The 124,563-nt window shown below is 37.8% G+C and overlaps 5 protein-coding genes and 1 pseudogene across 10 annotated transcripts in view; 2 read left to right on the top strand and 4 right to left on the bottom strand.

The window, feature by feature from the left end:
• Nucleotides 1-16,694: 16,694 nt before the first annotated feature.
• dipk1c (divergent protein kinase domain 1C) lies at nt 16,695-35,024 on the bottom strand. The gene is made up of 4 exons (XM_016282715.1): nt 34,315-35,024; nt 22,825-23,550; nt 19,526-19,690; nt 16,695-16,997 (listed from the first exon to the last, which is right to left on the bottom strand). The coding sequence occupies exons 1-4, from the start codon at nt 34,498-34,500 to the stop codon at nt 16,695-16,697; spliced, it is 1,380 nt and encodes a 459-aa protein (XP_016138201.1). The 5' UTR covers nt 34,501-35,024.
• Nucleotides 35,025-42,626: 7,602 nt separating this feature from the next.
• tubb6 (tubulin, beta 6 class V) lies at nt 42,627-47,929 on the bottom strand. Its single transcript, XM_016282714.1, has 4 exons — nt 47,611-47,929; nt 45,505-45,613; nt 45,046-45,156; nt 42,627-43,290 (listed from the first exon to the last, which is right to left on the bottom strand). The coding sequence occupies exons 1-4, from the start codon at nt 47,665-47,667 to the stop codon at nt 42,635-42,637; spliced, it is 933 nt and encodes a 310-aa protein (XP_016138200.1). The 5' UTR covers nt 47,668-47,929; the 3' UTR covers nt 42,627-42,634.
• Nucleotides 47,930-48,028: 99 nt separating this feature from the next.
• cidea (cell death inducing DFFA like effector a) lies at nt 48,029-52,244 on the bottom strand. Its single transcript, XM_016282704.1, has 4 exons — nt 52,153-52,244; nt 50,997-51,171; nt 49,937-50,092; nt 48,029-48,213 (listed from the first exon to the last, which is right to left on the bottom strand). Exons 1-4 carry the CDS (start codon nt 52,191-52,193, stop codon nt 48,037-48,039), a joined length of 549 nt encoding a protein of 182 aa, XP_016138190.1. The 5' UTR covers nt 52,194-52,244; the 3' UTR covers nt 48,029-48,036.
• A 4,259-nt stretch (nt 52,245-56,503) lies between these two features.
• On the bottom strand, nt 56,504-70,050 carry LOC107593116 (coagulation factor XIII A chain-like; annotated as a pseudogene).
• Nucleotides 70,051-73,814: 3,764 nt separating this feature from the next.
• On the top strand, nt 73,815-76,343 carry ly86 (lymphocyte antigen 86). Its single transcript, XM_016282713.1, has 6 exons — nt 73,815-73,984; nt 74,606-74,692; nt 75,220-75,351; nt 75,456-75,508; nt 75,594-75,675; nt 76,321-76,343. The coding sequence occupies exons 1-6, from the start codon at nt 73,840-73,842 to the stop codon at nt 76,341-76,343; spliced, it is 522 nt and encodes a 173-aa protein (XP_016138199.1). The 5' UTR covers nt 73,815-73,839.
• Nucleotides 76,344-83,014: 6,671 nt separating this feature from the next.
• rreb1a (ras responsive element binding protein 1a) overlaps nt 83,015-124,563 on the top strand; it is a 50,265-nt gene continuing 8,716 nt past the window's right edge. The window contains exons 1-8 of one of the 6 annotated variants that reach the window (XM_016282693.1): nt 83,015-83,126; nt 83,229-83,286; nt 114,546-114,671; nt 115,452-115,681; nt 118,588-118,677; nt 118,871-119,034; nt 123,532-123,679; nt 123,770-123,909. In XM_016282693.1, the coding sequence (XP_016138179.1) occupies nt 83,247-83,286; nt 114,546-114,671; nt 115,452-115,681; nt 118,588-118,677; nt 118,871-119,034; nt 123,532-123,679; nt 123,770-123,909 (938 nt within the window). In that variant the 5' untranslated portion in view covers nt 83,015-83,126; nt 83,229-83,246. Of the gene's footprint in view, nt 83,287-99,241; nt 99,246-101,510; nt 101,700-103,725; nt 103,818-109,541; nt 109,545-114,545; nt 114,672-115,451; nt 115,682-118,587; nt 118,678-118,870; nt 119,035-123,531; nt 123,680-123,769; nt 123,910-124,563 lie in introns of those variants that run through there. The other 5 variants (XM_016282694.1, XM_016282696.1, XM_016282695.1 and 2 more) reach the window with 5 other exon arrangements.

Genomic DNA, 124,563 nt, shown 5'->3' with positions numbered 1-124,563 from the left:
TATATATATACACACACACACACACACACACATGTATGTATGTATACATATATACATTTTATATATTTATAACAATTGTAATAAATAGTTGATGTCCCTTTTTGTTCATAGTTATTTGTTCAAATCAAGTCAAGCCTCCAGTCCATCAATGTTCAGATTTAAAGTTGTAAGTCTTCATTCAGGGTCAATAGATTCACTGCAGATGTCCTTCCAGAATCAAAATGAACCGAATAGATCCTCACTGCTCTTTTTACTTTTTTTTTTTTTTTGGCCAGAAAGAGCATTTCTCATAGGATATCTGCCATCTCTTTACAAGCCAAGAAAACATTGCCCTCCATCATTGTTTATTTATGTCTTTTCTATGCATGTGTTGTTTTTTTCTCGACTTGCTGGACGTGCCTGTCATATTTTTGTTTCCGTGCTACATCTCACCCGCTTGTACGGTTTTGGAAGAGAAAGATTAAATTTATGCGAGAGATCAAGGACGATCTTTGTGTAGAGCAAAATGAATCAGTTTCCTCTGAGAAAATGAATTACACCTACTTCATCTGACCTGAACGCTCCCTGTGTAGAGCTCTTACAAAATGAGGAGAATTCGAAATCACAGCTGCTGGACTGTGGTCATAAAGACAGAGATAATTTCTATACTTGTCCTTTAGACCTTCAATACAAAGAGAAGGAAGTATTCATCCATATTTAACACCTAGACCAGCAGAAACTGGCAGCTCTTTTATATTCCTTAAAGGGATAGTTCACCCCAAGTAAATTCATCAATGTTTCACATTATAAAGAACGCAAAAGGTTTGGAACAACATGAGGGTTCAGACCTTCTCACTCACTAGTTTTGTTGTATTCTGGTAAATATGTCCTCATATGAGTTTGAAACAACATGAGGAAGAGTAAATGCTGACATCATTTTCAGGTTCATGGGAAATATTCTTTTAAAATCCTGTTGCTTCGCTGCAACAACCGCCACCACAAGCATTTGAGAAACTCCCTTTGACATTGATGGAAACCCTGCAGTGAACTGAGGTGCCAAACACTGTTATAACATTGATAAAAGCACAAAGTGTGCATTGTTCTGGTTTGATCTGGAATACAGAAACATTTAATTACATAACAATCCTTGTAATCCATTGGCTGAATCTGAAAGAAATGTCTGACCCTATTGCAATTCCAAAGGATTAGGTGCAATATGTTCAAAGGAAAACGCTCAAGTCATGGATATGGAGATAGAGAGCAGGTGGAGGCAGGCATGACAGGTGAATTAATACTTCCTCGGAGCATTTTAAGGCAAGGCTCGACCTGCACCTGATTTAACTTGAGCATGGATTCAAAGGTTTGGATTCAAGCCTCCAATTAAGAGCAGTGTTCATTCCAAACTATCCACCTCATTTTTAACGCAAGACCAGGCAATGCTATTCGTAACTTAAATGTGGTTTCCGGTTACTTTGAACTTATAGATGGATTGATGGATAGATAGAGTCCCTTAAATCTATTTGTAAATAAATAAATCAGCAAGCCAATTTTTTTTTTTTTAAGTGTTGAATTATTAGTTATAGAACAGCAGACCATTATATTTAAAGGGGTCATACGGCGTTGCTAAAAAAGAACATTATTTTGTGTATTTGGTGTAATGAAATGTGTTTATGCTGTTTAAGTCTCAAAAAACATATTATTTTACACATACTGTACATTATTGTTTCTCCTCTATGCCCCGCCTTTCTGAAATGCGTCAATTTTTACAAAGCTCATCGGTCTGAATAGTGAGGTGTGCTCTGATTGGCCAGCTATCCAGTGCATTGTGATTGGCCAAATACCTCAAGCGTGTGACGGAAATGTTACACCCCTTACCATATGATGCCGTGTCCCAACGCGATGAGACAAAACCAATAAAACCCATTATAAACGAGGCATTTGTTGCATCCAGTGGGGACATAATTACTGAATATAATGACTTATACTGTCTTTTTACGCGTTGCATCGCACCTCGTAAACATAAAACCATGTCTGCATTTGTGATCGTAGAAACGACAAACAACAATCGCTACTCTACACTGCTCAAAACTCGCGTTTGAATCATCAGTGGCAAATCCATTAAATATGAAAGCATACTTACAGGCTGCGAGTCAGCATTATTTGTCAGAACACCGGCATTGTAGGCTACTCTCCCAGGAAACAGTCCTCATCCTCTGCAAAATGCGCTGCTCACATCTGAATATTTGGGTTGAACTGTTCTGGAAGAGTGTTGTAAATACAACTTAACCACTGATTTCTAGTTGTGTCCTCTTTTGGAAGACCAAACAAAGTAGTTTCGCTTTCACAACGAAACACACAGCGTCTCCACGACATGGCGGCGGCAACTATACTACAGCGAGAATCAAAGTTACGCCTTCTTTCTCTGCGTGAACATTTGGGCGGTGTTATGCAAATCTTCACACACAGTGACATAGACATGTGGGGGCGTGTTTAAACGAGGCATTTTAGGAGGGTGTGGACGAGTCTTAACTTTTATAAAGAATATCTCTTTGGGTTTGAGACTTTAGTCTTTGCAACTTTAGGGATCTTATCTATTCATGAACAGCTTGTAACACTTCAAAGAGAAAGAAAAACTTGAAATCACATTATATGACCCCTTTAAGTGTAATTCAGATGTATGAATAATGTTTTCATGATTTCACACAAGTTTTAAGTATAAAAGGCCGTTCACACCAAGTATGATACCTGTAACAATAACGTTTTAGAGAATGGGGAAATCCACACAACAGCTATAATAATAACGACACTTGCAAAACGACTTTTTCCTGCAAATGAATGATTAAAAACACTGACAGCCAATCAGAATCCACTTTTAAAGAGGTCATCATTTAAAGTAGCAAATTACAGGTGCAGAGCATGCTTATAATAAACAGTACGAATGTAATAATGTTAATTTTTTTCAGCTAAAGAATGATAAAAACATTGACATCCAATCAGAAACCATTTGACTTTAAAGAGCGCAAGCACTTAACGATGATATATCATGAAAATCAGATTTTTCTGTGTTTAAGTGCTATAATCATGTCCCCGGTGCATCTACAAACCCAGAAAACGTGAAAAAAAGGGAAAAAAACGGTAATGTTTATTTTTTTTTTGGTAAGCCTTTCTCTGCAAGCTTGTTAAAGTATGAGCCACTCAGATTTCATTCCCCCTGTGACATAGAAAAGGGATCTTATTATAATAGTATCACCCCTTAATCTGCAAGTTTCCACCCGCAGTCCCCCCATTGAGTTTTCTCAAGCGACAACGGTGTACCAGTTCTAACGCCATGGCAAAAGTTCAAGTAAAGCATGTGTGTTTTTAACATAAACTTGTGTGTATTTAACAGTTTAAGTGCAATAAGACATGAAAGAAAACTTAGTTTAGTACTCATATGCCGCGTGACAGCCGCTTTCTGTGCGTGTGCTTCGGATGTGTGCGCTCAGAAAACCGTATATCAGAAGTTTAAACTAATGTGGTTTAAATGCATGATTTCAGCATGATAGGTATTATAATTAAAACCAAACAGCTGTTTTTAGCGGAGTGTCTGTGTCAGACTCATGGACTTGTGTTTTCTTCAGTTGTCTTCTGTTCTAGTTTAGTTCCTGTGTGCTCTTATTTGGTTATGTTCCTGTTCTCGTCTAGTCATTATTAGTTAACCTCCATTCACCTGTGTCTAGTTTATCACCCTCATTATCCTGTGTATATTAGTTGCTCTTTTGTAGTTCTCCTTGGTCCGGTATTGTGAATGTCTCCTACGTGTGTCACCTGCCTGCCTATTGTGAAATTACCCTCTTTATTATTTATAAAATTTATTAAAGACTATTTGCATTAATCTTCATCATCTTCATGCATTTATCTCACCGTAGCTGTGACAATCTATGATGAGCTGTAAAGGCACAGCTCTATTCTGAAAAAGGGGGCGGGGAGCAGCATCTCATTTGCATTTAAAGAGACATGCACAAAAACAGCCTGTTTCTGCTTCCACTCAAAATAGGCATTTTCAAAATGATATAATAAATGATCTGTGGGGTGTTTTGAGCTGAAACTTCACAGACACATTCTGGAGACACCTGGGACTTATATTCCATATTGTAAAAAGGGGCATAATAGGTCTCCTTTAAAGTGGCAGACAACAAACCTGCAGCGTGCAGTTACTGTGCCTAATATAGCTAATTAATGGACTTGATGTGTTTTAGGGAGCATAACTCATCCTTGTTAGATTTGACAAAAGCACAGTTGAACGTCAGTGAAAGGCTGGCCTAGAAAGTCAGTGGACAAAAGAAACTGGCAACAGCACAGCGCTTTCACTCTTTCTCTGCCCTTGAGCCAGGCTCTTCGTTTTGTTACTTCACTAGGTTGTCCTGGACATTTTCTTTGCTTCGTGTTTGTGAGCTGAAGCGTCTTTACCAATGAACGCATCCATTCTTGTTTTTCAGAGCTGTCTTTTGTGATTTCTAATAGCATTGACATTTTGAAAACATCTGCAGTGGTACAAGACTGCAGTTCTTTGCAAGACCATCTTTGTTGATTCTTCCCACACTGGACTTGGATTTTTAATTGCCTGAGCATAGGGCTGGACGATAAATTCAGAACCCTAATTTTCCTTATTTCCCTCATTTTAAACCTAATTTCCCCATGTCGATTATTTCATATTTTTTTTTATCCTAGTAATACTTTCCCCTTAAAAACATATTACCGTGCGCTGTACGAACGTGTATTGCACTCGCGTCTTTTGCAGCATCTCACATGTGAGTGGCGCTAAAAGAATTTAAACTTTTACACTCAGCGCCGCTCATTAGTGTTGGGTCGTTCTTGAACGATTCGTTTAATTCGGGGAGTGATTCGTTCAGTCGCACATGCGCAACATCCTACAGGTTCTGTACTGGAACTAGTCAAGTAGTTCACCTGTTTAGAGTCTTCGGGTTTTTCGAGTCGATCGTTCATCACGTGACAGACCCATAAGTTTACCCTATGCAGTCTGAGCCGGAAAGAGAATTGATTAGTTCATCTAGAGTCTTCGGGTTTTTCGAGTCGATCTTTCATCACGTGACAGCCCCATAAGCCCAAACCCGAAGACTTGTTAGATAAGAGGTGGTGAGCTAATCATAGACTGAAGACCCAGGTAAACAATTAATTAATCTTTTTTGTTTCTTATAGCAGTTTTGTATTGTTTGTAGTGTGATCAACGTTTGCGTAGGTAGTAGACATATTAGGGAAGTAACACGTAACATTTTAATTATATTTTGTTAAAATGAACGAAATGACTCGAAAAAAGATTCGTTCATTTTGCTGAACGAGACTCAAAGGTCCGAGTCGGTAAAATGATCTGAACTTCCCATCACTACCGCTCATCATTCAGTTCCAAAACAGTGGACCAATCAGAAGATCCCGGAGACAGGGCAAGCGTTGCCAGCTTTTAATACAGTAGCAGGTTGGTATGGCAACTTTTGTATTTGACGGCAACACATCAGAGTAGGCATTCTGCGCTGCGCTTTATTTTTTAAAACCATGAGCGCTGCGGTTTTAGACACAAAGATGTGTTCTGTGTGAATGGCCAGTTAGAACAGTTAGAGTAAATATGCATATAGAGTGACATAATCAGCAGTGTTCTGTTTACATTCATGCTGGTTATGCTGGTTATTTTCTTCTTTTGTCATGGCAATATTCATTTATTTTGTTTGGAAAAAATGAAAGTCATTTTCTATTTTTTTTTTTATTAAACTTGCTTTTTACAATACATTTGAAATGTGACTTTTTTACCCTAAGCACACAGCTAAAATAATGAAGGAGTGGCTTCACAACAACTCTGTGACTGTTCTTGAATGGCCCAGCCAGAGCCCTGACTTAAACCCAATTGAGCATCTCTGGAGAGACCTAAAAATGGGTGTCCACCAACGTTTACCATCTAACCTGACAGAACTGGAGAGGATCTGCAAGGAGGGATGGCAGAGGATCCCCAAATCCAGGTGTGAATAACTTGTTGCATCTTTCCCAAAAAGACTCATGGCTGTATTCGATCAAAAGGGTGCTTCTACTAAATACTGAGCAAAGGGTCTGAATATTTAGGACCATGTGATATTTCAGTTTTTTCTTTTTTAATAAATCTGCAAAAATGTCAACAATTCTGTGTTTTTCTGTCAATATGGGGTGCTGTGTGTACATTAATGAGGAAAAAAAATTAACTTAAATGATTTTAGCAAATGGCTGCAATATAACAAAGAGTGAAAAATTTAAGGGGGTCTGAATACTTTCCGTACCCACTGTATATGTTTAAGTCAATTGGTTGGCTCATCTGAGAGACCACTGGGTGTGTTAGAAGTCAATGAGTTCAGAAACATAACCCATGATAAATGGTCCCTCTTCCTGTTGTTAGTCAAGAGCCCAGCCGCATTATTCTGAACTAGCTGCAGCGAGACAATGAAGACTGAGTAATGTCCAAGTTCAGATGAAAGCATTTCTCCAGAACACCAAATGAGATGTTTCATTATTGCTTTGCAATAGTTCTCAGCTGGAAGAAATTGTTCTTTAGAAAACTGCTTGTCAAATTGAAATTCAGAATAATGAATAAATAATGAGGGACTTCATTTAGAATAGCATTCTACCATGCTACATTTTCTTTTTCTGCAGCAATGTCAGGTTGTTTTATTTATGCAATTTCTGGATTACCTAGATGAGTGGTCCTCAAACATTTTGACTCCAAGGCACCCCATTGTTCACAATGATATCCAAAGGCCCACTAGTCCTAGTTTTGTTTTCAATGGTTTTTATTCATTCTTCCATTTTCAGAAATCACACTTTATTATTTTAAAATCACAAAGATAAGATATGCACTCTTTCATTAGAAAAAAAAAATCCCACCTTAAATAGCTGAGTATATTTACGGTACAAACCTTTAATGAACTATGAGGGCAAAAATAAATAATCGTTTAATAATCATAATCGAGGTAAAGTGTTCAATTAATCGAGGTTTTGATTTTAGGCCGTATCGCCCAGCCTACCCGAGCACTTCATTTGGTCTGCAGTACAAATATATATGTTTAAGTCATTTGGTTGGCTCATCTGAGAGACCACTGGGTGTGTTAGAAGTCAATGAGTTCAGAAACATAACCCATGATAAATGGTCCCTCTTCCTGTTGTTAGTCAAGAGCCCAGCCGCATTATTCTGAACTAGCTGCAGCGAGACAATGAAGACTGAGTAATGTCCAAGTTCAGATGAAAGCATTTCTCCAGAACACCAAATGAGATGTTTCATTATTGCTTTGCAATAGTTCTCAGCTGGAAGAAATTGTTCTTTAGAAAACTGCTTGTCAAATTGAAATTCAGAATAATGAATAAATAATGAGGGACTTCATTTAGAATAGCATTCTACCATGCTACATTTTCTTTTTCTGCAGCAATGTCAGGTTGTTTTATTTATGCAATTTCTGGATTACCTAGATGAGTGGTCCTCAAACATTTTGACTCCAAGGCACCCCATTGTTCACAATGATATCCAAAGGCCCACTAGTCCTAGTTTTGTTTTCAATGGTTTTTATTCATTCTTCCATTTTCAGAAATCACACTTTGAAAATTAGGCTACCATGTTGTTGCTGTCTTAAGCTTATTTTAATGTTTGTTTTGTCTTATTTCAAATAATTTGAAGTCATCTTGAGGCTAAATTAAAGCGCAGTAATCTTTGACGTCACCTTCCATTTCAAAATACAAAATTGGATCAAAAAGGTAATAATCATATTTTCTTTACTAAAAGGTCATTCGACTGCACTTGCTGAAATAAACATGCGTGTAAATCCATGTGACACAATGTGTTGCATAATGAGTTCTGTTTCACCTTTTCTCTTAATTTACCCATACTCTACATCAGCTGATCTGCATCTCTGGAATAATTTGCCACTTTATATGAAGTCCGCGCCTACGTATAATGGCTTTAATTTTTTTCTTATTTCTTATTTAAATGTAGTTGCATACAGCCATAATCAGATGTAGTGGTATTACTTTTATAGTGCATTGTTTGTGTTTCATATTCATTTGTGTTTTTGTCCTTATTCAGACATTAGGGTTGTTTGTTGGAGGTGGTTCAGTTTGGCCGGAAGCAATATAAGCCATTATGTAGCAATATAAGCCAGGTTTCCGATCACCTCAGGCGTTCTCTTGAGATCAGCTCACATAAAAGCCTAACTAGACTCAGGGCTCTTTCTTTCTTCTGATAGTTTAGCCTGTATAAGTTATGCATCATCTTTCTTCAGCATATTTGTATATTTTCCTCTGTTGCTCAAGGCAACTGTCAGTTTGAGTCAGGTGATTTTCCCCTGGCCAGAGACTCGATACATGTTCCAGGTCAAATAGCAATAGTAAACGGAAACAGACACAGTTCTTTCTTTCCTTTATTCACTGACTTTCCATTATGGGCCCTTTTTCCATGACCTAATGATTCCTTTCACTTTCAGAGCAACTCACAAAAAGAGCTTTGATGCATGGAGTAAGAATCCATTTCCCTTAGTACATCTTCAACTTTACTTCATCTTTAAATTAGAAACAGATCTTTTCTCCTGTTTTGTGACAAACATCTGAGTGAAACAGATTATCGAAAAGGACATGAATAACTTGCATTTAGAAAATAGATGGAATTTAATAAAATAGAAAGTTAATTTTTATTTCATGCTTACCTTGATTAGAGCAAAACTATTGTAAAGTGTTTTTATTTGATTTAATTTTGCTCAAGGCAACTGTCGGTTTGAGTCAGGTGATTTTTATTTATTTTATTTTAATTCATTTTATTTGATTTTTTTCACAATTGCCAAGCTGCTCTTATCATTATAAAAAAAAAAACGTAGACACTGTTAGGCTCCAAAAATAAATAATTAACAATAATAATTATGTTCCTAAATTATTTTAAATAAAATAATGAAAGCAATAATACCCACAGATTGCAAAATGCTTCAAAATGTTGGTGGTGCAGGATAACATATGCTACAGTAATATTTCCCATATAGTGCTTCCTATAGTTCCTTGGCTTTATAATGACTTCAGGAGATGCTTAGTGAGGGTTTTTTTTAAATGTCAGTCCTAGTAAATTGCATTGACCTTTGCAGTAAATGCCCTACTAACAGTGGCATTTTCTTTGTACAAGAGAATCTCTGTAATTTGAGGAACATCCCACAAAAAACAGCTGCAGTGCATTTTTCTTGCCATTTTCCCAGGCAGTGCTTATAGAGCGAACACTAATTTATCAGCAGCCCCACCGGAGAAGACTGATACAAGCTGCATTCACTATCTGCTCCAGAGTTTTCCCCTTTGCATCCCATTATTCTGTCAAGGCCTAATGTTGCTAATAACAGGGCTGTTGACTGATCAGTTGTCCACGTTGAATTACCAGATTTTAAGATGAATGCTTTTTCTTTTTTCATTCTTCAAGAGTTCTTTTTTTTATGGTTTAATCCAAACAAGTAGCTCATATCACAGCAGGGCATATCCACCTTCTCCCAGCACTGTTTTATAGTGAAAATGTCATTTGCACTGTGGACTATGTGCATGGTTGTTGGCGTGAGCTTGTATTTTTTTGTTAACCCTCAATATACTTCTATCTAACTATCTAACTTTGTTTGGCTGTAATAGACATAATTCAGTCTTTAGAATTCACGGAAGACGTGAGTTGCAAAGAATGTCAGCATTTCTCAATTAAATTTGTCAGGTTTAAACATTTGCCAAAACGAACAGTTAAAAGAATTTATGAACATCATAAAACCTAAGAATTAACAACTTGGGAGTAGTCTGTAGATACAATTACAGGTTAGCTGTTAAAGGGCTCTAATTGGTTGATTTTGTCTTGCAGAGGCTTGCAGATCATTCCAGGTTTATGGCACTATGATATTTTTGCCAAAGCTTTATATTTGATACTCGGAGATCATTTTGCTAATTTGAAAATACTTGAATTACAAGTCCTTAATTAAGTGGAAGGCTTCCACATTTTAGTGTCCAATGACTGCACTCATACAAGTTTAAAGCAATAGTTCATCCAAAAATAAACATTTCTTCAGATTTGGAGAAATGTAACATTGCATCAGTGTCTCAGCAATGGATGCTCTGCAGTGAATGGGTGCCGTCAGAATGAGAGTCCAAACAGCTGATAAAAACATCACAATAATCCACACCACTCCAGTCCATCAACTGCTGGCTTGTGAGGCAAAAAGATGCATGTTTGTAATAAATCCATAATTTGCCACAATAACTTGAATTGTTTCTTGCCTAAATATGGGTCCGTAAGCATTATCCATAATAATGCTTCCTCCAGTGAAAAAGTCCATCTCCTGTTGTCATTTCACATCAAAATCCAGCCACAGATTTGTTTAGAGCTGTTTTGGGTTGTTTTGGCTTCTAAGCGGTGCTTGATTTGTGAGAAAAAATTTTTATTTTTATACTGCTTTTCACAATACATATTTCTGAGTAGCTTTAATTGGCTTATGATTTGCAACTTGGTCATTGAATTTAATTCAGTGTTTATTAGCAGTTAAAATGTTTAAACAAATAAGAAAACAAAATGATTTAGCAAACATTATGTACTGACATGTTTCAAAGTCGCACCTGGTTTAGTGGGAATTCCATTTGTGTTGCGTCACTGTTTCAGGATGCAGTAACACAATCTCTGCAATTATTCAAACTTTTGACCCTTTTAGTCCTGAATGCAGTACAGTAACAGCTCAGCACATCGTGGCCCCCCCCTGAGGCCTGCGCTGCCTTTTTGCACAATACCCCAGTACTGGATATTTCAGCTCAGAGATGCTTGTCTACAAAGCAGCTAATTCCTTCCAGACCTCCATGACTGAAATGATCCCAATATCTGCTTTTCATAAATGAAAGGATATCTGCACTCCATTGTAATTCAGGGAGTACTGTCACTCTTAACATGAAATATACGTGGCTTTGCGTTGCCTTTGACCTCTGCATCTGGGGTTTGATGACATGTAATGACTCTCGGTAGACCATAAACCAAGAAAATATGGGAACAATTTCACAGCATGAGACGCTATTCAGATGGCTTAGATTTGTCATGATGAATCTGTGGATAAATGCTAGGATATCAGATCTATAATTTTATCAGAAAGGAAGTTCAAAGCATGTTGTGTTGCAGGAAATTTAATTTTTTTTGAAAGCTACATTTTTTTCATTTGACATTTTAAGAGGAGCCCCAAATAAGCTAGACAGAACAAACAAAATATACTGCAAGTATTAAACCCTAAAAAAGAGACGACTGTTCTGCACGGCAAATATATTTTAAGACTGACAGTAATTATTTTGAAATGCAGTTGTGAATTTGTTATCGAAGCTCGACAGTGCTTTAATGAGGGCGAATTTACAAATGCGACTTTGGGAGAGTTTTAAAGAATAGTTCACTCAAAAACAAAAACTTGCTGAGCATTTACTCACCCTGGTCATGCAAGATGTAGTTGAGTTTGTTTCTTTATCAGCCACAAGTAATCCACACAACTGCTGTCCATCAATTAACATCTTGTGAAGTGAAAAGCTGCATGTTTTTAAAGAAACAAATCCATTCTGGCTAGAATACTGTTTTAGCTTGTAAACGGTGCTTGATTTGTGCATATTTTTCTTCTGATTCAGACAAGACAGTGATTTCACCGGAGAAAGCAATATTATGCATGGAAGTAACTGTTTTCAGGAAGTTTCATTTTTGGGTAAACTACTGCTTTAATGTGCATTCATAACTTCTGAAAACAGATGCTTCATCATAAAAAAAATCATATAATTAAAAAAATGTGAAAAATATAAAAAAGGGAATTGTAGATGATGCAAAAGTACCCAAGTTGTGACATTGGATGATGACATTTAAATAATCTTGAAAATAATAATGAATTATTTTTCTACTGTATTTTAATTTCCTGTGCTGTATTTCAGTAATATTAAGGCATTTTACTCAAAGCAACTTGTAGACAACAACCTTTAATTTGGCTTCATGTAAAATAAAGACCCAGACTCATTGGAAAATCTGCCTCTACCAACATTTTTGCAAATCTCAAAAACTTAGCTATACATACAATTATACAATTTGCTGCAGTTTTCAAAACAGAGGCACTAGAGGCAGTAAAATACCAAATACTTAAACACATTTTTTTAATTTTCTTTTGCAAATTATGATTACGGGACAAAATATACAAAAATATGTCATATTTATATATTTTGTATAAAAAAATATTTTATTTTATAAAATATATTATTATTATTATTTGACTTACATACATGACATGTTGTACACTGTAAAAAAAATGCTGTCGTTTTTACAAAATAATTTTGGCAGCTGTGGTTGCCAGAATAATTTAGTAAAAAAAATACAGAAAAACTGTAAACACATTTACGGCCAAAAACTGTAAATTCTAACTGTAAGAAAATTTGAATGTAAACCAGTAAATTCAACAACGCACACTGCTATTCAAATCTGTTTTGTACTTTTAACATACTGACAACCACCATAATAATGCAGGTGGTAAAAGAGAAAGCCACATGAAGAATCAAAGCTCATCACAAGTAGCTTCGCCACAATCAGAAGTATATACTAATATATAGAAGGTGCACAGAGTCATTCATGCAAACACTAAACACCATTATGGTAACACACATGATACTTAAATAATGCATTAAACTTTCATTAAACAACAGAAGATGTAACATAAAGCCCAAATATACATAACTAATAACAAAAACTATTTTAAAAACATGATTATTTAAACAAAATACTTTAAAATGTGGAGTGTCATGCAGGGAATTCTGGGAATATCAGTTTACATTTTTTACTGTAAATTATACATTGATTTGGTATTTATTACTTCTAAAAACTGTCAAATTAACAGCATTTTACTGTAAAATTACATGAAATGTCTGGTTAGATATTTTACAGTTTTTCCCTGTATTTAGTACGGGAACTTACTGTTAACCTATTAACAGTTTTTTTCCGTAGCGTTTTTACAAAATTTTACAGTTAAAATACACTTATTTTTTACAGTGTAGCTAATCATGAGTGTCTAACTCTGAAGTAGTGCATCTAGGGTGCACTTGATGGCAATTCCAGGAATGGAGAATGGAGTTTCCAAATGTTTTGCTTCAATTTTGAACAATTTATCAACTTTTCTATAATCTACATTATAAGAAACCTCTTTGAAGAAATATTTAGCTTGAAAGTTGCTTATGCTTTATTTTATTAACATAAATTGCAATTGATTTAATATTTATTTTGAACAATTTATCAACTTTTCTATAATCTACATTATAAGAAACCTCTTTGAAGAAATATTTTGCTTGAAAGTTGCTTATGCTTTATTTTATTAACATAAATTGCAATTGATTTAATATTGAGCTTTTTTATATGGAAGTATACAATTTAGATTTTTTAAAAGTCACAAGATATGAAGTCACAGTTATGAAAAATAAAGTAGACCAGTGAAACTATACATTTATTTACATGCTATGAATTGAAATGCAATAATTTTGTCATCCCAAAACTAAGTAGAATTCGTAATATGTTTTTACAAAATCAGAATTATTTTTTTCACTCATGTAGCTTTCTTAAAAAATGTTTTCTTTAAAGACTTTCAGTGCTCAGCTTATGATTCTGCTCTCACATGCTATTCTGCGTTTGCACTTTGGAAAACACATCAGTCACTGGACATGGTTGTAAAGTATTATATGTTGAGAAGCCTTCCAGAGCTTTGAGTAAGTCTCCAACATTTCTCAAAGCTTGAAGACAGAATTATTCAGCACAAAGCAGTTGTTAATGTGGCCAGTTGAATAATAAAACCTGCAGTTTGTTCCAGCCTTCTAAACACTGGAACGGCGGTGAAAACATTCGATAAACCATGGGCACTGTGCTTCATTATTTCACAGCTAGTGTGAAATAATGAAATCTCCAATGAAAAATGCAGGATTCATTGCCAATCCACATCAAGGTAAACAACTACATGAATCTCAACCAGATCCTCTTGATTTCTGCTCTGTTTTGGTTTAATCATTGTTTGACTACATTTGAGCACAACATTCTGCAAACAGTCGACATTGAATTGACGTCCTCATTGCCGTCAGTTAGTCATGTCTGAGCAGATCAAAACCAGACCCCGTCGTTGCCTAGGCGACGCATAATTTGATGACCGCCGTAAGCCAAGCTGGAAAACGTTTGGAGTCCAACCAAGGCAGAAGAACATAAATCAGTGGTGATCTATAGGCTCTGGCCACAGTCTCTACACCATTCAATAATGTCTCATCCAGTGTTGGACGTAATGCATTATTAAAAATAACATGTAATCAGGTTATTTTATTCAAGTAACTAATAATACAGTAACACATTACTTTCACATGTACAGTTACTTCTTCAAATAAGTAATGCCAGTCGCTTTGTTTTCTCACGTATTGACTGAAAGCTCTCCTGTCCGCATGTTGACAGAAATCATGAGTGAGTGCAGAGGTGTTGTGTGTGCTGTGTGAACATGATGCATGATGCTTTCGCACCGGAGGAACCTTTTCATGGTTCCTAGAACTGGAACTAGGAACAGTTTTAGTTCTGGGAACTCCATTTGAAGTAGTACTTCAGAGTAGGGTCTAAAACAGATCTGTAGGAACTACTGACGTAAGTGTACACTGATTGGCCAAACACGTACAAAACACCAGCTACCTGGCATTTTTAAAAAGCTATCTAAAAATATTTACTCCACGAACATGGGAAACAGCGATAACGGCATTTACCTGTTGTCTGCAGCGTTGTATTCTTTTCTCATCCTCGATAACACTGCAAGTTGTAATAGGAGAATTAGTCAGATTTTCATGCTCTTGCAATCACGTAACTTGTGCGTTTACATTACATCGCCATTATCACGAAACCCACAACACAACCAAAACAGCTCAGATTACGACATCCTCCAACGGTTGTTGATGTTTGTTAAAGCCGTGAATAAAGACGTCGCTGTCGGTGCGAATGCAACCAGGAAAACGGCCCATGGGGGAAACTGGTTCTCTAGGGACCACCCTGCTGGCTATTTCTTGAACTGAGTTCCTAGAACTACGCGATGCGAAAGCGCCTGATGTTACTGTAGTGCAGTATTGGGGAAAGTTACTTTTAAAAGTAATGCATTACAATATTGCGTTACTCCATAAAAAAGTAACTAATTATGTTACTTAGTTACTTTTTATGGAAAGTAATGCGTTACATTACTTTTGTGTTACTTTTTAAATCTGGACAGGGCTTGCTTGTTTGTTTTTAAAATCAAAAAGTTATATTTTTGGCAAATATAAAAGCCTTTTCACACCCAAAGTGAAATGAATACGCCTCGGGCTGAAGGGAAAGTACATTTACATCTGTACAGTAGAATGCAGAAGAAGACATTTCAACACACTTCAGCAAAAAAAAAAAGACAGACGAATGTTTGTCTAGAATAATATTTGCTTATCAGTACGGTTGAACTGGATCATCGAAGGTCAGAAGCAAAGACATTGGTTAATAGAATGGGATTAAATACGTAAAGAATATTTGTGTTGTTTAACATTTAATTTTTGCAGGTTTGCGTCATATTCTGAGTTGCATTATTTGTATTCATTTTGAGGAATACTGAATCTGTGTTTTTTTTTTGTGAGTGAGATTAATTAATGCATATTCATATTTATTTTAGTAACAGTAACATTTGATTTCCCTCAACATGGGGACAGGAGAGCTGTCAGTCAATAAATTGGGGAAAAAAGTAATTTACGTTACTCAGATATTCTCTTGTAAATTAAAAAGTAATGCGTTACTTTACTAGTTACTTGAAAAAAGTAATCTGATTACGTAACTCGCGTTACTTGTAATGCGTTTCCCCCACACTGCTGTATTGTCATCATGCATTTGCTCATCACACTTGCACAAAAACAGATTCAGTATTCATCAAACTAAATAAAAACTGTGAAATGCAAACTTTGAATATTACACAAACCTGCAATTATTAAATAAGTTAAATAACACTAACGTCCTTTATGTATATTATCACATTTTATTAATCATTGTCTTTGCTGCTGACCTTCGATGATCCAATCCTTCAATACAATCATACTAATAAGCAATAATGACTTTAGATTAGGGCTGTACAATTAATCGAAATTCTAATCGTGATTATGGATGCCACAATTACGTAATCGTTCAAAGCGGCTATTAATCGTTCAAAGTCCACTTATGTTATTCTGCGTTCTTAAGATGCATTTTGTTTTCTTTCTACATGTTATCTTAAGGGTTTTTCCCATTATTTTAATTTTAGTTTTAGTATAACATTATAATACATATAACTTTTTTATAATTTAAAGAAGAAACCAATCCGATGTATATTTGACATTTGAGGCTTAATACTATAGAAAAGCATGTTTATTTTCATATTTAAAAGCTTGTTTATTTTCATATAAAAATACTGCATGCAGTTGCATCAAACAATGGTATGAACATAATTTCAAACAATGGTATGAACATAATTTAATGTAAATTAAAGTGATAATCGTAATAATCGCAATTACCATTTTGAGGGAATAATCGACAACTATGATTTTTGTCATAATCGTGCAGCCCTACTTTAGAGAAACTTTTTTTTTGTTTTATTGTTGAAGACTGTTACACGCGGAGAGACAGAAAGAGAGAAGCATGACAGCTATCGACCCCAAAGTTAAAAGCATGGGTATGGATGAGGGAAGCGGCCATTAGCACCATCCTGGTCTCGTGCCGTATGGACGCGTCTCGTCTTGTGTTCCGGGCCTTCACCCTGGTTTCCCGTGTCCTCCTGAATGAGCTCCACGAGTAGATCCTGTAGCTGTTTTCTCACAGCCCACGAACGCTTGGCGTCCTCCCCGCCGTCTATCTCAGCGCACTCCTGCACGGCTCGCTGCAGCGCCACCTGCAGGGGTAGCCCCGCTTTAGCACCGAGCAGCGTGGGAGAAAACCAAGGCCTGAAGATCTTCTCACAGATCACCTGCGGAGAGACAGAAAGAGAGAAGCATGACAGCTATCGACCCCAAAGGGAAAAGCATGGGTATGGATGAGGGAAGCGGCCATTAGCGCCATCCTGGTCTCGTTTCATCATCTCCGGAGCAATCATCAGCCATATTCGCTATGTGTGCCGTTTGAAAGCAATGGTCTCTTCGACCCAAAGGCCTGAACGTTACAAAGCCCTCATTGTTCTGAATGGCAGGCCATACAATGGGAAAGTAGAGGTCACCAAGGGTTGTGTTAAGTGATCGAGAACGGAGAGATGGGCTCTGTCTCAGCCACCTGTGGCCCGGAGCTGGACTTGGTTTCATGCGACCAGCTCGTCTGTTAGCTTGCTCTCCTTAAGGGGAGTTGGCACTGACAGCAGGTGTTGACTTCGAACGAACCGCAACGAACAGATGAAAGACGTTGTGTGATTGTGGCAAAGCATCTAATGGAGAAATGAAACCTGCATATATTTGTAATGGTGACGGCATTAAAAAAAAATAGTATTTATTGTCTTCAACTTGTAGTAACTTCATCGCAAATAATATTTTTGTAACTTCGGTGACCGTTGTTGTAGAGTATGTTTGAATCTGTTTGTCTCGAAGGTGATACAGATCTGTGGTTTCTATGGAAGCTTATTTACACCACAGACAGAAACTCTTTTTTAATTTAATAATTACATGTTACTCTTATGGTCATCTGTCTCTAGTAATTTCATTGCAACTTATTTTCCTCTAACGTAGCACAGATCTGTTTTTATGGAAGCTTATTTCTGCCACAGAACCTTTTATTTTGCAGTTTTGAGTTTGTATCCCACTATTCCCTCTATTTTTTCTAAAAATCTGAATTGTGAGATATAAACTATAAACTTGCAATTTCTTCGACCCAAAGGCCTGAACGTTACAAAGCCCTCATTGTTCTGAATGGCAGGCCATACAATGGGAAAGTAGAGGTCACCAAGGGTTGTGTTAAGTGATCGAGAACGGAGAGATGGGCTCTGTCTCAGCCACCTGTGGCCCGGAGCTGGACTTGGTTTCATGCGACCAGCTCGTCTGTTAGCTTGCTCTCCTTAAGGGGAGTTGGCACTGACAGCAGGTGTTGACTACGAACGAACCGCAATGAACAGATGAAAGACGTTGTGTGATTGTGGCAAAGCATCTAATGGAGAAATGAAACCTGCATATACTTGTAATGGTGGCGGCATTAAAAAAAAATAGTATTTATTGTCTTCAACTTGTAGTAACTTCATCGCAAATAATATTTTTGTAACTTCGGTGACCGTTGTTGTAGAGTATGTTTGAATCTGTTTGTCTCGAAGGTGATACAGATCTGTGGTTTCTATGGAAGCTTATTTACACCACAGACAGAAACTCTTTTTTAATTTAATAATTACATGTTACTCTTATGGTCATCTCTAGTAATTTCATTGCAACTTATTTTCCTCTAACGTAGCACAGATCTGTTTTTATGGAAGCTTATTTCTGCCACAGAACCTTTTATTTTGCAGTTTTGAGTTTGTATCCCACTATTCCCACAATTTTTTCTAAAAATCTGAATTGTGAGATATAAACTATAAACTTGCAATTGCGAGTAAAAATATAATAATGTCATAACTGTGCGATAAAAAGTTGCAATTAATGCAGTTTAACTTCTGATGGCAATAAACTATAAGAATAGTTTTTGCTAAAATCATTGAATTTTACATGATCGGTTTCTGATCTGAGTCATTTGCATATCTGGTAATAAATCAGATATTTTGTTTTTTTTTATGACTGTTTATTTGTCGCTGAACTATCCCTTTTAACCCTCGCATGGCGGTGATAAATTTACTTTTTAATAATCCCTTTTTTTTTTTTTTGGCATTTTAACTCAGTGTGGCTTACGTGTTTTTTTATTATTATTTAATTTAAGTTTTTAAAAATTGTAACCTAAAGCTATAAAACTAAGATGAACATTCCAAGGTGGGGTGTTTCACACATACGGGTCAGTTTAGAAACATCTAATATGTGCTGTTTAAAAAAAAAAAAAAAAAGTCATAAGACGAATTTTAATTGTTGGCTTGCGGTTTGAATACAGCATTATTTATTACACAAATATCATGTGCAAAATGTAGCTTATCTCAAATGAGCTGCAGCCTGTTGCGGTTGACTGTAGCCACAACTGATGATGATCTGTTAAGTTTCTTCCTTTGTTTGGCCCTGTTAACCCCCATTGTGTTTAGGAGCAGTAATGAAAGCGCTATCTGATTCCCTTCAGCATTATCATGAACTATTAACATTCCCTGCATTTTTCTTGGCAATGTTTACCGCTGAAGAACGACTGTCTCCTCCGGCTATTTTACTGGTATTCCTTTGTGACAGTTTTCCAAAACAAAGTCGTTTTCTTTTCACTTTCAGCACCTTACATATATAATTGCTAACCACATACTCCATAGGATTATTGAATGCTGAAATATAGAAGAATTGATGCAAATTATTAAAGAATTAGAGTATACAATGGAGTCAGAATAATGAATGCCTCGCTCACCTGAAGGTTACTGTTCTTGCGCTTTGACCCACATCTGTTTTTAGTTTTGTCACACTTGGAAATGCAGTCGAAGAAGTTGCAGTCATTGTCACTGGTGCAGTTCTGCTCAAGTATGTCTCTCATTTTGGGCTCAAAAAAAGCCATATCCACATCTATAGCCACCACCTGTTCAGTGAAAAATAAAATAATAATCAGAAATGCAAAGTAAAGTATTTATATATATGTATATATATATACAGTCCAAAACCGCTTAAATATTCTAGTATTCAAAATCCAATTTAAACCTAGAAATAAAAAATATATCAAAATAAAATAAATTTAATATTCTACATTATTTCTAGGACGCTAATCAAATAAGTAATTTTTTTCTGTCATATTTACAAACCCCTTTGTATATATCAGATGTTTTTGCTTACATTGTAAAAATACTAAAACTAATAATCAAGATAAGAAAAATCTTATAACTGACATTATGCAATCATTTGCTTAGAGAAAAAGCAAAATAGACAATATTTTAATAGTTGTCTCAGACTATTAGACATAAATAAGACTGTATTAATTAAAAACAGATATTTAGAGATAACACATTCATTTCAGATGGATAGATCGACTGAATAAATGGCACAGGATTTACTCATTCAGAAAATTTTACAAATAAACAGCAAGTAGTACTGAATTAAACATGAAATTTTGATGTAGTATTTTCTTGTAAAACATTCTAGAAGCTAATTTTTGTTTTACTTTCAACTTTGAAAATCATTTTTACAAGATAGATAGATAGATAGATAGATAGATAGATAGATAGATAGATAGATAGATAGATAGATAGATAGATAGATAGATAGATAGATAGATAGATAGATAGATAGTCGAATACTGTATACAGTACATAACTTCTGCGGGCAGCTCTTAGACTAATACGATATGGTAAGAATTGACAAAGCTGTTTTTTTGTTGCCGCATGCTTAACTTTTTGTTTTTGAATAAACTTGTGAATTAAATTAACATATCCTCCTACATAAACAAGACAGGACAGTCAGTGATATTTCTAAAGGGTTTTCACAGCCAATACAGACTCTCAGAAATCTTCCAAAGAATCTTACATATATTATTTTATGCATTTTGCATTACACAGCATTTTGTTGATCTGGCACTGATTGATGGGAGGCATAGCAACACAAGCTGCATGATGTCAGGTGTTGTTTACAGTACGCTAAAAAAACCCATGATACCCTCCGAATGAGCAGCATGTATCTCAGTCTCATCGGCTTCACTGGAACATAAATGTGACCCTGCAGCACAAAAGCAGTGTTAAGTCGCTGGGGTATATTTGTAGCAATAGCCAAAAATAGATTGTATGGGTCAAAATTAGAAATTTTTCTTTTATGCCAAAAATCATTAGGATATTAAGTAAAGATCATGTTCCATGAAGCTATTTTGTACATTTCCTACCGTAAATATATTAAAACTTAATTTTTGATTAGTAATATGCATTGCTAAGAACTTCATTTGGACAACTTTAAAGGAGGTTTTCATCAATGGACAGCTTATTTATTCAGCTTTCAGATGATGTATAAATCTCAATTTCGAAAAATTGACCCTTATGACTGGTTTTGTGCTCCAGGGTCACATATATCATGTGTAATGCCAAGCATTTGCTGTATAGATCGGCAGACTCTAAATATTCATTTTCATCTCTTTTTGAATCATGATCATGAGATCTGAAAAAACATTTTAGTTTACATTATAATTCTCTTGCTTGTAAACTGACATTGCTAAAATAGTTGGCATGTGTTTGAAGAATTAAATGTTGATATAACATGTTAGCTATGATAACCTTACTATAATAATTATAGTAATTATTAAATATTATTAACTACAATCATAATTATCTTAATAACCTGGAGTATTTGGACCATAATAAGCCTCGGGCAGCAGCTCTATAAGGAAATCTTTAGGAAATGTAATTGAGCAATCAACACATTTTTCTTGTAGTGTATTTCATAATTTTGCCAACAGTGAGACAAGCATGGTTCCTCAGGAAAACGAATTATAACAATGCTTGACTATAATAAATATTGCAGAATAATCTAATAACAAAAAACGAATTATTACAATAATACTCCAATCTAATACTGGAAAGATATACAGTATATGCTCTTCATATAAATGTTTTCATTAGATTTGGATCCTTGGGTAATTCATTTAACCACAATCACATAGTAATGAACAGTAAACCGCATGCATCAGTTCATACTTTTCTGATTAAATGAAATGATTTGGCAGATCATTTGTATGGTTGACCACTCTAATAAGAGTCTATAATAACCAGCTGGTGAAGGCGTCCAAAAACGTCTATAACTATTGTCCCAAATCATGCCTTAAAACCACAATTTAAGGCCTTAAAAACTCATAAATTGCATTGCAAAAATGGATCTTCCACAGTATTTTTGTTTTGTTTTCAAATACAAATATCTAAACATACTTAAGTCTTGTTTTCTAAAGAAAATTCATCAAAATTAAGTGAGTTTATACTTAAAACAAGAAGAAATATCTAAGTGAAAACATTTGAATTAAGTAGATATTTTGAGCCCATTGACAGGTGTTTGTTTGTAAACTTGCTTAATTTAGATCAATTTATGTAAATGTATCTCAAGTAAATGTAAAAGAATCTTTAGACATTTGCACTGGAAAACAAGACAAAAATACTGATGAAGAACAGAAGAACATCACTTTTTTCCATTCAAAAGTAATGGATATTTTTTGGAAGTCATATTTTCAGACTTTTAAATGTGCTCCCTAGACATTTACATTTAGAGAATATATTGACGTATTGTGTTTCCTTTCTTTTTATTCCTTAAAATAAAAAGTCTTATTTTTTTCACCCACAATTTAAGGCCAGAAATTCTTACATTTATAGCCATGGCATTAAATGTTGCAAAATGTTTCTCAAGTAAATATATCTTGGTTTAAGAATCTTTATACATTTTCACTGGAAAACGTCACTTTTTTTTGCAGTGTGATCAGAAAGTGCGGTAAAAGTTATTTCTATTCTAATGACTTGGAGCAGAGCTATTCAAGCCATCAATTATTTATTTATGAAACAAATTAAAAAGTAATGGAGATCTTTTGGAAGTTATATTTTTTAATGTTATGCTCCCTAGACATTTACATTTAGAGAGTATATTGACATATTGTATTCTATTTATTCTTCTATCCATTCTACCTAGTCTTTAAATTTTCTTTACTTCTTGTCTTCAATTGACCTTCATAAACCCTGCTGTTAAGCGTTAACTCACCGTCAGGTCCTTCCTGATAGCAAAGTTCTCTGGTTTGATATCACAGAGGTGTAAGCTGTGGGAAAAGTCATTCTCAAAATGCTCCACCATCTCTAGAAAGCTCAGGGCCACTCGGGGCACCATGTCTCTCGCGGTTATCGTCTTCTCCTGTCCGCTCCAGGGGCTCGGCGAGGGGCTCAGCGTCAGCTCATCCAGCGAGAATATGTGCTGGTCCCACGCGTGTCCGGCCGCCAAGTACTCCACGGCGTAAAAGTGACCACAGGAGCCCAGGATCTTGGCCACGTGGTGGGTTAAATCCTGCAGGACCCTGAGGAAGGTGTACTCCTCCTGCTGAAGGAGAGCCCAGAGCGAGGCCAACTCCGCTCGCGAGTACGTCCGCTCGTTCTCTTTCAGCTTTTGGCCCCACAAGCGGGGCAACGTCAAGTTAGTTCCCGTCTCCAAGCCCAGAGAGTTCTTGATCTCCAGCGTGGCGTAGAAGACGACATCCAGCGGCGAGAGCTCCTCCTCGCCTCCCGCTGTATCCTGATACTCCAGCAGAGCTAAAGCCTCATAGGAGGAGAAGTTCTCCAGCTTTGACTTGAGAACAACAGGCACCCCACGCCAGCTGGCGGCCATGACCTTCTTGCCATTCTCGTAATAGAGGCAGCGTTTGTATTCCACACGACCGGCCACGCAGAGGTCCTCACAGAGGTCACCGGTCAGAACTCCCTGCTGATACTCGGCACACTGAAACAGAGACACATTAGAAGTGAAATGTGCGCTGTGATTGTGGTTTGGCTTCTATCGGCAGTGATTTAGACACCATATATATATATATATATATACACTGCCGTTCAAAAGTTTGGGATCAGTAAGACTTGTAATGTTTTATAAAGAAGTCTCTTCTGCTCATCAAAGCTGCATTTATTTGATCAAAAATACAGAAAAAACTGTAATCTTGCGAAATGTTATTAGAATATAAAATAATGGTTTCTATTTTAATATCCTTTAAAATATCATTTATTTCTGTGACGCAAAGCTGAATTTCCATCAGCCATTACTCCAGTCTTCAGAGTCACATGATCCTTCAGAAATCATTCTAGAATGCTGATTTATTATTAGAATTATCAATGTTGGCAACAGTTGTGCTGCCAAATGTATATCTGTACTGTATAGCTCGCAAGTCTGACTTTGTCTCTCGTAATTATGACATTATTTCTCACAATTAGGAGTTTGCATCTCACAGTTCTGACTATATTTCTTCCAATTGTGAGTTTATATTGCAATTCTTCCATAGCTTTCAACATGGATAATAATCAGAAATGTTTCTTGAGCAGCAGATCAGCATATTATACTGATATCTGAAGATCATGTGACACTGAAGACTGGAGGAATGATACTGAAAACACAGCTTTGATCATAGCAATAAATGGCATTTTGAAATATGTATTAAACATTTTAAATTTAAATTTCACAATATTACTGTACTTACTGTAATTTTGACCAAATAACTGCTGCTTTTGTAAGCATTAAAAGATACTTCTTTCAAAAATGATTTTAAAAATCTAATCAAAGTAGACAGTAGTCAAAGTAGATTATGTACATAAGTACATGTCAGAATAAGTATGTTGATTTGTTATTTAGTAAGTTATTTGAAAAATTAAACTAGACGCTTTCTTACTTGCTTACACTGAATATGTATATATAAAAACTTTAGATTTTACCATTATGTTTATTATTTATATTCCTAGGAAGTCAAGTACCAATTTTGATAGTCTCAGTATGATGTGTGTCATGTCAAACTAATTTTCATAGCGTTCAAGCTGTTTTTAATCAAGGCACGTATCTTAATTCCATCTCATATCACACTTATTGAATATGTGCCTATGTTGAGATACGGCACTACTGCCACCTGTCAGCATATTTTACTGGCATGCATGAAATTCACATATTTAATCTTGCAAAACAGTCTAATAATCATTTTTATGCGGGGTGTTAAAACCGATCTGCTTTTGCTCTTGCATTTTTCCTCTTTGACCATCTCATGAAAAATGAGGTAATTACTGGTTGTTGCTGCAGTCCGCACATATATATGTCAGTTCAGGGGCTCCGGGGCTTCGGATGATTTGTGTTCCACAGAGATTACACCGCAAATCGTCCTCTGTCACCTTCCAAAGTAAACAGCTGTTATCCGCACTCAGTCCGGCTCATACAGTATCTGCATTGGCTTGAGCATGTTAGCGATGATCACATTATGATTATCAATCATAATGGTTTGGTGGATGATCTCCCATCCCTTGCTTGTCCCTTTACATAAAATATGTCCTCTGTGTTAAAAAGGCCTGCTAAAGCTTTTTACTGTTGTGTCATAAAACTGAACCTCACACATTTGTATGATTAAAAATGGCTAAAAATGGCAGTGATAACACTAGATTTTTATTGATTCTCTGAAGACAGTGTGAGTGACTGTCACTATGCCAACATCATGTGGATGTGCAAATTGTCTCAGGTCATAAAGTCTGTGATATTTTGGCTTGGATTTATGGCATTTTTTAATTTGTGTTTCATCGGAAATCTTAAGTTTGAACACATAGAAAAGTAATAGCGTTGTGGGATTAAAATTGGAGCAGATGGTGAAGGCATCAAAAAGTTTATAAATGCTCTTTCTTACGCAAATAACAGTGGCAATGATGCCAATACATTTTTTTTACCAATTCTACCAAAAATGCTGGAGTTTCTTGGTAATTTCAGTGAAACTGTAGCTGTGTTAAAGCAGTTGTTCATCAAAAAAGGAACATTTGCTGACAATGTACTCGCCCTCAAGTCATCCAACATGTAGATGAGTTTGTTTCTTCATCAGATTTGGAGAAATGTAGCATTGCATCACTTGCTCAGCAATGGATGCTCTGCAGTGAATGCGTGCCGTCAGATTGAGAGTCCAAACAGCTGATAAAAACATCACAATAATCCACACCACATCACTCCAGTCCATCAGTTAATGTCTTGTAAAGCCAAAAGCTGTGTGTTTATGACAAACAATTCCATCATTAAGATGTTTTTAACTTAAAACCATCACTTTTGGCTAAAATATAAGAGTCTATAATCCATAATAACGCTTCCTCCAGTGAGAAAGTACATCCCCTGTTGTCCTCTCACATCAAAATCCACCCACAGATTTATTTAGAGCTGTTTTGGCTTGTAAATGGTGCATGATCTGTGCAGATTTCTCTCCTGATTCAGACAAGTATCCACTGGAGGAAGCGTTGATAGTACAGGACTTGTATTTTTACGTGGAAGCAAATGTAGGAAGTTAAAAACGTCTTAATGATGAATATGTTTCTTACAAACAGCTTTTGGCATCATAATATAATAACTGATGGACTGGAGTGCTGTGGATTACTTGTGGATTATTGTGGTGTTTTTATCAGCTGTTTGGACTCTCATTCTGACGGCACCCATTCACTGCAGAGCATCCATTGCTGAGACACTGATGCAATGCTACATTTCTCCAAATCTCCAATGAAGAAATATTGGTAAACTATTTCTTTAAGAGTGTATTAAATTCACATCATGTGTACTTTTTAAGTAAAGTTCGCATTTTCCTGATTCTGATTGTGACCGTGCTTTGAAAGCAATTACAGACAACTAAATTACTGTACAGTTTTCTCTCCAGCATGTGAGCGTGTTTCTTCTGCACCAGTAGATACGTACAAGTAATAATAATAGCCAGCACCAGTAGTTACCTGAGTTACTCCCAGTTGGTCGCTTTACCATGACAGCAATCTTGAATAAAGCACTTGAATCTCAGAGGTCTGTTATCAGCTCGACTGAGTCTAAACATAGAAAGAGCTTCCTCCCTACAGACCCTCTCATGGGCCTCTCACGGTGTTTATGTGGGCCAAACACGCATGTTGTGCTCTGTGGTCACTCTGCGGCTTCTGCTCTTTTTTCGACACTGTAAGTGCCAGCCAAATTCCCCACATGTGTTTTAATTCTTCAGATGAGACGACAGCTCCTGTATGCATGTAAACTTTCCCACTGTGAGGCCCAAATCCAATGTATGTTTGTGTTTCCGTATAGAAAGCATTTAGAGATTTGAAAAATGAATGTGTGTAGGCAGAGAAAACAGAGACTCGGCTCGGAGAAAGTGACTCGTATGTTGTAAATCATGGCTGTGTTTGTAATCTAGTGGTTAGGATGACAGAATTTTTGGTACAAGAAAGAAGATTAAGTACTGGATTTGGCAGTTCTCAGAACTTTGGCAATGTTCTCTCAAAGTTATGAACAAATGTTTTCCAGTAACGATTAGTTAGGAATGCTAGTTTAAACTTATCTGGTCTTAAATAATGTTCTCAAAACATTAGCACGAAAATTGTATTTCTACATCACTCATAGGATGTTTTTCTTCTAAAATGGTTTAGGTGGACGCTCATCTAACGTTTTTTTTTTAATGTTACGACTTGTTCAGGGAACATTCAAAAGTAACATTCCCATAATGTTTGCAAAATTCTCAAATAGAATGTTCCTGCATTTTTGTAACAAAGAATTATGAAAAAAATTAAACATTTAGAAATAATCTTTTCATAACTTAATGGGAAAATTTGAAAAAACGTTCTTATAACATACTTTTGGTTGGTTTGGCACATCATGTCTGATGCTTTTAATCTGAATATTTTAAATGAACTATAGTAATTTATTTATTTATGTATTTGTTTATTTATTCATTTATTTATATTTGTGGTTGCATTTACTAAATACACATCACATTCTTAACATAATTATAATTTATTTATTTATTTGTCATGGAAAAATCTATAAGCATTGAATATTTTTGGCTTAATGACATACTGTATACACATTGTGGAATTTTTAGTTCCAGACTAAAATTAGGCTCTGGAAATATGCATCCTCTATCCAGTCAGGCTGTTGATAGTTAGGCTATATATTTAGCACTGTTTGCATCAAGCATCACTAATACTAGCTTATGATTTGTACAGCATTAAACCCTGGTACTAACTCATCCTGCACAGTTTGTGCTATAGACACGAGTCATTGTCGAGGAGAGAGGTTTGCTGTTACTAAGCAATTGCAACTTATTTTTTCACCTGGTGGAAAAACTGAAAACACACTTTCACACTGGAGGAGGCACCATATTGAGACATATCTAAGGAGCAGAAACCTAAAAGGCTCCTGCGAGTCGCGCCAGTAAGCAAGCGCAACTCCAGTGCTGAGTGAGGACATGAAATAAGAGGGAAACAATATTTTTTTTATGCTTCTGAGCATGTAAGGTAATGATTAAACATTAGGCTCCAGAGAATAGCAGTCTATTTTCTGTATTGCCATCTGGCCTGAGCGCTGGCCAGTCCCGGCATGCCAAGAATGTCTGCATAGGCTGCTCTGGGTCACTCCATCATTTTCACTTTACAAGAAACTCAATAAAACTGGGATACTGTGTACTCTTATATCCCAATAAACACATACAGTGGCCCCTAAAAGCTCCATTTAAAAACATTACATTTTATTATACACAAAAGATATAAATCAGCTGGCATCTGCAAACAAATGAATGCTCAAATAATGTTTCTGGGCCATTTTTAATCAGTTGTTTTTTTAGTTTTTTAGTGAATGTATGAAGTCAGTGTTTTACATTATATATCCTACCATTCAAAAGTTTGGGGTCAGATATAATTTTAATATGTTTTAATACTTTTATTCGGCAAGGATGCATTACATCGATGTGACCGATTTATTTCTAACAAACGCTGCTCTTTTGAACTCATCAAAGAATCCTGAACATAATGCATCATGGTTTTTACCAAAATATGAAATGGCACAGCTGTTTTCAACATTGATAATAATCAGAAATGTTTCTTGATCAGCATATTATACTGATTTCTGAAGATCATGTGACACTGAAGACTGAAGTAATGATGCTGAAAATACAGCTGCGCATCACAGAAATAAATTACATTTTACAGTATATTCAAATAAAAACAGGTATTTTAAATTGTAATAGTATTTCACAATATTACAGTGTTTATTGTATTTCTGATCAAATAAATGCAGCCTTGGTGAGTTTATGCTTCTGAGCATGTAAGGTAATGATTAAACATTAGGCTCCAGAGAATAGCAGTCTATTTTCTGTATTGCCATCTGGCCTGAGCGCTGGCCAGTCCCGGCATGCCAAGAATGTCTGCATAGGCTGCTCTGGGTCACTCCATCATTTTCACTTTACAAGAAACTCAATAAAACTGGGATACTGTGTACTCTTATATCCCAATAAACACATACAGTGGCCCCTAAAAGCTCCATTTAAAAACATTACATTTTATTATACACAAAAGATATAAATCAGCTGGCATCTGCAAACAAATGAATGCTCAAATAATGTTTCTGGGCCATTTTTAATCAGTTGTTTTTTTAGTTTTTTAGTGAATGTATGAAGTCAGTGTTTTACATTATATATCCTACCATTCAAAAGTTTGGGGTCAGATATAATTTTAATATGTTTTAATACTTTTATTCGGCAAGGATGCATTACATCGATGTGACCGATTTATTTCTAACAAACGCTGCTCTTTTGAACTCATCAAAGAATCCTGAACATAATGCATCATGGTTTTTACCAAAATATGAAATGGCACAGCTGTTTTCAACATTGATAATAATCAGAAATGTTTCTTGATCAGCATATTATACTGATTTCTGAAGATCATGTGACACTGAAGACTGAAGTAATGATGCTGAAAATACAGCTGCGCATCACAGCAATAAATTACATTTTACAGTATATTCAAATAAAAACAGGTATTTTAAATTGTAATAGTATTTCACAATATTACAGTGTTTATTGTATTTCTGATCAAATAAATGCAGCCTTGGTGAGCAGAAGAGACTTATATGTGGCTATTTGACTATTTGGCCTCTCCAACATTATGATTTCTTATCTTGAAACTATCTAAATTACACATCCGAAGCATTAATCCTACTACCAAACAATGATCTGTGCAGGAAAGTCCATCAAGTCAGTGGGCCATGTCTGCCCACCGCATGGAAGACCATCTGCGCTTATCCTTCACATTAGAGTATAAACAAAGCATGAAACCGTATCGAGAGCCTGCAGCAGAGCACCACTAAAACAACAGTAAGGTTCGTTTCATGAACTCATGCCAGCAATTCTATTATACATAGGCCTGGTTGCACAGGTGACAGATGGTGCCGCTGATTAAAAAAGGTCTCGTGTAGTTCAAAGAGTATCTGCCCAAAGCTTCTCAGCCACATGCTGCCAGAAACTATAAACAGTTTATTGTCTGAAGGTGCACCACTCGCCGCTGTTTATTACAGTGCTGAAGCCCTTAGTAATGCTAACTGTTTGGCAGATTATCAGACTGTTTTTACAATTCATCAACTGAGAAATAGGCTTTTGTGTTTTGGAGATGAACTGTAATAAGGCATGAATGATGGGTAAGTTGCGTAATCATAACTAAAACCTCCAGGAATGGTTTTGGTCTATATTAAAGTGCTAAATTATTGAGTCACCTATCAATCGTCACACTCGTTGCAAATAAACATGACTATTTGCGTTTTATGTAAGCGTTTAAAACAAGGTGTGTGGTCATAAGAGGAAACGAGCTGACAACTTAGGGTTGGAATTGATTCTGCAGCATTTCCAAATAAACATCTAATGTGAATTATTATGAGAACCATCTCTGCGCTTTTGAACTGCGCTAATAAGATAATTCAGTGGAAAATTAGACACAGAGTACAGCATAAACAAATCAAAACTCAAAAGCTTGTATTATTCTCATTTGTAAGCCGCTCTGGATAAAAGCATCTGCTAAATTAATGAATGTAAACAACATTTTGGCACCCTACAGCTGACAGCTTTTCCCCCCTTGTAAAATAATGGACGATTGAGAATTAATGTGAGAGGACTTCCAAAAATTAAAGAAGAAAAAAATTTTTTTTATCATCTTATATTTATGAATATTATTGATTAATAAAAGTCCAAATCTACAAATACAGCAAAAAAAAAAACTTTGAAAAGTAGTACATTTCACAAATAATTAGAAAGAAATGACAAGCTTCACACTGAATTAAACATGGAAATTTAGAAAGGTAGAAAAAACGTAAAGATTATGTTCTTGTAAAAAGTACTAAGATGAAATAGAGTAGCGCCAAACATGCGTCCAGGGGAGAGAAAAAAACATAAACATGTCTTCAGGTGCGTAGATCTTGATGTATGCGGATCTTCATTTTTCATTGTTTGACTTGTAAAAATAGACCAATAAAATTTACATTTTATTGTTTTATTTACATTTTCAAAAAATTACATTCTACAGTTGTTTTACATTGTACCTTTTGACTGTGCGGATACTAAGAGGTTGGAAATGTTTTAGCAAAGAGCAGGTTCTTCAGCTATTTAAAGAAAAGAACACAAAGTGAAACAAAACAACAAAATAATTCTGTGGCATTAACTCATTGTCAGTAACTCCCTATAGAGCCTTGAACTGTGATTCCCGAGCCAAAATATTCCCGCTAAACATCCCTGAGAATTTAAAAATGACTACGACCCAACAATTACAGCAGCCAGTCTGTTATTTTCACTTCATCCTCATTGCCAAAATGACATACACCTCATAGTTACTATCTCCACCCAGTCATCATTTGCACAATATTGGCACACCGCAGCATTCCATCGGCTTGCAGCTGTTGAATTCAATATTATATTTATCTCAGCCTGCCCAAATATTAAGAATTAGATGACTTTTGTGTAATGATCTTAGATATTACAGGAGCAAAAAATTGTAATTCACTCAATTTCTCTTTCATGCCAGCTCAAATGATTGCATCAGTCAAAGTTACTTCAAAAGCATGATTTAAAATGAACTAGTCTGATACATTTATTAACTTTGATGTATAAAACTACATGTGACCCTGGAGCACAAAACCAGTCATAAGGGTCAATTTTTCAAAATTGAGATTTATACATCATCTGAATAAATAAGCGTCCCATTGATGTGTGGTTTGTTAGGATCGGACAATATTTGGCCGAGATACAACTATTTGAAAATCTGGAATCTGAGGGTGCAAAAAATTCACAATATTGAGAAAATCATCTTTAAAGTTGTCCAAATGAAGTTCTTAGTAATGCATATTACTAATCAAAAATTAAGTTTTAATATATTTACTGTAGGACATTTACTAAATATCTTCATGGAACATGATCTTTATTTAATATCCTAATGATTTTTGGCATAAAAGAAAAATCTATAATTTTGACTCGTATAATGTATTTTTGGCTATTGCTACAAATATCCCCCAGCGACTCAACACTGCTTTTGTGCTGCAGGGTCACATATATATCTGACCTATATATGTATAAATCTATATATATATATTTATACTAAACAGAAAGTTTGATGTAGGATTTACTTTGAAATGAAATTTTGTAGAAAGACTGGAATCTTTTCTTAAAGTAAAACATACTCCAGTAATCCATTTTATTTAACTTTGAAAAATTATTTTTTACAGTGTATATATGTTCTTTACTGTAAATAAATTTGACATTTTAGTGCTAATATTATTAATGATTATTATTATATATATAGTTTTTTGTCCAATTAACAGTATTTGTTCAGTATTTTAACTGCATTCTGATAATGAAATAATAAATCAATAAAATCGCTGAATCTGCTCATGCCAACACGTTTAGTTTGAGTAATGATAGTTTGCGTGCAAAAACTTTCCCATTAATTGACACCAGTAATCATCTTCCAATCCCCCGTTTAAAGGCCACCAGGATTTTGCAGTTCCCAATGTGGCGACAAACAAAATGTTCTTTCAGCGCTCACTTGACATCACATAATCCAGTGGCTCTAAAAGAGCTTTAGGTTTCCCCCGAGGAACAAAGCTTAAGCCTTTAATGGAGGCGCGTTACTGCTGGTACCCATGATTCAACGCTTGACGGAGTAATCCTACCAAATGCCTTGTGTGTCATTTGGTGGAAAATTGATCAAAATCCACTAAGGTATCGCTACAACTGCGACAGGACAGCTGATTGTATTGAATTATATTTGGAAAAGTTAGCCTATTGATCTGTTGTAAAAGTACTTAAGTATATCTGAAGTTTAAGGCAAAATACTACAGGCGAACCGGTGTTTTTTTCACGCACTGGTCAGTTTTGAGATTTATTTTGCTTCTAGTGTGAAGAATTGTCAATAGAATGCATCCAAAATACACATTCAGGTGTTTATTTGATGACATTGTATCTATTTGCATCTGAAGTTTTCAATTATAATACATATCTTTAAAGCCTTCGAAAGCTTTTGCATACGACAAACTAAACGGTTTCATTCTTATTAATATTCTGAAGGTTTTTACAAAGAATTTATATTTCATTCCCGTGTTTTTTTTTAGTACAGTTGAGATACAATCGTAGTTTGTATTAATATTTTGAATCAGCTTTTATTTTATATTTTCTGTTATATATTTTATACATTCTATTATTTTTATGTTATATTGAAGTTTTAGTTATTTTGTTGAGTGTTTGTCATCTCGAGTAGTTTTGCTTTTGTATGCATGTATATAGTTTTTATTATTTTTTTTATTTCAGTCTTAGTTTTAGTTATTTTAGTACATAAAGTTAAACTAAATAACTAATAAAAAGAATAGATTTTTTTTTCTCAGTTAATAATTATATCAAGTACTGAAAATTACTTGACAGACACCTGTAGTGTCTTCCCTTAAGTTTAGACAACATTTCACACTAAACAAATGCAAATATATATATGTCATCCTGGAGCATAAAACCAGTCATAAGGGTAAATTTTTCGAAATTGAGATTTATACGTCATCTGAAAGCTGAATAAATAAGCTTTCCATTGATGTATGATGTAAAATCGCCTTTAAAGTTGTCCAAATTAAGTTCTTAGCAATGCATATTACTAATCAAAAATTAAGTTTTGATATATTTACGGTAGTAAATTTACAAAATATCTTCATGGAACACAAATATATATATGTCATCCTGGAGCATAAAACCAGTCATAAGGGTAAATTTTTCGAAATTGAGATTTATACGTCATCTGAAAGCTGAATAAATAAGCTTTCCATTGATGTATGATGTAAAATCGCCTTTAAAGTTGTCCAAATTAAGTTCTTAGCAATGCATATTACTAATCAAAAATTAAGTTTTGATATATTTACGATAGTAAATTTACAAAATATCTTCATGGAACATGATGTTTACTTAATATCCTAATGATTTTTGGCATAAAAGAAAAATGTATAATTTTGACCCATACAATGTATTTTTGGCTATTGCTACAAATATCCCCCAGCGACTTAACACTGCTTTTGTGCTCCACGGTCACATACATTTTTTAAATTTGCTCTCTTTTCAAATTAGGCAAGCCTGACAAGTTGATATCCAGACGTTTTGGTCATATCCATAAAGTACAGACTTTTTGCTAAAATACTGATTTGAGCGATGACAAAAGTTAGCCTTACCACCCTCTGCAGGATCTCTTTGCTCTTGTCTTCAGTGCAGAAGTCAGAGAACATGTTCCTGTGCACAAACACCAGGCCGTTGAGGAAGAGCCAGGAGGCCAACCACAGCAGGACGACGAGCAGAGCGCTCCTCCGGCACACCTTCACCCCCAGACACCTGAGGGCCCCGCGCAGGGACCGCCACATCTGTCGGGACCCCCTTCGGCAGGAGCCCTCTGCTTTCCACTCAAGGATGAGGGAGTCTGTGGCATCGGTGGAGGATGTGCACCTCGCTGCTCTCGCTCGGGGTCGGCGTTTGCGGTTAACCTCCTCCTGACGTCTCCTCGGGGCGCTCCGCTGCTGCACTGCCTCCTGTTACACGGAGCAGATATCTCTCTCTCTCGGCTTCCTCTCCGCCTTCCTGCGTTTGTTTTGTGAATGAGTGAGGTGAGCGCCGGAGTGTGAAGAATGCCTCAGAGTCGAGGCCGGACTCGCTCTGCCTCATTCAGTTACTCTCACTCTAGGCTCCAATGTGTTTTCACTCTGCCTCTAGCTCTCTATTCCCTCTCTCTCTCTCTCTCTCTTTATACAACACTCCACCTTTTTTCCCTCTGCCTCCCGCCCCCTTCTTGAGTGCTTTCCTCCTTTGGGTCGCCTTCTTCTCTGTTTCTAAGGCAGCCGGGCCTTTCCTGACGGCGCACAGTTCCAGATCCGTCTCTTGTGCCAGACGCAGACCCTCGGATTACTTCACTTGAAATCTGTTTGCATTCTAAGCACTGCAAACAAAACAAGAGGCCGGCGTGTAGCACTATCACTGGTTATTTGATTAGGGACGGATTCTCCCACGGTGATAATGCCCACATATCTGATTTGCTCGAGGGCTGAGCTTGCAGTTCTGCCGGTAACGGCAGCGGTGGGAATCTCAGCGGTCGTTTTTCTCCTTCGATTGTGAGAGTCTGCAGGAGCAGCCGCAGGTGAACAGAATCCCTAATCGAGCGCCTCATAAAAGAAAGTGCTTTCTGGCCAAGAGCGAGAATCATTCATCTGTTTTATGTGTGTTTCTTTAAACCTCGACGCGTCGGAGACGAGTGTCTCGGGTTACTTTAATTGCCAATTAGATAGCCTTGTGCACTCTGTGAGCAATTCTGTCTTCAAACATATTAATGCTATCAGCAAATCACGTCCTCTTGAGATCTCCTGCGCTTTCTCATCGTCTCCATTGCTTGTTTTCACCCTGAGGGTCTTGCTTAAGGCCTCATGAGGTCATTTGGAAATGCAATAGTTAAGTTGTTAAATGACCGTTGAATGCCCATCAAGGCTGCATTTATTTCATCAGTAAAAAGAGTAATATTGTAAAGCATTATTCCAATTTAATGTAACTATTTTAAAATATTGTAATTTATTCCTCTGATGCCCTGGCGACCAAAACTACCATTTGAATGCGGCTCAACGGATCACCATTTCTCAGCCATAAAATAGACATAAGTAACAGCCCAGAACAATTTTAGCACAGTTTATGGTTTAGGTTTTTATCACAAAGGATATCTTAAACTGCTAAACATTTTTCAACCATTTCTTTAATTTGACATAGGTGTCCTCTTCCATTTTAGTATACAATAGTAGCCTATCTGTGGTGGACTATTTATGTGATTGTTAGGACTTTGTTAGGACTTAAGTATATGTTTATATGTAATATCATATTGTTGTGTTTTTAAATATAGTATTTGAAATTACATATTTTTTATTTTAAAAAGTTGCAATTTATTACATATGTGCTTGTGTGTTATAGTCGACACATCAAAATAAGTGTACTTTTTAAAATCATGACAAAATATTAGGGTATAAAACATAAAATGTACTTTAAAATGTCAAATTAAGTTTTACTTTAAAATACATGGCTAAGTGCACTTTAAATGTATTAAGAAAGATGCCATGAAAGCTTCTTTTCTCCGTTTTTTTCGACACTTTTTTTCAAAATTTTACACACAAATTCAAGAATTGCACACACAAAATATAAAATGCCTCGCATCTCTTGCGAAACGAAGCACTGCATTCACAATACCACAAACACATCTAAAAAGCAAACATTTGCAAACACCTTTGCCATAATATTAATTCCTGTTCGATTTTTGTGAGTTACATAGAGATTGTGTGTTGTGTTTTGCAAAAAGTGATTTATGAAACTGAAAGGCCGAGAATTAGTGTATGGTTTTGCAGATTTGGTGTGTGCTTCTGCTGTTTGAGTGTCAGCTTTCAGAACTGACGTGACAAGTTTTTCTGCACAATTGCAAATAAGCCATCCGTGATATTATAAAGAATGCATTCAAAACAACATTGGACTTTCACTGAGACAGTTTCTAAATAACTTCTTTTGTGTTTCACTGAAAACGGCGAGTTTTTAAAAACAATAAGTGATTCAGTTCTCCGTTATGTTTCATTTCAAGTAAAATAACAGAAATAGAGCAAATACAAATTGTCATTTAATGAAAGCGATATTAGCTTGGTTCTTACGTAATAACCTGGACGTACCTCCATTGTTCTATCTGGATATCTGTTTCCAGGCATGAAGGTCATAGATGCCCTGTAGAAACTTACGGCTGAAACAGTGAAGCTGATGAGCAGCAGTGCCATAGTGACTGATGAAATGATTGCAGTAAACACAGACAACTACATGGACATTTTCTTCTTCCTTCTATAGTCTGACTGGTTTTGCCAGCTGTTGTTCTGTGTCAGCCGCACCACACAGATACGTTGTTTTTGTTCAAATCAAAGCACAAACAACATAGAAAACGTATCCGCGTGACGCAGCTGACACAGAACAAAATACGCTGTTTGCATTCAGTGGATACTCTCCAAATGGTCTCCAAAAAATCCAGAATGGATTTTTTTACCGATTATTTTACCGATCTTTACCGATGTATTTTTTTTTCTGCAGTTTAAAGATTTGACAAATTGCATAAATTGTCAATGACTGAAATGAGTGTATTTAACATTCTACCAATTATAAACCGTTCTAGATTATGAGTTCTGTGAGGGAGGGGCCTTTGAGCTCCTTCATTAAAACAGACTGTGTGTGATTACTGCTAGTGATTTTTTAAGTTGAAATTGCGTATAATGCATAAGTGACGGTAAAACATTTATGTTAGCTATGGGCATGGCATATGTTGAGTTTTGATATTTGCATAGGGCCATTGGGCCTGTTTTGGCCTATTTTTGAATTAGTTGATTTAACATGCCACCAGTAGAAGGTAAATTACTGGCAGAGACACACGGGGACCATTACAGTTTCTATTACAATTCCTCTTATAACTGTAAAAGCATTACACTTTCTGTGAGGGTTTCTATTGATTTAAACAGCAGGGAAATAATCTATGGTTTGAAATACATTTGAACACTAGTGCTTTAAGTAGGAAAATATTATCCATGAAAATGTTTGAATCACACTACCGTACCGCTCAGTACCATGGTACATATGGTCATTTATGTCTTAAACATGATGTGGAAAGAACTGGTCAGTGGAGGAAAATTAACAGTTGCAAAATATTTACTAAAAAATATGCAATGCATTATAAAGTGTTATTAAGCATTATAATTATTCATAAATACATTTAAAATGCAAAGTGACAATTAATTGATAAGTGTTATAATGTATTAACCGTGGTTACAATTATTCATGAGATTGTACAATACATTATATTTAATGCATAAAAACTACTTTTATTATGCATTACACATAAAGGCTTTAAGTAAAGTGTTACAGACTATTTTTTAGACCAGCTAAATCATAGGCATAGTCAAGTCGTCCTTTGCATATTTCTGGTGCTGTCCAGATAATGTCAGTGTTGTGTGATGCATTTTTTAGATGAATCTTTACACAGATCAACCCTAGTTTTTCAGAGACTGATTAAGCAGCTCTCAAGTTGTGTCCTAATATTTTACATGGCGATCCATGTATTTTTTAGAAGGAGAGTTACAGTAATTCATAATTTCCCATATTCACAACCAATGTTTTTTTTATCGTAACATCCATTGCAACATATTTGTATTTAAAATAACCCACAATGTTATGAAATATGAATTGAGGATGGTGACAGAATGAAATGAAGCTGAAAAATCCAGACAAGACACATTCTCATAACTGGGTGCAAAAGTTTGATCTATGCTCACTAAAATATGGCTCTCTGAATAACAAACCACACTCTTATACGTGTAATTCTGATATGAATAGAAGAGTCTGGAGTGTATCTAGTTTGCTGCCCTGTTTGCCGTGCTGTTGCTATAAGGAATGATCTAACTGATACGGTTTGCTTTTGTATAAACAATTTGAAAAGAGCCATAAATATGACCCCAAGTGAAATAAGCCTGCAGACGGCAGTTCTTTTGGAAACATGAATCTGTGCCAGCCCAGCACCATGTTCAAGATGTTGTATAAATGTTTAGGCACAGGAGCTATATATATTTTCTAACCATGCATTTTAAGCAGACACTTTGCATAGTTATTGTTACTTTGCACCCATTTCTAAGCATTGACATCGAATATATCTGAGGATGACTAGTTGGTTTAAACAAATGAGACTCCAGTAGATTCCAGATTCATTTTCGAAGCCTTATTGGGCATGCTGTGACAGACTCCCACATGCTCTGACAGTGAGTTAGTGATACTGCAGCTAAAACCGTTTGGATATTCCAACATGCACAGGGAATACAGAGCAAATTAACTGCCAATCACACATAACTATCCTCCCAGTCCTAAGACAGGAGGTTTCAGCGTTTTGGTTCTTACGGAAATGTGAGCGAGACACTCTGACCCACTTTCTTCTCAGCTGAGTCGACAGCTGTTAAACATACCAAAGGAAGACCTCTAAACCCCTGCGTCCAGCCTTTCGGGATCCTGCGAATAACCATTTCATATTTCAAAATATCTCACACATGGACCTCTTGTGTTTTTTGTTAAAGGGGTCATATGATGCGATTTCAAGTTTTCCTTTCTCTTTGGAGTGTTACAAGCTCTTGGTGCATAAAGAAGATCTGTAAAGTTGCAAAGACTAAAGTCTCAAACCCAAAGAAATATTCTTTATAAAAGTTAAGACTCTGCCACGCCCTCCTAAAATAGCTCGTTCTAACATGCCCCCACATATGTTGTTTGTCATTTCCCTGATTACAAATGCAGACAGAGTTTTATGTTTACGCGGCGCGATGCAATGCAACGCAACGCGTAAAAAGACAGTATAAGTCATTATAATCCGTAATTATGTCCCCACTGGATGCAACAAATGCCTCGTTTATAATGGCTTTTCATGTTTTTGTCTCGTTGCTCCGGCCTGACAGGGCATCACAGTATGGTGAGGGGCGTAACATTTCCGTCACACACTTGAAGTATTCGGCCAATCACAACGCACTGGATAGCTGGCCAATCACAGCACACCTCGCTTTTCAGACCGATGAGCTTTGTAAAATGTATGTGGAAAATAATGTGTTTTTTTAACCTTAAACCGCATAAACACATTTCATTACACCAAATACACAAAATAATGTTCTTTTTAGCAGCATCATATGACCCCTTTAAGAGACTGTATCACTCCTTTAGCCTTGTGAGCAAGTTCTGAGGAACTAGGAGAGATATGCTGTAAAAATGTGAAGCAATTATTTGTTTAAAAACTGACATTAAAATACATATATACAATAAATTATTTATTTTCTGAAAATTGTTTTAATTTATTTTATAATTATATAACTCTTTTTAATGCTGTATACAATTATTTAGCAAAGAGAAATCACCAAAATTTGATATAGGTATTACAAGGAGAAGGTGACTTTTCAGGACATTACCCCATGTCCCCACTTTTCAAAACGCTTATAAATCACACAGAATGGAGTGTACTGAAAATCTGAAATAGCACAAAGTTTCCTGTGAGGGGTAGGTTTAGGGGTAGGGTTGGTGTAGGGCAATAGAATATACGGTCTGTACAGTATAAAAACCATTACGCCTATGGGATGTCCCCACTTTTCACAAATGTAAACCTGTGTGTGTGTGTGTGTGTGTGTGAGAGAGAGAGAGAGAGAGAGAGAGAGTGTGTGTGTGTGTGTGAGAGAGACCTTCCTGAATCTACCTTGTTGTGACTACATTAAAAGTCATTATTGGAATCTTTGTCATCCTGCCTGCCTCCACACACTGTGACAATATGTACATACAAAGAGAATTTATTTGATAAAAATATAAATAAATCGATTTGCAACCTGACAAAATATACAAACATTTTATTATTAAAATAGTATTTTATTGCATTATTTACAGAATTTATCTATTTACAAAATTTTTAGTTGTTAAATGTAATTAAGAATTATATACTTTATAAATTATTACGTTTTATTTAATCTTTTTCCATTTCCTTTATTTTATTTACATTTAATTCATTTCATTTTCTTTTCGTTTTATGGAGGACTAATTTATTTAACAATTCCTTTTTTCCCAAATGGCTTCTCAACTTCGAATTCTGTACACGTTCAGAGTCCAGAGATCAGGATTCAAATTCAGATTTGAAAAGAGTTTGTCTGATGGTACAATATCCAGCTGTAAGCCCTTTGTGTTTGCTAATACTGTGCTCTAAATAGTTGTGTCGAGACTGGACTTCCTCTATTGTTAGTTATATGCTGCTAAGTGTAGAACGGCTTGCTCAGCAGCTGTTAAGCATAATAGAAGGTTGAGTGAGCAGGATTTGCGTCCGAGGCTGGAACAAGAGTCTGTGTGTTACGAGACACAAGCGGATATGAACAAAGCATGTGTTATTCAGAAAGACCAGCTCTAACCTCACCTATCCTCCATAGGATTTTAGCTCAAGTCAAATGCTCTATGACTACACTCTCAGAAAAAAAAAGGTACAAAAGCTGTTGCTGGGATGGTATCCTTTCAAAAGGAACTAATATGCTGTGAATACTAATATGTACAGTTTAGGTAGTAATATGTACCAAAATTAAGTGATAATTACAGTATACCTTTTGAAAATGTACTGCCCAGTTACAGCTTATTTTTATGCGCAACATTACATAATATTAAACATTATTTGCTCCAAACCTTAAGAGATAGAAACATACTTTTGCATACTTTTAAAAAAAGTATTTGTTACGGAAATAATATCATTTGGAAGAATATACTGTACTTAAGTGCAACTGAATGTAATGTTTTCGGGCACTGAATCGCATGTTAATTGCAATGGAACGAAAATGCGTTATAGTTTAAATTGATATTAAACGCAATTTGCTGAACTTTAGAGCGCTTTTTGTGACCCACTTAAGTAGGACTTAAGTATATTTTTACTGTATATGTAATTTTGTAATTCTATTGCCTTTGAAATATGGTTTAAGTACTGCCAAATATACTGACAAGAATTCATGATAAACTAAAATATACTTTAATGTCATTTTTATTTAAACTTGTATGCCTTGTATTTAAATATATTCATAGTTGCACATTTGTAATGATAAAGCTGCAATTTAATACATTTAAAATATATTAACTTTGATTGTAATATCAAATAAGACACTATAGTAAAAATATTAAATATTTTTAGTATGTTAGTCAACAAATGAAAAACTTTTTAAAAGTGTACTTAAGTGTGTAAAGAAACAGTGTATTCTCTCCCACTTTCCCAGTTGAAATATACTCTCTTTTAATACACTTTGTTGGTCTTTTAGGTACTACTTTATTTTAAGGCTTCCTTGTTTCATGTTACATTACTGTTATATTAACAATAAATTATGCATAATTACTTGCAAGTAACCCTAACAACATAGTGAGTACATGTAGTTAATTAATATTACTCTGTACTTAAATGTATAATTACACTGTAACAAGGGCATCTTAAAATAAAGTGTGACTGTCTTTTATTTCAATTAGATTACATTTTATTTTTTGCAAGTACAGCTTTTTACTATATTAAAAAAAGCAGTTTTTACTGTATACTTTTTAGATTTGAAGTACACTAAGTGCACATACAATTAAGCACACTATAATATATTAATATATTTAAATTTTGGAAGACATTTTTAAGTGGTGTTTAATTAATAATTTGATTCAAACAGTTCAATACGTATTATTAGCACCATTAATAAATTAATCAAGTCAAAGTGTACTGTATATAATACCAAATATTTATAAATAATAATAACAATTAATAATAATTATAAAAACCAAAAATATTCACAGTACAAATGTATGTGGTCCTCAAAAAGCATTTATTGCAAGCATTATTTGTTTAGTAGGACTTCAGTCATCCACATACAAAACGTAAAAATCGCAGATTAAAAACCAACAGAAAAGAAACCGCAAAAATGCATCTGTCGTTCACTCGTTCACCTCTTCCTCTTCATCCTCAAATGCTTCCTCGCCATCGTTGGCCGTAGCCTCCTGGTACTGCTGATACTCCGACACCAGGTCATTCATATTGCTCTCGGCCTCGGTGAACTCCATCTCATCCATTCCCTCTCCAGTGAACCAATGCAGGAAGGCCTTGCGTTTGAACATGGCCGAGAACTGCTCGGAAATGCGCTTGAAGAGCTCCTGGATGGCGGTGCTGTTGCCGATAAAAGTGGAGGCCATCTTAAGTCCCCTGGGTGGGATATCGCACACCGCGACTTTAACATTGTTGGGGATCCACTCCACGAAATAGCTGCTGTTCTTGTTCTGGATGGCCAACATCTGCTCGTCGACTTCCTTCATAGACATGGGGCCGCGGAAAACAGTGGCCACCGTGAGGTATCGCCCATGCCTTGGGTCGCAAGCAGCCATCATGTTCTTGGCGTCAAACATCTGCTGCGTGAGTTCAGGAACTGTGAGCGCACGATACTGTTGACTTCCTCTTGCGGTCAACGGCGCGAATCCGGGTATGAAGAAGTGAAGGCGAGGGAAAGGCACCATGTTGACCGCTAGCTTGCGCAGATCTGCGTTCAGCTGTCCGGGGAACCGTAACGAAGTGGTGACGCCACTCATAGTCGCCGACACTAAGGAAAAATTGACCCTTATGACTGCTTTTGTGCTCCAGGGTCACATATTTATAGTTCCTCATGATTGAACATTTTCCAAAAAAAAAGAAGAAGAAAAAAACATTATGAGGCAGCAAAACTGTTTTCAACAATAGTAATAATGAATAATAATGTTTCTTGTGCAGCTTAACATAATCATAACAAATATACAATTTTTAAAGAAACTAAAAAACTACAACAAAAAATAAGATTTGATTTGATTATCATTTTTGATCACTATGCTACATAATTCCCATACTGCCAGTTGTGGTAACTTATAGTTCAAATTATTTACTATTATTGAAAATGTAGTAACAATATATAGTAACAGTAACATTAGTAACAAATGTGATGGTTCTTTCAAACAAAAATATTGCTGAATATTACTACATTCATACTACACTCTTAAAAATAAAGGTGCTTCACGATGCCATAGAAGAACCTTTTTGTCTAAATGGTTCCATAAAGAACCTTTAACATCTGAAGAACCTTTCTGTTTCACAAAAAGTTCTTTGTGGCGAAAGAAGGTTCTTCAGATTATAAAAAGGTAAGAAAGAGATGGTTCTTTAAAGAACCTTTGACTGAATGCTTCTTTGTGGAGCCAAAAATGGTTCTTCTACGGCATCGCTTGAAGAACCTTTTGAAGCACCTTTATTTTTAAGAGTGTATGTATAACTGATATAGATATTAAGGACTTGACTATTGTCTGTTTTTTCTATTCAGCAGCACTGTGGAAAATTATGTTGATGTCTATAGACACAAAGAAACAACATATGAACTACTGTAGTGCCATTAATATTATTTTTACAGAATCTGACTTCAAAATACACTTACAAAACTAGTGCTGGGAGAGAGAAAATGTAACAGAAAAAATCATTAGATTTGATTAATTTTATTTATGAATCTTATCTTATGTTCAAATTAATATTGAAGAATTGTAGAATAATTTTAATTAGTTTAATACAAATTTTTGTTTGGAGGAATAAAATCAAGTGTTCTAAGAAAACTACTTTCAAAAACAATTATATGTGTTCTTTATACATGGGTCAAAGCATAAAACCAATAAGTGTAATACTGCTTTAAATTGTTGTTGTTGTTCCCAAACAAGTAAAAAGTTTTCTGTTTAATTTAATTGCAATTCTGTTTTTGTTTTTCTGAGCAAAAAAATAAATATCATAAATTTTTCCCTGATTTACAGAAGAGAGCCACTAAAATGTCATTCAGTGTAACAACCTTGTCAGGCATATTTACAACAAAAATCAATTTATGACATTAAAAGACTAATTACTTTCACCCCAAACAATAATTTACATTTTTAAAATGTGCCACTATCCTAGGTTTTGCCCATTTGTCAGTAATAATTTTTACTCATTTAAAACACAATAAAATTTAATATGCTCCCTTTTTTATATATATATTTTAATATGTACAAGTCAGAATAAGCATGTTGTTTGAATTTTTACATAAATATTGTGTTACACTGAATGACGATGTAACATTATTTCAACCAAATTTTAACATTTTATCCTCCAAAAACTGATTTGAAACCTTAAAAGTAGACACTTTACTTACATTTAATGTGCTTTCTATGGACATAAAATCACTTTTGTAAATTTCTTTTGATGCGGACAGCTTAACGTCTTTGAGCCACATTCTTTGGCTTGAAGCTAACAGTCCTACGAATAATAAGTAGGCTAGTTGAAAAATTGAGAGTTTGACATGTTGACACAGTACCAAAGATGAAGTTGTCTGGTCGAAAGAGCTGTCCGAATGCCCCAGAGCGAACACTGTCCATCGTTCCAGGCTCCAGGTCCACCAGCACAGCTCTGGGAACATACTTGTGAGCTAAACACACACAAAAAAATATTTTTTATGCCAGTAAATCTTTTAGTGCTGTAAAAGTTATTCAGTGAAACTTTATCACTAAAACAGATGTTACATGAATTAACTAGCTTAAAAATGTATTATAGAAATGCCATATTTATTAATAAATTAAAAAAACAACCAGCCTATCATTTATAATTCAACTCCTGTTCATTTTCATTCATTTATGTAAATCATTTAATAAAACATTATGCTAGTGAAGTCAGAGCAGCACCAGGAAATTCCTGTGAGCTGACTACACCGTTCAAATGTTTAAGGTCATTGTGAGTTTGTGAGGAGGAGAGACAAGCACACTGATATCATACTTACAGGACGCCTCGTTGTAGTATACATTAATTCTGTCAAGCTGCAGGACTGAGTCACCCACATAGCTGCCGGCTGCATCGATGCCGTGCTCGTCGCTGATGACTTCCCAGAACTAGATGTGTCACAGTGGTTTTGCGTTAGTTTAGATGTCATTTCAGACAGTTTCCCCAAACTGAACTGTGCAATAAAGCACGATGGTTCAGATTCTCTGCATACTAGGCTATAGCGCTCAGCACAGCACACTGTAAAAAATGACTGTGAATTTAACGGTAAAAGACTGTAAAAATGCTACAGTAAAAACCTGTTAAATGGTTAACTGTAAATTCCCCTACTATATACGGTGAAAAACTGTATTGGACATTACATGTATTGGACATTAATTTTACGGTAGTATACTGTTTTTGGAAGTGAAAAGACTGTATAATTTACAGTGAATAACCGTAAATTGACATTCCCAGAATTCCCTGCGTTACATTTCAAATTTGATGGTTTTTTGTTGAAATAACTATGTTTCTTCTTAGTCTTTTCTTATCAGTTTTGTATATTAGGGTTGTGTGTTACACATAATGTTGTTAAATTAATGTTTATTGCATTATTTCAGTTTCATGTGTGTTACCGTGATGGTGTTTAGTGTTTGTGTGAATGACGCTGTGCACCTTCTATATATGTTATTATTTAAAAGCTGCTTGTGATGGGCTTTGGCTCAACATGTGACTTTCTCATCACCTCCTGCTTTTGGTGGTTATAAGTGTATTATTACAAAGGTACAAAACAGATTTCAGTACTTCAATAGGTTGGTATATTAACAATATATCAGTTAATGAAATTACGGTATTTAACTGTAAATTTAAGTTAAAACCGTAAAACCTAAAATGTTGCTACTGTATTTTTTACTGCCAACCACAGCTGCCGTTTTTTACCGTACATTTTACAGAATTGTTTTTACAGTGCAGGTATGGCAAGCCGTTTTGACTTTTATTCCTTCACAGGATATGAATTTTTGATATCAACAATTCAATTTTTACTAGTTAAAATGCTAATTCTTGAATTAAGTAATTACATTTCAACTAGTAAAATCTATAATTCTTGATATCTGTAATTGTATTTTCACTAGTTAAATGTCATGCCATTGAAAATCAATTGTTGATATCAAGAACTAATTTCTTATTAGTAGAAATTCCAATTTCACATATCAGAAATACAATTCTTACTAGTTAAAACCTTTATTTTTGATATCAGTAATCACATGGTTACTAGTACAGACGTCTATTCTTCTGATATCTGAAAATATATTTCTGATATCAACAATTGGGAGGGTAATTTCTGATATCTAAAATGACTTTTGTTACTAGTAACAATCACATTCATGATATCAGAAATTAACATTGTCACTGGTGGCAATGTAATTGCTGATATCAAAAATAGCAATTAGTAGAAATCTAATTCTAATAGAATTAACATTTTAACTAGTAAAAATTGAATTGTTGATGTCAAGAATTCATATCCTGAGAATGAATAAAAGTAAAAACGGCTTGCCATAGTATGCAGCTGATGCGCCCTTAAAATCTATTGTATTGTATTAAAATGGGTTGTTGCCTGTCGTGACTCAAGGGTTGATCACGTTTCTTACACTAAGTATGATCAAACTACATGTAAATATAACCAAATGTAGCGATGGGACTTGGATGGACTTTTTACAAAAATGTATTCTCAAAGAAGATCTGGATCTTAAGAGTCGGAAATGGGAGCATTTTTCAATCACTAAAAAGTAACGATTGGGAATCAAGCCACACTAGTCGCGCAGTAGCCTACGTTTTGATTCACTGAAAAGAACAGGATTGGATGAGTTATTTAGTTGAGAATCAAACTAAACTGGTCGCACTCTATATGTTTCTCATTCACTAAAAAGAATGTGTATCTTACTGTAGAATCAGCAAGCATGTTAGAGCAGTGGCATTACTGAAAATCACTATAATCATTAGCTTCAGGTATTTTCCCCCCAAATGTATCCATTCATCAAAGTTAAAGTAAATCGTTTTTGAAAATGCAAAATGTAAAGTTTTAAAATGACGCATAGTGTGATAGGAAAAGAAAATATGTTGAACAAACCTTTGTTCCGATCTGATTGCCGCATTGTCCGGCTTGAATGTGGACGATCTCCCTCATTGTTGTAGGTGTATGATGCTCCTCTGAATGAGCTCTGGTTCTGCTGTGAGTTCAGTCTGACACACGATCTTCAGCGTTCACTCTGCCTCGGCCTCGATTGGTGGGAATTTGAATGACATTTCAGCTGCACAATCACAAGTGTGCTGTCATTTCTCACTTCTAGTCACTGTCACAGATTCTGCATTAGGCCTACTTTGCAAGACAATATATATTCTGCTCTGTAAATACAGTACGTTCTGCTATTGCTCTCCAGAGTCCAGAGTAACATGTGTGACCTAAATCTGAGGTTTTAAAAGAAAGTCTAGACATTCATACTTATATTTTACCTTTCCAACACTCAGAGTAGTGTGTGTGTGTGTTTTGAATCTCTTACTTCAGAAAGTACTTGGCTCTGGTGCACTTGATGTCATATGAGAGTGTGTATATTTCATAGAGTGTGGCTTTAACGGTGAGGCATCCCAGAAAATCCTTTGGGTTCAGTTTGTACAGGTCAAAGCTCAATTTAGCAATTCCACTTCTTCTTGGCTGTCTGAAATTTGGCAGAACCTGTGAAATATGGATTGAGGGCAACGATTAGCACAGATTGAAACGAGCGATTATGTCATGAGCGTTTGGGGTAAATGCAAGCCTGCACCCTAGTGGAGCAAAAACACAAAGATCGTTTCAGCAAATATAACTCTTGCAATGATTAAATGAATAAGCTTTAAATAACAAATGCTGGTGAAAGTTTCAAATCAACAAAACTGATAAATGAACAGCTGCAAATGAAGCAACACATGGGATACAGTTAATCATCTCTGGGGAAAACAAACCTGATTAGACCCACATTCAAATCCCTTTTCACTGGTTGCTTAATGGGCGCAGCTTATAAAACATAAAAATACAGTCTTTTAAACCGTAACTACCAGGTCATAAATATGACAGCAGTAATGTGTAAATATCTTATGCAGTACACTCTTAAAAATAAAGGTGCTTCACGATGCCATAGAAGAACCTTTTTGTCTAAATGGCTCCATAAAGAACCTTTAACATCTGAAGAACCTTTCTGTTTCACAAAAGCTTCTTTGTGGCAAAAGAAGGTTCTTCAGATTACAAAAAGGTAAGAAAGAGATGGTTCTTTAAACTGAATGGTTCTTTGGGGAAACAAAAATGGTTCTTCTATGGCATCGCTTGAAGAACCTTTTGAAGCACCTTTATTTTTAAGAGTGTATTACACTGTAGATAAACAGCATTCTGTAAAAAAAAATCATTTTATATTTACTGTCAACTGTGGTTTGCAGAAATGCTCTGTAAAACCCATGATTTACTCACCATCAAACCATAGCTGTATAAGACTTTCTTCTATCTCAACCCCTCAAATACACCTAGGATAGCTTGATGGTGAGTAAATCATGGTGTAATTTTTACTTTGGGTGAACTATCCCTAATTAATATTTCAGTAATTTAGCAACACATTTGCATGTTCACAGTTCTCCCATATGTCAGTTAATAGCCACATGATGCGCAGGTAGATAAAATATTGAAACTTTTTTTTCTGCAAGTTATTTGTTTATTTATTTATACTGTTTATTTCAAAATAATATTTTGTCTTGTTGAATATAATGCAGATAATGAAGATAACTTAATTTTGTTAAATTACAAATTAAAAATGCATATAACTGCTGTACCAGTTTATTGGGGGTCCACGCTTCCCCTTTCTCCAGGACCATGAATGCTGTATTTGTAGGCAGAGATTGAAAAAAAGCCTCAGAGTCCACCACCGTCCCATCATCCTCCAGCACAAGTGTGAGGAACTGACACGTTATCAAGAAAGAACTGGCCACCTGTAGAGAGAGATATTAGGACTCCACATATGACTGTGTGTTTTAACTTTGTATGTCATGTACCAAGCCGTGCAATTGGTACAAACGATATAAGACTTTCTTCTATCTCAACCCCTCAAATACACCTAGGATAGCTTGATGGTGAGTAAATCATGGTGTAATTTTTACTTTGGGTGAACTATCCCTAATTAATATTTCAGTAATTTAGCAACACATTTGCATGTTCACAGTTCTCCCATATGTCAGTTAATAGCCACATGATGCGCAGGTAGATAAAATATTGAAACTTTTTTTTCTGCAAGTTATTTGTTTATTTATTTATACTGTTTATTTCAAAATAATATTTTGTCTTGTTGAATATAATGCAGATAATGAAGATAACTTAGTTAAAAATCTTTTTTAAATTTTGTTAGATTACAAATTAAAAATGCATATAACTGCTGTACCAGTTTATTGGGGGTCCACGCTTCCCCTTTCTCCAGGACCATGAATGCTGTATTTGTAGGCAGAGATTGAAAAAAAGCCTCAGAGTCCACCACCGTCCCATCATCCTCCAGCACAAGTGTGAGGAACTGACACGTTATCAAGAAAGAACTGGCCACCTGTAGAGAGAGATATTAGGACTCCACATATGACTGTGTGTTTTAACTTTGTATGTCATGTACCAAGCCGTGCAATTGGTACAAACGATTATATTTAGTATATTAATTCATTTAGAAATCTCCAGTAAGATCAAGCTAAATTAATAAACTGATGTTATCATGTGAGCTTGCATGCACAACTGCACAGAGAGCAGCTAAATATTTTAGGAATACATATATTCACATTACATATTTCCATGACTTTTAATATTTTGCTATTGCGCATTACTAAGACTCTTCCATATTTTTAAAATCATTTGATACTGCATGTTTTAGATGTCTGCAAAATAAATGAAAATCAGATCGGCCAGCATAAACAAAATGAATGAGTTGTAAATAAAACAACGATTTTTAGAGTACATTTTACGAGAAATTTCAGTCTTTCTACTTTCTACTGTGTTACTTGCCATTTTTGTAGTTATTCATGAAATTTACTAGCAATTTCTTAGTGAAAATTGTTTCAAAGCCTTTATAGCTTTTTTATTTTTTGAAACTCAAATAATAATAATACATTTAAATGCACTACCATTCCGTGGGGTCAATAAAATGTGTATGTATTTGTTTGTTAGAAATTAATAAATTCAGCAAGGTTGCTTTCAATTTTGTAAACATTTAGTTGGAAATAAATGCTGAAAATTCAGCTTTGCCATGACAGAAATAAATTAAATTTTAAAATATATTAAAATAGAAAACAGTTATATAAATGGTAATAATACATCACAGTAATGCACTTCTCAGTAATGCTGTTTTTATTGTATTCTTTCAATATTAGTGTATAACTAACTAACTAACTAAACATGAGTGTAACTTGTAAATAACACCTGCTACAGTATGCAGCATCATGCACGACATCCAGAGACCTGACCTGCTCCATGAGGTCTGCAAGAGAGCTGGCGGTGAAGCCTTTCCTCCTGCGGCGGTTCTGCGTGCAGACCTTGTATGGACGGGGCTGAGGAGGGGGCAGCATTCGCTGTGCAAGAGACGTCTGCACCGACGACACAGACATACAGCACCACATCAACACACCATCAGAGCTCACCCTTTAATATGGCACAGAGAAATAATTGTTGTCTGAGTGGTTAACATCAAAACTAGACCTGCAATCTCAGGATAGTCTATTACTGTCACTGGGGCGATTTCCTTGACAAGTTCTTTAAACTACTAATATGCACCTTTAATGTAGTATGCACCATTCAGGGGTAAATCTAAAGCTACAGCTTGTCTGAATTCCAGAAATAACAGCTTGTTTGTTAAGAGTGAGTTATGGTTATATAAACAGGAAAATAACTGTTTACTGCGTCTGCTACTGCTGCAATAATGCAATGCTCGATAAAACACTTTCCTAGCAGAGTACAGATCACTTTCACAGTAGTTTTATTGTATTTCACTTACAGGGGTTTAATTATTTGATTTGTACATGATGAATTTTAAATTAAAAAGGTATAAATAATAATTTAAAATAAGGGTCAATTTGTTGCATATCAAAAACTAACAATGAACAATATAGCTTAATGCTAATTTAGAAATATATTAATGTTCATTGTTAATTAATGTTTGCTCTTAATACATTGTTGATGTATACCATTTGAAATGTTAAAAAATGTATTAGCAGATGTAGACATGAACGTTTACCAAGATTAATGTATGCTGTATTGTTTATTGTTAGTTCATGTTACTGTAAAACATTTCCTTATAAGTCATTTCAACTTAAATAATATCAAAACTGACTTTAATAAAAAATCAAGTTGAACCTTGTGTAACTTAAAAAATCATGTTGAAATTATTTAAAATGGTTTGAGCTAAAAATAATGGAAAACATAGGCTGTCATGACTTGCATTAATGAATGTTACTATTGTGTTACTATTAATTAGTGCTACTATTAAGAGATTAAATACAATTTAAAATAATACAACAATTCTATAAAGAATTTCAAGCTTGTATTTACACAAATAACCAAGAGACTCCCCAAAAATCCCGTTGATCTCTAACACTGAAACCTAAAATATTAATAGTCTCTTACCTCATTAGAGATGTGGGAACCAAGGTTTTCGTGTACTCCATACTTCACAGAACTGCTGGAGACGTTCAGAACACATCCACTGAGCTGTAACTGAAAACACTAATGCTCTGAGCAGACGTGTGACCCGCAAGAGGAGTTTGTACTAATGCCCACAAGTGAATAAATTCAGGTCTTTTCTAACACAATGCTATATTGGTTGTTTTCTAGGTTGTGAAAGTATGATGAATTACAAAAGTCTGCTGCTGGAATGGACCATGCAGTGCTCCATGATTATGACATGGGTCCGTATAATACCATTATGAAATCGGATGTGTTTAAAAATACCTGCTGGCCATTTGTGCTCTGTAGAAGAGGAGTAAAGGCTTACTAATACTGTTCACATTTACAGACAAACAAAATAATCATAAAATAACTACATTTACATTTAGCTAATGCTGAGCTAATGTTTTATTATTATTATTGTATTAGGCCTACTATTGTTGTTGTTGTTGTTTTTGTTATGAATAACCTATTAAAAATTATTAGAGCATATAAATGAGACTGTGTTCTCATTCAAGTTCAACTAGGTAAAATGGATGGATTGAAATAAATTACTGTGTGAATTGTTGCTACATCTGAGACTTTAAACTAGTTTTCAGAAGTCAGGATGTGTGAGATGCTATCCTTAAAAAAGAACACAATAATATATAGGGTTAGGGTTAGGTTAGGTTAGGTTAGGTTAGGTTAGGTTAGGTTAGGGTTAGGGTTAGGGTTAGGTTAGGTTAGGTTATGTTAGGATTAGGTTAGGTTAGGTTAGGTTAGGTTAGGTTAGGCTAGGTTAGGTTAGGTTAGGTTAGGGTTAGGGTTAGGGTTAGCCTAACTCATTATTACAGTTGCATATTGGCTACTGGGAGTGTTATGTTGCCTTGTTCTATGTCTTTCTATTTCAATTTAAAGTCAGAAAGGATCCGTTTCCAAAGCACCCTTAAACGAAGCTGTGTTGATAAAGAAATAACATTGTTCAAAGGTCTGTATGCATGCTTAAACCGACAGCAAACACAACCACGTACCATTTGCTGCACTAGAATAAAAAAAAATAATAATAATAATAATAAACCACAAGATGGTGCAAAAAACCCGGGAATTCATGGAATATTACTCGTTCTGTTATAAACATTTGTCTACTTTTAGGCAATGCCCTGTCACTGAAGATTTGTACGGGTAGAATGTGAGGATCGTTCTTCTCTATAACGTCAGTATCATAAATTCAAACATGAAAGGAGACATATTATGCCCCTTTTTATCCCGTGTGGAAGAGAAAATGCACAGACTGTAGTGAAGGTACTTGCTAAGGAGATTATACCTCGTTTTGGTATACCAACGGTTATAGAAAGCGATAATGGTACACCGTTTACCTCCAAGGTTACCCAGTTGCTAGCTAAAGAGCTAGATATTAACTGGCATCTGAACATACCCTAATCTAAGTTCTCACTCACACACAAGTTTTGTTAAAAACACATGAGTTACAAAAACAGTCAGTTATGTTTGTGAAGGTAAACAGCTGGGAAATAAATCACATGTTTATTTTAGATCTGTGTGGCAGCAGCAATATACAGTAAATAAATCAATAAATGCACTGCTCTGTTGTCTCTGAGGCTGGGACTCTAAACAGTGTTCTGTGCTTGTGTGCAGCCAAACACAGAACAGTTAGCACGCTTCGCTCAAACTTTTGCCATGGCATTAGAGCTGGTACACCGTTGTCGCTTGCAAAATCAAAATGATGGCGCTGTGGGTGGAAACTTACAGATTAAGGGGCGGTGATATTATAATGAGATCTCTTTGCCACGTCACCAAGAGAGCGAAATCAGACGCTGGTTTTCTCAGACGCTTGCAGAAAAAGGCTTCCCAAAACAAAGTTACTGGGGTAATCTTGTTCACGTTTCCTTGGTTGGTAGATGCACCGGGCACCTGATTATAGCACTTAAAACCTGGAAAAGTCAGATTTTCTTGATATGTCACCTTTAAATCCACACGTTATATTGTAATTTGAGGGAAAACACATGTTCTCTCTCGTAGTTTAATTTGTAGTTTAAAATGTATACCATTTAATACATCTCAATCAGGTTAGACGCCATATGAATTCAACGCAGACGAACAAGGATATGAGTGACAGACTTAAAGGGTTAGTTCACCCCAAAATGAAAATGTTGTCATTAATTACTCACCCTCATGTCGTTCCAAACCTGTAAGACCTTCGTTCATCTTCGGAACACAAATTAAGATATTTGTGATGAAATGTGAGAGCTCTCAGACCCTGCATAGACAGCAACGCAACTGTAATGTTCCCAGGTCCAGAAACGTAGTAAGGACATCGGTAAAACAGTCCATGTGACATCAGTGGCTCAACTTCAGTTTTGCGAACCTACGAGAATACTTTTTGAGCGCAAAGAAAACAAAAATAACAATTTATTTAACAATTCTTCTCCCCCGAGTTACGTCTTCCGCCATTTTAGAGAGTACCCAAGAGCGTAATCAAAGTAATCAGCGTTGTTTACGCTTAGGGGAAAGCGTGCGTATGGGTTGTGATACTCTCTAAAATGGCGGAAGACGTAACTCGAGGGAGAAGAATTGTTAAATAAATTGTTATTTTGGTAACTTTATTTCGATAGTCCACTTTAGACATTCTACTAACAGTAAGTAACTTTTCAACTACATGTCAACTAGCAGTTAGTAGAGTATTAGTAGACTGTCTGCTTAATATCTTCTAACACTTTCTTTACCAACATTCTACTAACCCTAAACCTACCCTAAGTCTACTCTGAGAGTTAGTAGACATGTAGTTGCAAATTAATGAGAATTAGTTGACATGTAGTTGACATGTAGTTACAAAGTTACTTATAGTTAATAGAATGTCTAAAGTGGACTATCGAAATAGTGTAATCGTTATTTTTGTTTTCTTTGCGCTCAAAAAGTATTCTCGTAGCTTCAGAGTACATATTGTCCCAATCTACAGAGTGTTAAAGTAACACTGAAGCAGAGTTACCACTGTTGAGGATTATGTGATACGTTTTACGGTGTTGCAATTATTTTGCTTCTCAGTTACTGATAAGAATGAGGCAGGAGAGGTTTCTGTGAGAGTTTCTACCTATAGCACATATAAAATGAGCTTCACCGGAAGATTACGAGCTGGCTTATCTCTATCCGGAAGTTCTAAATAGTGCTCCTTGCATATGGTCAAATAAGCATTTATTTCGCAATATTTATGTTTTAAATTTCACATAATTGACTTTTGCCAATGTAGATGTCTTCATACAAAAGTAATGTGAACATACATTTACACACTGACCACCAAACCCTGCTAGAAAAGAAAAATAGAAACCATCACAGAAATTCTAATGGTTTCCATTACAAATTACAAAATTACACACCATCAACTATTAAACATTAAAACCATTTGGAAATAATGGTTTCCTGTAGTGTGTTTTGGAACACATTGCATTAGGATTTAGAGGTTTTAACAAGCCACCAATAAAAGACGACCAATTACTATCCTTGTGGGATATCAAAGATAGCAAAGACCGTTTTATCAGCTAAACAATTGGTGCGTTGTTAAGCAACAGTACAACACATTCAATGCACATTTAAAAAAACAGACCTTTTTTTTGTTCCTGTTTCACAGAAGAAAATAAAATCAAGCAGGTTTGGAATGACATTAGGTGAGTACTAGGCTAAATGATGACAGTTCTTATAAATAATTGTATATATCTTGTACGCAAATATGAGTGTTGGTGTCCAAATGAAAATGTAAATAAATAATTCAGTCCGTCAAAAAGCTTTCAGGCTAAGCATTTATTGTTAATTTGCATTAGTACAACATAGTCAATGGCATTACAGCACAGTAAAACAACAATACATTGTGATTAATACAGTAAGTTAGTTAAGATTCCTTCCAACCAGAGAAAACATTTACCCAAACAAAACACAAGTTAGCTATGTTGCAGATCACTAGGGATTTCAATGGATGTCATTATTTATTATAGTTCTCACACTTGCTGATTTAAAGAGATAGTTCTGCCAAAAATGAAAATTCTGTCATCATTTACTCACCCTCATGTTGTCCAAACCTGTATAAATTTCTGTGCTGTTTTTCAAAATGTCTGTTGTGTTCCACAGAACAAAGAAAGTCATAAGGATTTGGAACAAATTTGAGATGTAACATTTAATTATTTAATTCTTGGTAAAAACGTATTTGCTTAGTGAAGCAAACCAAAGCAATGGTACAGGGAATTCTGCAATTGTGTTTTCTCTTCGGTTCCTCTTTCCCTGTCTTTTCTCTATCTTGTTCCCAGTCTCACTCTAGTCTTGCACGACTTCAAATTCTGAACCTGAGCTGAACCTTTTGCAGGATGAAATTAAAGGGATTCTGGAAATCCACACTGACTATGACTTCCTTGCCAACCCGGGGAGATCCAGTCATCTGTAGATAAAGTATAATGTAGAGCAGCAACAAACATTTATTGCTTTTACAAAGCTCTTTGTGCAATTATAAAGGTAAGTTTGGAAAATGGTAACTAAGATAAGAAATAATAATAAATAGAACTCAACTTAAATATTATTTGTAGTGCAACTCCCATCCAGCAGATGTCACTAAGTTATTGCTAAAGAAACTGAATCCCTGTCTACACCAGATGCAAGCAATGTGACAAAAGTCAGCAGAAACCATCATAGCTCTGTTCTACTACTTTTTTTTAATGCCCTTCCCCATCTAACTTCCCTCCATCTTGTTGACTCGGATGCAAGTCATTGATTATGTTGCATGAAAATATGGTAAGATATAAAAATATCCCAACTTTTCACAATGCCACCGTTTTCCACACATGAATGACCCCTAAAATCTTAATCATACTCCTTAATCAAAAAACTTCCCCTTCCTCTTGCAATGACCTCTCGTCTCTGATGACATTTTTACTGGCCCGATGGCAGGATAAACTGTCATTCATGTGAGACCGCAGCAATAGCAAATGACATTGATCAAACAATCCAATCAATTCCCGATGGACAAAATCAAGTCCCATGCTACAGTTTTCTTGTTCTAGAATACATTTCATACACCACAATATGGAAAAAAGTCTGTCACAACTTCTGTTTAATGCCAACTTTTTGTATAAAAAATACATGCATATGACATTGTAATTACAACTTCCTAACTCGTAAATACGAACTTGGCATGAGAAATCGAATGCAACATAACTCCGCTTTACCAATTGTTATTAAAACTTAAAGAATGATTGTGAAAACTTCACCCCTGAAGTTGTCAACTTTAAAGGCAGGTGTATGGAATGTGTTGTGTTTTATAGTAATGAACAATAAATCTTTTTTCTTTTAAGGTCCAGTTTAATGAGTTACTTTCAACTGTTTTTGTGCTTTGAATGAAAGTAAGTCGATCGATGAATAAATACAGGTTTGGGACATCATGAGGGTGAGTAAATTATTACAGAATGTTCATTATATTCTGAAATATTTCCCAATTAAAGGGATAGTTCACCAATTACTCACCCTCATGTTGTTCCAAACCCATAAGACCTTCATTCGTCTTCGGAACACAAATTAAGATATTTTTGATGGAATCCGAGAGCTCGATGACCCTGCATAGACAGCAAGAGAACTACCACGATCAAGGCACAGAAATATAGTACAGACATCGTTAAAACAGTCCATGTGACATCAGCGGTTCAAACTTAAATTTACGAAGGTACTATAATACTTTTGAAAAACAAAAATAACGTCTCTAGGTTACGTATTTAACCCTGCTTCCCCGAGGGAATGAGACTCTGCGTCAAAAACGCTTTGGGAACGCGTCTGTGTGACCACGCTCTGAATCACATGTGAAATCAGTCCAATGGAATGGCGAAACGTCACTAGCGTCTACGTGACGTAGAGACCAGAGAGCTTAAAAGCGCATCCGAAACAAGCAGCAAGTCGCTCACAGGGATGCAGGAAGTATGGCAATGCGACGCTGCGTCTCGTTCCCTCTGAGAACCAGGGTTACATACGTAACCTAGAGATGTTACCCTTCAGGAACTCGAGCTGCGTTGAAAATGCTTTGGGAATGAGTATGCCCACGCCACGATACTGACAAATGCCTGTCTAGTGTGAAATCGTGGCGAGCACAACTAAGACAGATGCACCTGAAAGTTACCATACTTCTCCTGGCCTCAAGCACAACAAAGAAACATGTACCGACGGGTTTCGCCCCCAGTGACTGACCACCCAAAGGGACGTGGTAAGCAACTATGGCCACCATGAACACTCTAAAGGTGGAAGGGGGTCAAACCTGCGGATAATTGTTCCTGCAGGAACTCCAGAACTGAACCAACCGGGCAGTTAACTGGGAGCAGTTGACGATTTCCACACCATGATGTGAACACAACCCACTTCAAAGAGTACAGTTTCCTTGTGGAGGGAGCTCTGGAGTGGAGTATGGTCTCAACAACCTTAGTTAAGAGACCGGAAGCTACGAGTTGTGCCCCATCAGGAGCCACACCCACAGTTTCCACAACTCCAGACAGCGGTGAAAGATGGTGTCCCCCGCCTGAGAGAGGAGATCCTGCTTTGACGGGAATCTCCCATGGAGAGTCTTGAGGACCAGGTCCGCAAACCATGGCTGGCCAGGCCAGTACGGAGCTACTAACTTAGGAGACGCACCCCATCCTGGCGAACTCTCTCCAGAACTCCCGGGAGCAGAGCAATTGGGAGAAATGCGTACAGATGCAGCCTTGGCTATATCTGAACCATAGCATCCAGTCTGAGAGGAGCTGGATGTGGACAATTCGATGCCGAACCGCCATATGCTCCGAATGAGCTAGTATCAACCAATCGTCAATGAAATTGAGTATGCAGATGCCCTGGAGTCGCAGAAGAGCCAGAGCAGCATCCACACACTTGGTGAAAGTGTAGGGTGAGAGAGCACCTCTTAGGTCTGGGAGAAAGTGTTTCAGTGCACGAAACAGCCAGCATCTCCAGGCAAATTATGTGCCACATGAGATGGTGGCCTCCCCACTGACCCAGCCCATGAGGGAGGCATCCATCATTAGCGTTGCACGATGACAAGGTATCACATTGGACACAGCTGCCATCAGACCCAACAGTTTCTGGAACTGTTTGACAGTGAGTGACTGGTCTTCTCTTACTCTCTTGACTGCTGTGAGGATTGACTCGATCCAAGTGTTGAGAGCATGGGTACCTCCTTAGAGGTAGCGAGCCTCCCAGAATCGCTACATTTTCGGGCAGATTCTGAGACATGCACTTGCAGGAGACCGCTGTGCCCTGAAGCAGGGTTGACAGACTGGTCTCCTGAGGGCACTGAGGAGAGATGGGCACTGTATGATGAGGTGTACACCGCTCTTCCCCAGAGGGGCCTGCCCTCAGAAGTCCTGAGCCATGGGCATCGGGACTTTTTGGCTGAAGCCTCCTATTGAAAATGACGGTCCTCAGACCCGTCATCTACTTGGAAGACTTAGACGGACACAACCAGAGCCTGCTCGGGGCAGGACCCAATGAAATACATTTGGCAGGGGCTCCCACACCGCCCGGTGACCTACTAAGGAAACCAGTCTCTCGAAACTGGCCTCTGTTGTATTTAGAGCGGCTATATCGGTGCCCTGAATCGGAGGACCGGCAGGGGATGGTCGATCTATCTGCTCTGGAGACCTCCTAGGAGGTAGCGAGCCTCCCAGAACCGCTACGTTTCTGGGCGGATGCTGAGAGATGCGCTCGCTGGAGACTGCTGTGCCCTGAAACATTGGGGGTGGCAGGATTGACAGGCCGGTCTCCTGAGGGCACTGAGGAGAAACAGGCACCGTATGATGAGGTGTACACAGAAGTCCTGGGACATAGGCGTCAGGACCTTTTAGTCGAAGACTATCTAGCGAGACTGATGGTCCGCAGATCCACTTTCTGCTTAAAACTTTCGGCCCGGGAGCCCCGCTCTGACTCCAGATATACTGGGGGAGTATGAGAAGCGATGCTCCCCGAATGAGGAGCTGAAACACGGCTAGGGCTGCTCCCGCCCAGCAGCCCCTGAGACCTGTGTCCTGCGTTGGAAAATGTCAGGGCCTAAGGGTGATGCTGCAATGGGAACAGATAGCCTGCAGGTGTCTGTCCCACCTTAGACATCGCCCTATAAACCTACTCATTGAGCCTGTCAAATATAATTTTTTAAAAAGGGCAGATGAGCTGGAATTTTTAAAAAAAAATGGTTAAACCCATGCTCTCAACACCTCCGTGTGGAGACGGAAAACCGGTAGGTCCCGACATACCAACTCCTCATACTTTGCTGAGCACATCAACCTCCTCAGAGGAAGAGAGGTATAACACCATGCTCTAACTCAAGATTTTTTTTATATATCCCAAGAGAGCACTATATTTAGAGAAGGAGGGAGGAGAAAGGGTGAGGCCCGTCTCCGATCCCTCTGCTGAATAATATATATAATGTGGTGAGTATCCTGAGGGCAGATCAGCGTCACCCTGGAAACGCTGCTCCTTCACTAATCACAGGGGTTTTACAATATATATAAATATATGTATACAAAATATATATCTAACTTCTTAAAGCCAGATGAATATTCATCATTTAATTCCTCAGACTTAAATGCAGCCAAACAACCAGACAAGTGAACACGGTCTGATTATAATATATGATGTAATATAAAAGAATCATGATTAATATCCTGCAAACACATTTATACATTTGCACACGTTTGGGGGAAAGAGAGAGAACCTCCCGTCTGCTCACAGATACCCCCGACATTATTTGCTGCAGACCCGTAATGCACGCGTTGCCTCGACAACGCACAAGCCACTCCATTCTACATGGCATAAGACTTTCTTCCCTCGTGAAGAAGCGGGAGCAGAGCTAAACATCCAAGGTAATGCACACTTATACACTTAGGGACATTTTATGAATGAACACAGCCAGCCCCCTCAAGAGCTGACTGTGCGTGCTCCACTCCTAAAGAAACCACACATAAATCCCGTGCGTCCCCACCCCTAATTATAGCGAGGGCAGGGAGAAACGAGCGATCTAAAATGCAGTATGCTTTTCATATGCAAAAGATTGAGATGGCGAGTCCTCAATCTCATATACATCATTGCTAACAACATCAACCTCCTCGGACGAAGATAACTGCAGCAGAGAGCTCTCACTCAAAGAGGGAAGAGATCGCAATGCGGGCTTCCGAACCTCGAGAGGGAGCGCTAGATTCATATGTAACCCACCCTCAGCAACAGCGAGACAGGAACCGTAAAGAATGCAAACACGGACACACTCATCGAAGTGTTCCCGGCGGGAACGGAGCGTTCGCGGCAGGAGCACAATGCACAATCAGCCCCCTCGAGAGCTGACTGTGTGTGCTCCGCTCCCAAACAACAACACAACGATCATGTGCATTCACACCCGTAATGTTTAGCAGGGGCAGAGAAGAACACACAATCTAAAGTGCTGTCTGTTATATAGAGGTGAATGTGCACTGTTTCACAAACAACAGAAAATAAGACTGACACGTTTCACACAGAGCGCTTGCTGAAAACACAGAAGCTAATGCTGCTTGTTTCGGATGCGCGTTTAAGCTCTCTGGTCTCTACGTCACCCCGCCCGTGACGTTTCGCCATTCCATTGGACTGATTTCACATGTGATTTAGAGCGTGGTCACGCAGACGCATTCCCAAAGCTTTTTCGACGCAGCTCGAGTTCCTGAAGGGGAATGACTTTATTCAACAATTCTTCTCCTCCGTGTCACCCTAGCACCATTTTGGAGAGTACCGCGACACATGCACGTGCTTTCCTCTGAATGTAAACAAGGCACAGCGCATGAGGGAGAGTAATTAATGACAGAATTTTCTTTAATATAAATTGTGAACTACCTTTATTGCGAGTTCAGGAAGACTAAGAGTGACAACTCTCATCGTGGAAAGGGATGCGTCATTTTCCTCGACGTGCCCATACACCACGAAGAGCAGGTTGGACTGTTCCACAAGGTAGGGCATGTACTCCAAAGCTTTGACATCTATTGTCAGGGACTCAGCTGTAATGATAATATGATCACACTATGACCTAATCCGTAGAATTCCTTAGAGTTATAACTTGATCTCAAGATAATGAGCAGTTTTACTGAAACTTGTGTCTGACTCACTCTTTGAGGCTTCCACAGTTGCAAAGTTGTGCTAGTGACGCCTGTGTAGTACACCACACAGCCAGTTATGATGGCACTGAGGGTACAGGTTTGGCTGGTCTGGTTCTTAATGTTCAGCGTCAGCTTGAGGTTGTCACCCATTTTGATAGTGTCAGCCTGGAGCTCGAAGTCTACACCTGCTTCAGTGAGTGGCAAGTAGTCCTTGGTAGAAACTCCACGATGCTCTGCCATCTGCATGGCCTCTCTCTCCTTGAGACTTCCTAGAGTCAGGAAGGTTGAAGTCAAAATATTGGCATTTTCCACTCCTTCCCACATCAATCAAAACACTATTGTTTGGTGCACATGTCCATAGGATGTTTGGCGTCCAACATGTAAGTCTGTTGAATAATCAAATACCTGAAGGGCTTTGTTAAGTCTCGCAAGTGTCAATAGAGAGCTCTTGTGTTACTAAAACCAACTGTGTTTTTAAACTGTCGCTCCAAGAATCCAGAACACAACACAGTTCAGTTTTGACTGCCCTCTACCCTGTTGAAAAAAACAGCATATGCTCATTAGGTATGTATGTTTTGAAGCATGGCAGCTGATTTGAGCTGGTTTAAGCTGGTCCTTAGTTGGTCATGAGCTGGTTATAAGCTGGATTTGAGCTGGTCCTGAGCAGAAGCTAGTTGCTTATGATCAGCACATGACCAGCTTAAACCAGCTCGTGACCAGCTAAGGACCAGCTTAGACCAGCCCAAACCAGCTGCCATGCTTCAAAACATACCTAACCAGCATATGCTGTTTTTTTCAACAGGGTAATATCAAATTACCCAGTATAAATAAACATTAAATGCTTTTAAGATGTTTTTTGACCAAATGAAGTTCTCTATAAACCAGTCAAATTAGTAAACCACAGCTCTTGATTTAAATTATGTCAAACATGTCAACCTAAGCAAGGTAAAAGGCTCTTCCTAATCACTTCCTAGTCAAAAATATGATTAGTCTCGCCAAGACTCGTGTCCAAATTTAACTTCAAACACTTAAAGGATTATCTTTTCTCAGGAAGAGCCCTTGTAAGCCACCATGACTTCTTGAAGTTCACAAATAGAGTGTCAATCATGTCAGAGGCCGATAATTTGAATTACATTGCTACATCGAATGCAGCTCTCCTGATCTAAATGCCATATTGCTTTTTGATTCTGTAGACTTGTATAGAACGAAACGTACCTTCTGGGTATTTATAGGTAGACGTGATGTCTTCATATTCGCTTCTTTTTAGTCACAAGGAGCTTTCCCATATAAGCAGAGTCTACATAGATAATCTTAATTTTTCCAGATTTATCAGACTTATGGTATATCACATCACTGTTCATCTGAAGACAGGAAAAAAAAATTTCCCTCGTCTGTTTGCATATAGCTAAGATTTTAATATCTTGTCAATTAAATCTACAGGGTAAAAACATCAAAGAACACTTACATGCTTCTTACCTCTGCAAAGACAAACTTTGCATCGAACGGATAGCTGAGCTCTCCCTCTTTGATGGCATTGACAGACATTGGGCCACATCGATAAAGACCTGTATGGGACAAGTAAGATAGCTCATTTAAACTTGGGTCAAAAAGGTACTTCTATGGTACTTGTATGACGTGGCAGGAGTTATGGCAAGGATCATACCATCACTGGTCTCCTGAGGGGTGCTGTCGACCACCTGCCAGCCAGAGTATTTTTCAGGCAGATCAAGCCTCTTCATGTACACCTCATTCCAGCAGTGGTAGTTCCTGTGAAATACAAAATTGCATCTAAACATATTACCAACCAACCTGACAATAGTATCATACTGGCTTCATAGTAGATCTCCTAAATAGTGAAAAAGCTTGTGTCTCAAAAGTGTCTCAAGTCTGCGTTTACACTGGCACAAAAAAAAATCTATTTTATACTCACATGTGACACAGATCGGATATTGTTGCACGTGTTAAATTAAATATCTGTATGAGATCCAATCAGATACATGTCCAATATCTGGACATCTGACCACGTCTAAACACGTAAATCTGATTCCCATTGAAATTCCAAGCCATCACAAGGCGAGGAGACCCATTTCCCCACAAAGATAACTTTACTTTGTAAAATTATGAAGCAGATGTTGCCTGCATGCGCTCACACAAAAACTCAGCTTCTTTTATTAAGTATTCAGGAGCACAGAAACTTGTTTTGAGCCGCTGGCTCCTAAATTTTATCAATGAAATATCTTTGCCACTAAAAGCTTGATAATAATGTCACGGTTTTGTGAGTAATTTTACTCAGCTCTCATGACCAGTAGATAAAACAACTTTCAAAAACTATGGTCATTTTATCCATTCAGATACATATTTTGCACTGCAAACATCAATGACAGTTGATGCAACTCATCCATACAAGTGATCATGGCATAAGCGGGATAATCTCAGCTGGTGTGCATTAAAATCCAAGAACCACACAATATGAACCATCATTTTCTTTTACGGCTGATTAAAACACAAGGGTCAACCGAGTTGCTGAAAGTGATCACCAGTGGAATTGTTCTAGTTTGGGAGGGAATTCATGTAAACGCAGATATCAGATATGTGGCTTAAAGCGCTGCTCCATAAGATTTGCCTCTTTGTCGCCATCTCTGTTTGAAACCTACAATTGCAGTTATTTGCCTAATTATTTCCTTTACGTGGGTTGTGTGTCAGCACGGCTCCTCAGGGCGGATGAATCCAATGTTTGATACTGTACTTCGGAATCACAGATTCTAGCCTACGTCTTGGAAATATGACCCAAATAAGAATTTTCACCTGATATTGTCATCGGAACACGTAACAAGTCCTTGTTACTAAACAACAACTTTTGTTCTGACCAACTGAGGAAAAAAGCATTTCAATAACTCGTGATACCAATGGTGATTAAATCTAATGATCGGTTAGCTCATATCACATCAGACCGTGCAAATTATTATTATTGTTATACTTTGTTCTCAAATTGTTAATGTTAACAATATCAGCATTGCGCGACTACATGTATGAAGTGTGTATTAGCATTACATGTAGATTTCAATTTCTGTACAGTCTAATCTCTAATTGTCATAACTTTCTAATTTCATATAAAGAAACCCAAAAAGCCTTCCTTAGAACTAGTTCTATTTAAAATACCAAACTTGTGTAATCCCATGTAGGCTATCTGTAATCAGATGTACATTTAAATATAATCTAATATAATATAATCGGGAATATAATCTAATTTCAGTCACTTACATGCGTTACAATCTGCCATCAAAATTATGTTTAATTATTCCAGCTGCTGTGAGAAAAGGCAATAAACGATCCACCACCTGAATGTAGCTTAAAGTAAATGTAAACACACAGGACAAAAGACTGGATTTGTGCATTAAGCCTTGCCATGTAAACACACCTTGTTATATCAACCAAGGTACCAATTTTTTGCAATACACATTTGTGGACCTCTTGGATATCCCCTTTTTTAGGGAATCTTACCAGACTAAATCTCTCATTCGGCTTGGGTCCACTTTCCCATCATCGTCCAGCACAATGTCTGTTTTCAAGTTGCCCGTGTTGTCATGAGCAGAGAAGAAATTGGTGATGACCCATGCAGGGATCCCGAGACAACACATTACTGGGTGGGGGGTTGAACAGTTGTTGCAAAAAATGAGTACAATGATGAAGCTCACATAATATTTTAAACTATCATGAAGAAAATTTAAAATGGACACCCCATAGAACGTGTCATCACCATACTCACAAGTGTTCAGCACACCAGCAAACACCCAGCACTGAGCAAAGCACACAGGCAAACCACTGTCTTTGGCATATTTGAGCAGGATTTTGGGACTTCCGGTCCAGGCAGTGGGTGCTGTGCCGCCGGAGTAGTCACCACTCCAGTTACCAACCATGAGACCATCATCGTTTTGGGCATTCACCTGAAAATATACCACTAAATATAAAATGGTTACTTGTTCATAGAATTGTCCATACTTTGATTCTTATTATGAAATCCTACCATAGCTGATCCTTGCCGAACTACTTCAGTGGCATTTCCACGGAACAGTAGTGGTACTTTGCCAGCATCCATTACCATTAGGCAGGTATCCAAAACCCCCTCTTCAAACTACAGTAAACCACATAGGAAGTTAATTCAAGGATGTCCAGTCCTGTTCTTGGAGGGCCACCTTCCTGCAGAGTTTAGCTTCAGCACTAATTAAACACACTTGAATCAGCCAATCAAGGTCTTCAGGATTACCTGGGCTGTGTTCCAGTTAATTTTTTTAATTCCCTTCCTTTTCTAACTTCTCGTTGTACCTCATTGCCTATGTTGCATGAGTGTCCTCTACTAGCGGAACTCTTGCAATAGTTGAATTGGAATGACCTAAGCCTTTGTTGACTTGGAATATGCTATGGTGATGATTTGTAATTTACATCCTATTATTTACTTTGGGGTGTGGGTAGGGCTGGGCGATTTTTCAGATTTGATCGATTAATTCGAATTTAATGTTTTGCCACAATTTTATTTTTCAAAAATCAAGGAATCACAATTTTGTATAGAAATATTACCAAACGTCAGAATTAGACACTTTGACAATATGCCAATGATAACAGTAAAGAGAAAAGAACGATCCAACTGCATGTCGGCGCACGTGATTAACCGCTCACGTGTGGCGCGCTCATAGCGCTAGGCGCCATTCACACAGAATGCGCTTTTGTGTTAACAAAGATGCAACACGGGCAGTGGAATAGGAAAAACATGCAAGAAGATGGGAGTGAATGCCGTTTCATGCATGAGACGCTACAAGAGACGCGAGTGCAACAGTCAAACACATCCATGTTTACGTAGAATAAACAATGGAAAAGCAGCGCAAGCGAAAATGTAAATTGTATTACTAATGTTATTGTATTAGGTGTTATACCTTCAGTCTGTCACACTTTACTAGGAAGCACGCTGGAGGCACGAGTAAATGAAAACAGGCTTTTAATCCACAGAACACTGGGGACAGCAGGAAACATATCAACGTTACGAGTAGAACCGACAAAGGAAGACTACACAGACTGGGGCTAATAAACACAGGGCAATCAGGGGAACACAGATGCATGGAATCATAATCAAATTAACACAATAAACATGGGGAGAAACTGGGTCACGGGGAGCAAAACACACAGACAGTCCAGAACCCTGACATAGTCATTTTGAATTTGAATTATCTTGACTTTTGAGATTTTTTTTAAAGCACTTTCCTCGTATTATTTCTCAACATATAATATGTATAAGACAAGTTTGTACAAGATGTAGTTGAATTTCAAGCATCTTTTCTGCAAAGATACTTAACAAGTGATTTGTTTAACATTTACATCACGTTGACAACTTCATGTGTGGTGCTCTTGGAATATAATTTTCTTTAAATAAGAAAAAGTTACTTGAATCATGTTGTAGTTACATTTTCAAGCTGACTAATTAAAAATCTTTAAAAATCGAGAATCGGTCAAACGTTATGAAAAAAATCGAGATTTAAATTTTTTGCCAAATCGCCCAGCCCTAGGTGTGGGTCAATTAAGTGCAATTTGCTGTGTGTTGCATTATGGTATATGGAGTTTCCTGAAGTGTACATATGAGTATCCTTGCTCCCTCAGTCAAAGTCAAGGTGTTGAGGGTCTGTCCATATTAACTTCCCTCATCCACTTGACAAAGTGGAAAGTACCTCAAAATGGTGGCAGGGATTCCCCTAAGGGGAAGTGCTTAGGGCAGTTTGCGAGTCTAAGGCTGATGATACACATGGCAACTTTTTTTAAACAATGTTGCTTGGGCACTTTCCCATTAAGAATGGGAAACAAAATCTGGATAATTTAGATTATTAGGCACTGTGTCTCACCTGGTTGTCCGTTGACGGCAACATTGCTCAAAAAAGTTGCCCCGTGTATCATCAGCCTAAGTGCAAAGTAGACATACTCTAGGGTGATTCTCAATTGGAAGGCTACATCCTAGAGAGGCTGTGTCCTTCCTAGACCAGTCCTTCTGAGGCTTCTAGGCTAGAGTCCTCCCCAGCATTGAAGACTGGGATATGAGATATGAATGAGATAGTCTAGTAAGTCCGTATGGCAACATCATAAAGGTTTCTGCCTTCACAGCTTGAAGATACTATTAAAAATTAATTTGGACTCCCAGTGGTTAACATTACAGACAGTTTAGCATTATGGGATTCATTTACAAATAAACAAAAGGAAATACATGCCTTCATCTCTGAAGACATTTCATTGCATTTCATTATGAAACTAGTCATGCTCAATGCCAGCTCATTTTCGGTCTTGTGTACGTGTGTACAAAGAATTGTGGGTGATTGGAAGACACAAAGGATAAACTTGATGCATCTTTCAAGGATCACTTAAATTGAGTTGGGCTTCGATGGCGCATGATGATGTGGCAGCCGAGGTAAGCAACTTTACTAGGATTCAGCTTTATGATTGAGAAACACCCCTAAAAACTTTCAGGCAGGTGTGTTTGAGCAGGTTGGACCTAAACTCTGCATGAAAGTGGCCCTCCAGAAGGAGGATTGGACGCCCCTGGGTTAAATTATGCTACATATATGTGAGCTCAGTGGGAGAATTTTTGTATGCCTGATGTGAAGAAACATCTCTGGATTACTGCCAACCTGCCCAAAGTTCCATGAACGGGAGGTTATGTTGTTGAATTCTCCATTGTAGATGGTCCCCACATCATTCAACACATACTCCTGCCTGTCTTCCTCTTTGTCCATGTACACTTGATCCGCTGGGTAGCAACACATGCAATATGCATGCGTCATCATATATGTAATAAATTGATAATGGTCCAATGATGGCCTCAAGCAAATGTACAGACTTATCAAAGGTCCGTTGTTAAGTTTGTTGTCATTGTGTTACAGTCATACTCACCGGGGTCCCAAGGATTGAACAGCACATAGAAATCAGTGTCGGGGTTCCTCTGAGTGCGCTGTTTTCCAAAATCAGTCACTACTGTTACAAAGGTGCGGAAGCGACCAATGATGCAGCTGGCGTCAGGTGTTATGCCCACTGTCACACCATTGCCTTGTATTTCCACTACACGACCCTTCCAGTGCCCATTATGTTTCCTTTTTCCAATAGACACAGTAATGTAGGTGCCCTTGTTATCATCAGGTGAACTGCCTGTGATGAGCAGATCAGCAGATTATACCCGTGCTAGGCTATGGAGATAATTCATATACTGCTTCTTCATTACAGATGCTTTATGTAGCTTATCGTGTATTACAATTTATAACTAAATGCAGAAGCTCACCAATCAGGAACTCCATCTGTACATCATCCTGCTCTGCATTGAAGGCCCGGTCAAGTTTGATGATGGTGGTGAACTCTTTATTCCTGCGCACAATGAGGGTGGAACACTTGTACTTGTCTGTGTTGTGGTCTTTTTTGATCTCAGTTACATGCATGTCAACGCTCAATACTGAGAGACCTGCAGCTTTTGTTTCTAAAAAAAGAAGACTTGCTTTCAAAAACTGTGGCAAATGTTTGAATATTTTAAGTACAGAATGGCATGCATAAATGCAAACATGGGTAAGACTTTACCTTCATCTGAAGGTCCCCTTGGCTTCAGAACATCAAAAGCCTCATACTCAGGTGGGTTAGACTCTTCCGAGTTTGAGCTGTCAATGGAAATACAGCCGCGTTGGAGTTCCCAGGGCTGAGTGGGGTAGAGTAGAAGTGACATGATGTGCACAAAATGTCTTGACGTTATCCTGGATGACAGATGATTTTAATGTTAGAAAACTGCAGCCATACAGACAGTCCTTTTGGAAGGGCTGGGAATCGATTCCTTGCTTCCAAGTCATTGGGAATCAAGGAATCGATTCTCGATTCTCAACACCTTGGAAGCAAGAAATTGATTCCAAAAGTTGTGGGAAAAGTTGCCTTTTTCAGTTCAATAGAGCTAACCGCAAACCAGTTCTTTTGGACAGTTCATTTTAATGAATCGTTCAAAAAACAATTGCAGCCATTATTTTATGCCTTCACATGCATATTTGGTTGTGTTATGGTATATCTGCTGAAACATTCAAACAAACATTTGTGAAGGCATATTGCTGATGAATTACCTTTCATTAACTAAAGTTAATGAGGTTTGTAGTCACTGTTTGGTTCTGTGATCCTGCATGTCAAATGCCATATATTAATCAGCCTATGACTTGGACAAGTTTCCTGTAATGCATTTTTGCACCTAAAACACACAAAGCAGACACTGATGCACAAAAGTGGCTTAGTTCTAGGTGTCTAAAGTACATAAATAGAATAAGCTGATAATATACTGATAATAAACAATGAATAGCTAATTCTACAAGTCTGTCTGCTATAAGTCATAAATTGTAAACCACAACTAAACTGCCTTATATATGTAATGCTAAGGCATTCAGAAATACAGTTGAAAATGGCAAAGAGTCATTAAAAGTGCTGAACTCACGGTCTCTGTAGAAGAGGAGATGGTCTGCTGAGAAGCTCCAGTCAGAGGAGCCCCATTCTGATTGATATAGGCTCAGGACTTCCTCTTCCACTGGAGAAAAACACCTCCATGAAACCAGAGCAAGTCAAGACGATCCCAAGATCAGGTCAGTCTGACACACACACACACACACACACACACACATCTGTGACCTCGCTTCTGATTCTTGATGACAGCAGCATATTTCAGACCATCAACAACATATGAGAGGCTAACAATAATGTATGATAGTAATTCCTACAGTATTAAAGTTATGAAGTGAGTTTAATGGTCCTTAAAGTCTTTCACATGTTTTGAAGACCACTAAATCATGAATGTAAGATTTATACTCAATACATTTTAAGATGAAATGAACTGAGAATAAAGAAAAAATCATCTATACTGATTTGCAGAAATCATTAACAGTTATCAGCAGTTCACACAAATGATAGATTGATCTCTCAATCAAACAAATGATAGTGACATTTCACAGCAAACATAATCATATAAAATGTAAATACAGATTAATACATGTGGCCATCTTGTTTTTAAACCAAAATTACACACTACATATAATTCCTTCATCAGATACTGATCAGACAAGTGTTGTTTAAGAATCATATGCTTTAGGACACCAGTATAAAAGCTTAGATATACTAGAATATATGTGACGTATATGTCACGTGATTGTGGATATGATGGATAGACCTATATGTGTATGCATAGCCTACTGTATCCTGATCACTACCAACTTGAACTATAAAGACGTTCTTTAAAATATCAACAATATTTTACTCAAAATGTATGTTATTTATCTTACTCCAAAAACCAGATTTTAGTATACTCATACTGTACTGTATGACTGTACTGTACCAAAGACTATAGAATATTAATCTTAAAGGGACTTTGGCTATGCTCATAATGTTTGTGTCTTATTAAATCTAATGTAATCTTCACTGTATATGGTTAACTAACTTGCAATTAGCCAAATTATTTTTTTCATTCCGTGCTTTTTAATGCAACAACAACAACAACAACAGAAAAACCTACTCACATCAAAGTACCTTTAATAAATTCAGTCCTGTTCCTGTAGCATGCAACACCAGTGACATTAGTTTGATTCCCATGGACGGATTAAATGCAGGGTCAGAAATTACTGGGGTTTTTATGGCAAAAATGCCCCCAAAATTCAATATACAGTATTGTATGTTGTCAAAATGCCCCTGGATGAGTTTTTTTTTTAAATAACATATCGCACAGGCTATAAGCAATGTCACACAAGCAAGAAAGAAGAAGTTAACATTAGTTTGATTCCCATGGACGGATTAAATGCAGGGTCAGAAATTACTGGGGTTTTTATGGCAAAAATGCCCCCAAAATTCAATATACAGTATTGTATGTTGTCAAAATGCCCCTGGATGAGTTTTTTTTTTTAAATAACATATCGCACAGGCTATAAGCAATGTCACACAAGCAAGAAAGAAGAAGTTCATTTACATTTTAAAACTTTAATCTCATAACAGTATTTATGCAATTGTAATTTCAGTGTAAATTTCACTGTAAACAGAATGTGTATATACAGACTAAATGCGACGTCAAATGCAGCTTCTCTCCTGATGCTGATTTCATTTGATTAACTGTATAGTGTCTTATTATTCTAATTGAATTTATTAATTGCATTTAAGAATTTAAAATAAAAGTTAACACATATGTGACCCTGGAGCACAAAACCAGCTTAAGTCGCTGGGGTATATTTGTAGCAATAGCCAAAAATACATTGTATGGGTCAAAATTATTGATTTTTCTTTTATGCCAAAAATCATTAAGATATTAAGTAAAGATCATATTCCATGAAAATATTTTGTAATTTTTTTTTATTAGTAATATGCATTGCTAAGAACTTCATTTGGACAATTTAAAGGCGATTTTCTCAATATTTAGGATTTTTTTGCACCCTCAGATTCCAGATTTTCAAATAGTTGTATCTCGACCAAATAAAAACTCATCCTATCCTAACAAACCATACATCAATGGAAAGCTTATTTATTCAGCTTTTAGATGATGTATAAATCTCAATTTCCAAAAATTGACCCTTATGACTGGTTTTGTGCTCCAGAGTCACATGTATTTGATATGGTTAGAGAAAAATCCTTTATAAATGTTCTAAAAATGACCATAGAAATCCATTTAAAGGGGGCAAATATTGCCCCTTAATGGAAAAATGTATTTTTTGTCACTGATCAAAGGTAGGCCTATGAACTCTTTATTTTCAGAAGCTGGACAAAAAGTGGCCATTCAGCAGATAAAACCTTAATAGGTATTGGAGATCATGTATAGCGAGTTGGTGTGACATTTTTAGCCATACAATGTTCAAACTTGTGACTTCTCCAAATCATGTTTCCTCGTTTTCTTCTCATCATCTCTTGATCCCTCATAAAAGAAAAAAAGTGATACTGATACTACACCAGCATAAAAAGTGCTGAACAATGCTGATTCTGAAAAAAAGAGAAAGAATTTGCTTTTCTACCTATTAATTTATTTCTCAAACGGTCATTTAAAATGAATAAATAAATAAATAAAAATTTTAATTGTGAGTAAAAAACAGACTAACAAACCAAAATGACATGGAAAATGAAACTCATTTCTCATAATTTCATTATAGAAAGTACTCAAATGAAAAGAGAAGTTGGACATTTTTAGATGAATGATTTAATTGTGACGCTTTTTAGATGAACTGTTAAACCCTATACATGAGGCATGATGAGAGCGATGCTGTTCTTACAGAGTGTAATAATTTAGGTACTATTACAAATGCAATTTACATAACTATATCTAGTTGTATTGGATATTAGGAAGTAGCTCTAGGGCATGTTAATAAGATGCATTGACATGAAGATGGGAAGTGAAACTTGTGACGTGCTGACATTGTCTGAGGCGCTTGACCTAAATGAGAAGTTAAGTTGCCGTGTTCCACCACGTATTTCACCTAAGTTAGTCAGACTCTGGGTCTAAAGCGACCTGCAAGCTATGAAGACACGACTGTGTGACAATATGTTGTTGGTTCTGATTCTGATTATGGTTCAGATGAATCGGGTTCACTCTCAGGATCCCCAGTGGCCGGTTCACACAGTCTGCGACTCGGAACGAATTACGGTGACCTACAGGAGCTGCGGTGAGATCAGTGTGACATACACTACTGTTCAACAGTTTGGGGTCAGTAGGATATATGTTTTAAAGAAATGAATACTTTTATTGACTATGAATATATAAAATCAATTAAAAGTGACAGTAAAGACATTTATACGTTACAAAAGATTTCTCTTTCAAATAAATGCTGTTCCTTTGAACTTTATATTCAGCAAAGAATCCTGAAAATCTGAATGTATCACAGTTTCCACAAACATAGAACTCTTTTCAACATTACTAATAATCAGAAATGTTTCTTGAGCAGCAGATCAGCATATTATACTGATTTCTGAAGATCATGTCACACTGAAGACTGCAGTAATGATGCTGAAAATTCTGTTTTGATCACAGGAATAAATTACATTTTACAATATATGCGCATAGAAAACAGTTATTTGAAATTGTAATAATACTTCACTGTTATTGTTGTATTTTTGATGGAATAAAAGCAGCCTTGGGGAACAGAAGAGACTTCCTTTTTTCTTACTGACCCCAAGCTTTTGAACAGTGGTGTGTGTTTTCCGCTTTTGTGTTGTTTTATCTTTCTTTTATTTTCATTTTAAAATGTACAGTGAATTGCTTTCATTTGTCGATTTCATTGTCTCAGACCCTTTGCAGGATGTAGGTTTCACTCTCCTGCCTTGCCCTGAGAGATTAACCGATCTTATAAAAATCAGATTGGCCTTGATTCTGAGTGAGTTTTAATCTTTGCACGTAACAATATGTGGCCCTGGAGCACAAAACCAGTCATAAGGGTCAATTTTTCGAAATTGAGATGTATACATCATCTGAACGCTGAATAAATAAGCTTTCCATTGATGTATGGGTTTGTTACGATAGGACAATATTTGGACTGAGATACAACTATTTGAAAATCTGGAATCTGAGCGTGCAAAAAAAATCTAAATATTGAGAAAATCATCTTTAAAGTTGTCCGAATTAAGTTCTTAGCAATGCATATTACTAATCAAAAATGAAGTTTTAATATATTTACAGTAGGAAATGTACAAAATATCTTTATGGAGCATGATCTTTACTTAATATCCTAATGATTTTTGGCATAAAATAAAAATCTGTAATGTTGATCCATACAATGTATTGTTGGCTATTGCTACAAATATCCCCCAGCGACTTAACACTGCTTTTGTGCTCCAGAGTCACATATCACGTTTCAGATCAGTGACACGAAGCCACCAGGCAGTAACTGTGTGTTTTCCACAGGGCAGTCCGTCGATGAGCTTTATTCTTCATATGAGCTGTGGCTAAACGGTGGTCACACAATCTTGAAACGGGACGAGCCCCTCTGTCTTCCTCATTTCCCACGTTTTAAGTTTTGTGGAAGCAGGAGAGGAGGTGAGTGAGCATAGAAAGATATTGGTTACCCTTGAGAGTTTTATAATAAATAGATTGCAATATGCCATTATTGGGAATAATGTGTTCAATTTTGATTTCTCCAGAAATCATCACCGTTGAGTCATCATTTAAGTCAAAAATAGATCTTGCGCTAAAGGTTTGATTTGTGTATTCCGTTTAAACAGCTTTGAAAATGAACATGGCCTTTATTTACAATATGTCTTGCGTGTGTTTTTCCACAGGCTGATTTTGATCTTAAACTACGTGCAATAAATCAAGACGGCTTCCTGATTGCCTGTGTGAATGCAACTCTCAGCTTTCATGGTCTTCTAAAAGAGGACGATATCCGCTTCGTCATGCCTGGAGCTGATCCGTGCTGGTCGCTGAGGGAATACATCAACTTAGTACTGTGGATCGCCGGATCGGCTTTCACCGTGGACGAAGCCGGACACGGCATCATCACAGTATGGTGAGGGGCATAACATTTCGGTCACACGCTTGAGGTATTCGGCCAATCACAACACACTGGATAGCTGACCAATCAGAGCACACCTCGCTTTTCAGACCGATGAGCTTTGTAAAAATCAACGTGTTTCAGAAAGGCGGGGCATAGAGGAGAAACAATAATGTACAGTATGTGGAAAATAATGTGTTTTTTGAGACTTAAACAGCATAAACACATTGCATTACACCAAATACACAAAATAATGTTCTTTTTAGCAACGCCATATGACCCCTTTAAAATTAAAACGAAAAATATTTTTTACAATGATTCAGAATATGGATATAAAGTATTATAGTATCTCAGTGATACTAAAATAACACTGCTTCAGTTCACACACACTAAATATTAGTATTTTCACACAGAAGTCTTGCAGATTTAAATGTAGCACAGCGCAATTCTGACTGTCACCAGTAGATGGCGCCCTTAACTCTTCTGACCGTGTTCCTCTGCTTCACTCCCATCAGGATCAAACAGCTGCACTGCATAGACTTCATGTCCTCTTAAAAATCACTTTTGTTTATTTTTTTTTATTTTGTCCCAAGAACGTATTGAAACAAAGTTAATGTATCGGCCTACTGAATGAAGAAGTGAAAAGTGGAACTTTTTTCAATTGCACAAGATATTAGACACCACATTTAATTGCAAGCAACACAAGCAAATACAAAGTGTTGGCCCATTCATAATGACAGCACATACATTCATCACATACCTTCCATTCATTTGGAGTGATGAGACCTGATAATCTAGAAAGATACAGTCCTAATGTGCACATGAAATATTAAACAGGCAGGTCTGGTTGAAGTGTCCACATGCCAGTGTCTTCTCTCTTCCTCAGAGATGAGATCTGCCTCCTTCCCTATTTCTAATACATTTACTTACTCGTTTCGTTTAATACAGACCAGAACATCCATCGCGAAAGCCATTGCATAATCATTCTGAGCTATATACATCACATACTTCAGTAAAACGTTCACTTTCTGAGAAAATGAAAATGTAAGCATAGCCCAGTTTGGGAAATTCATTTAGTTCATTCTGTGCTTGAAAGACGAGCTGTTTCCTCATCTGTTTTGACTCGTAATACAAAGTGAGGCTTTTATTGTACGTGGTCAAAGCTTGTATTAGCAGACAACTTTAGAAAGTTCAAAACTAAGTTTAGAGCCGTTTAAAGACACTAGACATCTAACAAATGTTCTTCCAGTAACATTCATAGAAAATTGCTAGCACAAAAAAATGTATATATTTGATGTTCATCTAATGCTCTAATTCAAAAGTAACATTCTCATAATGTGTTCAAAATTATAAAATGGAATGTTTCATTAACATTCACAGAACCAAGAAAAAAAACCATAAGAAAATGACGTTTCGAACGTTTAGGGAATATTTCAGAAATAACATTTTCATAACTTTAACGGGAATGTTAGTAAAATATTCTTATACTATATTTTTTAGCTAGGTAAGCGTGCGAACAACTGGTAAGATTATGTTTAATACGTATGTTTTTTAGCAATGCAATACAATAGTTTGCTTTATTAACAGGATCAACAACTTAATTTATAAAGCTTCAAGCAGTCTTAGCAAAGGTTATTTGTACCTCTATTACAGTGAGGAGGAACCACAGATGTTTCAATGGCTGATATATTTAGTCAGTACATCATTAATGTTGTTTATTAATAAACAGATAGCTCAATTAATTCCTCAGGCCCACAGTAACCAAATGCAGCAACAAAAAGGGAGCAGCAGGACAAACGACTGTTAGCCAAGAATCATCCATCACCAGCAAACCTGTTTTTTCACTTCTTCTCCAACCACCCTTATCTTTGAAGAAGCTAAAGAGTCTACTAGAACCCACAAATGCGACCTATGCAATGCGCTTATTTAAAAGCTGCCTTTTTACAATACAGGTATTCTGGTTTTCCCACATTTGAACAGTTATTGCTCTAAATCCGTGTGCAAAATGCTCTTTAATCAAGCATGTTTTGTCATTCGCTGGCATGAGAAGTGCAGTATGTCGTTTGCTGCAGCTTCGTCCTGCCATCCAGCATTTGTCCAGGAGTTTCCCTAATGGTCTGATTAAGATGTTTGCATTTTTAAATTGAGGAAATAGCACCACTTTGATTCACTGACAGCTAATATAACAGATTATGCAGTGTGTTGTGACGGAGCGGCCTGCAGTGCAGTGTGGGATGGCTCAGACCGCGCCGCTGCGGAGGTATTCTTTCAGGCTCGTTCACAGAGGATAAAGGAAACCTTTTGTTGCTGTGAAGGGTTGTTCCCTAGCAATAGGGTTGCATTTGGAAGCCTAGGTAACGGTCAATAAATAACATCACTCTCAAGTTTCGGCTAGTTTGGAGATCTTGTCTTACTTTGTGTACTGCGCACTAGATTTGTAGGCCTTTCAGAACGTGCTTTAGGTGTAGTTTGCATGATAATGAAAGAAACGAACCATTGCTTTAATTTGCTAATTAACATATTTATATCAAGTTATTTCACTTTTGGTGGTGTTCTGCAAAGATGCATGACTTGAACACTCTTGGGACTTTGGGAGGAAACGATAAACCGCCTGAACAAGTTATTCATTGATCCATATAGTGACTACAAGACCGATACATTCAAAACTAGAGGGCTGTGAAGGGTTGTTCCCTAGCAATAGGGTTGCATTTGGAAGCCTAGGTAACGGTCAATAAATAACATCACTCTCAAGTTTCGGCTAGTTTGGAGATCTTGTCTTACTTTGTGTACTGCGCACTAGATTTGTAGGCCTTTCAGAACGTGCTTTAGGTGTAGTTTGCATGATAATGAAAGAAACGAACCATTGCTTTAATTTGCTAATTAACATATTTATATCAAGTTATTTCACTTTTGGTGGTGTTCTGCAAAGATGCATGACTTGAACACTCTTGGGACTTTGGGAGGAAATGATAAACCGCCTGAACAAGTTATTCATTGATCCATATAGTGACTACAAGACCGATACATTCAAAACTAGAGGGAAAAAAAGCCACTCTGGAAATGCCAAACAGTGTTTCTGTTTAATATGAGCAGTAAACACAGCTGGAGTTTTGTGTAGCAATTGATCAGAATTGAAGAATGATCAAGTTCTCGGTAGTGGATCAGTTATAATATCCAGTATCACAATGGAGAGATGCTCGCTGCGTGTCGGGGGGGCAGGTTTGGCTGGACAGGGAGGGTCTACTATCCTGCTATCAGCAACCCGAGGAATTCGCAGCTTTAACAGACACAACCTTACAGTTGATAAAAACCTGCAAAATCCAATCATCATGCACTATTTCTTTTGCCATCTGAAGTTAATTAACATTTAGTTCTCAGTACAGCCTGTGTTGCATGCCAGACCGAAAACTTTCTTTTATTAATGTAAAGTTCTTAAAAGTGTTATTTTCTTTGCACCTTTATCACTGACGTCAGTACTTTTACTTTCCCATTTTTCATTTACTGTGTATTTCGTGTCTTTTTTTGTTAAAGTACAAGTGTTTGTCATACCAATAAAACACTGAACTATAAAATATCAGTTTACACAAGTTATCTGTGTGTTATTTATAGTCTTTAATTAATGTTGTCATGTAATGAATTATTGTTCATTTTCATTTTATATCAATAACAACAAAAAAATAATCATTTGTATTGTTTACATTTTATTAATAATGTTAATACAGATAATTTGCCAAGATTAACTATTGTTTTTCATTTGATTTAATAATAATATTTTTATTGTTAATATTTTACTTACCATATTTTATTATTGACTATGACTATTGACTATTCATTTGATTTTTAATAATAATAATAGTAGTAGTCGTATTTTATTTATTTATCTTAATATTATTATATTTTAATTATTGATTAATAATTAATCAACCTTCCTAACCATACGGGATAATATTAATACAGGTAGTTTGCCTAGATTTACGTCTACAACTATTAATATTTACATTTCCTTTTTTTATCTGTCTAACATTATTTTACATCCCATTGTTCTTTCTTTGTATATTTTGTCTTCCTGTCCACGTGACATCATGTTAATACAGATAAGATGCACTTTTATGTGTTTTTAGTATTGCTTTCGAAGTATTTGTGTGCGGCTGCAGCTTCAGTAGCGCGCGCGCGCAAGAGAGAGAGAGAGAGAGTGTGTGTGTGTGTGTGTGAGAGAGAGAGAGAGAGAGAGAGAGAGAGAGAGAGAGAGAGAGAGAGAGAGAGAGAGAGAGAGAGAGAGAGAGAGAGAGAGAGAGAGAGAGAGAGAGAGAGAGAGAGAGAGAGAGAGAGAGAGAGAGAGAGAGAGAGAGAGAGAGAGAGAGAGAGAGAGAGAGAGAGAGAGAGAGAGAGAGAGAGAGAGAGAGAGAGAGAGAGAGAGAGAGAGAGAGAGAGAGAGAGAGAGAGAGAGAGAGAGAGAGAGAGAGAGAGAGAGAGAGAGAGAGAGAGAGAGAGAGAGAGAGAGAGAGAGAGAGAGAGAGAGAGAGAGAGAGAGAGAGAGAGAGAGAGAGAGAGAGAGAGAGAGAGAGAGAGAGAGAGAGAGAGAGAGAGAGAGAGAGAGAGAGAGAGAGAGAGAGAGAGAGAGAGAGAGAGAGAGAGAGAGAGAGAGAGAGAGAGAGAGAGAGAGAGAGAGAGAGAGAGAGAGAGAGAGAGAGAGAGAGAGAGAGAGAGAGAGAGAGAGAGAGAGAGAGAGAGAGAGAGAGAGAGAGAGAGAGAGAGAGAGAGAGAGAGAGAGAGAGAGAGAGAGAGAGAGAGAGAGAGAGAGAGAGAGAGAGAGAGAGAGAGAGAGAGAGAGAGAGAGAGAGAGAGAGAGAGAGAGAGAGAGAGAGAGAGAGAGAGAGAGAGAGAGAGAGAGAGAGAGAGAGAGAGAGAGAGAGAGAGAGAGAGAGAGAGAGAGAGAGAGAGAGAGAGAGAGAGAGAGAGAGAGAGAGAGAGAGAGAGAGAGAGAGAGAGAGAGAGAGAGAGAGAGAGAGAGAGAGAGAGAGAGAGAGAGAGAGAGAGAGAGAGAGAGAGAGAGAGAGAGAGAGAGAGAGAGAGAGAGAGAGAGAGAGAGAGAGAGAGAGAGAGAGAGAGAGAGAGAGAGAGAGAGAGAGAGAGAGAGAGAGAGAGAGAGAGAGAGAGAGAGAGAGAGAGAGAGAGAGAGAGAGAGAGAGAGAGAGAGAGAGAGAGAGAGAGAGAGAGAGAGAGAGAGAGAGAGAGAGAGAGAGAGAGAGAGAGAGAGAGAGAGAGAGAGAGAGAGAGAGAGAGAGAGAGAGAGAGAGAGAGAGAGAGAGAGAGAGAGAGAGAGAGAGAGAGAGAGAGAGAGAGAGAGAGAGAGAGAGAGAGAGAGAGAGAGAGAGAGAGAGAGAGAGAGAGAGAGAGAGAGAGAGAGAGAGAGAGAGAGAGAGAGAGAGAGAGAGAGAGAGAGAGAGAGAGAGAGAGAGAGAGAGAGAGAGAGAGAGAGAGAGAGAGAGAGAGAGAGAGAGAGAGAGAGAGAGAGAGAGAGAGAGAGAGAGAGAGAGAGAGAGAGAGAGAGAGAGAGAGAGAGAGAGAGAGAGAGAGAGAGAGAGAGAGAGAGAGAGAGAGAGAGAGAGAGAGAGAGAGAGAGAGAGAGAGAGAGAGAGAGAGAGAGAGAGAGAGAGAGAGAGAGAGAGAGAGAGAGAGAGAGAGAGAGAGAGAGAGAGAGAGAGAGAGAGAGAGAGAGAGAGAGAGAGAGAGAGAGAGAGAGAGAGAGAGAGAGAGAGAGAGAGAGAGAGAGAGAGAGAGAGAGAGAGAGAGAGAGAGAGAGAGAGAGAGAGAGAGAGAGAGAGAGAGAGAGAGAGAGAGAGAGAGAGAGAGAGAGAGAGAGAGAGAGAGAGAGAGAGAGAGAGAGAGAGAGAGAGAGAGAGAGAGAGAGAGAGAGAGAGAGAGAGAGAGAGAGAGAGAGAGAGAGAGAGAGAGAGAGAGAGAGAGAGAGAGAGAGAGAGAGAGAGAGAGAGAGAGAGAGAGAGAGAGAGAGAGAGAGAGAGAGAGAGAGAGAGAGAGAGAGAGAGAGAGAGAGAGAGAGAGAGAGAGAGAGAGAGAGAGAGAGAGAGAGAGAGAGAGAGAGAGAGAGAGAGAGAGAGAGAGAGAGAGAGAGAGAGAGAGAGAGAGAGAGAGAGAGAGAGAGAGAGAGAGAGAGAGAGAGAGAGAGAGAGAGAGAGAGAGAGAGAGAGAGAGAGAGAGAGAGAGAGAGAGAGAGAGAGAGAGAGAGAGAGAGAGAGAGAGAGAGAGAGAGAGAGAGAGAGAGAGAGAGAGAGAGAGAGAGAGAGAGAGAGAGAGAGAGAGAGAGAGAGAGAGAGAGAGAGAGAGAGAGAGAGAGAGAGAGAGAGAGAGAGAGAGAGAGAGAGAGAGAGAGAGAGAGAGAGAGAGAGAGAGAGAGAGAGAGAGAGAGAGAGAGAGAGAGAGAGAGAGAGAGAGAGAGAGAGAGAGAGAGAGAGAGAGAGAGAGAGAGAGAGAGAGAGAGAGAGAGAGAGAGAGAGAGAGAGAGAGAGAGAGAGAGAGAGAGAGAGAGAGAGAGAGAGAGAGAGAGAGAGAGAGAGAGAGAGAGAGAGAGAGAGAGAGAGAGAGAGAGAGAGAGAGAGAGAGAGAGAGAGAGAGAGAGAGAGAGAGAGAGAGAGAGAGAGAGAGAGAGAGAGAGAGAGAGAGAGAGAGAGAGAGAGAGAGAGAGAGAGAGAGAGAGAGAGAGAGAGAGAGAGAGAGAGAGAGAGAGAGAGAGAGAGAGAGAGAGAGAGAGAGAGAGAGAGAGAGAGAGAGAGAGAGAGAGAGAGAGAGAGAGAGAGAGAGAGAGAGAGAGAGAGAGAGAGAGAGAGAGAGAGAGAGAGAGAGAGAGAGAGAGAGAGAGAGAGAGAGAGAGAGAGAGAGAGAGAGAGAGAGAGAGAGAGAGAGAGAGAGAGAGAGAGAGAGAGAGAGAGAGAGAGAGAGAGAGAGAGAGAGAGAGAGAGAGAGAGAGAGAGAGAGAGAGAGAGAGAGAGAGAGAGAGAGAGAGAGAGAGAGAGAGAGAGAGAGAGAGAGAGAGAGAGAGAGAGAGAGAGAGAGAGAGAGAGAGAGAGAGAGAGAGAGAGAGAGAGAGAGAGAGAGAGAGAGAGAGAGAGAGAGAGAGAGAGAGAGAGAGAGAGAGAGAGAGAGAGAGAGAGAGAGAGAGAGAGAGAGAGAGAGAGAGAGAGCGTGTGTGTGAGAGAGAGAGAGAGAGAGAGAGAGAGCGAGAGAGAGATGAGCGTTTTCCTCTCTCCTCCCTAAAGCATCTCGGCGTGAGGGGAATTTGGGAGAGTGGGAACTCAACCGCAAAGTTGACGAACTTTTCACATCTTTTACAAACGCCATTTTGATTCGTCTCCGGAACAACTTTTGCAGCTTCTTTCTGTTTCTCTCTCTTTCTCTCTCTCCTCAGCTCACCATCATCATCACCATGTCTCGGCGAAAGCAACCCAACCCCAACAAAGTCAAGCGTAAGTGACTCGGCTCTCCTAAACTCTCTCTCGGGCCTGTTGTCTTGCTTCTGTGTGTTTATTTGAGGTTGTTTAGCGTAACTTCGCGGGAAAGTTAAGAGGACACTTTTCCTCGTTGCGCGAGGAGAGACCTGATGCCCAAACCTGCTCCAAACAACGCCGTTTCTTTAAGACATCGGCGTGTTTCTGCGCACACAACTTTGTGGTTATCTTTACTAACTTTTTAAAGCCGTATGGAAGTTGTTTCAAGCGGTGATGGGGTTGAGAGTCTGCTGCTGTTAGCTAGCGTTAAGCTAACGCGCCGCGGAGCATCACTTCCATCGCGGTCGAAACCGTCGTTTTTAATGCGTGTAGTTCTTTTGTTTGCTTTCTTGCTCGTTTGGTCTGGTTCGACAACAACCTGTTGCGGCACAAAGTTTGTTTATCTCTTTAAGGAGGCCTGTTTCTGATCGCGAAACCGTTCAGGTAGCTGCTGAGGTAATTCGAGGAAAGTAACGTCGGGTGGTTTTGTGATTCTGTCACAGGACTTGTTAAGATGTGCATCATCGAGGTAAAGACGATAGGTCTGTTGTTTCTGTAAGTTTGATGAAACCGTTGTCGTCGTGAACTGCAGGAATGGATGATGGATTAATGGTTGCTAGGCGCTTGTGTCTCTGCTCTTCTCGCCGAGGCAGAAACTCAGAGAGACGAAGGTAAACGTGGCGAGTTCACGGCGTCTGCATGCTTTTAAGATGCTATTCCTGGGGTTAAGTAGTCGAAAGTATCTTGCTTATTATTATTTAAGCAAGGGTAGGCACAAGGCCTCTGGGAATCATCGATAAAATACTGCATCAGCATTGTTTATGAATGATATTGCATGAGCCGTGCATTTCAGACAAATAGGCTAGTTTGTGGATATATTTGTTGTGTCGTTTATGTGTGGACATGATCATAATGACTGAAGACAAGTCGTATTTTCTAGTGGGAAACTCGGGTTGTGATGCTGGAAGCTGCGTGTTGATTGGACATTGCGGAAATGTATAGATAATATCATAATGTATCTATAATCTATAAATATTCAGATCAGTAAGCAAGGCTGAAGCCAATGGTGTTTATCACTCAGCTTTCACAGTCTCTTCACATTTAGTTGTGGTACCAATAAGCTGGTAGAAATGAATATTTTTCATCATTTTTTAATATAGTTGTTTAGGTTTATCGTTCACAATATAATTCTTTTTTTTTAGACTACTTCCAGGTTCTGTTACCTTCTTGGATTTGTGATATGTCGTAATAACAAACTCGATATTCAAAGGAACGAATTTCCCAAGGCAGCAATAGTGCCAGAATTAAGCCAGAGCATCTAGTTTTGAGTGTCACCAAGTAACACGCTAACAGAAAGACTCTTTAATCTCTCGTCTCCAGCTCCGCTCTCCTCCAGTAAAACATCTCTGACTTTCAGAAAACCCATTCCACTTCGCACCGCTTACGTCTAGTCTGGAGTGGACTGGTTCAAGTAATGAAAAGTCCCAGTACTGCTCAACCAACCACGTTAGATGACCAAAACTAGTTTTGGGGTCGTGGCAAATAAAGAAGTTTCCTCTTGCCTTTTTTTTTAAAGGCAGGGAGGAGAGGACGGATCCGGATGAGCAGTTCACATTCCATTACGAAATTCAACACGGGAGATGAGCAGAGTCACTACACGGACATCATGCCTCTCTCCATCTCTAAATATAAGATCTTATGCGATCCCTTAAAATAAAAGCCCCACCTGATGTTTTTAGCTGGACCACTATGCACATTTTCTGTGCTTTTCTCTCAAATCAGTGATGTCGAAGTTTGGCAGAGACCGGACGTGTTATGAGTAGGACCATACGGAGGCCTTGCAGCCAGTCTTAAAGGATCAGCTTGATGATGGTGTGGCTAAAGAAGGAGGCTGTTTCCATGTAGTTTTGTTTGTTTTCTCTTTGGCTAAGGCTAACAGGAAAGTTTGCTCTCATATTTGTGCTTTTTTTATTTTTAAAGGCACATTTTATAGAGATTCAAAAGCATGCAGTCGTACAAACACACAACCAACCACGTTAGATGACCAAAACTAGTTTTGGGGTCGTGGCAAATAAAGAAGTTTCCTCTTGCCTTTTTTTTTAAAGGCAGGGAGGAGAGGACGGATCCGGATGAGCAGTTCACATTCCATTACGAAATTCAACACGGGAGACGAGCAGAGTCACTACACGGACATCATGCCTCTCTCCATCTCTAAATATAAGATCTTATGCGATCCCTTAAAATAAAAGCCCCACCTGATGTTTTTAGCTGGACCACTATGCACATTTTCTGTGCTTTTCTCTCAAATCAGTGATGTCGAAGTTTGGCAGAGACCGGACGTGTTATGAGTAGGACCATACGGAGGCCTTGCAGCCAGTCTTAAAGGATCAGCTTGATGATGGTGTGGCTAAAGAAGGAGGCTGTTTCCATGTAGTTTTGTTTGTTTTCTCTTTGGCTAAGGCTAATAGGAAAGTTTGCTCTCATATTTGTGCTTTTTTTATTTTTAAAGGCACATTTTATAGAGATTCAAAAGCATGCAGTCGTACAAACACACTTTTTTTTTTGTCCTTTGAGCTGTGCTAATGGAGTTTATGAAGTGTCTAGTGTTTTTACATGCAGTATGTAGTGAGTTAAACCCCAAAGGAAACAGATATTGATGCTGAACTGTCAGGGAAGTTTCTACTTTCTACTTTAGCTACCAGTGAATAGAAACCAACGCATACTGCCCCAATGTGATTTTAATTTTTTTTAATGCATTTTAGATGTTTCATACCTAATGCATTCTCAAACACTTGGAAATCTGGTCTCCAGTCCGTCATGGGATTTTTTTCTAGTGCTAATTAAAAGTATATCACCCTCCCTCGGGTCTCAGTGAGAGTCCTGGGTATTGACATTATCTAAATTCATTATAGTAATTCCCAAGATACCTACACAGCAGACCTCGGTTGTGTCTGCCAAATGATAAACACTTTACAGCTCTGCTTTGCATCACTGACTTTCTCAGATTTACATTTAATTTCATTTGATTTTCTATCTTCGATTGACCATCCTACTTGAAATACCATGTAAATAATTGATCCCAGATTCAGTTGCACAAGGTGCATCTGAAATATCACATCTTGTTATACCTTTTTAGGTACTAATGTTAGGCATCTGTACCTGGTTTATGCATTCTTCATCCATTCATTCAAGGTGTGTTGCTGCACATTTTTGTGTTTTTATTGATTTACTAATGATATTGAAGTCTAAATGAGACCTTGAAATGTGCAACCTGATGGAGAGGGACCTGCTTTTGGCCCTAGGGCATGATGGGTTGCCCCTTTGGCTCCCAAGCTATATTTAGCCTGCCTTTTTTAGATAATATTATATTCCATCCCTCCGTAAGGCGTATAGCGGAGACAGGAACACAGCAGGGGAACAGCTTGGATGGAGTGAGAGATGGAGAAAAAAGAGCCCTAAAGTGTATTTGTAGTTGTTTCCACAAATTGGGCGTTTATCCATAAATATTAGGACTCTGTTGTAATTAATATCACACAAAAGAACTGGATATTCAAATAGACCATCTCATTCAAGAATGGCAGCAATTAGTTAGAGATGCAGAGAGTTGTGGGTTTAATTGTTGTAAGGGTTGATTTTATTAGCACTCACATTAACTGGTGTTTTATTAAAACGAGTGGTTTATTTCAGAATGACACAGGTGTGCTTCGGTCTGGAGGTCTGTACTAGAATAGTGTTGGGTGCTGACACTTTAGCCTCAGCTATATTTGTGGTTGTCCTGCTTGAAGTCCCTCATTGCCTACTGTTTGTTAATGCAGTAAGAAGAATGCAGACATTTCATGAATGCTGCTCTGCCGCCTCCTCACCGTGGCTCATTATTGTTAACAACCTAGATGTGTCATATATGGGATTGAAGGCTTAACCTCAAAAATTCAACCAATCCTCTCTGGGATTGCAGGAGTTGTCATGGCCCGCACAGGCAGCATTTATCTTTGGCTGTGAAAACATGAAAAACATGTTTGGTTCAGAAACAGTGAAGCTGCTGAAGAACTAGCAGTTGCAATAGATTTACTTTAGAACAACTGAGATGCTTTTCTAAACTAATAAATGACTTGATCTATTTGCTATGGCAAGTATATGAATCATTTGTAGGTTGCTTTGGATAAAAGTGTCTCATAAATGTAAATGTAAACATCACTATTTTGGTTTTTCAAAACCATAATTATTGATCTTGTGTACTTCGTGTGAGGCATCAACTCATGTGGCCTGGTGAGGCGAGATGTTACCTTTTTAAATGGTTTATCTAACTGACAAAAAAAAGGTCCCATAGACTTACATTAAAGGATGGACCCGTTGAGTTTTGCAAAGACGGAACACTCTGGCAAACGCATAATAGCCTCGTTCAGATTGTCAGCGCAAATCCAATTGACATCCGATCATATTTAGATAAGTTTGAACGACAATGAATTACGTGAAATCCAATTTTTGCAAATCCGTTTCGAGCTACATTCATATATGGTTTTGAATCCTATTCAAATTGCATTCCTGGAATTGGTCCTTTTGTAGAAAACATGCTGAATGTCTTCACAGAAACAGGCTTGTGTTCTTGCGAAGTGCAAGTCAAGCAGAAAAAGACTACAAGTACTGCTAGTGTATACCGCTGCCGATGCCTCATAAGACGAAATATAATACAGTGCGACAGCATCATGTTGTCATGTCGTAAGACAATAGGTGCGTCCCAAATTGCGTACTTGTGCACTATTCCATGATATTTTGTAGTATGAATAGTGCGAGTAGTGTTCACATTTAAAATTCCAAAAAGAAAAATTGCACTTTAAATACCCAGATGATGCACTAAAGCAGGGGTGCCCAAACTCAGTCCTGGAGGGCCGGTGTCCTGCAGAGTTCAGCTCCGACCCCAATTAAACACACCTGAACCAGCTAATCAAGCTCTTTCTAGGCATACTAGAAACTTCCCAGCAGGTGTGTTGAGGCAAGTTGGAGCTAAACTCTGCAGGACATCGGCCCTCCAGGACCGAGTTTAGGCACCCCTGCACTAAAGTAACCGAAAAAAGCGAAGTTGGACTGAACTCAATTGTCGCAGCTTTAATTATGTCAGGAAAGGGGAGGGGTTATTAATGACAAAAATAACCCATCAAATTCATACACTACATGGTTGAGGTCATAGTGTATAAGTGTATAGTGCATCATAGGGCTGTCAACAAAAATTAGAATTTTGATTATTCGTCGAATAAAAAAAAAAATATCCACATTCGAATGCGAAAACGTTGCATTCGAATTTAATGGTTTTCGGTCCTTTGTATTAAACTATACATACATGCATGGTGCTATTTTTTTTAAAAATTGTTTAAGCAACTTTATTAATTATATATGGTTTATAAACATTATTTAAAAAATTATGCACTTTTTTTTTTTAAAGATAGTTGTTATTTTATTACATTTTGAAGAAACGTGCATCGTATTTTGCTCAATGCGCCCTCTTGTGGCCTCAGGAGAGAAGCCAAAAGCTTTTTTCCCCCTAACTGAAATTATGCCTTTTAAATTAGAATATAATTCGAATTTTGATTTGTATTCAAGTAGAAAATTCGAATTTAGTTTTTTAGTCATTTTGACAGCCCTAGTGCATCATTTGGGATGCAGTTAATCTGTTTTCCAAATTGTTTTTATCGCAGGCATAACAATGGAATGGCAATGCCATAGAAGCCAACGCACATTACATAAAATGAAAGCATGCTTCTGCACAAGCAAATCGGATATGAACAGTTGCAATACACTGTGGACTGTCAGACGTCTAGATTGGATTCCAGTTGGATATGCACAAAAACGGATTTGCGCTGACAGTCTGAACGAGGCTAATGTGTTCTATTAGTCTAATTTGAATCTAGATTTATTGTTCAATAGCTTTTATCAAAACTCTTCATTTAAGTGATTGTTTATCATGCTTTTAAACTCTTCTGTAGCTGTAGGATTGTTAAGAACCTTTCATCAGAGCACTGACCCAATCATCTGCCATGTTAACTATTCATCAGGCTAATGGGCCATAAGGCTCAATGAACACGTCTGAAGCCCTGTTACTGCGGCCCGTCTTATCACCTTTCGCCGCTTCTCCCCCGAGCCGCTCCAACCAGCAAATAATGTTGGTATTTGCTAAGAGTTCAAAGTCTAACCCATTCTTTCACATCGAATACGATGTGAAAGAATGTCACAGTGGAGGAGAGGACAGGGCAGGGAAGGAAAAAATGGAGCTCTAGCAAGCTGAGAAGAGGAGATGAGAGGAAAGACAGGAAGTGAAACTTTCCTCTTCTCTGAGGTGGAGGGGGAAGAGATGAAGGAAGTGTTCGAACAATAGCGAGTTAGTTGCACGGCTGTTTTCCCTCTCTGACCCCACTGGCAGAGAATTTTACTTATTTTAAGCAAAATGCATTCATTTAGTTTTTTCCCCCTTGGAAACAAGACTAAATATCTAATGTCATTTTGCTTATCTAGTAAATGCATCTTAATTTAAGAATTTTTAAATATTCTTACTAGAAACAAGACAAAAGTTCTAAGTAAGATAGTGTTTTTTTTGCAGTGTAGACCTACTAGTTGCTTTGACACTGGCCTCATTTTTATAACTTTTTTTCTCTCTTACTTGTTGTTTCCTTAAGATAAGTGTTTAACTAAATCTGAAGTGTGGGCCGACTGATGTACGGCTCGTTTTCTGTCTCCGCTCTCGTTTGCTCTCTCAAGCCTGAAGCTCTCTCTCTCTCTCTCTCTTTCTCCCTGCCTCTCTCTCTCTCTCTCTCTCTCTCTCTCTCTCTCCCTCTCTCTCTTTCTTTCTCTCTTAAATATCTAATGTCATTTTGCTTATCTAGTAAATGCATCTTAATTTAAGAATTTTTAAATATTCTTACTAGAAACAAGACAAAAGTAAGATAGTGTTTTTTTTGCAGTGTAGACCTACTAGTTGCTTTGACACTGGCCTCATTTTTATAACTTTTTTTCTCTCTTACTTGTTGTTTCCTTAAGATAAGTGTTTAACTAAATCTGAAGTGTGGGCCGACTGATGTACGGCTCGTTTTCTGTCTCCGCTCTCGTTTGCTCTCTCAAGCCTGAAGCTCTCTCTCTCTCTCTCTCTTTCTCCCTGCCTCTCTCTCTCTCTCTCTCTCTCTCTCTCTCTCTCCCTCTCTCTCTTTCTTTCTCTATCTCTCTCTCTCTCTCTCCCTGCCTCTCTCTTGCTGACTAAACAGTTTTGTCAGCTGGCAGTTGCTCGCAGGATTTGCGATAGCTTCTGGAGGCTGGGACGAGGGGGGAGGGCGGTACTCACAGGCAGCACTTGTTGCTTAGTGGAGCTGGCCGAGAGAGAAAAGAGGGAGGGAGGGAAGAAAGGGTGGAACAGAGAAGACGCGAGTGGTTGCAGAAAGAAAAAAAGAGGCCAGCAGCATCGCACAACCAGTTTCTGTCTGATTACTTGTGAGGGAGAGAGCAAGCAAATGATACAGTTGCACTAATCGTCATCTTGAGCTGGAGATGGGATGCTGTGCATCCCAAAAAGGGTAGCTTCGTCGCATGTTCTGCGTCTGGCACGTTTGAGGACATGCAGAGAGGCCTTTGTGTAAACAGTGCAAATCTGGTGTTCTTATGTCAGGCGCTAATCGAAGGCCAAGAGTTGGTTGTTTGCTCCTGTCTGCTCAGCTGGTCTGCCACCCTTCCACTCGACGGGCAACAAATATAGACCGCAAGGATGAGCTGCCCTAATGACATGTTACCTGGTGCATGATGGGAAAAGATGTAATCCTGGGATGCAGCTCGGCAAACATGACATGTTGACCACATGTTGAGCAGATCTGTTTATGGTCATTATTGTCATTTTTGTGTTGCTCCTTTATACTGTGGAAGATAGGTAAATATTGAGTGTGATTATCATTGAGACAATATGTTTATCATATTAAATATTAATTTATATTGTCATTGTACTAAAGTAAATAATGAAAATATAAAATGTTTTGCAAAATATAAGCAGTTTAAAAAAACAAAACAGGATTACAGAAATTACAGCAACAGAAACTGACGTGTGATGTCTGACTTGACAAGCAGATACATTCTTTATATGTTTGTGTTTAACATTCAAATCAATATCTTAAATTAACATGTTAATTTTATAAATTCAACACTAACTTTAAAATCACATTACCCCCCCTTCCCCCCCTCCTTTTTTACCCTTGTTTAGCCCTGGTTTAAAAATCCCTAACGTGAGATGGGAAATTATTAGCAGACACCTAGTGATGCACCTACATTTTGTGGCTGAAATGGCAATAAATCAAAAGTAGGTCAGTACAGTTAAATGAAAACACAATATGGACTAGTGTCTGTGAATACTAAGCCACAAAATGCCATTTAAATATGAATCCTGTGTTCTGTGTGTCTGTGTGAATGAACGGTTTCGTTTACTACACACATACTGAAGCGCCTGTGACACTTGCACACTGTTTACAGTCTCTGCCGCCTCAATATATGAGTACATGAACACATAAACATAATCTCTAGAACTGCTCTGAGAGTCACTTCATGAGCATTTTACAGTTTCTTTTGAGAAAAACTATCGTCATATTATATGCAAACAGGAACTTAAAGGTCTTCACAGCAACCTGTCAAAAACTGTGACAAATATATTACTTAATGTAATGATAGTATTAATACTAATTATAATTATTAAAACTTTATTGTTAGGGAATGTTTACCAAAAAAAAAGAACATTTAGCGGAAAAATGTAAATAGTATTTCTGGGAAAAAATAAATAAAATAATATTTATTTTTTTATATAAAATCAATTCATTAGAGATGTTTTTGATTATTACAATTTAATGAAACCATTAAAATGGAATCCAGAAAAATAATGGAAAACACAGTATTTGCTAAATAAATAAATAAAATAAAACTGAATTTGAGAAAACTAAAACATTTAATAGGGCCTTAAAAATATAATAATTTTTTTTACTTTTAATAATTTTCTGTTAAATTGTAAGTGTCATGATTTCAATTAATTAGACATGCTTTTTGATTAATAAAAATGTAATTTAACCATTAGAACACGGTCTAGAAAAATTTAAATGGGAAACTTTTTTTTTTTTTTTCCAAACAACTGTTTGTGTGACTGCAGTATAATCCGACCTGTCTGTGCCTGTCAATGAGATTATAAGAGGGGATGAGTGGTAACTTCCACATTTCAAAGCATCTTCATCATCAGAAAACCATGTGGACACATCTACTTCCTTCATCTAGTTTCGATCCATCCGGAGCATCTCACAAAACTTGTCTATCTAAGAAGTGTTATCATTAACCAGGGAGTTAGGACTCCACTTGTGAACTTTGTTACGAAGTGCTTGAGGAAAAGTAGAGCAGAGGCAATAATAAACTTAATCAGAGAGCAAAGAAGATAACCAGGCTGATGATTGGCTCATGGGAAGACCAGATCAAGGGTCCGTATGAAAGTACAGACTTTATAAAATGCATGTCAGGGCCTCTGACAAAATGGCTGCTTCACTCATCCACACGGGTTATGGTTACAACTAGCCTGTATTTTGTGGTTGTGCAAGTTGAATTTGATGAGTTTAGGAATTACGTTAATATTTTGAAGCTCAAAAACATCCTAATTTGAATGAAGAGTCCTTCATGCGCCCTTGGTGTTTGATGTGCAAAACTTCTGTTTTGTCTCAATCAATGTTGCGTAACTAGTCATAAAGTGGGTAGTGTCCCTGTAATGTCTTCTAGATTGCGCTCATTTCATTCTGCCAGAATCTTTGAACAAGGTCAGTGGGCTGCTGATAAGTTATAAAGAAAGTTACAAATAAATTGACAATCCTGTAGAAAACTTTACTAATGTCACAAGATTGTGTTGCACTTTTGTGTTGTTCTGGCTTTTAGATCACCATAGATTTGTTCCCAGATTTCAGGTGTTACTTCATTTAAAACCTCTCCTGATGGTGATTGGTCACTTTCGAGCCACACGTCTGTGTTTGTGATTCAAGCGCGTGTTTCATGGCTTGCTAAGGAAATGGCCTATCCCACAAGGCTGTGTGTGAGTCTGTTAAACCTCTGCAGAACAGGAAACGGTGGATACTGGATGCTTTTTCAGGTTCTTATGATTATGATAACTATTGTGCTACATTTAGGGATTGTTCATCAGAACTAGTGAAGTAGGCTTAAATGGTTTCAATATTTGCCATGGGAAAGCAGTTCTGCTAATCTGGCTCTTTTGTTAGTGGTAAACATTAAATACTTAATCGGGTCATGCTCTTAGAACATCGCGCCAAGAAAAAAGTGTTTAGAGCTCAAAATCAGTGGAGGAAACCAGAACTTTTTCCATTGTTGAGTCATGTGACCTTTTCTGCTAAGCCTGCTTGCCTTTGTTTGAAACTTGTAATTGTCCCTTCCTGCATGTTTTAACCCCTTTTATCCTTTCAGGACCTCACAATGTTGGGGGCTGTCACCCACCCACCAATCTGTACCCACTCTAGTGCCGCCTTACGTCTGATGGGACCCTCTTTATCAATGTGTGGGCAAACATTAAGGGGCCTATAGAGATGGAAATGAGGCCTTTGCGGCCCTGCAGCCGAGATGCTGGTGCCCTAACGCCTCAACAGACTGTCATGGAATTACAAAAGAGATTGGTCTGTAATGACCACCCGTCCTTTGACTGCTGCTGGGCTTGTGTACTTTCTTTCATTTCTGTACTGGCTGATGTCATTCAGATTCGTCATTTAAAGGTGGTTTCAAGCTAATTGACACTTAAAGGACAATACAAGCATAAATAACATCATGCTGTGATGTCTAGTGGATAACATTGTACAGTTGTGTACTTTACTCCCAAATTGAGTCTTCTGAGTTTTACATAATCGTTTAAATATATGTATTGGGATAGTAGGTGACACTTAAGATGCTTTTTTTTTTCTTCTTTTTTTTTGAAGCTGACACTTTGTAAGAATTAAAGTATTTAAATGCACAATTAAAATTGATACATAATGTAGAAGGATTGGAGCTCCAAATGACATGATATTTAATTGTCGTTTTCACCAGCATTACAGTAAAAATCTAATTAAGTCTGATTGTGAAATGTCTTTTCATGATGACTAAACCACAAAAGGCTGTGTAAAATAGACTATAGAATATATGACTGTTTGTTTTAAAGAATTGCATTTGAGGCATCCACAGTACAGTTTTTTTCTACCGCAGATCCATTTGCAGAGTTTGCTAAATTATCACAGTGTATGATGGCTAGCTAAAATATAGATGTAAAAAAGCTTTAATTTCAATCATGTCACGTATACGGACTACTCTGTACATACATTTATTGTTTTCAGTTTTAGTTTGGGTGCTTTTGGTAAAAGCTTAATTGACACTTTTTCTTGTGTAGAATGGCATTTAGTGATTACAGCAAAATGCACTGAATGAATTGAATTCGCTCATAAAGTTCTCGCTTTTGGCTTGTTCTTTCTTTGATGACGGCCTGTGCAGCCTTTTGTAGGATGGTCAGACTGATGCTAAACACCAAGCTGCCACATTTAGGGAAAGAATCGTGACTTTAACGCTCTCGGGCCAGCAAATTCTCCTATGAAGTTCCAGTGCCTCCACCCCCCCCCCATTCTAGATGAATCGCTCCCTTGTAGGAGCGTGTCCTCAGGCAGCCGCCTATGTAGAGAGAGCCCTGCACGGCGACTCTGGAGCAGTACGAAAGGGAAAAAACAATGTGACTCTTATTTCAGGCAGGGGAGGGGGGGCCGAACATGATGTGATGCTAGGGAGTCGCTTCGGCTCAGCCGAGAAGCCCTGCGCGTCAGCACACACTGGAGTGTGATGGATGACCCCTGCTGCAACCGACAGCCTGGTTGTCACTCAGGTGAACAGCAATAGCAAACAGCTGGCAGCCCGGGGCGCGATTGGCCGAAGGGTTTCACATGGGTTGGCTTTTGGGGGAGGAGCCTTCAAATTGGGTGGCTGACGGCCGTCACAGCACCAGTTGGCTGATGTTTTGGCCTTGTACTTTAGCCTTGCTTTGGAGTTTAGGCCATGTAACGCTGTAACCGAAGCCGAAAGGGGGCCAGAGAGGAGGGGAGGTGCAGAAATGATAGAGTGATTAAATGAAAGAAGAGACAGTGAGGTAATGCACAGTAACTGACGATAACATCGCCGTCAGAACTGGGTCCAAAAAGAGTATTCACAAATCTTGCTTTAGATTTTCTCACCCAACAAGCTTCTTTTTCAGGGGAGGGGAAAAGGCAGCCTTGACAGCCACAAATCATGTGTGGTCACTGCATGTCTGTTTATGTGTGCACGTATGAGCCACAGAGAGATGTTCTCAGCATCAGCTCGATGAAGGCTGTATTCTTCTTGGCTTCACAAAGAGCTCTATTATAGCATGCCGTAAGAGGCATATCTGCCTAGTTCTTTGTCAAACACCCCTCCAGTGGTTTTCCTTCTCTTAGTCTTCCAAATAAATGATGGAGAACCCACCGTGGCAGCTCGCCAGCCTCAAAACATGCCTGGCTTGCACATTATTTACTGTGACTCAAATTGTTCTGACTTCTGTAAAACTAAAATGCTCTACAGAATGTTTTAATCCGATTTGTTTGCAAAACCTTTTCATAATGATAATCGGTGCTGGTTTTTGCCATTTTGTTCGCTTTGAGTGCCGTTTCATGCAATTGTGAGGGAATCCCTTTGCAGTAGTGGTGCATTCACTCAGATCAATTTCAGGATGTGTGTGCACAGCATCGTGGGCCTCTTTTTCAGGATGGCTTGTAGGAGCTTGCCGGTTTAACAGGACTGAAAAAAAGCCTGGAGGTACCCCCACGCACCTCCTCCTCTTCCTACTCCTTGTCTCTTTGTGTTCTCAGGTGTACAGTGAATTTAGAGTCTACTTAATGAAACCGGCAGCCACACCTATACCTCAACGGTGCATAAAAGAGAGATGGTTATCGGAAGCATCTCTATACTTTTATTGCAAAGCACAGTTTGGCTAACACCACTTTATAAGCCAAACCTTCAGTCATTCTGCGGCTTTTTAGATTCATTAAAAAAAAAAAAAGGCCACTTGCATTCATGCCGACTTAAGTGTACAATACCCCAAAAAAGGTTTTTACTTAAAAATTTTTACTTGGTGGTTATGCCACATGATATTAAATTAATATCTTTGCTGACAATAGTATAAATGTTTTTCAAAACTTTTTGAAAGTAGATTTTTAAGGACTCGATGTGTTTTAAATTGAATGTTCCCGCCTCTTTATCTGGGACACTTTGAATTCTGAATAAATTGAACTCCAAATCAGCTTTAGGCATGCTTTGAACATTCTTTTTTGCCTCCAGTTGCTGATTGCATCCTTTATTATCACCAATGATGTTCAAAGAAAAGTTGAACAATGGTAGATGTGAGTTGTTCATCTACAGGACCCAAACCTAATTTAGTTGTTCTAGTCACTGACGTGAGCCATGTACACAGTGAGGTTTGGGAAGCCCTCTGTGTGCCTCTGGATTTATGGAGCCGAGCTGTCACTGCTGCGCCTCGATGAATGTTCCATTTGTTGCACAGATAGACAACTGTCAAAGGAGAACGGCATGGGGGCCCACTGTGTCCTTTCTGCCATAAAAGCTGCCACCCCGACCAGCTCTGCCGAGAGAGGGGGAATGGGGGAAAGTGGGCGGGAGATAGGAGGAATTCCCATGTGACTGCTTCCCAAGAGGATTCTTTTTCCACGGATGAATCAAAAGTTCCAGTTTTGCACATGAAACTAAATTAAAGAAAGAAAAAAAACTTGTACTGTTGAGTACAAAATCCAGACCTTTAATCACTCAAATTGAAAAATGTTGCAGTTGCACAAAGCAGATGTCTTCATATCCACGGATCGCAGTCAAAGCCAATCAGAGAGAATGGCATCTTAGCAAGTCGGACAAGGGAAAGATCTCTTGGTCTTCCTGCAGGAACATGTCTGCTAAATAAAGGAGCATTCACAACAACAAGAACAACAGGAAGGAAGGAGATTAGATGCTCAGATCCTCCTTTTCATCCAGTCCTCTACACCTCACGCACTGTTTAACCAGAGTAAGCCTGGGATGAACGTCCCCATGTAGTCTTGCATCATTGTGATTATTTTCATTCACGGCTCTTGTTTCTCCCTCAAGGAAGCTTTCTAAAATGGCTGCCCTGTCTTGGACGGATTGGTGGGGACAGCAATATTCTTTGAGAGCACTTGTACACACACACACACCATCTGTAATGAGGGTGGACAGTGTATGCTTTTTCCAGGCAGCTGTCAGTGGCACACTGATCTGTCAGCATGGACCCTGCATCTGCACTCGTCTGTAACTCACACCACGGCTCTCCACAGAAACCGGCATGAGCCAGCGTCTGTCTTCGCTTACAAGAACTGTATCTTAGCAAACCCAGCCTCTCTTTTGTGAGAGAATGCAGTTCTTTCTCTTTCCGCCTATGCATATTTGCATGGATATGGAGATGAGCCTGAATGCGAGGCAGTCCTGTCCTCAGACTTCGCTTATGTGAGCAGTCGACTGCTCTCGCAGTACCCCACTGTGAAGTCTGGCCAATCCGAGGCACACCATGTGTGTCCTTTAGACCCAAATAAAGGCCTGCCGTCTGCAAGAATGAAGAGTCTAAGACTTGTCCCTGTCGCAGGCACCTGTGAGGCTTGACAGCTGAGTCGTCCGTTGCCAAGGACCCTTCAATTTGCATGCTTGTTTACATCATCTCTTAACCTCTGAAGAGCCAGGAACTACCGCGCCTGCGCCACAGCTGGGACTAGAGGTCCCCCAACCCCCTTAAAACATCCAAAGAACACATGTGCACCAAATCTTCCAGTGCATCATTGCAATTCTTCAAGGATCCGTCTTAAAGCCATTGAGCAAGAAAAGGCAACGTGTTTTATGATTTGGAGGCTTTGAAACATTTTTAGTGCATCTGAGATGCTCGCACAGATACAAAGCTTGTTTGCATGAAGCAAGCTCGCCCCAAGGCGAAGCAGCCAGGGTTTATTTGGAAATGAAAGCCACTTCCTGTGCAGCGCAGTTTAGCATGTTGCCTGTTATGATGTATGCTTGACTCAGGTGTTGAATGATGTTTAAGAGTAAAACAGTCGATCACACAGTCCGATGCCGCAACTTAATTGCAGAACCCCTCATTTTATTCAAAGCTGAAGCGAAAGTTGCTCCTTTGATACGTCACATTTTGCATTCATAGTTTCTTCTTTCTTATTGTTAGTCATGCTACAATGAAAAATCATTTATCAGACAAAACTGGATGTGCTGGCCTGTCACTGGTTGAGGTCAACATCTTTGCAAATTCGCTTGGGAAGCAGAAAATCATGAATAAGGAATTTCGTTGCTGAGAAAATAACTGAGGCTGGTGACGTGTCTGCTTTTTCCTTCTTTGGTTTGATGGGCAAATGCTATTCTCTGTTCTGCTCTAATATAAACCATCATCTGTAAAACGAACTCAAACCTCGCTGGAGTTTCCACATGTTGCCACACAATGGCTGGTCAGATGATTTCAATTCGCTATGTCTTTGCTTTTGATTGCATTGCCGGCACTTCTGCTGAATGATTGAGAAACATCCTGAGGGGTGCTTTCACCCCTCACTTGTACTAGAAATGTACCATATTTTTGCTATTACCATGTTTCTTTGGACATGGAAGCATGATAATACCGTTGTGTTTTTCAGATGTTATTATGATGGTAATGCTATTGCATTCTTTGAAGCAAGTATGTGTTGCATTCTCAACGTTGTCACAAGGGGCGCTGTAACAAACATTAGTACAAACTGTCTTCTTCTATGGTCATGCTTTTTGAGTCATGGCTTAGCAACCATTTGAAGACAATTGTTTGAAGATAGTTAAACTGTTATTATTCAGGAATCTTACTATAAACACAGTCAGTTTAATAGCACAGACTGCCCCCTTGAGTACTGGAGATCAATTATGCCGCAGTAGAGTAAGAATGCATTTTAAGTATATAATGGGATGGCATTATTGCATTGTGTTGGCTATGCATTTACATCTCCATGTGACTGTTTTGGCCTAAGTCCCGCTTCTGATGGGAATGCTTGCAAACTCCACCAAAAAATAAAAATTCTGTAGAATGTAGGTTTTGTTCAAGTAGGACTTGGTGTCAAATGCTTGTCTTTTGTGGTATGGTCTAACTGCAGTAATTAGTATCAGCCCTGCTGTGTGTTTATGTCTTGTAGGGTGTACGGTTTGCATTGATAAGGATACGAGACCTCAGGGTGGTGCAGGTTCTGGTAACTCCCGTCCTCCGCCCCCGTCTCCCCCTCAGTGTCTCTGGTGTTTAGTAGAAACAAAGCAAACAAGCCAGGGAGAGAGCAGTTAACTCTGTGTGTTCGTTCAAGCAGCAAACGAGCAAACTGGCCTGTCCCGTTTGTCCAGATTCTCACCTCGCTCTTTATCTGCGCCACCTAGCATGCTCCTTTCATTCATCAGTTTTTTTCAACCCTTTCTTTTAAACTCTATACCTTCCTCTCTTTGCATCAGGTCCCATCTCCTGTCTGTCTTTCACAGGTTTTTATCGTGGCCTCTCGCTATTGAAACTGATATTGGGGGGGTGATGTGCTAGGCAGAAAGCAGCTCTATCTCAGCGCGCCAACTGCTCTCAAACACGTCGGTTCCTGCACTTGTCCGTGCCTGTCATCCAGCCCTGAAACAGAGCAGTAGCATTCTTTCACACACACACACACACACACACACAGTGCTCATACTCATGCATGGAGGTGGAGGTAATCACATAGTGTGTGTACACAAACAGGTTTAACCCAAAAATGGATGTAGCCAATACCTGCACTCATTAAACATAAATTTAGCCTAAATTAAACTTGCACGAAAATAATTATTTCCTGACACGAAAGAATTGGTGAATTGTGGTTCATCGCAGGGCATCTCTCTATTTTTTTGCGACTGCTTTAACTTTTTTCAACAAACTATTTGTTGTCATCTAGTTAGTTGTGTTCGCAAAGAATGTCTCCCTATAACTGGTGCTCATACTTAAGGTTATAGATTTTAACAAACTCTATAACCACAGCATTACATTGTGGCATAATTTTGCACTTCAGTAATGAATGGGAGTGACGGAAAATTAAGTCACAAGACATAGATAAAATCACATGACTTTTGATGTGTATATATGAATCTACACTACTGTTGGTGAGAATTTTATTTTTTATTTTTTAAAGAAGTCTCTTCTGATCACGAAAGGCTGCATTCAGTTAGTCAAAAATTCCTATGATGGGAAATCAGAATTGTCCATTTTTAAAAAAAAATTTTTATACATCATTCTAATGTGCTTACTTGCTGCTCAAGAAACATTTATTATCATCTTTGTTGAAAACAGTTTGTGCTGCTTCATATTTTTGTGATACAGTTTTGCAGGGTTCTTTGAACATTAAGTCCAAAAGATGAGCATTTCTTTAAAATATAAAATTTTGTAAATTTATAAAATTATTTACTGTCACTTTTGATCAGTTTTGATGCATCCTTGTCATCATACTGACCCTAAACGTATCAACGGTAGTGTATTTGGTAAATGTGTTACCATAAACTTAGTTTATATGCAAATTTGCAATCTTATCCTAAAATGTGCATTAAAAGATGTGAATGGAATCTCTGTTACAGAGACTTGGGTGTAATATGGAAGCTACTTTGCTACAAATGTATTATATATTTTTACTTTAAAAAAAATACACTTGTTAAATCACAGTGGTAATGCATCAGGGATGCTGGCTGTGTAAAACCAATCTGGCCTGCTCGTTTGCTGATGTATTCCTCACTTTGTCTCTCCTTTTGTTTCCTCCTCTGACTACTGTGCGATTCACACCAAAGCCAATAACAGTTGCTGAATACAGTCAGTATTCTGCCATCATCATCAAAGCAGTGTAACGTGGGAGAAGACACGCAAGCTGGGTGTGTTTGACAGGGGCAGAGCTTAAAATTCATCCACACACACACACACACACACTGGCATGGCTAAAGTCCACAGCAACCTAAAATGTCTCCTCCACCCAGGCCATCATACCTGCCTATTTGCCTCTTAATTAGGCAGTCTTACCAGCCACTAATCTGATAATCTCTGTCCTGTCTCTCTCATCCAATCTTCCATCTCTCTCACATCTCTCCTCTGACGACTCCTTCGCTCATCTCTCCATCTTGTCTCCATCCCCCACCACCAACGGCAAAGTTTCCTGTGAACTTTTTATGGTCGTCTGTCTTCAGTCAGTTACGTCCCCCTCTCCCTCTCTCTAATTTAAAGACTCACGCTCCATCACCCCCTCTGCACGTCTCATCTCTTTTGAAAAGCTCCTGCACAAAGAGGATAAAGCTACGTAAGTCTCTCCTCCTCTTCGTCTGTGCATCTCTGTATCCCTCCATCCTGTCTGCGGACAGCTAACAGACGTTAAACGGGCCAATCACTGATTAGTGATGCAACAAATGATGCTAAACAACTCCTTATTGTGTTTATTAGGAGCAGGCCTAGACAGAATATGCTAAGTTTTCCTGTGCTGGTTTTTGGTGAAAATCAACAGAATTTGTTTAAATCATTTAGGTAATGTCAGAAATATTATAAAATATAAGTAATAAAATACTAGTCTTCTAACAAACAAGTAATTTAGCAAGTTTTGTATTTATATTTTTAGCAGCTGCAAGTTAAAATTAGTCTAGTCTGCTCTTAGTTGAGAGAATTATTTATTTATTTTTTTAGATTTTTTTTCCTTTTTCTATTTGTAGCAACTGGAAGTTAAAAAAAAAAAGTCTACTCTTAGTAATAGCTGACAGTATTATCACATAAAAGTGTATAGAAATGGGCTGTATAAGCAAAAGTGTATTTTTGCAATATTCTTAAGAATTCTAGATAACAATATACACTACCATTCAAAAGCAGGGCTTCAAACGTTTTTTTATTGTTTTGAATTTTTAAATAGTTATTAATAATGTCTTAATAAAGTTACAATTTAAAATAATGAAAAAAATGTATGCATGATTTGCTGGGCAAGAGACATTTATTATCAATTTTAAAAATGATTGTGCTGCTTCATATCTATGTATTTTTTAGATTTTTTTTCCTTTTTCTATTTGTAGCAACTGGAAGTTAAAAAAAAGTCTACTCTTAGTAATAGCTGACAGTATTATCACATAAAAGTGTATAGAAATGGGCTGTATAAGCAAAAGTGTATTTTTGCAATATTCTTAAGAATTCTAGATAACAATATACACTACCATTCAAAAGCAGGGCTTCAAACGTTTTTTATTGTTTTGAATTTTTAAATAGTTATTAATAATGTCTTAATAAAGTTACAATTTAAAATAATGAAAAAAATGTATGCATGATTTGCTGGGCAAGAGACATTTATTATCAATTTTAAAAATGATTGTGCTGCTTCATATCTATGTATCTGTCTGTCTGTCTCAGAATTCCTTGGTGGGTAGAACATTAGAAATGGAATGAAAAGTATTTATTTGAAATATAATTATTTTGTAACATTATAAATGTCTTTACCGCCTCTTTTAGTCAATTTAATGAATCCATACTGAATAAAAGGGTTAATTTCTTTTAAAAATTGACCCCCCCAAACGTTCAAATGGTAGTGTTATATCACTATATATACATTTTAATGGAAAAATGTGAAAATATTTAAAGTAAACCTATAAGAAGCCTCTTTTAGTCAATTTAATGAATCCATACTGAATAAAAGGGTTAATTTCTTTTAAAAATTGACCCCCCAAACGTTCAAATGGTAGTGTTATATCACTATATATACATTTTAATGGAAAAATGTGAAAATATTTAAAGTAAACCTATAAGACATTTGATTTCACAAACCTATAAAATATGTATCACTGAAAGTAAGTCAATAAGTGAGTCAGATGTTGATTCAGTAACTGCTTTGAATGATTCAGTGAAGGATTTGTTAGAATAATTCAAACCGGTAGGTTCAGAGTTTGTGAGTCTTTTGATTGAATCAATGTAAGAATGATTGTACCACGCTGGCCGCGTAGCCAAAATAGAAGTATTACTCAAACATTTACAGCAACTGACAAATTTCTGCTGTATATTGTTTTAACCGGGCTGAAGTATTTTCTAAACAAACATATCAAGGGCGATTTCTAGAACTTGAACTACTAACTTGTATTGATTCAAAGCAGCCTTTTTGATGCGAGTTAAATTGTACCATGACTGCAGGTCAAACTCCAGCCACTGAGGGCTATGATTCAACACAGCAGGTTTTGCAATGCTTTTATTACTTTATAACAGATTTCAAGGTCAAAAGTCTCATCCCGAAAGAAAGTGTGTGTATGTGTGTGTGTTCATAGGCATGCATATTAAACTCCCTGTTTGTGGTCTCCCTGCAGTGTGAGCAGTGGTTGCTGACACACGAGGTGCACTGCGGTCTCTCTTCAACCTCCGAACGGCAGCAGAATAACACAACCTCGTCTGAGGACGGGTAAATATACCTCACCGTCCGGTCCGAGTCGAGCCGAGCCGAGGCTGCCTGTCCGCGTGAGCATCCTCACTGTTTGCACATGCAGCATGGATGACTGGCCTGCTTATCAAGTCCCGCCCACAAGTTTCACCTGAAACTTTGAGTTTTATCTCTCCTTCTTTTATTTCATCCTTTCATCCACATGTCTGTTCATCCTCGCTGTCCCACAGCCACAGTCAAACTCGTACTTCATAGTATGCCACACATTCCTTTGCTCTGTCATTCATCAAATTCAGCTCTTCCACTCTTTTGCGGTGTGCATGCGGCCCATTACTGCAAAAACAGTGAAGCTAGCCATGTATGCAGCTTAATGGGCGTTGGATCTTTTTGATAACAAGTTGGGTAAACAAAACAGATGTGCGAATCTACTATTTGTCAAGTCACAGTTTATTATTTTGCACAAGAACCTTTAAGCTTGAACTTTCAATCTGCTTTCAGCTCTTCAGACGTCACATGCACTTCATATACATGCTAACGTCCGCTGCATGAAGCTGGGATCTGTCAGTGTTGCGTTAAGACTCTTGTGCTGCAAACACGAGACGTTTTCGGTTCAGGTAGGGCTGTTATGGAATGACTTTGCATCAAGATGCAGGAAGGAATCTGAAAAATGTATTTGTGTTTGTTGCTTTGAAGAAAAAAATGCGAATTGATGTAAAGACAAAATACCAGACAAAGGCTAGACTTAAAACTAAATGAAAGTAGACTTAAATTGTGTCACCAGTACAGGCGTTGATAATGAAAAAACGTCAAAGATAAAGATAGAGACTACCATTGTGGTGAGGCATTTATTGATTCACATTAACACTGCACTGAACTAACATGAGCAAACAATAAACAATTTCATTTTATGAACTATTAACTGATCATTTTGTACTATAATTGTACAAATTATATTAATACATTTAACCAAAGTTAACAAAAGATTCCTTATTGTAAAGCATTAACAAAATTAACTTAAATTTTTGATAACATTAGTTAATGCATAAGGTACTACTTTTATAGCATTTATTAATGTAGGTTAATGATCATTTATTATTTACAGTTGTAAATTATAATGTTTTTCCACAGTATATTAATTCATTTGGTTTATTTTTTACCATGTATAATTTGAAAATTGTTAAACTTATATTATATAAAATATATAAATTGGTTCACATTAACCAAGATTAATACATTCTGTAAATATATTATTTCACTTTATTGCATTAACTAATGTTCTGTTCTGTTCAGTGTATTTCTTATTCATCTCAGTGGTTCATTGAACAGTTTGTTGAGTCTAAAGGAGAGTTGGCTACTTTTCCATTTCTCGTTCTGAAGTGTTCTCAGGTAGCAGGGTCAAAGGTCAACATTCTCTTCTGTAAAACAGCTGTGTTATCTAGGTGAAAGTATGATGCTCCTAAAATACATACATTCTTTTACACAAAATACAGCAGAATTACCCAAGAATTACAGCAGCCTTTGCAATTTTATTATTATCTTTGTTGCGCCAATATGGAATGAAATTCTCAGGGCTGATAGATTTGTTACTTTGGATGTGCTCAAACTGACGTCTATTCATAGGAGCATGTTTAGTTTTCAGATAACTGACTCCGAGCGCTCCTGTGAGTCATGGCCTGTTGCTCAAGCTGCTCTTTCGAGCGCCTGCAGTCTCCCATGCTCAGACTTGTGGCACATCTGTTGAAAGTCACGGAACAGGACCCAACCATTTATCACACACCGGCAGGGCATTTAACAATGATAACAAAATGCATTAGATGTCGCCAAGATAATGTCAGTAACGCACTCAAATCAACCAAAAGATGTCGCCTTTTTCTGCTATGTGAGACTTTTCCATCATGGTACAATGCGTTGTTTTACTCAGGTGTTTGATAGGATGTTGAGCTGGTGGTGACTCATGGTTGTGTGGGCCTGAGGCCTCTTTGTGACGTGAGGCAGTCTGTCATCCACCAAAAACCTGTTTGAGTGGCTGCGGAGAAGGAGATACCGGGATTTCACCATAAACCACAGCCGCACAAAAAGACTTCAGCTTGTGGTAAACATAGGACCCAACCATTTATCACACACCGGCAGGGCATTTAACAATGATAACAAAATGCATTAGATGTCGCAAAGATAATGTCAGTAACGCACTCAAATCAACCAAAAGATGTCGCCTTTTTCTGCTATGTGAGACTTTTCCATCATGGTACAATGCGTTGTTTTACTCAGGTGTTTGATAGGATGTTGAGCTGGTGGTGACTCATGGTTGTGTGGGCCTGAGGCCTCTTTGTGACGTGAGTTAGTCTGTCATCCACCAAAAACCTGTTTGAGTGGCTGCGGAGAAGGAGATACCGGGATTTCACCATAAACAACAGCCGCACAAAAAGACTTCAGCTTGTGGTAAACATTGCATTAAAGGGGTCATATGATGTGATTTCAAGTTTTCCTTTCTCTTTGGAGTGTTACAAGCTCTTGGTGCATAAAGAAGATCTGTAAAGTTGCAAAGACTAACGTCTCAAATCCAAAGAGATATTCTTTATAAAAGTTAAGAGTCAACCACGCCCTCCTAAAACGGCTCGTTCTAACACGCCCCCACACGTCTACGTCACTATGTGGAAATATTAGCATAATGCCGCCCAAATGTGCACGCAAAGAAAGACGGTGTGGTTTCAGTCGGTCTGGTTATCACTGTGTCTGTCATGCGACTCTGTTGCCTTTTCGGGCTTGAACTGATGGTAAAACTAACGACGTTATTAACTGTCTTGATATTTACTTTGAAAGCTGAAGCTGGTGATTATGGTAAGGGGTGTTACATTTCTGACGTGTGCTTGCTGTGTTCGGCCAATCACAATGCACTAGGTCAGCTGGCCAATCAGAGCAGACTGCGCTCGTCAAAGGAGGGGGCTTTATTGAAAACGAAGCGTTTGAGAGAGGCGGGGCATAGAGGACCTACAATAATGTACAGTATTTGAAAAGTAATGTGTTTTTTGAACATTAAAGCATGTCAACATATTCTGTTACACCAAATACACAAAATAATGATCTTTAAAAAAAGCATCATATGACCCCTTTAAAACAACTGAGATTTACAGTGTTGGAGAATTAAAAGACTATAAAAAGCTTGTTTTAGATTGAAAAATGTCAGATGAATGCATAGACGCTTCTGATGCATGTGTTAGTGTGTGTTTGTGCTCAGCCACCCGTTTTTATATTTTTGCTTAGCATATCTGTTTTTGTTCTGCTCTTGGTGCATTGAACTGATTTTATAGAGGAAGTATTTAATAAGAGGTCTGTTTTTCTCACACTACTAGATTAGGCTGTTTAGGTCACATGGAACTAATTGCAGAATTATGACTATGAATTATGGTTTAAATATGTTGTATGGTAGTTCTTCGGTTAGTCCAGTTTAGGTTACTCTCTTTAACACCCTGTAACACTTTAAAATGTCTGAAAAATGCCAGAAACCCATCCTCTCTAAACCAGAACATGTCTTCCAAACAGATAGAGACTCATCACAACATACTGCAATGAAGCACACAGGACTGGCGGTCTCATTAATTGTGTATTGTCTGTCATTTATTGACTTTTATCAGTAAATTATGGAAAAGACTCTGCAAAATAAATTTTTCTGCTACTTTAAAAACAAAGCAACACTAAAATATTCTAATAGGGATTCATATTGAACCAAAAGGGAAGAAAATATAAGTCTTATTAATCTTAATTGGAAACTGGTGACAAACATGGGGCGGTCACACTGCACTTTTCGTTCCATTGACTTCCATTCATACGCCTGCGAATGCTTCAGACCGGAAACGCAAGCCCATGTGAAAAGTTTAGCATTTTGCTGCGTTCCAACTTGGTGAACTCTGACCTGCGAATTCGCATCACGTGATACCCTGTGACCAACACAGCATGACCTCGTATAAGTCTTATTAATCTTAATTGGAAACTGGTGACAAACATGGGGCGGTCACACTGCACTTTTCGTTCCATTGACTTCCATTCATACGCCTGCGAATGCTTCAGACCGGAAACGCAAGCCCATGTGAAAAGTTTAGCATTTTGCTGCGTTCCAAAGATCAAACTTGGTGAACTCTGACCTGCGAATTCGCATCACGTGATACCCTGTGACCAACACAGCATGACCTCATAACCTGGGTTTTGACACAAATTTCACGATTCGATTCTCATTCACAAGCTTTCGATTCGATACAAAATCGATTATTTTGGATGTACAGTACTTGCCAAATTTTCTCAAGGAAAAAACAAATCTCAACTAATGCTGTAAAATATACATCATTTGGTACTACATTACTATAATATTGAAGGTTAAAATTGACTGATTTGTAAGCTATAGCCTACAACTGCTAAAATTACACTTAATGAAGTTTTTTTAAATAATAAAGTTTTACATAATAATATTTTTACTTCATTTTTTTATATATAAACATTTAAATGGTGGCTGTCATAAAAAATTGATGGATTTATTCTAACATAAGAACAGTAAAAATTATAATGAATATGTTATTGTGCATATATTTAGCAAAATACCCCTCTCTACAGTTTATTTTTCTGGCTGACTAATGAGTTTATGGTCACTGAATATGTTTGTTTCTCAGGTAAATATGACGTCACGTGACATTGTTTACAAGCTGTTATATTGACGTCTTTTCACGGCTGAAACACTGATTGAGCGATTACATGAGGCAGGATACGGATTTTAAAGTTGTACTCTTTCTTTTAACTTGCCTTCGGATGTTTAGTCATGTTTATTTTGTGCTGAAACTGGTATTAATGTGGATGATCAGTTCACGTGCGCCTCGTGCTGCCGTGTCTGTTGAACTGAGGCGTTACAGCGATCTGTCACTCCACATTAAACAGCGGCAAAACGTAATTTATTGTTTAAATACTGCAATACAATGGACAGAATTTGAAATCTGAGACTTTGCTTCATATTAAAAGCACCAAAGCACAATGCTTATTGCGATTTGAAGTACCCGTCAATGTTCCGTCCATTAACTGAAAACAGGCTAGACTTATCAATTCTTGGGATTTAGGAATCGATATCATTCTGTAAAAATGAGAATCGATTAATATCGAGATATCGATATTTTTTACCCAACCCTAATTATTATTATTACTTGTTAAATTTAAGTTTTTTAAAAAGTTTTTAGCTCTACAAACAGCAGTTACCAAACAACACTGACTACAATCCAATAGCAAGGTCCATTAATACCAACTTCACACGACACATCTCACATTTTGTTGCTTAATTCGTGCTTTTAATTGTCTTGGAAACTCACTGTTCTTGTGGATCAGGTTACAGGATTTGGCTGATTGCGGTGATTTTCATAGTGAATGGCCATACGATGCATGCTACCGAGGAGAATGTTGTGCCTCAGGACATTTCTTTTGACTGTAAATGGGGTTTATAACGTCCCATTGTGTTTTGCCTCGAGCACAATGCTAGTTCAGTAGGCCATTACGTAAAGTTCAGAGACTTATTCCTCTCTGAGCCATCGCTTGTGTAATAGCCAACAGTCAACTCCAGGGCGAATTACTTTTGAATGTGTGTTTTATGCGAGTAAGAGAGGGAGTACTAGTAATATTCCTTCCACTCTGTCCTAGTTTGGCCCCAGACCAACCCCCTTTCTCTTGGTCTTTGTAAACACGGTGCTCTACTGATACCCTGATCTTTGCCCTCAGAGCGTTAGAGAGACCGAACGTGAAAAGTTCATAAACTGGTGACTGAATTCACCGACTTTGTAATTTGTGTGTGAGGTTTTGTGTTGCTCGGTCTGGCAAGTCAGGACATGGAAGGGTGGAGGAAAGGCCCCAGTCGCTCGGAGTCACTCAAACATATGATTGGTAGGGAGAAGAGATGCGAACGGCCAGTGTTGGGAAGGTTACTTTGGAAATTTAGTAGGTTACAGATTACAATGTAATAATAAGTAGTGTAACTATTTCAATTACTTTAATGTAACGGATTACATTTGATTACTTTTCTAAATTTCTAATGAATGTTTTCAACTGTTAATCATTTTGAAACATTTAAACCAGGCAGGGTGAATCTTACAGTAGGACTCAACACTAATTACCGTATTGACCCGAATACAAGACAATGTTTTTTTTCTTGGAAATACATCTGAAAAAACGCGGTCGTCTTATATTCAGGGTCTAGACTTTGACATGTCAATAATACACCCACAACAATAGGTGGCGCCAAATACGCATAAAACGAGTGTGCCATGAAATACGTAATGTAATGCGTGTTGTAAAGATCGCGAGTAAAAACAAAAGAATAAGAAAAGCTTACAGCTGCATGAGTCGTGACTGTCACGTTAGCCTGATGGGACCAAACTCTCTTCGTGATTTTAAAACATAAGACAGTACCCAGATTTGAAGACTACAGTAAGATTTAACTTCTACTGTTAATAAGATTTTGGTAGGCTACTATTAGATGAATAGCCTAAATGTCCTAATTCAGATGGGCTACCCGTTTTTTTTTTTTAATGGTATATAAAAAAGTGTATATTTTTTAAATGTGATTGTTGGTACATTTTACCAGTTTTTACCATACTTTCAAAACAAAAATGAAAATAGGAAAAATATGCAATATGAAAATAATTGGAAGACAAAATGTGTTTCACTGAGAAAAAAAAAGATTTGGTTTTTAAAAAGCCTTTATCCAAAAGGTGCATCTGGAAAAAGGGGGGTCGTCTTATAATCAGGGTCGTCTTATATTCGGGCCAATACACTACTGTCAGACTTTCAAAATACTTCATCACTTGAATTGAGATTATAATTATTTCATTTTAAAACAGCCACCACAAATTCAGCACCTCTTTTTTCTTTGATATCGTTCTGAGGTTAAATACAGATTTATTTCTCAGTAACTGTAACAGATTAGTTACATTTATTTTGTAATTAAATGACGTAATTATGTTACATGTAACTAGTTACTCCCCAACACTGTAAGCGGCTACTATGAAACTCTTCTTTTACACCAAGAGCTTTGAGCAGTAAGCGTACATGAGTTGCAGCTTCCTTCCTCTACCCCCTCATTTATATGTGTTAGCTCATTCTTATTATTTCACACATGAGATTTCTTCTGTTTCCTTTTGAGTGCTGTGATGTCAAGGAAGACACTGGAGGCTGTAATAAACAGCCAACATATGGCCACTGGATTTACTGCTGTCACAACCCCCTTGCCTGGTTGCAGACCTATTCTCAGTTAAACCACAAAGCAAACTAGCCTCTTTTTCAAACCTTCTCCCACTCCGGAAGAACATTTATATTTTTATCCTCCCCTTTCCCTTTATAAAAGCCATTCAAGACCTCTTCCCACCAGGTAACTGAGAATCGGCACTACTGTCGCTCCGTATCTGTTTGCTTTTGAAGTGCACGTGTCATTTTTGGCAGTTTGGCTCGGAGCTATTGTCTGACAGCCATCCTCGCAGGCCCAACCCACACGACTCTGTCATTTGCATCCCAGATGCCAGGCCAATTACTTTATAAGAGCTCCTACCGAATGAAAGCTAGGACTGTCGGTATCTTACAAGGTTGCCAGGGTTTTTTACGTTTTTCGTTTGTTTTTCGTACGTTGGCAGCTTTGTGGTTAGAGTGGATGCTTTGGCTTCAGGCCCAAGTTTTAAGGTAAATTTAGATTTAGGTATGCTTCTCTAATAAATAGTCAGGTGCTATTTGGACTTGGCAGCATCATACGTGTCTCCTGGTAAAGTAGAAGGAAGGACAAGCCATTGATAGTTAGAACCAACTTTTTGTTGCACTGATTGATCATTTGTGTAGCATCATGAATATGTTGGCCTTAAATGTTAAACCAGTGGCTCTCTGCTCTTTTCTTTCTTTCTTTCTTTATAGAATTTAGTAGTGTTCATAGATTAAAATAAATAACTAAATTAATTATAAGTAATATTAGGGGTGAATCAAAAGAGATACCTTGATTTTTATTTGTTTTAGCTTATTTTAAAACTTTTGCTTAAAAGTCTGGTTTTGACTGATTTGATTTGAATTTAATAGTGTCAAAAATTAATATATTGGCTAGAATCAATGCAATGCAAGGCCTGCATAAATGCACACTTGCAGAAATGGCTATAATCATTGGAATGCCTAGTTTTTTGTTTAGTAAATATTTTAGGTAACACTTTAGTATAAGAACCAATTCTCACTATTAACTAGTTGCTTATTAGCATGCCTATTATTAATATATTGGCTGTTTATTATTACTTGTAAAGCACATATTCTGCATGACCATATTCTACATCCCTAATCCTACCCAATACCTAACAACTACCTTAATAAGCAGCAAAATTAGGAGTTTTTTGAGGCAAAAGTCGTAGTTAGTGGTTTTTTAATTGCGAGAATAAAGTGTGACCATATTTTATCTAATTTTGTAATGCCTCGTTTAAGATTTTCCAGTGGTTAAAGCTAGTGGCTTATTCCAACTGACACCCTGTTGTGAAACATTTTTTGGTTGCAAAGAAATGCAGTCAGTTTACTGATTTTTTGATTAGCATTTAAAAAATATTTCTTACCATTTTAAAGTAGTTTTGTTTGTTTTATGTAACTTTTCAAAAGTAAGCATTCACATTTTCGAATATTTTAGAGGATATTTGAAGAGGTTTATGTAGGATGAGTGAGGAAAAGCAGTGAGCGACAGATGGGAGACGAAACAAGATGGAGAGAGGGAGCAGCAGAGGCATTCTTGCTTGCTTGGTTTGGCACCGTGTGAGGACTTTTCCACTCTTGTGTGCTTCTGACTGACACACACGCTCAAAAAGCTCACATACGGTCATACACGAACGCACACGCCAGCACGCCCATAACATATTCTCTCGTCATAGTCTCCCAAAATCACCTCTGCTTTCCCACCGTTTGTTTTTTGTTTGACTTGTTTTAACAAGGATGTGCAAGAAGCTCTTTCTGTCGTGTGTGTGTGTGTGTGTGTGTGTGTGCTGGAAAGTGAGGGTGATGGGTGGGAACAGATGTAGTAACAGCAGCCCCCCAACTCCCTCCACCCGCAAGAGAGTGAGAATCTTATGACAAGTACAGCTCTCTCTCGTTCACTCTCGCCCCAAACCCCCACCCCAAATCCTTGCACAACTCGAAACCTGCCCTGCTGTTGTGTAATCCCTTGTCTTTCTACCTCTAATCATCAACAGAACCCAACAGTCTCTTACTCGACTTTCCACACCCGAATACAGGTTTTCTCTCCTCTCCCTTTTCTCAACGTTCACTTCTTATTTCCAGCATCTTTCTGGTTTTCTCTTTGATTCATAGTACTAGTTTGTCTCCCACCACATTCATCAACTGTTCATTTTCCTGCAAAAACGCCCCTCCCATCATGCAAACATCCTATCAGAGGAGCGGCCCAATCTTGACTAATGAGAGCTTTGATGAGATGCTTGTTTATGGCTTCCATAAGATGATGCCTTTAATCTTTGTAAAACGTTTTACTGATTTTTATTAAGGACATAAATATGTAAATGTATTCGTAATATACTTGGCACAAAGTAAATGTATTTCAAATACATTTCAGTATATTTTTTTCACTAAGGTAGTCATCCATTCATCTGTTGTTTTTAAGAAAACCACATTCAGACATGCTACTGTTTTTCATTTACTGTTTTTCTCCTACTATACTGGCCACAGGATATAATTTCTTAATTTATAATTAGTTGTCACTAAAGTGAATTGAATGTGCTTGTCAACCTCCTCTTTAGTTATTTTAAGGAGTAAGGACTATCCACATTCAGCTGCAGTTGTACGTTTCTAATCGAGTGCATTCAGTACTTGGCTCGCAGGCTGTTTCTGGAGGAATTTGGTTTACCTCCATTTAGCTTCAAGGCGTATGTGAAGTGTCTCTTGTTGGCCCCCCTGATCATATCTACCATGTTGTTTTGGTCCAGCCAGCAGCAGATCCTGTTGTCCAACAGCCTTGTCACACACCCAGACACACATTCCCTTATCCTCTCTCCAAAAGAGGAAGCGGCCCAGACTGCAGAGGAGCTTCCTGTGTGGCTGCGGATGGGAAAAGGCAATTAGCAAAGAGAGAATCTCCTTCTTTTCTCCATCTTTTTGCCCTCCCAAATCTCTCCCGTCCTTCCTCTTGACAACTGTTCCAACTCTCCCTCCCTTGTTTTAACACATTATCAATCTTTTAGTCATTAGCACACTTATTAAATCATAATCAACACTTAGAGTGCTGCTTTTTAGGTCGATGTACCTCGAGCATCTCCCATCATCCCCTCAGGAACAAACCCCTTATGACCTTACCCTCTTAAAAGTAGCGCTTAGACCCCCCCCGCTCATCCAGATTAGCATCAACAGCCATCTGCCACGCCGGCGCCCACCAAAGCAGAGATTTTCCTGTGTGGTCGTCTGTAGTTGTCCAAAAATTTGATTAAACCAATCATGGCTTCATAGGCCACACCTATGATGTTGCCAGTTGTTTCAGCCAATCAGATCTCTGATTTGTTTCCTAACCTTTGCTAGAAAGAGAATACAGAATGTAACTTCATAGTTGGCTATGACCTCACACTCTGTTTTTATAATGACTCTTACACACTCGCGTTGGACATACGCTTGTAACTAGCTGTTTTCTGAATGTCAAGTTACTATAAGATACAAGCTGTTCTTCCAGTCCTTCTTCCATCCTTGGTTTATTTGCATACCTTTTTTTCTCCATAGTTATGGAAAATACAACAGATGAGGCAAGAACAGAATCTGCAAATTGCACCCTTAGTAGGGAGGAGGCGGAGCAAAGCGATGAGTGCCAGAGCCCCGCCCCCACAGGAACACAAACAACACACACAGGTAAATATCTATCTATCTATCTATTTATCCATTGTTAGCTATCATCCATCAGTTGTCCTATTGGTCATTTTATATATCACTTAATCTATCGCTCTTTCTTTCATTCTATCTATCTGTCTTTCCATCCACCCATTGTTCGTTCCATTGCTCTGTCTTTATATCTGTTGTTTCTTCTATCCATCTATCATCCTATCGATACCTCTATCAATTGATCAATCTATCTATCTATCTTTATATCAGCTATTGTTCTATCCATCATTCCTTCTATGTATCGCTCTATCATCTATCTTTCCATTCATTGCTCATCATTCTGTCCATCATTTTGTTTATTGTTCTATCTACTGATCTATCGATCATCATTCTTTCTATTCATCTGTCGTTCATTCTATCACTTTTACTCCATCCATCCATCCATCTATGTATCGCTCTATCATCTATCTTTCCATTCATTGCTCATCATTCTGTCCATCATTTTGTTTATTGTTCTATCTACTGATCTATCGATCATCATTCTTTCTATTCATCTGTCGTTCATTCTATCACTTTTACTCCATCCATCCATCCATCCATCCATCCATCCATCCATCCATCCATCCATCCATCCATCCATCCATCCATCCATCCATCCATCCATCCATCCATCCATCCATCCATCCATCCATCCATCCATCCATCCATCCATCCATCCATCATTTGTTCTTTCTGTCTGTTGCTCTCTCTGTCACTATCTTTCTACCTATCATTCATTAAAGTAATACAAAGAAATGAAAACATCCACAGAGAGTTCTACCAGTGTAGAGGAGGAAGCAAATGAATGGGAGAACGGACAGAATAGATTAGACGGAGAGATGGAGGTAGCCGATGGGGTGGACCTGTCTTCCATTAACTCCATGATGAGCACTGTGATGAAAGCAGCTCAGCTTAACGGCAGCGTAGACTCCGCCCACACCACGCCCAGTAAGGTGTCCATCAAAAGCCCCAGCACCAACCGCAGTGGAAGAAAGACCCAGGTAAGAGGTTACGAAGAATAAGAGTGAAAATCACATGCATACTTGATAAATGTGATATTAGCGAATATACATGGATTTACATGCATAAACCTGCTATTAAAATGTATATATGTAATAACAGTAAAGTAAAAGTAAAACACAGAAGATGTTTCCTAGTATTTTGTGCAGCAGAGACAGTGTTGATGTAATTTTGCGGTCGGAAACAAGAACTATTTGTGGTTATAAAACACAAAATATGTTTATGATCCAAACTCAACACTGAAATGTCTCGCACTGATTCATAATCTCAAAACAAACTCGTACTGACTCAGTCCACAAATAAACCAATCAGACGAGCCATGGCAGTGTCCTTGGATGCGTTCCAATTCACATACTTCTATTATACAAAAGTTTGTATTTTGCTGCTGATGAGAAAGTTTACAGTTTTAAGCACGTAACCAGACAGTCCACCATTGTGGCTTATTACCACTTCATAAAGTTGCATTGCACACAATCAAGTTGTGTAATATCTAGCTATATAAATGACTTTAAAATTACATTTGAATTTGTTTAATGCATTTAAAAACGGTCATCTACAGTAGGCAGATTTTGCATACTGTTTTTAATGTACTGTGATGGCGTAACACTAATTCTAATTTTGCACACTAGAGATTTAAGATTAAAGTTAACTTGAATGCAGCTCTAAATAATGAATAGATGCTGCTTATATACGTGTGTTTTTGTGGTTAGAAAGTAGTACAGGTGGGAAGGACTTTATGGATGCAGCATCCTGCTTTTAAAACGGAAAGTGACAAATGGTCTACTGGCATCTCAATCCACCTTTTGTTCACCCGGCTGCATCACATGGCTCCCATTAGAGCATGCAATTCATCCCTTAACACTCCGGTGTGGGGCAACAGGTGTCACTTTTAACCCCTTAACACTCCTGTGGAGCTCTGGGGGGAAGTTTAGTCTCTGAAGTTTTGGATCCAAACCATCCACCCCCCGTAAATGTGTTCCTTCCACTTTAAAAAAAAAAAAAACATTTTAATTGTGCCTGTAGGATATTATATGTAGGTATAAAATCTCATAAATTTGCATTGAAAGACATGAGTTATATCTAGAGAGCAGAATAGAAATTTGAGTGTGGGATCTTTTAGCCAGTAGGCAGTGTTTCACCTGGAGAGGCTGTAGTCTAGTTCTCAGGCCTCTATCGGTCCTTTTGAGGAAAAGTAAAGAAGCTTACAGTGCGTTGTGTAATTTACTGGATTAACTGAGAATAAAGAGACGCGCCAAAGTACAGAACACTGCAGACAGGTACTGCTGAACACAAAACAGGTTCAGACAAAACCGGAAAAGAAGAAAAATTGCTAACAGGTGCTTGCTCAGGTGCACCATGAATTGTAACGGTGAAAAAAATTATAATAGTAAAATGCCTTACAGCATTTACATCCACTTTTTGAATCATCCAAGGAAATCGACTTTTCAAAAGTACAGATGTTTTTTTTAATGCTTTTTGAAAGAAGTATCTTGTGTTCATCAAGACTGCATTTGTTTGAGGAAATATATACAATAAAAACAGAAATATTATTACAATTAAAAATCACATTTTTCTATTGTGATATATTTTAAAATGTCATTTATTCCTGTGATGCAAAGCTGAATTTTCAGCATCATCGTTACGCCAGTCTTCAGTGTCACATGATTTTTCAGAAATCATTCTAATATGCTGATTTGATGCTTAAGAAACGTTTATGATTATCAGTGTTGAAAACAGTTGTGCTGCTTCACATTTTGTGATGCATTTTTTCAAGATTTTAGGAAGAACAGTACTTATTTGAAATAGAAAGCTTTACCCCCATTTTTGATCAATTTAATATATCCTTAATAAATAAATGTATTAGTTTCTTTAAAAAAAATCTTACAGACTCCAAACATTTGAATGGTAGTGCGTAGTAAGTGGATTAAACCAATTTATGACCTATAGACTTATTTTAAGCAGGTCAGTATGACTCAGTGAATTGTGATGATGAAATGAATGGGACTTCCTTATATGACGAAACTATCACTGCCAATTAAGGTCAAAAAGCAAACGTTGTCTGTGAATGACACTTCCCCTCATAACATGCAGAATGGTAAATACGGTCAGCTTGAGCAGTTGGCGCTCGCTGGTCCTGAACCGAAGCCAAGAGAGTCACAGAAGGAAAACCAGCCCTACGCCAGCATGCCACCAGAGGAAAAGGAAGTGCTCTTCTCTTCCTTGAGATGTTTTTGAAGATTCTAGTCTAGTTTAACCGCTTGTGTGTTGTGTGTTTAGATCACATGAGTGTCTATTTAGGGCTGGATTTCTGATGACTCATGTGCCTTCTCTTGTTTTTTTTCTTTATATATATATTATGAGATAATAGCTACGCATTTATTTTATGACATCATATGAGTAAGTATACAAGGCATTCTGTCATGTGATGGCATCAGATCTGTTACAACAGGAACTGGTCTCACTGAACAGGGACAGTTAAAGGGATAGTTCGGCCAAAAATGTTCCAAACCTATATGACTGTTTCTTATGTTCAACGTAAAAAAGGTATTTTGAGGATTGTGGGTAACCAAACAGATGTTTGGCCCCAATGGGGACCAGAAACTGTGCTGAAGAAACTTTGAAAAACATTTAAAAATCCCCCAAATTTTGAATGGTAAAGTTAAATAAAATACAAGTTGGCAAAATAAACTTTTATTACATATACACTTTGAAAATATTTGTTTTTAAGTGTACTCTGGTGTGCAAAAACAGCTTTTGTGCCAGCAAGATGTCAAATTTGCATCATCGTGCTTTAAAACACAAGCTTTTGGCACATAGTATAATACAGTGCTCTGTGTATGCTGTAGAGATTTATAACTACATACAGTTCATCTCATATTTGTTTCAGGAAGCCAAAGATGACAGCGGGTGTATCATCTGTCCACTGTGTGATAAGAGCTTTCAGACCCAACACCAGCTCACCATGCACATCCGCCAGGTAACATGCACTTTTCAGTTTGATGTTGCATACCTGTTGATTTCTTTAATTAAAGTCTGTGTACAAGTTAGCAAAGATGGCGGAATGTTGGAGCATTTTCAGAAGCCACTTAGACAAGACAATATATTGAAGAGCATGGCCTGTAATGTTAATTAACTTATTGAGCTAGCTGACCTAAATGTCTTTTCTCCAGCACAACACCGATAGCGGGACTGCGGACCACTCTTGCAGTATCTGCGGGAAGGCTCTGAGCTCGGCGAGCTCTCTGGATCGTCACATGCTAGTGCACAGTGGAGAGAGACCCTACACATGCTCTGTGTGCCATCAGACTTTCACCACCAATGGCAACATGCACAGGTCAGTGAGTTTTCAAACTAAAAATGATTTGCAATCTGGAGCAAAAATGTGTCACTTGGGTTGAAGATTTTGATTCGCACCACAGAAATTATTCTTAAGACCGCATGCACACATTTAACTTCCATAATGTGATGAATTATTAAGGAAAATGGAAGATTCAGTGGAACTTTATACATTGGGATATAATTTGATTTTGAGAGTATTAACTTTTTTGGCAGAGACCTTTTTTTTCACCCACGAGGCCTTGGTTATATTGCACAATTCTTTTCAGAGGTGTGGAAAGTTATTGCATTTTGGTTAAAGGTAATAACTTTTTTAAAATAACATTTTTATAGCTTTTTTAATTTAAACCATATTCATGAATTGTGCATTGCTTTATAAAGTTAGTCCTGGTTTCATACTGTCTTTCAGCTAATAAAGTGTAACTATCAAATTATTATTTCGACTAAGGATTGAGTTTATGGTTTCATACATGCACATCTTTGTGAACCGTTGAGTATTCAAACTCAACTTGTCTGAAATGCTGTGATAAACAGCAGTGAGTAACTGTACATATGTGTGATTTATAGATGTGCAGGAGCAGCACGACCAAGTGGTTGCTAGTGTTTTGCTATGCAGCTGTCGGAGTGTTTTTACCGATTGCTACGGTTGCTAAGGTCTTTTAAGTGGATGCTAGTGTGTTGCTATGCAGGTGCAAGAGTCTTTTAAGTGGTTTCAGTGGTTTTCTAGAGTTGCTAAGGTAATTTAAGAGGTTGCTATGGTGTTCTAGGGTTGCTAAGGTGTTTTAAGTGGTTGTTATGTGTTCTAGAGTTGCTAAGGTGTTTTAAGTGGTTGCTAGTGTGTTGCTATGCAGGTCTAAGTGGTTGCAAGGGTGTTCTGGAGTTGCTAAGGTGATTTAAGTGGTTGCTATGATGTTCTAGAGTTGCTAAGGTGTTTCAAATAGTTGTTAGTGCATTGCTATACAGCTTGCTAGGGTGTTTTGAGTGGTGGCTATGTGGTTGCTCAGGTGTTTTAGTGTTGCTAAGGTCTTCTAAGAATTTGCTAGGGTGTTTTGGGTGGTTGTCAAAAAAAAGTTCACCCCCAAGAGTGTATCAAGCATCATTTAAGAAGTTGAACTGTTCGGAGGTGTGTGTTGGGCTTTTTAGAGAAGTGAAAGCTTGTTGGTTGATTACATCCCTCAGGCCTCACCCTGCCTTCACATGCGCTGAAGAGTCGCCCAGAGGATGAGTGCACCACAAAGATAAATGAAAATGCGTTGGTTTGTTTGTGTATGTTGGTGCTCATACGTGTGCTACCACTGGGGTTCATCAGTTCTGTAGCCTTTGCTTTTGTTTAAGGAGAGAGAGCTTTGCAGGAAGCAAAGAGTGACTTTAAAGCAACTCCCCCATTTTGGTCATGGTGTCTTCTCCCAGCAGGCCTTGCTGATGGAGGGGGGTAAACATGAACTTCCTCCCAAGGTTGCAAAGGTTGATGATGAAGTGCATTTGGGGGATCAGTGTGTGTGGATGGCTCTTACGGGCCCCTTGCATAAGCGCTCTGTAAATTGCCGTTTTCTGGTAGCAAGCAGAAGTAAAGTGGAATTAGGGCGGAATTGGAAATACTACACTAAGTTTGATTTGCATGGAATGTGCGGCTGTGACCGATGTGAAGGGAATCTGGTTTTACTACATCAGCTGTTACTGTCCTGATTACATCTCATCTTTTCCAAAGTTTTTGTATGAGTATAGTTTTATTAATAATGGTTACTAGGGTGTTTTTTAGGGTCCTATGAAATTGGTTTTATTTTTTCTCAAAGTCAGTTTTATTTTATTTTTCCAAATTCTGTTTTTTTCCCCCCCGTTTTAATTTTTCTAGACTCTGTTTTAATGATTAAATTACATTTTTATTAATCAAAAAGCATGTCTAATTAATTGAAATCATGAAACTTACACAATTTAACAGCAATTTATTAAAAGTTTAACAAAAGTAAAACATTTTTAAGCCCTATGAAATGTTTTACTTTTTTCCCAAATTCAGTTTTATTCATTTATTTTTACCAAATACGGTTTTCCATAATTTTTCTGGATTCCATTTTAATTTTGATTCATTAAACTGTAATAATCAAAAGCATCTCTAATTAACTGATTTTATATATTTTTTTAATTCTTTCTTCTTCTTTTTTCTCCAGAAATACTATAATGTGTATTTACATTTTTCTGCTAAATACATTCTGGTAAATGGTTTTTTTCTGGTAAATATTACCTAAAAAATAATGTTTTAATAATTATTATTCGTAACAATACTATCATTACATTAAGTAATATATTTGTCACGGTTTCTTCAAGTTAACTTTTGTTTTGATGGGTTGATGTGAAAACCTTTAAGTTTCTGTTTTACTCAAAAGAAACGGTAAAATGCTCATGAAGTGACTTTCAGAGCAGTTCTAGAGATTATATTCATGTTTATGTACTCATATATTGAGGCAGCAGAGGTAGAAAACACTGCAAGCGTCATGCGCGCTTCAGTATGTGTGTAGTAAAGAAACCACGTGTCTGCACCATTCATTCGTGATCGAACATGCAGGATTCATATTTAAATCATTATTTTTGCGGCTTAATATTCACAGACACTAGTCCATATCGCACTTTGATTTAAGTGTACTGACCTACTTTTGATTTATCCATCCAAAATTTGGCAGATTCCGTGACATTATACTCTAAATTCCGTTTTTATGACTGGATTCCATGATTCCATCTGTGTTTTTCACATCGTGGAAATCATAGGGCCCTATGTGTTCTTGAATCATATGTACAAGTCTTGTTTTCATAGCTGTCAAAAATGACTAACTATTGGCCATACTAAAGTCTGGTGGACCAAGTTGAGCCCAGTTTCTGTATTCTGGGCTCTAGATATGTCCAAGATGCTGTCCATTCAAGACATGAAACCTGATAGAAATATTTGAGCAGTTTTTCAGTTCTGAAAAAAAGTTTGCTGATAGTTTTGAAGCCTCATGCATGTCCAAGGAAGCTGTCCATGTAGTTGACAAAGAGGCAGCCATCTTGTGCCAAAGCATCACATGGTTCGATAGGGGCCCTGAGGAGGAGGGAGTCACTGCTGCCATGGCGAAAGATCACAACTTCACAGAGGAAAGTCAGTGTGCGTTCTGATTGGCTGCTTTTATTTGCTTTAACTCTTTAGGTCTTAGTTACACCACTGAACAGCCACAGGTTTGCAGGGGGTGCCCTTGCTCTGACATTGCTTGGAAGAGAGAAAACTTTCTGACACCACAGTGCCCTCTGTCTGTGCTCTGCGGGAGTGCGATGGAATGCTTAGATTGGATGGAATAAACCTGTTTATGCATCAACAAGTTTTATGATCCTTTACAGATTAGCCAGGCTGCTCGTGAAATGTCCATACTGACATCCTTCATTTAAGGACAGCAAACTTCAGTCTAGTGCAGTAGACAAAGCCTTACTGCCCCATTACATTTTAAATGAATTGAAACACATCTGCATGACTCCGATTCAGTCATACCATTCCTAAGTACTAGCAATAATCAACTAATTAGTATTTTTCAGAGGATAAGTTGTCATCCTATATGAGGTTACTGTGGTGATGATTTCCATCCAATCAGAGTTTGCTGACTTGGCAGTGCTGGTTTTCTGTGATTGGTCAGAGGCAAGGTCAGAGTCCAGAGCAGAGAGATATAACGGCCTGTCAGGTCCTCGCACGAGTGTCCAACATACTGCCTGCTATTAATAAACCACTGACTGCAGAGTGAAAACTGAGACATGCAAGACCATGGGATGTCTGACCTTTTTTACACTTGCACATGCATGTACACTTCCAAAGTACTTTTATGAGATAAACTTTTATAGGTCCACGGGTATAAACCTCGGTTAGAGCCCTTCCTGGATTCATCCAGCAGACTTGTTTGATTTGAAATGTAAACTTTGATTGTACAATAAATATAAATCTTTTTGTCATATAGGTATAGTGTGAGTGATATTTTGTTTGAAACTTTTACTTGAGTCTAACATTCATCTTTATTAGGCCTCCAATTCTTTCTTGTCTTGACTGGTTTCCTCAAGATCTCTCTGGATAACAGAGGATCAACTTCTGGCCCTCTCCATGCAACATTACCACTCTCTTTTCCGTTGATCTCTACCCGCCATCTTGGACTCACATATGCACATATAGAGGCTGTGGGATAATTGCATGAGTTTCCAGACCATTAGTGTCTTCCCATTACAGTCCTTTCTGTTGGCTCCCAATGGGATGAACAGGGGTTCCTCTACCCTAATTTCTAGAATATTATTCATGAACTGCTCATCTATCAAACAAGTGGGAGGCATCTGTAAATGTCCTCAAGATGCAACTCCTTCCCAAGAAATTATTCCATAACCATTAACCCTGTAGTGCCCAAGCGTTTTGCAAAGAACAGAATCATTTGTGATGCTCGCTTGTTTGTAAATGCCCAAATGCAGTTTTAAAGCACACACTATTGTCTGTTTTCAGACACATGAAGATCCACGAGAAGGACGCCAGCTCCATCCCCAACAGTCCGAGTCGGTCTCCACTTAAGCGACGACGTACCTCTACAGCCAAACGCAAACTAAGCCACGATGAAGACATTGAGAAGACAGAGGAGACAACTAGCAAAAAGGTAAATGTAGTTCCACTATCTTACCCAGTGCCCCAAGAGGTGCTCTCAAAATTGGGCTACAAATAGCTGACGGTAACCTGTGTGCTGCAGGTCAAAGAAAATAGCGTTGTAGATGAGCAGAGTTTGAACAAAGGACAGGAAGAAGTCTTGTGTCCTATCTGCTTCAAGACCCTCACCTGCAGAAACGACTTTGATGCCCACATGGAGACCCATCCTGACACTACACTGAGGTACAAACCCATACATCAGTAGATTAAATTCAGTGAAAAGTGCTTCCAAAAATAATTTGATTATGTAACACAAACACAAGAGACGCATGAGTTTAATTCAGGACTGACAGGTTTAGTAACAAAGTTTAGGGTTTGATAATGGAACAGTTCTGGCCCTTCCTACACTCAGTTTTCCGTTCAGTATATTTATAGCTGTCCATTAAGCTCAGACAGGAATGTTGTCCCTTTGTTTGGGGTGCGAGTTGTATTGCAAGGGGACGCCAGTAGCTGGGGATTTAGGCTGGATCCCTGCAGTTGCCGGGAGATATAGTGGCATGCTTTGTGCTGGAACACTCATAATTTAACACATCCGAATAGAAACGGGGCAACTCCTCTTGCTTACAAACTATGCAAAGGGATTTTGTTTCAGTGGGATTTGCCTTTTATATTGTGGTGAATGTTAAAAACACATTTGGTTGGTTTAGATAGAAATCTTTTATCTTATCGAGCTTGAGAGTTTGGAACTGTTTGTTTTGCTGAAATGTTATTGGCTGAGAATGATCATACCTACATGACTGTAATCCTGTCGACGTGTCCCCCTCCCACTCCTGAGAGGCCTAAGAGGTTCTTCCCTCCCCCCCCCCCCCATGTGGCCACCAGGCTTACGGCAAGGGG

The sequence above is a fragment of the Sinocyclocheilus grahami genome, unplaced genomic scaffold, assembly GCF_001515645.1.
Source record: "Sinocyclocheilus grahami isolate Dianchi unplaced genomic scaffold, SAMN03320097.WGS_v1.1 scaffold164.1, whole genome shotgun sequence".
NCBI lineage: Eukaryota > Metazoa > Chordata > Actinopteri > Cypriniformes > Cyprinidae > Sinocyclocheilus > Sinocyclocheilus grahami.
Note: the sequence above shows the minus strand (reverse complement) of the source record. Positions and strands in the feature narration are given on the sequence as shown.

What these genes read in the sequence shown, in the direction of transcription:
- dipk1c (XM_016282715.1), bottom strand. Translation starts at nt 34,500, where the DNA reads ATGTGGCGGTCCCTGCGCGGGGCCCTCAGGTGTCTGGGGGTGAAGGTG. An exon ending in CTATCAGGAAGGACCTGACG is followed by an intron (nt 19,691 to 22,824) that starts GTGAGTTAACGC and finishes TTCACTGAACAG; the next exon opens with GTGGTGGCTATAGATGTGGA. An exon ending in GCAAGAACAGTAACCTTCAG is followed by an intron (nt 16,998 to 19,525) that starts GTGAGCGAGGCA and finishes GTCTCTCCGCAG; the next exon opens with GTGATCTGTGAGAAGATCTT.
- ly86 (XM_016282713.1), top strand. Translation starts at nt 73,840, where the DNA reads ATGAAGACACGACTGTGTGACAATATGTTGTTGGTTCTGATTCTGATT. An exon ending in AAATAGATCTTGCGCTAAAG is followed by an intron (nt 75,509 to 75,593) that starts GTTTGATTTGTG and finishes GTTTTTCCACAG; the next exon opens with GCTGATTTTGATCTTAAACT. An exon ending in TGCAACTCTCAGCTTTCATG is followed by an intron (nt 75,676 to 76,320) that starts GTCTTCTAAAAG and finishes CACTCCCATCAG; the next exon opens with GATCAAACAGCTGCACTGCA.
- cidea (XM_016282704.1), bottom strand. Translation starts at nt 52,193, where the DNA reads ATGGAGTACACGAAAACCTTGGTTCCCACATCTCTAATGAG. An exon ending in GTTCCCACATCTCTAATGAG is followed by an intron (nt 51,172 to 52,152) that starts GTAAGAGACTAT and finishes GCCATATTAAAG; the next exon opens with GGTGAGCTCTGATGGTGTGT. An exon ending in TTGCAGACCTCATGGAGCAG is followed by an intron (nt 50,093 to 50,996) that starts GTCAGGTCTCTG and finishes CTCTCTCTACAG; the next exon opens with GTGGCCAGTTCTTTCTTGAT.
- tubb6 (XM_016282714.1), bottom strand. Translation starts at nt 47,667, where the DNA reads ATGAGGGAGATCGTCCACATTCAAGCCGGACAATGCGGCAATCAGATC. An exon ending in GCAATCAGATCGGAACAAAG is followed by an intron (nt 45,614 to 47,610) that starts GTTTGTTCAACA and finishes TGACACATCTAG; the next exon opens with TTCTGGGAAGTCATCAGCGA. An exon ending in ATACTACAACGAGGCGTCCT is followed by an intron (nt 45,157 to 45,504) that starts GTAAGTATGATA and finishes GTGTGTGTTTAG; the next exon opens with CTCACAAGTATGTTCCCAGA.